This window comes from Schistocerca americana, chromosome X, assembly GCF_021461395.2.
Source record: "Schistocerca americana isolate TAMUIC-IGC-003095 chromosome X, iqSchAmer2.1, whole genome shotgun sequence".
NCBI lineage: Eukaryota > Metazoa > Arthropoda > Insecta > Orthoptera > Acrididae > Schistocerca > Schistocerca americana.
This window is the reverse complement of record NC_060130.1, coordinates 235,994,203-236,138,381: the sequence shown is the minus strand read 5'-3', so window position 1 is coordinate 236,138,381 and position 144,179 is coordinate 235,994,203. Positions and strand designations below refer to the sequence as shown.

General features: G+C 40.5%; 1 protein-coding gene across 1 annotated transcript; it reads right to left on the bottom strand.

The window, feature by feature from the left end:
• Positions 1-36,925: 36,925 nt before the first annotated feature.
• LOC124555553 (vesicle-fusing ATPase 1) lies at positions 36,926-129,502 on the bottom strand. Its single transcript, XM_047129508.1, has 14 exons — positions 129,393-129,502; positions 100,421-100,509; positions 97,052-97,276; positions 85,347-85,492; positions 84,438-84,576; positions 73,868-74,010; positions 66,184-66,383; positions 58,025-58,249; positions 54,928-55,038; positions 50,264-50,452; positions 48,704-48,994; positions 48,225-48,409; positions 47,975-48,133; positions 36,926-38,623 (listed from the first exon to the last, which is right to left on the bottom strand). The coding sequence occupies exons 1-14, from the start codon at positions 129,414-129,416 to the stop codon at positions 38,485-38,487; spliced, it is 2,265 nt and encodes a 754-aa protein (XP_046985464.1). The 5' UTR covers positions 129,417-129,502; the 3' UTR covers positions 36,926-38,484.
• Positions 129,503-144,179: the final 14,677 nt, after the last annotated feature.

The window sequence follows — 144,179 nt, the reverse complement described above, 5'->3', positions numbered from 1 at the left end:
CTCATAGTACTGAGTTAATGCAGTGATTACTTCGCCACAACTGAGACTGTTAGGAGACGCAGTTGGGAATAGTTTTTGTATTATCCTAAACACTGGGGATGCCGCAATCGAAAGGAAGTATTGTATCTTCACAGTACCTTGAACTCGATGAACTGCACAATGAACTTGGAACTGTGTCAGGTATTCATGCTATTCCTCTTCTGTGTCGTTAAATTGCCGGAATCATGGTATGCTGGTCGGCGGGACTTGCTGGCTGTGTCGGTCGGTTGGCTTCTGTTGTTGTGCGGCTGACGCTGCTTGTGCAGCCAGAAGTTGTTATACCTTCGTCAGCAAGGCAGCAATTTGTTGGTTCTACAACTGAAAAGCCTGTGTTAGATCCATTACATTGGTCATCTGCAGCTGAGGCGCAGGGGCAGTGGGTGGAGGGGGCGGGGTAGCCATGGTTTACAGAAATACGTTATAGCAAAAAAAGCAAGCAAAGCCTCTGGAAAGAGAAGTTTGATTAGTCCTGCAGCTCCCCTGCTGGAGCAAGAACACAACAAAATTTAGCAAGCACTGCAATCTGAAACACAATAGAAGCAACAAAATTAATCTTCAAGAAAGGATTCTCGTCGCCATCTTTTATGTCGTCTCGTTGTCTCTATAGAGCTGTACCGCCTCTTTCTGTAACACAAACTGCACGCATTAACTGGATTCTTTATTCATAAGAATAGAAAGTTACATATCTCAAGATTGTTTTGTGGTACAAGCTCTCTGTAATAGTCCACGTTAGCCTCACTGCTGGTAAAGTACAAAGTCCACTACGTACATTATTAGGGTTGTTACGTGCTGCCTGTCTCTCACATAGTAGTGGAGCTAACAGCTACTGTGATTCCCACTGGGCTGCGACTGATGACACAGGAACTCACTCAGTGCGACAGACTCTCCCTCTGGTCCGCAGCGCCGATCTAAATACTGGCAGCCGAGAGGGCGCTGGTGGCACGTTTCCTGTGAGTCTGTTTTTGGCCTCTGTCGATCTTCTCGCAAACTCTCTGTCGCATGGTGTGCTAGCGCTAGCTTACGCCAGCACAGCTGTGGCACCCAAATTGTTTAGCTCAGCACAGTGTGCTAAACCCAAGAAACGGCGACGTGGTTGATTCAATTGCTGGGTTGGTGAAAGGGTGTCGTATGAAGATATGTGTTGTCACTCTGGATGTATGATCATAGAGACAGTATTGTTTATGTCAAACGCTGTGATAATATTTCCTGGTTTCAAGAAATTTATAAATGTGTATCTATACCGAATGTGAAAGCAGAAGGATGTCCTGCCCTCAAGTAGCTGAAGTAGAAGAGATATGAACAACATGGGTTTATGAATGCTTCAGAAAATGTACAACTATTTTTCAGTTGGCTTACTAATGAATAAATTGTTTCTTAAAAAAGCTTGTATCTATTTATTAACTTCTTATTTTCCACTTCCTCATTTACAGGCTTTGGGTGAGTATTTAACTTACACATTCTGCTGCACTCCTCATGAAAAGTAGTGCCAGGAATTCCTTGCAAAGTAGATGTGTCATTAGGCAGGAGACATCATACCAGCAGGCACTGGCAGGAAGCAGCAAGAACAGACATGCAGCACGACTTTGATTAGATATGCTGGAATATTACTGCAGTACCGAGTGCACACCACACACAGGGGTATTGGATTACAAGCACCATGAATATGCATGTAGTAGTGTTGGATTTCACATATGTAAGTATATGAACTAACGTTAACTCCCACTCTCATGAAGAGTGCATACATAGTGGTACATGCAAACTTGCGCCTCTCGCTCTCACAAAAAGCATGGACGTCAGCACTGTATACGCAGACTTCTACTTCTCTTGGTACATGCGTAGCTGCACCCAAGAGCACGTGCCGCCTGTAATTAAATCAGCGCTGAATGGCTCCTGCTCATTGCAGTCTGAACAGCCATGACATGCTCCAGTTCTACTGTAGACAGCTAATGACAATTTGTATTACATGGTCCTACCAAAAATTCAGCGTATACCGCTTCAACGATCAGCTCGGCCACATTTCCACAAACAATCACAAAACACATCGCAAGGTTCCACCAAGACTCGAACTTGGATCACTGGATTCTAAGTCCAGAGTGCTAACTATTACACCGTAGAACCCCATGCTACTGCTGCCCTTAAATTCCGCACAAGATGATGACGAAGGCTCTGGTAACCGCGCTCATTTGTCAGTCAATGACAGCTTGATTTCAAGTATAACGTCATCACTTTTCGGTGATGAGATAATAGCATTTATCATTAATGACGTATACGAGGGTGAACATAATATTTTTTTTCTGTATATGTATGCAATTTTTTTATGTTTCATATGATACTTACTTGTTCCTTTGTTTTTTTCTGCTATAGGAGAACGGATCGATACTGATCTAGCACAGCAGGTGCCAATGACGCCATTTCCCTCTCACAGCTCATGGGGATGACACTAGTCATTGAGAGGCAGGTTCTTAAGTAGCAGTGTTATTACTTCTTCCATCAACATTAATAATTGCTTTTTTTATGATTGCATACAGTGTTTTTTTTTATGTGTTCATTTGATGCTGATATTGCAAGTGAAGTAGAAACAGAATTCATTCAAAAGCTGTTTCAACATATCTAATAGTATAATTAATAATGAGGATAATGAGTCACTGAAAATACTTATCATCAGTGAACCTTGACTAAGTATTGGAAGTCAATTATTATTGGTGGATGTGCTTGGCTATTACGTGTATCTGTGGGTGATACTGATCAATTTCGCTTCTTCTTCCATTACAGAAAGAGGTGGGCTCACAACACCTCCACTGGACCCTTAATTGATGGTGTCATCAACGTCTGAGTCACATCGGCCTAGCGGTAGCTGGGTGGCGCCGTCGACCACTGTGTCACCTCAGCTGGGGCAATTAGGCTGCCGCCCCTGACCTAGCAATAACAGTGTGGTGTCGTCAAAGTCATCACTGTCACACCATCTTCAGTACCTGAAAGCGTTTATCGTCAATGACTCTCACTGTAAGTATCAGAATTTAATTGTTATTGGTGGATATACATCTCTATTGCGTGTATCTTTGTGTGATACTAATTAACTTCGCTTCTTCTTCCATTGCAGGAGGAAGTGAGCCCACAGCAGTATCGCTGGCCCCTTCATTGATGTGGGCATCAACATCAGCATCACCTCAGTCTAACAGTAGCAGGGTGGTGCCTCTGATGTCATCGCCATTGCCTCAGCTGGGGTCAAATAAAAATGGTTCAAATGGCTCTGAGCACTATACGACTTAACTTCTGAGGTCATCAGTCACCTAGAACTTTGAACTAATTAAACCTAACTAGCCTAAGGACTGCACACACATCCATGCCCGAGGTAGGATTGTAACCCGCGACCGTAGCAGTCGCTCAGTTCCAGCCTGTAGTGCCTAGAACCGCACGGCCACTCCAGCTGGCTCAGCCGGGGTCGTCAGGCTACTGGCCCCAGCCTAGTGGTAGCAAGGCGGTCCATCACCCTGTCCAAGTTCTAGTGGTAGCAGCCCCACACCCCATCTTGTTAACCAACAGCAGGTAAATTATGTAGCCACATTAGACTACTCTGTGGTTGCTGTTGCTTTCAGGGATATGACCTTCATTGATTGATAACGTCAATGCTGGATTTCGAGATCTAGTTACCTTCCTTCGAGCATGCCAAGCAGTGTTGGGAAGGGAGCTCCCTGAAATTGTCAATGCCTAGCTGTCCAACTATCAGGTGCAAAGCAGTTCTCTACTGTGAGCTGTTACACCCTCCCTGAAGGAGATAGCAATGATGCTGCAGAGGCAAGTATCGTCAACCTATGGTGCAATATCACGGGACATGTCGATTGCAGAGTGGTATGGAACATTTACTGAGAGCATCATACTAAAGCTTCTTTCTGATATGAAGGTAAGAGGACCTAGTAAGGCATTCAGCCACAAACGCTAGCTTGATGTGTACTCAAACATTTTTGATCCAGTTAAGGGGGAGAGCTCCTGTTTCATCTCCCTCCAAGATGATATTGTTGCTAAACAGGCATGTATTAATGTCCAGAATCTAGATGAGAAGGATGAATACTGCTTTTCATGGTAGCTTCTGGCTTGCAATAGAAATTATCCAAATGATGCATGTCATACAGGTGAGTACCGGATATACAACATCTGCAGGCATTTGAAGGCATCTCACTCCCTGTCACAATCCCAGACCTCTCAAAATTCGAGAGGCAGAACCCTGATTACTCAGTTCGCATTTATGATCTGCCTGTACATGAGAAGAAAAGCAAGCCAGAAGATGTGAAGCATAAGGTAGTTGGGCCCCTCTACTTTTCCAAAGTAGCCAATCAGTGTGCTAATCACGTAAATTTATTGCTCTTCTCCAAATGCGAGAAGCAACACTACATTTGGATCAAAAACAAGTGCCCCCCTATTTGTGGCCCAAATGAGTAAATATGAGCATAACTGTCGCTTTTTCTGCAAATACCTCAGTTCTTTTACTAAACATGAATATTTAGAAAAATGTCTAATTGATTGCTCGAGTCAGAAACCAGTATGTGTAGAAGTGCCCACTGAGAATAAAAAGGTATTAAAGTTTAAGAACGCCCACCACCAGAAATGATGCCCCTTTCTACTATACACCGACTCTGAGTATTTACTAGTTCCTGTGGCACATTGTGAAGGTGATCCCAACGCCTCTCACATCACTTTCATAGAATTGTGTGTACCATGTGTGGCAGTGTATCAGATGGTATGCCCATATGATTACAGTTGCAACAAGTTTGACTCACTTGGCAGGGATAATCCTGCAAGATAGTTACTCTCTGAGGTTAAAAAACTTGCATGGGATGTTGATGGCCTTTATAGCAAAAATATTCCAGTGGTCACCTCACAGGAGAATGATTCCTTATATAAGCAAGCAGTTAAATGTCGTATTTGTGACCTGCCTTTGGCTGGAAAAGTGGAAACTCCATGTAGAGACAACTGTCATCTAATAAGAATGTTCTGCAGTGCAGCTCACAACACATGCAACCTGCAGTACAAACTGCCATGATATGTGCTTCTCTTCTTCCATAATTTGAGCTCGTATGATGTTCACTTTCTTGTTGAGGACTTGGGTGCCTTCGGGTTGGAGAATGGTAAGATCAATATCATACCTAAAAATGCAGAAAAATACATTTCATTCTACAAGTGAATGATGCCAAGAATATTGATCTGCTTCCTGGATTCACTACAATTTATGTAGGCATCTTTTGAGAAACTTGCCAAGACTATGCATCAAGAGGATATACTTATCACTCGATCTGTATTTCCTGAGGATACACAGTTTAAGCTTGTAATGAAGAAGGGGGTCTTTCCATTGAATACCTTGATTTGATGGAGAGACTCTGCGAAACCATATTTCCCAATATAAATGCATTCACCAGCAAACTCATAGGCACTGCCATAATGGATGTGGAGTATAGGCACGTGGTGAATACTTGGCAGGATTTCAACATCTCTGATTTAGGGACACATGGAGACAGATGTGCACCTGCTCACAGACATTGTTTAGAAATTCTGGAGTGTGTGCCTGGACACAAATGCACTGGATCTTGCCTTATGTTACACTGTACTGAGCCTTTCATGGGATGCTGTTTTAAAAAAGACACATATCAACCTTGAACTGTTGATTGATGTTGAAATTGTTGGCTAAGGCCTTGTACACAATGGTAAGGAGAGATGGGCTACAGAATGGTGTGGCAACTGTCATCATAGGAAAGCCAGACAGGAGCAGAAATGATTAGCAGACAAGTTAACACAATAAACAGATGATTTACTTAACTTGTATTTCTCAAGGCAAACAAAGACCCATTGCAAATAATCCAGCAAGAAATAGAACCCAGCCACACAGTGTCAATAAGGGTGAAACTCTCTGCACAAAGGCACGAATAATGGTATTGTAGCAATGAGCCTCCAAGTGCATGTGGGCTGAGTGGCTGCCACTGGCCATCCTACATTGCAGTGGCAGACTGCTCATAGTCCAGAGCCACTGAAGGTGTGGCTCTGCAGGCACACACCATTGGGCCTGCCAGATCCCACATAACCGCTATTGGCATTAGACGAGAACTTGTCATTCTGTTACCAACCTTGATATGTCATGGGATGGTATTAATATCTGATACACAGATATGTTGCTTTTATTCAAATGCAGGACTTGCAGAGGACTTTTCCTATGCATCCACAGGTATGCCAAGATGAATAACTTGTGACTGAGTGAGGGGGAGTACAGGCAATCTGACGATTTGTGTTACATACTTTACTCGGATGTGAACATTTTCTATGAAGAGACCATTCGATGATCTCGCTGTTCTGAAGGTTCCGATAGTTATCAAAAGATGAAATTGTAAAATTGAAGGATATGATCCTAAACATGGCTACATATGCTGGTAGGGGATATATCCTGGAGGCAGATATGGAATGTCCTGCTTATTTACATAATGCACACAATGACCTGCTATTGTGTCCTGAACACCTGGTCCAGTTAAATGGTTCCATTCCCAAGCTGATGATAATGTGAGGAAATATGCAGAGACACATTTTACACTCCATAAATCTCCAGCAATGCCTCTGGTTGGGGATGCAACTTCTTAGAATCACCCACAGCTTCTCCTTCAAGCAGCATCCCAGGTTGAAGAAGTATATTGATTGAAACACCAAACAGAGGGCTCTCATGATGTGTGATTTTGAAAAAGATTTTTATAAATAAATGAATAATTTGGTTTTTGGCAAAACTGTGTAAAATGTTAGAAACTGTCATGATATTCATTCAGTCTACTATTGGGATGGCCAGTGTGGTGCAAAAGATTATGGCACCAGGTCAGATTTTAAGCAGGCCATGATCTTCAATGGAGGACTAGTTGCACTGGAAGTTGCTGAGGTTTCAGTGGAGTTTACTAAGCCTGTCAATATCAGTATGTGTATCCTTGACTTCTTAAAGCTTCATATGTACCAATTCCATTACAAATTTGCAAAACTGAAGTTCACTGATGTCAAATTATTTTAGATGGATACAGACAGTTTCATACACTGGGTGAAAGGCTGTGATCCATATGAAGTAATTAGGTGCAATCCCAAGAAATTCGACATGTTTTGATTTATAACTGATAATCCTAATTGGCGTAACACCTCAGAACAAGAGGGTTATCAGCTTGATGAAGGATGAAGCAAATGGCTCACAGATTGTAGGATTTGTAGGGCTCAGATCAAAGATGTGTATATGTTGTGTAGATGCAGGTGCCATCCAGAGATGGGCCAAGGGTGTGCATCACACTGCCTCACAGACTCTCACAATTGAAGGCTATAAGGAGTGTCTGTTTTCTAATGGTGAGTCCTCTCATGTGGAGCAGCAAGTAGTCTTTTGGTCACAGGGCCATGTGGTACATACTGTACTACAACTGAACTGTGTGTGTGTGTGTGTGTGTGTGTGTGTGTGTGTGTGTGTATGGTGTGGGTAGGTGGGTGGGTGGGTGGGTGTGTTTTGTGAAGTGTTTGTTATAGTTTTGTAGATGTGTGTGTGCATGTGAATTTGTACATATGATTGCTTGTACCATGCACACGACTGCACACTGTGTGTGCTTGTAACGGTATTGTATATATTTCGTGTGTTTTTGTGAATGTGTGTGGTTCTTCAGCTGCTGCTGCTAGTCCCTATACACAGTAAATATTGTAAACAATTTTTTAAAAATAATCTTAGTATAATATATCTCTCCTAGCTGATCAACTGCTGTTGAGTAAATAAAATCATTCTGCAGACGTGCGATCTCTTTTTTGCAAAAAGAAAAAAGTATTGTTACTGATATAATGTATTTGTGCTGTTGTAACCTATTGTGTAGTTGATCGGTAGCTGTTATATAAAAAACAAAACCATCATGCATTTATGCAAGCTTTTTTTATTTTTCAAAAAAAGAAAAAAAAATTGTTTCTTATACTACATTATGAGATAATTTGCCATATCTGTGTTTTTATTATTATTATTATTTGATCCTTTCATAATTAAAGTTATTATAGGGTGGAAGTAAATAAGAACAACTTTATAGAACTTTTTTTATTTTACACACAATCATTCATCTTTTCAGAAAGATCCAAATAATTGTCTTTTATATGCTTTCAGTTCAGCTTGAATCATGTTCAAGCCTACAGGTGCAATTACATACATGGGCATTCCTCCAACAAATCCAGTCTCCACTGATTTTATAATTACACACTTTGGTACATGAAGAATAAAGGCACTGATACATTGCTCCACTTGATCAATATTTACACAGTTCTTGCACAAATACTCAATAAATCCATAGTGCACTCCTCTCACATATTGATGCCAGTGACACAATCTATAAGTGACAATTGATAATGCACAATACAGATCTTTCAGTTTAATATGTTCTGAACATAATAAGCTACAGCTGGGTGTTGTGGCATAATTCAATCATTTATTCTGAAAGTATCTGTTGTTTTTAATTTTTAAAAGGCTTACACTGGATCAGGGGCTATTAACAGGAACAAAGTGCCAGGTCTTCAGCGTTTACTTGATTATACTCAGCATATATACAGATATTTCTATGATGATTTGATGAAATGGCCTGTACATAACAATGCTGCTGCTACTGCTGCACATGGTGACCAATGAACCCATTTTGTAAGTACTTTAATAAGAGTTGCAATACTGTGAAAATGTATGAGTGAAAAAGCGACAACTTAAAACACAACTAAAAACATAACCTGACCATGCATATTAGTTACTTGCTCAAAAAAAGGACCTTATTGCAAGATTTTGTACTTATTTTTTTCAAATAGATTGCAAAACCTAACAACTACAGTAATAGCAAAATATCCGTTTTATTCTGTTCTTTAAATCCTGTTACATTCCATATATTCAGCCACAGAATGTCCGCCCCCGGTAGCTGAGTGGTCAGTGCGACAGAATGTCAATCCTATGAGCCTGGGTTCGATTCCTGGCTGGGTCAGAGATTTTCTCCGCTCAGGGACTGGGTGTTGGGTTGTCCTAATCATCATCATTTCATCCCCATTGATGCGCAAGTCACCAAAGTGGCGTCAGATCGAAAGACTTGCACCCAGTGAATGGTCTACCCGACGGGAGGCCCTAGTCACAGGTCATTTACATTTACCCACAAACTGTTTTCCTTCATTCTTGAAAACTTAAGATCTTAGACTAAGGTCCTTTCAAAAATGACTGAATCATATCCTCTATTCTTTACATTTTTTTTCTATTATTTACATATTTTTCAAAATTTTTTCTGTTTTTTCCACATTTTGGGTTTTTCTGATTTTTCCCATATTTTTCCATGTCCTATACATAAATGTACAAGTATATATGTGCTCTTGTTGCTTACATTACCACATGTATATCTTTACCATTCGATTGTGACAGAGTCCCGAATCAGCCAGAGTACCTACAGACTCTACTTCTTCCAAATGTCAACCCACATAACACAAACTGCCAAAGCCAACACTAAAACACATGCACCTACACGGATTGCTGTGGAGGTAGAGTGTTGACTTTATTTTGTTATTAACACACACATAGCTCAGTTATCCCATACTGTGCATCAGTTGTCCATGGGGCACTCCACGTTGTCTGGAGACTTAGCTGTGTTTGACAGGTGCTGATCTAATGTGAACTATTATTTGTTTGTCTATAGTTTTAATTGTTAACATGGAAACTGATTTCACAGACTTGAACTGTTGGTATACTCATATAAAATTATATATTCTGAGGGGTTTACTACAGAGGATACATAAGTGTATTGAGGGTCAAAGTCTAGATAGTCGGTATTATTTTGTCAGAATTGCAGAGATGCTCACTGTACCAAGATCTGGCCAGTACACACACTGGCCAGTGGCATCTAAGGCATGGGTAGTACTCACAGTTGGTGCACCGCAGTCCTCAAAACCTCAGAAAAATGTATTTCTCTTTCATCACCAGATACGTGACCATTCCACTACTGCTTTCGTGACAGACCAGCACGTACACGTACCTATTTAAGAACACCAGCAGAGACAAGGTAATACAGTATCCCCTACATACAGTTGTGTGCTAGTGTCATTGTACCAACAAACCACATCACTAGAGATACTTACATGGATTGTTATTGGCTGAAATAAGTAACGGAATGCGATTTTTTCCCTATAAACATGAGGTGTTTCAGAGCAAAAAAGTGATTCCAGTCTGAGACCGCCAGTAGCAACATTTACAGTGATGACAGCATCAGTAGAGATGAAATGGTGCTGTGGAAATGATTATGGTGACAGCTCATTGGGCTAATAAGCAGGCCCAATTTAACTCCAGTGATCCTATAGGTATCTATTTAAGATGATTTTTTTCCTATGTTTGTGTGTGTTCCTCATACCTGAATTCTGATGATTAATTTCTTCTTCTTCTTCTGCCTTTTTCTTCTTGCTCTGCTCCTGTTGCAGACGTGATGAATTTTTGCAGGTTCAGTCATGCATCTGCAACAACAACTTCATAACCTGACATGTTGATGATGCATTCATCATCCCAGCCCTGTCTGTCAGCAATGTACTTGCTGCACCTGCAAACACCACCACAACCCAGTCTATCCTCATGAACATGGTACAGGCTGATAACACCAGCTCGTTTCCTGATGCAGCCACACTCTTCACACCCTGCATCATCTGACATTGTCATGGCATCGGGCATCATTTCAGCATCACTCTAGGCCTTGCAGCAGCAGCAGCAGCAGCAACACCTTACTCATTCAGTTACACATCACCAAGTCCTGTAGCCACATTGGACTACTCTGAGCTTGATGGCACTTTTGCAGACTATAGTATCCTGCCCACTTGTCTAATATAGGGTGCCTAGGAAGCTATTTTCTCGAATCGCTAGGCAACCAGTCAAGCAAATCATTTTAATGGAGTTTATTACAATAAGTTAAATCAACAATACTTAACTTCACATTTTCACAAAGAGGTGTTGCAAGCAATTGATGACATGCAAATAATCAATTTCTTTTGATATATACAATTTCAATGCAAGTAAAAAACAGTTCATAATTCATGGCTAAAGTGTTTGGATGGTGGCTCGTCTTCAAGTGCCCCTGTGACTAGATGTAGCAGCGCTTATATTTTCTTCATATAGGGGCTGCTCCTGCTGTGATGTCATCCTGGTCAGCTTACTATTGGCTGACATTGCCTCACAGCCCTCTCTGCTGTAACATTCCAGGCCGACGTGTTAGATGTTACACCAGAACATTCCTCCCCCCCCCCCCCCCCTACCCACCCACCCAAAGTGACAGACCGCGATCGCGATACGCGATAATGGCAGGGGTGGCCGGAGGGTGGACGCTGTGCTGGACCGGAAGCTGTGGCTGCAGGGGATGTCAAGCTCCCAGCTGTACCCCTCCATCTGCCCTTTGCTCTGGCGGAAACAGCATTGCCTCACAGCCCTCTCTGCTCTTCCGTTCTTCATCGCCCTGCCGGCACTTGTCATCACACCAGAACACGTACACAATCTCACAAGCTCACATTGACAACACTAATGCAGGATACCAAAATGTTTAATTGTTCTGAAGCCATTTTGAAAAGGCACTTTCCAAATCTGTCAATGATCTACAGAATCCTGCCATTAAGTTCAAGGTAGTTCTATCTTGTGAAACCACACAATCCCCAAAAGCAGGGTAGTGACACTGTTCAGGAAAAGAGCGTTGTACAAATTTGGGGTACTAATGGAATGATATCATGGGGTGACTCACACAGTGATTCAGCACTTTTACTGAGAATGTCACAATGAGCCATTTTTCTGAAATGCAGGAAAGAGGATCCTTTTAAGGCACTCAGCTGTGTACTCCATCTCAATGTTCCACACCTGATCCCTCTTCTGAAAAATATAGCCACTCAACAGGCATGTATTAATGTCCAGAATACTGAAGAGGAGGATGAATTTTGATTTGCATGGTCCCTTCTGGCTTGTTATAGAAAATATAGTGTTCATCCTGAGTGTATACTAAAAATCAAATGTCTGTGAGCATTATAACTTCAAAGACATCTCATTTCCCATAAAATTACTGGGCATAATAAAATTCAAGAGGCAGTACCTGGATTATTCTATTCACATATACAGCCTGTATGTAATAAAAGGAAGCCTAAGGAAGATGCCAAGGAGCACACTGTGCAGAAGGAAGAAAAGCTTAAAATAATTTTCAAAATTAGCCAGTCAGTGACCTAAACATATAGATTTGTTGCTATTCTCTGAGGGTGAGAAGGCTCAAATGGTTCAAATGGCTCGGAGCACTATGCGACTTAACTTCTGTGGTCATCAGTCGCCTAGAACTTAGAACTAATTAAACCTAACTAACCTAAGGACATCACACACATCCATGCCCGAGGCAGGATTCAAACCTGCGACCGTAGCGGTCGCTCGGTTCCAGACTGTAGCGCCTAGAACCACACGGCCACTCCAGCCGGCAGGGTGAGAAGGAATAATATGTGTGGATCAATAACATGTCCTGCCTACTTTCCTCCCAATTCTCAAAAATGGAAGGAGCAAGATATTTCTCCTATAGATGCCTCGACTCCTTTACCAAGAGAGGGGAACTTCACTGTCTGCTCTAGCCAAAAACCAGTATGTGTGGAAATGTCTGCTGAGGATGAAAATGCACAAAGTGTAAGATTGCTCACAACCAGAAGCAATGACCCTTCATCAAATATGCTGCCTTTCAGTGCCTCATAGCTCCTGAGTGTATTGTGGAGTTTATCCCAATACCTCTCAAACTACCTTCACAGAATAGCATGTACTGTTTGTGGAAACATATCAAATTGCATGCTCATATGACAGGAGTCACAACAAATTTGAATTATATGCCAGTGATAATCCTGTGAGATTGTTGTGCTCTGAGCTTGAGAAACTTGCATGGGATGTTGATTGCATTTACCACAATAACACTCATATGACCAATTGCAGGAGAGTGGTTCCTTGGAGAAGAAGGTAGTTGATTGTCATATATGTAGGCTGCTGTTGGATAGAAATGAGGAAACTCAGGACAGAGACCATTGTCATCTAATGGGGAAATTCTGTGGTGCAGCCCACAATGCATTCAACTTAAAGTACCAACTGCCACAGCAAATACCTGTCTTCTCCCATAATTTGAGTGAGTATGATGCACTTGGATAATTTCAGTTTGAAGGATGATAGGATCAGTATTATTCCTCAGACCATTGAAAAGTATATTTCATTTTCCAAGTGAATCATGCCAAAAACAGCTGTACACTTCCTGGATGCACTATGCACCATGAATGTGTACCTTCAAAAACTTGCTGAGGCGATGCATCAGGAGGATATGCATATCACCAGAGCTCCAAAGCTGATGATGGAAAATTTCAGCTTGTGCCAAAGAAGGGGGTCTTTCCCTACAAATATTTGGGTTCTATGGAAAGATGGCACAAAACCAAAATGCCCAACAAAACCACATTCTGCTGTAAATTAACAGAGGTGGAGTGTGAACATGCAGTGATTGTTTGGCAGGAGTTCAGCATCTCTGATTTAGGGGTGTATGCTATGTTGTACATGAACACTGATGTATGGTTGCTCAAAGACATTTCTGAGGAATTCCAGAGTGTATGTCTGGGCACATACTCCATGGATCCTGCCTTCTATTACACCACACTAGGGCTTTCATGGGACACAATGTTGAGAAGAACCCATGTCAGCATCAAACTGTTGGCTGGTGTTGACTTGCTGCACTTCTTTGAATGTGGGATTCATTGGGAACTTTGCAGTGTTGCACAGGTATGCGAATATGAATAACCTCTGAGTGAGTGAGGAGAAATATAGGTCATCCTGTACTTGAATGTAAACAACTTCTTTGTGTAAGCCATGCAACAAATTCTGCCATTTAGAGGAGTTTGATGGATACCCACAGGGGAAATCTCCAGACTGAAGCAGAAAGTCCAAAATGTGGCTGCTGATTCTGGTGAAGGATAGGTTCTGGAAGCAGAACTGATATATCACACCCAGTTTCATGACATAGACAGTGAACTGAATCTGGAGTGCCTAGTCCATGAAATGGTTCTGTTCCAAAGCTGTTGACAATGCTGGGGAATAAGCAGCAATATATTCTGCACTACAGAAACCTCCATCAATGTCTGAGTTTGTGGATGAAGCTTGTTAGAATCACCTGTGGCATCTTCTTCAAGGAGCACTGCTTGTTGAAGGAGGACATTTATCTAAACACCTAACAGAGGGTTCTCCACCATGTGGCTTTCAAAATGATTTTTACAAATTAACAAATACCAAGTGATTGGTTCCCAGAAGTTCCTATCAGTGGACTGGACTGATTCAAAGCAGTATATCAGGTGAGCTGGGGGGAGGAGGGGGGGGGGCAGGGTTTCTTGAATATACCTAGCATAATTGCCTCAAGTGTAACTTGATATCCCCTCTCAAGATCAAGACTAACCAGACACCAAAAGTTCTTATAAGGTGCAAGGGCATGGGCACTAGCAACCCCAAATTGTAAGTAATTATACTGGTACAAGTATTAAAGACCAGCAAACATTTTGATTCATCATCTGATGTAAGTTGTAGATAAGCACCTTTAAAATCTATTTTTGAAAAATATTGGATACCAATGAATTTCATTAACAAAACCTATGTGTAAGCCATATGACAGAGATCAGTGCTGGACTGAGGAATGATAGGTGCTTTGAAATTGCCACAAAGGCATAAAGAGACATTATACATTTTAATGACAACCCTAGGCATCGCCTATTGACTGATTGAGACCAGTGAAAAGACATATAGTCCTTGAAGTCATATATATTCACCCTGAACAGTATCTCCCCAGCAAATTGTATATGGTGAGTTCTACAAAATTTTGGCACCATTGACAATTTTGTAGAGATGTGAGCAGTAAATGTTTTGCACAGCCTAGCAATGGTTTGAAAATCTCTTTGTATGTATCTAGATCACAAGATATGACTGCTTCACTGCTTCAGACACTAAATTTACATGGTCCACTATTTTGAAACCAAATACCATAAAAGCATGTAAATAGAAAATGTTAACAGTGTTGGGTGATTTCACTAATAAGATGGTTAGAACAAGCTCAGTGTGCTTGTACTTAACTGTAAGTTGCCTGGTCAGCTCTTGTGACTGTGTGGAGTGGAATGCTATCATTGGAACGCGCTGGTATTGGATGTCAACAAGCAGCTTGTTGACACACAGCTGCCAGGTGTCAAGGTATGCCACGTGCCAAACACTGTGCAGCACAGTGCAGGCAACAGTGTGCTGAATGATGGCTGCAGCAGTCCAGGCTTGACTGAACCAGCATTGGCTTGTGTGGAGAATGCTTCAGTGTCAAGGGGGAAAGGTATTTCTGATGCACCTATTTGGTATTAAAAAGTGGTTTATTCAATAATGAGTGGGGCTCATTAAGATTGTCATACTTAAGTCTCTCATGAGATGATAGCAATATGGACAACCGTGAACTCAGGCAAGACTTGGGGGTGTGAAAACAAGATAATGAACCAGGATCATCAGCTGGCTGTTGCTTGTGATGGAAACAAACTACCTTGACATTTGAATTTTGTTAGTGAAAGTATACTGAGCATTGGAAGCAGTCTCAAAAGATTTAGCAAACTTAAGAACTTCACTAATGTAGGACTAGGATCAGATATGGCTAATGCTTTATCTGTGACTTCCCTGTCAGGTATTAGGCATGCAACCACATCACAAATCAGTAGGAAACTTACAATTCTCACAAGTGAAACTGCCCTGGTGTGAGAGATCCTGAAAATCAGCAGCCCACACTGCATAACTCTGTCCATATTTTTTTATGACACTGATTAAATAGTAGCTACAAGGTGTTTCTGATTACCATGGTATTCTGTTAATGGGGCACATGATTCAATGAATGAAAAATGACTAGGGTTTGAGAGCGGTCATAACTTTTGTACCTCTTCATTCAAACAATTGCTAGAAGACAAAAATAAAGAACTTTATTGCCTATCGGAAATACTATAAATAAGAAAACACTGTTCAAAATGTCAGAGGTATACTTCTCAGCTCTCTGAAGCATCGTCAAAGGAGGTGAATGGCAGTGGGGGCATAGTTGTGACCATTGACTGATGTTGTTGCTGCTGTTGGGACAAGAGTTGCAGGAGAGTAGCTTGCTGTTCTTGTTACAGTTTTTGTTGTTCCTGGTGCTGTTGGTGTTGCTGCTGTTGCAGTGACAGCTGCAGTTGCCAAAGTTCCAGAAACTTCAGGTCTGTAATACCAACACTAGGTGTGAATGTGTTGCAGACTGCACAATAGGTTAAGTCATCAAGTACATGTACATCTACATACATCTCCACAAGCCACTGTACGGTACATGAGAGAAGGTAGCCTCTACCACTACAAGTCATTTTCTTTCCACCCCACTCACAAATAAAATGAGGGAAAAACCACTATCTATATGCCTCCATATGAACCCTAACTTGTCTTATATTCATGGCCCTTATGCAAAATGCTGCAACTTTTCTGGCCACATACATTGTGAAAGCATAAACTGCAAACACAGCAACAGTCATTGTAAGGTGTACACTGAATGCAAACCAATAGTGAAACTAAGAGAGTCCAGGAACTAAGCAGGATTTTTGTAGTCACATTGTTATGTCAGTAGACAAAGTACTTCATACAGAACAGCACAATATAAGACTAGCTGGCCTGCTGTATTAGCTCCGTGTAAGAGTCATGGCCCACATGGCACATCAGAGCTCCCCCTTCTGGTTACAGGTGTTGGTTGTCATAATGAGATAGAGGTTTCTCTGCAATTTCTATCAATACCCTCTGTAGATGGGGATACTAAAACTGAGATATCAGTTAAGAGGTATGATAGTTTATCTAACTGGAATACAGGGCTTTTTAGCTGGTGTCCCTTGGGCAGTATTTATTTGTCGATTATACAGCATAGTATTACATCCAGCTGTTGTGACCACTTTAGGTGAGTGGTTGTTCCATTTTTTGGAGACATCAGCTATTGCTAGAGCTCTGTACATTTCCCAGTGAAGGTATGAGCCCATCCTATTGTGCCTCTTGAGGCATTCATTCCTTGTCACAGTGGGGCAACCTGATATTATGTGGTCCATGGTATCAGAACATACTCTACAAATTTAATACGTACTGTATTGAGTAGTTTTTATGATTCCTTTCTGGTATTTCTTCATTCTTAAGGGTTGATCTTCATTCTTAAGGGCAGCTACTATTAAGAGCTTGTAATTCTGCTCTCATTCCTCCTCTTTTAAGTTACATATTTGTCTTATTTGGCAGGCACCCTGGATACTAAAAATGCAGTTATTTATGTATCTGTGATTATTTTACCTTATTCTGAATCTTAATTTTGATATCATATTTTATAAATTAATCAGTACTAGTACCTTCTGTGGTCTGTGATATGTTTTTTGCAACATTCTTAGAATGGGGAAAAATCATTTGTTTCAATTTAACACCTCAGACCATATTATTTGATGCACTGGCAGATAATTCATGTGCTGGGTCACACACCTTCCAAATCCAACTATGGCATTATCCACAGTCCAGTTACATTAATGTGACCACCTGTCAAAAGCCTGAATAACCACCTTTTGCAGTGCATGTGTGTAGGAAGAGAGTCAGGAAGGTTCTGGAAGGTACTGATGGTGATGTGGAGCCATGCTAACTCCAGTGCTGTGACTAGCTGTGCTAGGTTCCTCAGTTGAGGATCCATGGCATGAACAACCTGATTGACATGCACCCACAGATTCTTGATTTGGTTTAAATACAGGATGTCTGGTGGCTTGGTAAATATGGTTAACTCATCCTGGTGCTCTTTGAACCTTGTATGTACACTATGAGCTGTGTGACATGTTGCATTACCGCGCTGGTACATGCCATCATGCTGATGAAAAAACAAACTGCATGTAGGGGTAGACATGATCCCCAAGGATAGATGCACACTTGTGTTGAACCATTTTGCCTACCAGAATGATGAGATAACCCAGGGAATGGTAGAACATAAAGCTGCCTCCTCCAGCATGGATGCTTCTCACAATCACTGCTGGGCCATACACACCAACAGCCTTCTGAGTGACAGAGCATAAAATATGACTCAACTGCAAAGACCACCTGTTGCCACTCAGTGGATGTCTAGTTGCAGTATTGATGTGCAAATTCCATCCGTCATTGCCGATGAACAGTAGTCGTCGTGAACCAGGCGGCTGCTGCGGCGGCCCATATGGAGCAAAGTTCGCTGAACAGTCATTGAGGAGACACTATCAGTAGCCCCTCGGTTCACCTGGGTGATCAGTTGCTCAACAGTTGCACATCTGTTCACCTGTATGTATCTCTGTGGCCATTTCTTACCCCTGTGTGCACTACAATTGCTTCAGTCCCAATTTTGGATAGTGTCATTTTTCCATGTATGGTATACTTTAACCAAGGCAGCATGCAAACACTTTACAAACTTAGCAATTTGGGAATACTTCCACCCTTCTCACAACAGCCAATTATGATGCCATTTTAGATGTGAGATTAATTGCTCTGTTTCCGCATTAGAGCAACAACTATGCTGTTTTCCATGTTCTCCTGGTGTGCTTTAGATGGCCTCCATTGGTAGTGCTGTCACCTACCATCTGTGAGTCATTATGGCATGTTGATGTCTAACACAGGCAGTGGTTGTATTAATGTGACTGGACTATGTATAATGAAATACTGTCTAAAAAAATCTGACCAAATATTCAATCAGGTCTTGATAAGATTTCAAAGTGATTTAAAGATTGGAAACTGGAACATGTAATGTGGTGTCTCTATTTGTCTCAGATTTCATCCTCACCCAATATGTCATGAATAGTCTGTCAATGTCAGCTCTAAGGTGCACAGCAACATTCGTGGTAAGTGTACTATGTTCTTCACGTAAAATGAATTCTTAGATACAGTCTGCCAGATCAAAACTGTATTGAATTATAGGAATTGCCAGTGATCCCATGACCCTAAGTTTGTTCTTGGTGTTGGACTTGGTTTTTAGTACAATTTTTACCCTCCTGTAGTATTATTGAAGCATCTTTTCTTCACTGCCCCTTTGCAGTTTTGTTATTCTCTTCTGTGACAAGGTACTTGTAAATCTCCTCAGGTTCTAGATTCCTAATACTGGTGTCTTCATCCAAGTGAATGTGCTCTTCCATCACAAGTTCCCTCTAACCACTCTTAGTTTTGCACATTTGCCAGTACCAAGATGCATGCAGACGTCATCATTAAATGTTTTAAGAATAGTATCAGTTAAGGTCTTGTCATTTCTTCTAAATAATTAAAACATCATCCATAAATAAATGCAACTAATTATTTGCTGGTTGTTGTGGAGCTTATAACAAAAAGAGGGTCTATTCAGTTATCTGGAAAGAGGAATAAGGCAAACACAAAATAAAAGTGGAGGCAAAGAATCACCTTGAAATATTTCCTGTTTCATCTGTATGATAAATGACAGTAAGCATTGCTGTCCATTATTAATGTATAGCATGACACTCTGTCATTCGATGCTATATCTACAGAACTGAATCAATTTTGGAAGCTCTTTATATAGTTCAAAACATTTCAGCATCAAATCATGTGGTACACTATCTTATGCCTTTCTGTAACTCATCCATGCCACACTTAGGTTTCACCTGTGTACATAAAATGGTAATATTATTATTATCATTATTATTACTATATACCTCTTTAGGTCCTAAATCTTACCAGGTGAAATGTCCGCCCCGGTAGCTGAGTGGTCAGCGTGACAGACTGTCAATCCTAAGGGCCCGGGTTCGATTCCCAGCTGGGTCGGAGATTTTATCCGCTCATGGACTGGGTGTTGTGTTGTCCTAATCATCATCATTTCATCCCCATCGACGCGCAGGTCGCCGAAGTGGCGTCAAATCGAAAGACCTGCACCAGGCGAACGGTCTACCCGACGGGAGGCCCTAGCCACACGACATTTCCATTTTTTACCAGGTGAAATATGGCAAGGTCTTGTACAATCTGTGCAGGAGTAGTGGACATGTTCCATTTCCCAAGGTGCAATACCATAATGGCTAAAAGTCTTTGTATATCTTACAAACTGAACATGCTCTGTTTGGCGTGAGGTTTTTCATCTAAAGGTTTATAATCATACACATAATGCATCATCAAAAACGTTTTCTATCAGACAGAAGCAACATAAAGAATTGAGTGACTTTGATTGGGGAATAGTTGTAAAAGACCACTAGCTTTGGCATTTGAGCAGAGAGATTTCACAGCAGTATGTTCCCAGGACTGCTTTATCACTGTTATCCTGTAGTGAAAACACTGAGAAGCATGAAACCTAATCATCTTTCTAGTAGATCTAAAAAATTAACTGATCTAGACTGTTGAAATCTAAAGCATACCATATGAATTAAACATTCTAGTCAGCTATTGCAGGTGACTTATGTTGAAACTCAGATACTGAAATTTAGTGACAGAATGATTCCTAGACACAAGACAGAACTTAGCTTTCAAGATTATGCTGCTACACAGAAGTTAATGATCAGAAAAAAAAAATTTTGATGTTGCTTAGTATAGTGAATATTACGCTGACATTTATGGAAGAAGCTTTCTTAGAGTGATGTAGCATCAAAGAGAAATAAGAGTGGGGCTGGCTAATCCTGGCAACAATACTAACCTTAGTGTGTTGCATGGAAGTGGTATTCAGTGGAGGTTATGTGATGCTATGGAGCAATGAGTACCTAACATTGTGCAGTGGTTAACGCACTGAACTCCCCATTTGGCCACCCGGACTTATGTTTTCTGTGATTTCCCTAAACAGCTTAAGCCAAATACTGGGATGGTCACCTTGAAAAAGAAGTAGAAAATTTTGTCATCAGCTGTGTTGAATTGATATGTTATTCAAAGACATTACAGCTCCCTGCAGGTAGCATGTGATTTCAAGTGTTTACAGTTCTTTTCTGTAATAAGATTGGCAAAGATATATGTCAGGTGAATCTGAAGAGGCAAACCCTATTTTGTTTCCACAGTTGCTGCTTAGCAAAAACCAGCAAACAAGGAAGGACTTGTTGACCAATTGTGTGGTTCATTGTCTGCCAGGCTGTGAGCTCACAGGCACCATTATCTCACAGAATGTCCTAGCCAGATCACAACATGCTAACACCACTGAATAGATGGAGAGATTTCCTTCACCATTTCCCATTGAACTGAGAATCACTATAATTGCAAAACAAGAAATCATAAGATAACTCTGTGCAGTGGAAATCTTATTCCCATCACACTCATTATTCTTCCTCATATTGCTGAAAATAAATTAGCTCACTCTCATTGCTGAAAATAATGTCACTCACTCTGATTGCTGAAACTCATTTGTTTAATATCACTACTCAACCTAATTGTGCTCAGTCTCAGTGTAATAAATCACCAAACTGTTCACATCAATGGCTTCACATTATTGTCAGCCTGTTGCAGCCACTTGAACTGAAAGTTTTCTTTTTCAGTGCTTAAACCATGACTGGTTTTGGGCTATTGCATGCCCAACATCAGGTGTGATAATTTTGTGCTTTGATCCTGAGCACCATGATTGAGGGTATAGGATGTACTGTACCACTCCACCAGTGAGCGCAGACTCTGTGCTCTGCACTTGCTGGCGTACATTGCTTCCTATGCTCTCCATGAAGTTGCTCAGAGTCAGGGCACCAGATGGTGGGCATGCAATAGACAAAAATTGGTCATGGTTTAAGCACTGAAAAATAAAAAAAATCTTACACCTGAAGTGTCAATTTCAAAGTCTACTATAATGCTGAATTGCAGATTTTCCTCCAGCAGGATTGTTTATCAGCCCGTTGATGACTGCACTCACTTGCCAAGAAGTTACATGTTTTCTTATAAACCCTGGAATAGGTTGAATGAGTTATTATGTCCTGCCTGTCAGTCAAGATACCATCAACTGTCTACTGTTGCGCGTAATATCAGACTGTATATCAAGCTGCCTGTTATATCTAGCGCAGCAAGTCAATATACTTGCCTTCAGCCCTTATCCTGAGAAGAGCAAGCTCAATCAGGGGAAGGATGGTGAAGGAGGTTGGCCATGACCATTTCAAAGGAACTCCAACCCCCTCTCCCTGCATTTGCCTTAAGCTATTTAAGCAAACAACAGACAACTTTAATCCAGATGGCCAGAGGGGGAGTTCAACCATTGTCCTACCAAATGTGAGAGTAGTGTCTTATCACTGCATCACCTTGCTAGATCTGGCTGCCAGACCTAGGAAAATCAGCCTTACCTCTTGTTTTTAGTACAGGAGCAATGTAGATTCATGCAATGTAATCAGGCCACAGTTGGTATTGCTGAATAAATTTGTTTTAAATATCAGTCATTTTCTCTATCAATGACATAAAATCATTGTACAAATTCAGCCATGACCATTAGTCAATAAAATTGTCAGTCACGATCACTATTTACATTTTTATTTTTTTAAAATATGCACCTTAATGTGTTTCAGCCACAGCCTTTATCAGAATCTATCAAATAAACAGTAAAAATGAGATGTGATACTTGTACAAGAATTATAATAATACAATTATGGAATGAAGCAAAGACATACTAAATTTAAAATCTCAATATACTGTATCTCGTCAGTTCACATGTACACTTGCACCACAGATTAGTGCTGTTTAGTGAAGCAGCCTACCTTATATAACAATCTATGACCATTAGGTGGTGTTAAATTCAATTGGACTTGTCATGTTAAAATCCAAAATAATGTCTGCAAATTCAACATAAAGTCATTATATGTATAATCTATACAAATAATGAATTTAACTTGTCATGTTAAAACTCACATCAATGTCTACATATTAAGCACACAGTCATCTCATAAAAAATCTATAAAAATAATAAAACAGACAACAGAGTTGATAAAATCGCTTAAAATTACACGTGACAGAGATTAATGTAGCTTTTCTCTCTAGTGTATAGAATGTAAAGCTGTATTGCAACCCCTTCTTTTTTCTGCAAAAATTGTTAAATACATAGCAAGGGCATTAGCATAAAAGAACTATAGAGTTCAATATTATTCCCATCCTGTGTCTGTTGCACTTACTTCTAGTGTTGATGGTGCAAACATGGCACCTGTCACAGCCAGTGGCCAATGCACACATGATGGTTGACAGGCAAGCACCATCCTCAGCCCAGACCCCCCTCCGCCCCCCCTCCCCCAGCTAACTGCACTGCTACACTAGTGATCTCAGAAGATGTCAAAGCAGCAGTTTAAGCAGAAATCATTTTGTTTGTTAAGCAGGCACTGTGGTTCTTTTTGTACTGAATAAATATTGCCATTTCTTCTAGTCAATTTAGGATGTGGCTTTTGGGTGCCTTGTGTAAAATTTCTAAATTGTGTTACATGTGGCCTGTTTTATGCCTGTCAGTGTTCAGATGCTTACCAAGGCCACTCTTGTTCTGATCATATGTGTGCTCTCTAAATCAAACAGCAAAGTGCCAGTTCACTTGTCTCACAAAAAATTTATTACAATCTTGGCAGTTTAACTTACAAACACTGAAATCCTTAAATTTATTACTTTTCTCATGGATTCTATGCTGTAGTCTTGCTTCCAAAGTTCCTTTGGTGTGAATGCCTACATTCACTTTAGCTTTTTTTAAAAATCATTATGCATTTGATGAATTGGCCTTTACAAAAATCAGATCTGAACATCTTTGGGATGAAATAGGCACTCTAGAGAGAGAGAGAGAGAGAGAGAGAGAGAGAGAGAGAGAGAGAGAGAGAGAGCAGTCAAGATGGAGATAACACTTATCTCATCCCATAAATAACCTACACAAGCATATTTCTTCCAAACTATCCTCATGCCCAGCAAATGCAAAAGGTAAATATTTGAAGACAATCAGACAAATATAACAAGCCAACTGCAAAAGCAAGTCTTCATTTAATAATATTGTCTCCTTCATTTTAGTTACAGTACTACATTAAATTATTTTGCAGCATGGGGCATGATCTGGTGTAGCTCTCCATGCTAGTCTATCTTGTGCAAGCTTCTTCATCTCTGCATAACTACCACAACATATGCTTTTCTTAATCCACGTGGCACTACTCCAGTCCATAAAACAAAGAACTCTGAACCATGGCTCAAATAAAATCATATGCATTTGATGAATTGGCCTTTACAAAAATCAGATCTGAACATCTTTGGGATGAAATAGGCACTCTATTGTTTGCCAGATCAATTCATTAAAAAATCCAGGAACAATTCGTCATGCTCCAGGAAGAATGAAAACAAATTTCACCTTCAGGGTATCAGAACTTGCTGGAAAGTCTTCTTATAACATTAAATGCCATACTGGTAGTGAAATGAGCTGCTATGTGATACCAGTTATATAGTGGGCACATCAGAGATATTTCATAAATATCATCACGGACTACTATTCAAGGAATGAGCAAGAAAGTTAAAAGTAGAAACTTCATAAAAGGGTGATTTTGTGGTTGATTTAAGTGAATATATCTAGTGATAATATTACAATGTGAACTGATGTTTCAGATTTTTCAAAAGGTTTCGTTATTTTTTCCATGATGTTTTGTATGTTGAATGATGTTCCTAATATTGAGTAAATCTGGGTATTACCCAGGAATAAGGAAGAGGAAGGCAGGGAGGGGGAAGCTGTGACAATTTACAGGGCTTTCTTGTGACATCTGTGATTTTTCGATGTATTCATCAGTTAGTACAGTCTGTACAATGCACCTACTGAGTACTGCTGCATGTATGAACCTTTTAGTGTGTGTTTACCTTGACATCAAGTTCTAGGACAGATACTTTGGAAAAATTTTCATTAAATTTTTATTGAATGTGTGTGGACATCAATTCTAGTGACACCACTGACCAGAGAGTTTCCGCAGCAGAGTGGAGTAACTGCAAGTTGCGTGAGTAAAGCAGTTTCGTTTAAAATGTAATGTAATGTGGTTATATTGTATGGTGCGCTGTGCTAATAAAAAAGTGTTACTGTATATTGTGTCACTTACATTTATGGTATGTCTCCTTACACCAATTAGGGAAGTCTACCATAAATGCTTCCATGATAGATAAACTCTAAATTAAATATTTGTCAGTTTTGAAGCCTAAATATGTAACTGTGTTCATCAGAATGACAGCTATTTCATTTATGTGATTTGATGTATGGGATCATGTCTCATAGTCCTGAACATAAAGCTCTAACAGCTTTTTTGGATTAATTTTGACTTCCAAGGGCTACATCGCTGAGTAATTTTCTCATGGAGTGTTGGAAATCTCATGATGATGTAATTAAGATTTGATCCCAAACAAATTCTATATATTGGTGTTTGGACAGGTCACATGTACACAACAAGCATAGGATTGGATCCCACATTAAACACAGAAGAAGCCCAGCCTCTGTGGGTTGGATAATGCTGCTTGTCTTTTCCTTTCACTGTAGAGAAGCTCTGACAAGTATGGTTTATGATGAAAGCTGGAGTGACACACTGTTGACAATATGATGCTATTTATGGTTAAATCTGATTCCTTGTGTAAGCTTGTGTCCTATCTCATAAATATGTACTTGCTTCCCAGATCAGAAAGTGATGTTGTATAATATGTCTGCTGTCTTACTGTTTCACAACTGCAATGAATGCAGTTCCCATAAAGATTCAGTGGTAGGTCACAAACTTTGATTCAATCTAAAATTCAGCCCCTGTCCATTAAGTTTTCTGTCACCCTCATTTTAACAGACTCAGTAATTCTGCAGTCCCAGAAACTTGGAGTCTGAACCACAAAGTTGTCTGTAGTACTCATTTCCTGACAGGCATTTCTCTGCAAAATTTCATTTGCTTGGCTGCTTTAGTCAAGTGTCTCTCTGATGCTCAAGCTCTGCAGTAGTATCAGTGACATGGTTACAGTTTTGTTGTGGACTTCTCCTCAGCTGTAACTTCTGCAGAGTATGCAATATATACCTATATTTAAGACCTACAACAGTGCTAATGTCATAAATAACATTTCCAATTTTTTTACTGATGTGAGGTACCCAGTGTACCAATTTTCCATGAGTTTTCATAGATTTCTACTGATATTTCCAGATATTGTGCCTGTATAAGGAAGATATGTGATCCTTTTTCTTCCTTCAGTTTCAATCTCTGCAATAAACAATGTTGATTTCTGAGACAATGCCAATCAATTTGTCAGTCTGAGTTTCCATTCAACAGATAACATTTCATAGGTTTGTCATTCTTCAGTAAGGCTTTCCTTGTATGACAGAGTATAGCACCTCTTCATGAAAGATGATAATTGTTTCCATTGTGTAGACAGAAGTGGAAGAAGGAGATTTCTAATAGAGAAGGTGGACAAAACTATGGGAACCAAAACCACAACACCTTACCATGCCCAATACAGTGCAGGAGACCTGTTGTCATTGAAAACAGCTTCCAGCCATCTCAGAGTGGTTTTCAGAGTAATATTATACCATTCTTTCTGCAAAGTAGTGGTAAGTTCAGTAATGATGATAGAGGTGGACAGCCGTCACACATAAATAGTGATCACAAATCCTCTCCAAAGTAGACCACAAACGCTGAATAATATTAGTGCCTGTGATGGCCAGGGGAGATATGAAACTTCATCCTAATGCTCACAAAACCAGGCCTGGATGATTTGAGCTGTGTAAACATCAGCCCTGTTGCCTTCAAACACAGCATCACCATTGAAAAACAAACACTGTAGAATGTGATGGGCCTGATCAGCCAAAATGGGCACATAGTCCTCGACAGTAATGCAACCTTACAGAGTACCCATGGGGTCCATGAAATACTATGATATGGCTGCCAAAATCATTAACAGACCCCCCACCATGTTTCACTCTTGAAAGTGATCTCAGTCAGAAGTTGCAAACAATGTGAAAAAAGACTTTTTTGACCAAAGAACGTTCTTCCACTACTCCATGGTCCATGTCTTATGACTTCATCACCACATTTACCTGTAATGGACATTTGCATCACTGATGAGTGGTTTTGTAATTCCAGTTCATCCTGCAATTCCCTGCTTATGGAACTCCCTTCATGTCTTTTTGGTGCTGACAGAGTTCATGAGTGCAAAATTCTGTTCCAAATTGACTTTTATAGCTGTCATCCTCTTATTTTTCATCACAATCCTCTTAAGATTTTCCACTTTTCCTGTGTGTTGTTTTTGTCCTGCCTTCTGCTTTTTTTCTTTTCTTTTGAAGTACAATCTCAACTTTGTTAGTTACTCTTGAGTGCTCTCTGCCTCTTGTATCGTCCAGAATACAGTTTCTAAATCCTTAACTATAATCGAGTGCAGTTATTACCTTACTGTCTACAGATACCTCTTTTTCCATATGTGTGTATTCTTTCATTATCTATGAAAAAGAGATTGCTAATCTGTTATTACTACATCCCCTGGATCTACATCTACTTTGCAAACCACTGTAAAGTGCATGGTAGAAGATGCACCCCATTGTATACACGCATTAAGGTTTCTTCCGTTCCACTCACATACAGAGCGCAGGAAAAAAAGACTCTTTAAATGTCTCTGTACACTCTGTGACTAAACTAATCTTGTCTTCACAATTACTTCAGAAGCAGGATGTATGGGGTTGCAATACATTCCAAGATTCATTGATTAATACTGGTTTATGAAAATTTGTAAGCAGGGTTTTGCAGGTTAGTTGGCCTCTAATTTCAAGCATCTGCCAGGTTTCTCAGCAAAAGGTCAAACAATTTTATGACTATTCAAGCTGCCCTTCTCTAAATATGTTCACTATCCCCTGTAAGTCTTATTTGGTATGGATCCCACACACGCATACAATATTCTAGGATGGGTTATTGAACAAGTGCCTTGTGAGACATTCTCTTTACAGACATTTTCCCAGTGACCTATCAATAGACTGAAGTCTGCCATCTACTTTACCTACTACTGAATCTAAGTGATTATTTGATTCCATATTCCTACAGATAGAGAAACCCAGGTATTTGTATGAGTTCTCTGGTCTCAGTTATTACTCATTGATATTGTAGTCACAGGGTGCTATGTTTTTGCATTTTGTGAAGTGCACAATTTTATATTTATGAACATTAGAAGCAACTTACAAGTTTTTGCATCTATTTGAAATCTTATGAAGATCTAACTGAGTGATTGTGTGGCCTTTTTTGAACCAGTTTCTCACAGTGGAAAACTTCATCATCTGCAAAGAGGCTCAGGTTACTATTATTATTCTCTGCCACATCACATCATTAATATACAACATGATCAGCAAGGGTCATAAAATTTCCCTGAGCCACACAATAAGTTACTTTCACATCTATTGATGACTTTTTATCCAATATACGAGGGCAGTTCAATAAGTAATGCAACACATTTTTTTTCTCGGCCAATTTTGGTTGAAAAAACTGGAAATTTCTTGTGGAATATTTTCAAACATTCCCGCTTCATCTCGTATAGTTTCATTGACTTCCGGCAGGTGGCAGCACTGTACAGAGCTGTTAAAATGGCGTCTGTAATGGATGTGCGTTGCAAACAACGGGCAGTGATCGAGTTTCTTTTGGCGGAAAACCAGGGCATCTCAGATATTCATAGGCGCTTGCAGAATGTCTACGGTGATCTGGCAGTGGACAAAAGCACGGTGAGTCATTGGGCAAAGCGTGTGTCATCATCGCCGCAAGGTCAAGCAAGACTGTCTGATCTCCCGGGTGCGGGTCGGCCGTGCACAGCTGTGACTCCTGCAATGGCGGAGTGTGCGAACACACTCATTCGAGATGATCGACGGATCACCATCAAACAACTCAGTGCTCAACTTGACATCTCTGTTGGTAGTGCTGTCACAATTGTTCACCAGTTGGGATATTCAAAGGTTTGTTCCCGCTGGGTCCCATGTTGTCTAACCGAACACCATAAAGAGCAAAGGAGAACCATCTGTGCGGAATTGCTTGCTCGTCATGTGGCTGAGGGTGACAATTTCTTGTCAAAGATTGTTACAGGCGATGAAACATGGGTTCATCACTTCGAACCTGAAACAAAACGGCAATCAATGGAGTGGCACCACACCCACTCCCCTACCAAGAAAAAGTTTAAAGCCATACCCTCAGCCGGTAGAGTCATGGTTACAGTCTTCTGGGATGCTGAAGGGGTTATTCTGTTCGATGTCCTTCCCCATGGTCAAACGATCAACTCTGAAGTGTATTGTGCTACTCTTCAGAAATTGAAGAAACGACTTCAGCGTGTTCGTAGGCACAAAAATCTGAACGAACTTCTCCTTCTTCATGACAACGCAAGACCTCACACAAGTCTTTGCACCCGAGAGGAGCTCACAAAACTTCAGTGGACTGTTCTTCCTCATGCACCCTACAGCCCTGATCTCGCACCGTCGGATTTCCATATGTTTGGTGGCCCAATGAAGGACGCAATCCGTGGGAGGCACTACGCGGATGATGAAGAAGTTATTGATGCAGTACGACGTTGGCTCCGATACCGACCAGTGGAATGGTACCGTGCAGGCATACAGGCCCTCATTTCAAGGTGGCGTAAGGTCGTAGCATTGAATGGAGATTACGTTGAAAAATAGTGTTGTGTAGCTAAAAGATTGGGGAATAACCTGGTGTATTTCAATGCTGAATAAAACAACCCCTGTTTCAGAAAAAAAATGTGTTGCATTACTTATTGAACTGCCCTCGTAACTTCCTACATCCTCCATACCAGAAAACCCTCATTCTAATAACAAATCATACTTTCATTGGTAAGTCTTGGTGTGGTACCGAGCGAGGTGGCGAGGTAGCACACTGGACTCGCATTCGGGAGGACGACGGTTCAATCCCGCGTCCGGCCATCCTGATTTAGGTTTTCCGTGATTTCCCTAAATCGCTCCAGGCAAATGCTGGGATGGTTCCTTTGAAAGGGCACGGCCGACTTCCTTCCCCATCCTTACCTAGTCCGATGAGACCGATGACCTCGCAGTTTGGTCTCTTCCCCCAAACAATCCAATCCAGTCTTGGTGTGGTACTGAGATAAATACTTTTTGGACGTAAAGGTGTACTGGATCTACCTGACTGACTTGACCTGTGGCTTTCAGAATGACTTGTGAGAAAATGGCAAGTTTGGTTTCCCATGGAAGAGGTCATTCTCTTCCTAAAACCTCATTACATTTGAACTCAGAATATATTCTAAGCTTCCATGGATGTCAAACATGTCGGACAGTACTTCTGTGGATCACTTCTACGAGGGCAGTCAAATGAAAACCCAACACCTGCCACAACAGGACCATGGAATGGTCCTATATTTATCCCACTGGGAGATGAGACAATGAATTCCTGTCTTGTAGAAAACTGTCAGTCACTGACAGATCCACAACCATGCCCACTTTTGCACGTTGAGGAAAATGTTGCAGTGTTTCCCAACCAAATCACTTAAGTGTAGCCTTTGTCTGATTATCAGTGTGGGGGCGGGTGTTATAGTGCAACAGGGTGATTCAGTGTGACAGCATTCTTACAGCACGAGGGGCAGGGCCTTCTGTTCAAGTTCCTCTAGTGTCAATGCGCAGCACTATGCACAAATCTACATGCACCATAAAGTCAAAATGTCCAGGAATGCTGTTGGACAGAATCATCCTGTTGCACGATAATGCCCACCGCCACACTGCCAATCAGATGAAGGCTACCTGGATCCTCCACCATGTGGTTTTCACACCATTGGTGACATGAAGAAGGATGTGTGTAGACATCGGTTTCAGTCAGATGAGGAAATGCAAGAGTGGGTCCGACAGTAGCCGAGCGCATTCTATGAACCCAATTGATTGTCTCGTCTACCAGTGGGATAAAGGTCTTAGCGCATGTGGTGATTACTTTTGAATGGAACCATTTCATGGTCCTGTTGTGGTAGGTTTTCAGTTTTCATAACCTGACAGTTTGGTGGTAGGTTTTTGGAGGTACGTGGCATAGATGTTTAAGCACAGGTCATGTAATTCATGTGAATAGTGTGCTGCCGATTTGCAGACTCAGTGATGGTGCCCGATAGTGACCCAGATGGTTTACATAGGATTTACATCATGAGAATTTGGTCACCGAGACATCAACGCGAGTTCACTATAATGCTCCTCAAACCATGTAGCATGGCTGTGGTTCTGAGACACTGACACTAATTTCTGTATCACACATCTTGCAGTTGAATTAAACTGGGAGGGTACTTCTGGATTCTCATTTGTAAAGGAACATTTGAAAATTGAACTCAGCAGTTGTGTTTGTGTGTTGTTACCCTCTATATCCATCCCTGTGCCACCCTTGAGTGTCTGGACCTTGCTGTGGTTGACAGCCATTACATACAAGGGAGTGTTGAAAAGTAATGCCTACAAATTTATGCGAAAGCTCTAAAAGCTTTTCAAATCAAGCAACATTATTAACATTCTGCATCTTTACTCTTCATGTCTACATATCTGCAGACCTCTGTTTACATGGCGGTGTGTAGTGTAACAGTTAGTGCGTGAGAAATAGCATGCTGTAATTGAGTTTTGAATTTGAAGAGTTTTTCCACACATGAAGCACCCTCTCCTTCAGTATGGCAATGCCAGACCACATACAAGAGCTGTGACATCTGCAATAATCCAATACCTTGCTCTCATTGCGAGAAAAATGTTTGTCGCCAAGGTGACTATGTTGAGAAATAAATATGTAGACATGAAGATTAAAGATGTAGAATGTTAATAACATCTGTTTTACAAAAAAAAAAAAAAAAAAGAAAAGAAAAAAAAGCTTCAAGAATTTTCACATAAAATTTTGGAGGCATTACTCTTCAGCACACCCTCATATGACCAGAATTTCTTTGGGTTTTGTAGGATATCTTTCAATAAGATTCTGCTATGGTTGTAGTTAAAGGCCTTCATGCACCACCCTCTTGACAGCCAAATGTGTTACACTCAGTATCTATCTATTCATTTATCTATTATATATCTATCTATAGGCCTATGCTTTGTATTTCACCTATTACACAGTAGTAACTTTCTTTACTAAGTTTCTTTGCAGACACTGTGTACGATGGAGGGTCCCTTCCATCACATACTGTTCTACTAGGTGCATATGAATCCAGTGACTGGTTAACTGTTTTGAGCCTGAGACAGAGCTACTCTACGTGCTCCTCCCGAGAGTTAAATGCTTTAAGTTCCCCCTTGAGATGAGACTTAACTGTCTCTTTGTCTAGTTTACTGAACATATAAATCTTTGTACGTGCTTTAGTTGCCCTTTGTACTTAATTATTCATTGTTTCTACAACCTTCTACATACTTCATTATTGCTTTTACTCTCTCATGAATTTTCTGTTGTATCAACAACTTGAAATATAAGCATTACTAATAAAATTATTGATATTAATAGATAAGTTGTAGTTCCACAACGAATAATTTGGTACTTGATTGTAACTTCCTTTGTGGCCCACTTCTACATACACTGATAAGCCAAAACAATATGACCACCTGCCTAATAGCTCGTTTGTCCATCCTCGGAACAAAATACATCATGAATTCTGAATACCAGGGACCCAAAAGTTTGGTGGTAGGTTTTTGGAGGTACCTGGCATAGATGTTTACGCACAGGTCATTAATTCGCATGAATAATGTGCTGCCAATTTGCAGAAACAGTGATGCTGCTCAATAGCGACCCAGATGGTTTCCATAGAATTTACATCAGGAGAATTTGGTCGCTGAGACATCAACGTGAGCTCACTATAATGCTCCTCAAACCATGTAGCATGGCTGTGGTTCCAAGACACAGACAATTACACTGTTGATAGATGTCATCGCTGTTGGGGAAGACATCAGGCATGGAGGGATGCAGGTGATTTGCAGCTGTCAGCATGTTTTTGATTACTACGACAGGTCCCATGTGATCGCAGGAGATTGTTTCCCATAGCATAATACTGCCACCAACAGCCTGCATCCATGGCATGCTGCACATTTTGAGCCATTGTGCACCTTGATGACAGTGTTTGTGGTGGAGACAAGCATCGACCTAGGATAGCAAAAATGTGTTACACCTGATGAAGTGGCACATTTCCATTGATGAAAGGTCAAATCCTGATGGTAATATGCCCACCAGGTAGGTCTGCTGTGGTGCTCCATGTTCCAGAAAGTGTGATGAACAGTGTCCTCTAAAACACTTGTGCATGCACCAGCATTGTGCTCTTTTGCCAAAGATTCCACAGATCACCATCTATCCTACTTTACAGACCAGACAAGCTCTGGACACCAGGTTCTGTGAAGAGACATGGATGTCCAACCATTTAGTGCCTAGTGGTAGTTTCACTGTCCTACCTCTTTCCATAGATGCCCACGACAGTAGCACGTGAACATTTGACCCGCTTTGCCATTTTCGAGGTACTTGTTCACAGGCTTTGCATAACAATGACTTGTCTATTGTCAAAATCACTTATCTCAATCAATTTCCCTATTTGCAGTCCCATACCTATACTGGGGTGATCTCCATTCTGTGCCTGCAACACTTACAAGCTTTTGTTACCGTGTCATGTGCCCGCAATGCCACCAGGCAGCATGATGGGCGGTGATGATCATGTTTTGGTGTATCAGTGTACATAGCCACACCAATCCATATTGCATTTAATCTCCAAGTGTTCAATGTTATTTATTTCAATTAGAATGGCTGTGTCAGTGAGATACCAATCTGAAGGTAGCCAGTATAGATAAATTGGTTTCAAGTGCTGACAGCAGTAGGAACTTGTCCTTGCCTTCCACGTTTCTTGAAGTTTATTTCATGCCAAATGTCATGACATGTCTCCCTGATGAATAAAAATGATGGATATTTGGAGGTCATCTTCCACCTACATATTTTCCTTAGGTTGACATCTCTATCATCAACTGTCCTCTTTCTGAAGACAAACGCTTCTTTAGAGTGTCGTATTTGATAGAAATCCTCTCTTTTCATATTATATACAAGCCAACTTCTTGATGATCTCGCACCACTTATCTGGACTGTACACATCTTGTACTTGTCGGCGAACGTAATTTTTAATTGTACTTCAGGAACATAATGGTATGTACATTCACTTACCATTATGTTCGTGAAACGTACTAAAGACAGTATATTTACAAAATAACGTACCTCCGAGTCATCTGAATCGTTAGGAATGTATTCTGGATCCCTCTCGAAGATATTAGTATCATTGGAAGTATATTCCTCGTCTTCTGCCATGTTCACTGTTGCCATAATCTCAGAGATGTTTTTATTTGCCACCATTCTCTCTGTCACTTACCATTATGTTTCCGCAACAGACGGACAGTGGCGCTTACCATTAAGCTCCTCCCTGACATCTGTTGAATGAATTTGGAACTACTAGTAAGTTTACTGCATGTGCATCCTACAGGTGGTGTCATTAGCCATCTACCGCAAAATACACTGCGATGGCGCTTACCATTGTGTTCCCCCGAGCAGCTCAATTCTGGAAAGTAGGATGATTATTGTCTGTTTTGTATGTTTCTATTCAAAGTGCTAGAAATCTTGTCTTCTGAAGGTAAGGATTGGCCTGTCATTCTATTTCTCATTTTAATAAATTTTTGTATAGAGTGGGTATTACCAAATTAATTAAAATTATAATTTGCAACTATTGTTATTATTCATATTTGTATGAATTATTCTTAAAACATTTCACAAGTAGTGGAAAATCACATTAGACTCATTGAACGTAAATACTGATGTATTCAAATATCTTTGAAGTGCAAGGTATGGTATCTTTGTTGTTGATTTTTGTATATCAATTATTCAGTTAGTTAGGGAGTATCAGTACTGTTAGTAGTAGGGTAGCAGTGAGTCATGGAATAGTACAATGGTAGTTGGTGTGTTATGGTGTAAAACACTGAACTATCTACCATAAAATTGTGGTGCCATAGAATGGATATTGGATTTGTTACAGACGACTGGAATTTGAGCTGAAGGAAATAAAAAGGCATGTTGAAATATCATCACGCAGCAGTGTCCTTATCCGTTACATACCAGCTTGATCTGACATACGAAGATTTATAACCAGATAAGTATGTTTTTTAGTTTAAGTGTTACTTCAAACTTCCTTCTCACTTAAAATAGTTGCACCTAAAAGTGTGGCACGAGAACAACTGATGACTTGTTACCAACGGTGGAGGGATTTATTATAGTATGGACTGCTGTAGGGAGAACTTAAGAAAAAATGCTGAATTGTTATGCTGTAGAAATTACATAAATAAGGAACTTTCTTTTGCATACAACATGGGATGTAGAATTTCTGGGTGTTTAGGTGCAGAATGTCTGGGTATAAGTAAAAACAACAATTTAACATTGAAATTAAATAAATTTATTCTTCATTTCTTTAATAACAAATAAATTAATTGTATTATTTTTATTTACATAAGTACAGAATGTTCCTCTAGTGAACAATACTTATACCAGTCATACTGTAACTTTTATCGAACAGTCAAAATCAAAACTGCTAAGGCCATTTCCATTGAGGATATATATATATATATATATATATATTTTTAAAGGAAGAAACTACAATCTGTTATACAAAACATCTATAATTTATAGTTCTTTATCCAGTGCAAGTTCATTGCTACAGAATGTGAAGAATATCACTGTAACTTTAATGCAACCTTAATCTGTTGTGGAGGTTGAGGGTGAGATCCAACGATATGTACTGAAGGAATTTACATTTAGTCAAGTAGAATAAATTTTCTAAGAATTTGACACATTCTGCACAATAACACCTACCATTTAATGTGCTAGTACATCCACAAGAAGCATCTGACTAGAAGTTTAACTGGTATACCATTTCTGCTGATAAGCAGGCAGATCAACTACATAATCATCTGTTCAGCAGCATATATTGCATATATAACTGCAATTAACAAAATGGAAAGTACTCTGTTTTACTTAATTATAGCTTATGTTATCTATATCTAGTAGAATGAATAATACAACATGTCAATAAAACAGCAGTGATACATTTCAAGTACAAACTGAAAGGATTATATTATAAAGTATAATACAATTAAAAGCAATTACAAAATTTTTAGGTCTTTTAAAATATTTTAAAGGCTGTGTGCAATTCACTTGAATACTGGTGTATTTTTTTAAAAGAAATTATTAATTATACTATATATGTTACTGTTCTTTGTGAGTGTATCATGGAATGTGTAAAGGAATGATTTTTTCCAAGTTACTACAGCATAAAATGAGCTTTTCAGCATTACTGGACACTATTAACATTTAACTGTACATTAAGTGATATATTATTTTGAATAAATGGCACAGTCACTTTCTCTTCGGACACAGTGACAACATGAATATGAGAAACACAAAAATGAACACAGTAACCAACAAGACACATACAAAAATTATTTATACACCTGAAAAACAGTTTTAACAAAGATGTAACAATTATTTACATTTATTGGCATTTCATATATTATGTCAAGAGCCAACAGTGTTGTTAATGATTACAATAAACTTCAATAAACAATTTACTATTTAATGAAGATTTTTACTCTGAAAATGAAATCAGGGACTACGTGCCGGTTTACTGTATCTCCCAGTAAAACACAATAGCACACACAACTAACAGCATGCAATGACTTAAAAACATTTGTCTCAAATGAATATAGAGCAGAACGATCTTTCATAAGCATGGATTTGCAGAACATTTGCAGTGTTCATTTATTTTTTTAATTTTCTTCTATTCCTCCATTTTATTCACCATAGGAATTCAAGCAAAGTATCTAAATTACAGAGTGCAACATTGAAAAAAGACAAAACATGCTCAAAATAATTTCATGCGAGGTCTTTCTTGATAACTTAAACAACACTGGTAAGATAGCATAAATTCTTATTTCAAGTGCTTTATTTGGAAAGTAACACAAATTTCTACACAATTATTCAAATTCATGGAGAGAGTACAGATAAAAGTTTTGCATTATCTATGGCAAATAAATACACACAATGAAGACAAAGGAATTGGTATAGTGATTTTTATAAATACATAAACCCAGAACTTTATCACAGAGAACCTCTTATCCTTCACATCAAGCCACAAAATGTATGGAGGAAGATGAAATTTAAGTTCTGGTGCTGGAAGACTCACTAAGGAATACAAATGAATAATAAATATGCAAAAAACAATGAAGTACTGAGTGAAGAAATTTCACCTTGACAATGACGCAGTTAAAAGCTTCATAGTAAGAGAATTGAATCTATTAATAAAATATTGAGTACATGAGCACACAAGCTGAATGAAATTGTCAAATGATTCCTACCCTGATGCAGAATTTACCTCTCTCAATGACAAAGTGATTTCCAATTAACTAATAATAAGTAGAAGGGAGGAAGCTGACAAAATAGAAAATTGTTAACCTTAGTATCTTCCTGGAAATCAAATGTACTTGTCATTGTAAATTTTACTTAAACATTTTCAATTTTACTTAAACACTTGTGTGAGAATGTTTTACTACACTGACACAAATTTTATGAGAGCATTTCAAGTCAAACTTTTAAAAAGGCACATTTTGTAACAAACGCTGATTCTGTCTTACATGAGTGTACTCTGAACAACATTCATGCGAGATTTCTGCGACTAATGTCAAATAAAACAATCTTTTAGCACCTTATTTTTTGGTTAAACATCACCAACGACCATGTGTTTGATACACCTCTTGTGAATTTTAAATCAGAAGAAATGCAAATATTTTAACAAAATTTAAAATGTAATGTCATTTTGTATCAACACATTTTACCAACAGCTTTAGTAGCATACACAAATACAAACTAATTTAAATATGACACAGAGTAGTGGGTCACTGAGTAATTCTTCAGGAAAATGTTCTTTTCAGGTAATCTTTACACCATTTCCAGAAGTTATAATCTTTTGCATGCTAATAAACAATGACATTTTAAAAAATTCAATCTGTATGAATGCCAGACATTCACACAAGCGCACACACACAAAATTATCACAAACATAGTACGACTTTTACATCGTTTACTATGTATAGATTATTGGCATCTGTTGTGAGAACATACAATAGTTAACAAAGAGTATAATCTACAGAATGAAAATCTGTAGTATAATGCTTTATGGTTTACACTTGCTTCCAGTAAAAAGACAGTCTACCAGTCTCCAAAAATTAAGTTCCTTCTACAACATTAATGCATGTAGCTGTCTCAACAAAATAACAAATTTTGTATGCTACATGACAACTAGGATAAAAATACTGTTACACATGAATTTTACTTACAATACAGAAATTACATCTAGCTTATATATGTATGAGAAATGCACTAGTCTCCAGGTATTATATGAAAAAGGATTTCACACATTCATTATCATCATCTCATTTCTTAATGTAAATGTGATGACAGAACAATATCAACACCTTTTAATAGACACTACTGAAGACCACGAGAAGAAGATTCAAGGGCACCTTCTTCCTCCAATTTTGAAAGAAATTTTATAATTCTGTACTGTTCCTCAGTTTGTCGGGCCATATCAATTAAAGCCAACAATTTCTTAATTCCTATAAATAACCTGTGCAGAAGAGAGAGAGCAATTAATTCTTTTATTTCAAAAGGACACAGCAACAATCTAACTATTCTATGTCAGAATAAAATGAGATTTAATCACTGCTGTTTTATTTTTCTTGTAACCAAGAAATCAAGCAAAGCAGTTAAGTGTCAATGTCTAAATTGAAACAGCTTTGGTTTTGTACAGTAAATTGTGTTTAATATCAATATAATTTTTGGCAAGGTTGACAACACATACTCTAATAATGTATTCATACTATATAGTGAGTGAACTTTGGTGTACAGTAATTCCGAACAGAGGGCTGGAATGAGTTTTTGGTGTCTTATCATACACTATCTAAAGTAGAAAATGTGCACAGAAACAGATAAGTCAGAACATTATGACCACTGCCCACCATGAAGTTTGACACCACTTGGTGGTGGTGTGAGCACATGACAAGGTAAAAAAAGTATGTAAGCAGAGCAGACACAGAGTGAAGCTATGGGCTCACAATAGGGAAATCCTTCGAGATAAGTGACTTTGACAAAGGGCAGATTATCATCATACAGACCCTGTGAATGAGTATCTTGAAAACAGTGAAGCTGGTCGCTTGTTCCTGTGCTACTAGGTGCTAAATGGTTGGATGTCTGACTCCTCACAAAAAATGGGGTTTGGAGGCTTGTCTGCTCTGTAAAACAGGATAGATCATGATCTGTGGCGTATCTGCTGACAGAGCACAATGATAGTGCACACACAAGTGTTTTGGAGCACATTATTCGTCACACATTGTTGAACAAGGAGCTCCACAGCAGACCTACATGTTTAAATTTTGACCCAACATCATCATCAATTACGACTGCTTTGGGCATAGGACCGTCAGGATTCAATAGTTCATTAATGGAAACATGTTGGTTCTTCGGGTGAACCACATTTTTGCTGTCCTAGGTTGACGGTCATTTCCACAAATGCCGTCATTGAGGTAAACGATGGCTCGAAATATACAGTGGGGCACAGATGCAGGCTGTTGGTGGGAGAAGTAAAGACAGACAAACAAGCTATTAAGCAGGTGGTCATAATGTCTTGATTCATCTGTGTATGCAAGTACGGGGTGTTCAAAAAGTCCCTCCGAAGTGCCGTATGATTGTTAGCCGCGCGTGCTGTATGATTGTTTGCCTGTCTAGGTTACTTCCCTTCAAGCGGACTATCCCAACATTCCACTGTTTCATTTATCTCAACCAGCATCAGTAGTATCACTGGTGTGTGCCGTTACGTGTTGACATGAACGCTTAAGTTTAGTTCCTTTGTTTCATTTTTGTTACTGTTAAAATGCTAACCATTTGAAGAACGCGTGTTTTAATTCGAACAAGTGTTCAAAGCTGGAGGTAAATACATAGTTTCAGTTCGTCAAACATTTAATTCAGTTTTCCCGGAGACAACACTCCATCGCGATATTGTGAGAGATTTGATTAACAAATTTCGAAGTACGGGTTCAGTGACAGATGCACCTTGAAGTGGTCTGAGGATAAACTACTCAATATTTCTGATAAAATATCCACGAGTCTGAACAAGTCAGTGAGAAAACTCACCCAGGAAATTGATCTTAGTGTCGGAACGACCCACACAGCTGTAAGGAAAAATTTTGATCTTTTCCCATACAAAGTGACAGTCATGCAAGAACCGAAAAGTACTGATCATGGCAAGAGACTGTATTATTGTCAATGGTTCAAAAATTTCGTTTGACAAATTGGAAGGGATATTCTTAATGAAATGTTTTTCACTGATGAGGTGTGGTTTCATTTATCCGGGCACATGAACTAGCACAATTCTCAAATGTGGAGTACTGCAAATCCATTATGTATTCATGAGGAACCACTTCATTCTGTGAAAATAGGAGTTTGGATTGCAATTTCTAGACATCAGATTGTGGTTCCTATATTTTTCAATGAAACAATAAACGCACAACGATACTGCAGCGATATTCTGAACCCATTCATAGAAGAACTTATGTTAAGTGAAATACTGAATGGTTATTCTCAACAAGATGGTGCAACTGCACATACAGATCGCATTTCAATGTCACTGCTTGTTGATGTTTTTGGCGATCGTATAATTTTACAGGGACTTTGGCCTCCATGATCGCCTGACCGAACACCACCTGACTTTTTCTTCTGGGGTGCAGCAAAAGCAACTGTCTATAAAAACCGTCCAAAATCCATCAATGAATTGAAAACTGCAATATCCACTGAATTGTGTATTCTACAACAGGGGTAACACTTTCAACATTTAATGTGAAAATTTGTAAGTAAAAATGAATATTCAATAAATTAATAACTTTTATTTCACAAAGTTTCATTTCAGTATATTCACTGCGGCATATGGCACGCGCGGCTAACAATCATACGGCACTGTGGAGAGACTTTTTGAACACCCCGTAGAATCTTGTTATTAGCAATCCTTAAGCATCACTAGGCATAAGAGTATCGTATTTACTTGAATCTAAGCCACACTTGAATCTAAGCCGCACCTGAAAAATGAGACTCGAAATGAAGGAAAAAAAATTTTCCCGGATCTAAGCCACACCTGAAATTTGAGACTCTAAATTCAAGGGGAGAGAAAAGTTTTAGACCGCACCCCCAAATCGAAACAAAGTTGGTCCATTGTAACATGAGACACAATTTAGGTCTAATGGATGATGACAGAGCTACAGTAGTATAGTTCGAGTCGTAAACTTAACAGTTAAGCTTTACCAAGCAGCCATTACTATGTGTCAGGTGCTCCGTCCGTATTTATATGGGTACCCTTCCTTTTTGATGTGCTTCGTCTGGTTTGAATCGATTGCTTATTTTGCTTTGATATGATAAGTGCCGTTCTCTTTGTTATAGGTGTTTACGTGAGTAAGCTGAAAATGCATTATTGTACTGTGTCATGCATTGTTTGTCACATTCTGATCATAATTGTTTATGACCTGTCGCTGCTCGCGGCATGGCTTGCTTTTGTGCGTGCTACCACCACTTACAATAAAAAGAAGAGAGTAATTGTCTCATTAGGGAAACAATGGCAAAAGACTGCCATTTGTTGTTACTTACACTGCTGCTTTCTTTCATAATGACCAACAAGAACCAAATAACAGACTGTGTATGATAGAAGATGTTCTGAACAAGAGGTCAGTGAAAAATTTTCTCCGTTTGAAAATCTTTGCAGATGCCTCTTTAGTACATTACACTCTGCACAGAAATTAGAGTCATCTTAGATTTAAAAATCTAGTCAGTTGCCGTGCATCATTTCTGACTGTATCACTATTCAGCATAAGGATAATATGAATATAAACATGACATGATATGATATGTATATTCTAAAAACAAAGATGATGTGACTTACCAAACGAAAGCACTGGCAGGTCGATAGACACACAAACAAACACACAAAATTCAAGCTTTCGCAACAAACTGTTGCCTCATCAGGAAAGAGGGAAGGAGAGGGAAAGACGAAAGGATGTGGGTTTTAAGGGAGAGGGTAAGGAGTCATTCCAATCCCGGAAGCATATTCTTTCGCGTTTGCTGTTGTCTCAGTATAGTTTCGTAGTTTATTAGGCAGACAGGATTTAAATGAGATAGCAGCAAACACGAAAGAATACATGGCATAATTTTTATATTCTTCTACCTTTTCTTTTAATTTATTTAGGCCTACTGACGCACAGGTTTTGGCGCCAGTATTTATCTTTGTGCCTGCAAATCATGCCTGTGTAGCACTACATATATTCGATGGCAGAAGTTACTTGTGGTGGCACCTACCAACATTTTTCAGAACTTCCGCTTACTTTGCACTCCATTCTAAGCCGCAGGCATTTTTTTGGGTTACAAAAACCAGAAAAAAAGTGCGGCTTCGATTCGAGTAAATATGGTATACACAGTTTTGAAAAGATTGAACTGTGAATTATTTGTTGCTATTTCAACACATTATCCCACATAATATGACAAAGTACACATATTAGACACCTATCCTGATCAAATACAATACAGTGCGAAGTAGCCCACTTGATATGTTTGCCTTTAGTATGAGTTTGTGTTTGTCCCATAACAGGTGCCACATGATTCACTTAATGCATAGTCACAGGATGAGATGTTGGATCTCATGTCCAAGCTATCCCTCTCCACTGTTGCACAGTAGTGGCAGAACACTGGATCTTTGACAGAAGTAGCAGTAACAGAAAATTTTCATCCGTTGTCTAGGACATGTGCCCAGGTTTTCTTCCGAGGCAACCCTGCCTTACCCAAGCTGCTGCAGGTAGCAGAATGCTTACATCTACATCTACACTCTGCAAACCACCATGAGGTGCATCACAGATGGTACGTACATTCCATTGTACCACTTATCAGGGTTTCTTCCTGTTCCATTCATGTATGGAGCATGGGAAGAACGGTTGATTGAATGCCTCTATGCACGCACTAACTATTCTAATTTTATCTTCACGTCCCTCTGTGAGTGATATGTAGGGGGTTGTATGTTCCTAGAGTAATCATTTAAAGCCAGTTCTTGAAACTTTATTAAGAGACTTCCTTGGGATAGTTTACATCTATCTTCAAGAGTCTTCAAGTTCAGTTCCTTCATTATCCCTGTGAAACTCTCCCACGGATTAAACAAATCTGTCACCATTCGTGCTACCCTTCCCTGTATACGCTCAATATCTGTTAGTGCTATCTGGTATGGATTTCACACAGTTGAGCAATATTCTAGAACTGGTTGCACGAGTGATTTGTAAGCAATTTCCTCTGTAGACTGATTCTGTCAACAAACTGAAGTCTACCACCTGCTTTATCTATGTCTGAACCTATGTGATCATTCCATTTCATATCCCTACAAAGTGTAACACCAAGGTATTTGCACAAGTTGGCCAATTCCAACAGTGACTCATTGACATTATAGTAATAGGATACTATGTTTTTTCATTTTATGAAAGGCAAATTTTTTCCTTTCTGAATATTTAAAACAAGTTGCCAATTTCTGCACCACTTTTAAATCTTATCAACATCTGATTGAATATTTGTGCACCTTTTTTCAGATAGTACTTCATTATAGACAACTGCATTATCTGCAAAAATGCCTGATTTTACTATTAATATTGTTGCAAGATCATTAACACTTTGCCATCCGCACGCCTCGTACAAATTTATTTGCTTGGAGCCAGCAGCGCTAATTGAGATTTCGTGGCTTGTCGCCAGATGTTCTTGACATTATCGGGAGATCGTAAATTGTTACGTTTTACTAATCTCATCATTAGTTCTCGTAAGTTCTCAACCCTGTCCCCTACTTTCATGAAATTTCGAAGATATACATACATAAATAAATACAAAATTTGTTTCATATATTTGTTTATTTGCATTGTCTTTGGTACTCAGTATTTCTCTTACATATGACATGCAACAAAACAGTCACCAAGACAAAATGCAACTCAACAAGACTTGCACATTAAGTTTGTTGTGTTTTTAGTAGTAGTAGTAGTTGTTGTTGTTGTTGTTTTGGGAACATACATGGCAGTTTCTTCATTTTCATTTATTTGTTTCAAGAATATGTAGGCCTATTAGTTGGTGTTATTTTATGTGACCAGAAAGTCTGTCAGCCAGATCACGATGAGACATACGCGATGTAGTGGCAACCTCCAAGTTTTGCTCCACACAGTCATCATAAATAATCGTATTGTCTCTTTCATCTGCCAAGATGAAAGGGCACAAGTACTTATAAGAACAAAAAACTTGTTGATGTGTGTAACTTATTGTTCCCTAAACAAAACGCCACCAGACTTCAAAAGATACTAAAGTATTGTCACCGGCCACTGCACAATGCTATGCTCATGACACCATTGTGGTGCCCCTGGCCGTTGACCGCTATTTCGCGTGTTACACCGCTTTGGTGTCACCAGGACAGCAGAGTGTTAATATACAACATAAGCATCAAGAGTCCCAACACACTTCCCTGAGGCGCACCCGAATTTACTTCTACATCTGATGATGACTATCCACCCAAGATAACATGTTGTGTCCTTCCTATCAAAAAGTATTCAATCCAGTCACAAATTCCACTTGATATCCCATATGATCACATCTTTGACAATAAGTGTAGGTGTGGTACTGAGTCAAATGCTTTTTAGAAATCAAGAAATACAGCATCTACCAGATTGCCTTGATCCAAAGCATTCAGTACTTCAATTGAAAAAAGTGTGAGTTGGGTTTCACATGTTCAATGTTTACAAAATCCATGCTGGGTGGCACTGAGGATATTTAGTTTTGGGGATCACTTTTACTACCCTTCCCTTAGATGTGTGTGACCTGTGCCTTTTTCCAAGAACTGGGGATAGTTTTTTTGTTCAAGGGATCTACGATAGAATGTAGTTACAAGAGGGGCTAACTCAACTGCAAAATCAGTATAGAATCTGACAGGTATTCCATCGGGCCCTGGAGCTTTGTTCAGCTTCAACGATTTTAGCTGCTTCTCAACACCATTGACACTAATACTTATTTCCTTCATCTTTTCAGTGGTATGAGAATTAAATTAGAGCAATTTTCCTGTGTTTTCCTTTGTAAATGAACATTTTAAAATGGAGTTAATCATATAATCTTTTGCTCTGCTACCCTTAATTTCGGTTCCTGTCTCATTCACTAGTTATTGGACACTAATTCTGGTTCCACTAACAGCCCTTACATACGACCAAAATTTCTTTGGGTCCTGTGAAAGATCACTTGACAATATTCTGCTATGGCAGTCATTGAACGCATCACGCATTGCTCCCTTGACAGCCAAACATGTTTCATTCGGCATCTCTCTACCTATAGCCCTACACTTTGTTTTACACCTATTATGCAGTAATCTCTGTTTCTTTAGAAGTTTCTTTACAGTGACTGTATACCATGAAGGTTCCCTCCCATTATGAACTGTTCTCGGTCCATATCTATCTATCCAGGACACGGTTAACTATTCTTTTAAACCTGAGCCAGAGTTCCTCTACATTCTCCTGCCTTGTGCTGAAAGTTACACATTCCTCATCGAGATGTGACACTAATAATTTTTTCTGCAATCAGGTAGATGCTGTATTTCATGACTTCCAAAAAGCATGCTTGTTTTAGTTGTCCTTTGTACTTTGGTCATTGATACCAGTTTTAATGTGGACATCCTCAAAGAGGTCAGGTCTATTTGTTGCCATTAGATGCAATAAATTTCCATCATAAGTGGGACTCCTAGCTACCTGTTCTAAGCAGTTTTCAGAAAGGCATTTAGTATAGTTTCACAGGATGTCTTATCACACCCACCACTAACAAAACTGTTAATTGTTGGATGATAACAGTCTCCACCGTATGATTGGGGAACTTACCTAGAAGTGAACTGAGGTTTTCTCTAGTGTTTTTGGTTACAGAAATCATCATTTTATGCCCACACCTGATTCTGAGTCTTGCCCAAACAATCTCACATGCAGCTTCAATTTCTACCTCACTGGATTTGAGTTTCTTATCTACTGAAACAAATACACCACCTCAATTTCCCACTTGCCCATCCTTTCAATATACACTTGAATTTTCCACAAAAATCTCACTGCTATCAATTTCAGGTTTACTAGAAATCCTGACAGTTTTCCAAAGGTAGACAGTGGCATGGAGTGCCCACCACAACTCTTTTCTGTCAAGCTTTGGCCGCTGTGGCCTGAAAATCTGCGTTTTCCCCTAAAGTATTTATATTGGCACAGAACTGTACACCTAACCTGGGCTGCCAAACAGCACTTGTCACTCACCCAAACAACAGGCTGCCTTCTAAAGTGACATGAGACGATTGGGATCGATAAAACAATTGCATGGTAGGATCCAGAATGCTGTCTTGGAGTTAAAAAATCAGCCACTTGGTTGTATGCCTTTGCTCTGTTCATAATCTCTGTTGTTGCCTTTTGGGGCTTTCTCCATCTGATAGGTAGGTCCATACTTTAAAGTCATCACTAGTTTAATACTAATAAATCTGTAAATTCCTGCTGAGCAGAATCTGTAAAGGTTGAGCAGCAAAATGTGCAGACTGCAGTTTGAGGATGGCACAGTAGTAGTGCTGAATGCATGCTATTGTCAATGTTGAGGATGCATAGCTCTTGGAACATGAAGCTCTCTACTGTTCAGTGCCTGGGGAAGGCACAGAATTGGGCAGAGTGTGTGTGTGTGTGTGTGTGTGTGTGTGTGTGTGTGTGTGTGTGTTAAAAGTGTCTCAAGTAAGTAGAAAGGTAGGAGGAGTTGCATTACGAGGACTGGCAACCTTTTAGTCTAAAGCCTCTTGCGGTGATAAATGCAGGGAGCAGCTTTGCCTCAAGCCTTTTTAAAAGGAATTGCTTTAAATCTGTAGCTGGGGGGGGGGGGCAGGGGGGGGGACGCAAAATAAGTGTTAACAGTAATAACGACAAATTTGTCAAATGAAAAGTATGGCTATAACTTTTCCTTTGGCTTTTCCTTAAAAGGTAACCATTGTGGTGAGTAGTGGGCGGTACTTCATGTACAACTATCACTTCACCCTTTCCTGTTCCAGCTGCAAATGGCGCATGAGAAGAATGACCGTTTATCAATTCTGTGTGAACTCTGTGTGATTGTTCCAATTTAAATAACTTTGTACACATACTCCCAGGAATTTAATGGCCGAAAAACCTATTTTTAAGGTGTAAGGGGTTATTATCCTGCCCAGAGATTTACAATTCTATCATACTCGCCATTCACCATCAGGTGGGCAGAGACTAGACAGGAAGGGCAAATCTGAAGGTGCAGCATCACCATGGATTCCTTGCATTAGAAGTGCCAAAGACTTAGTCTCAGGTGCCTCAACAGCATCACAACCCAGCATAGAAGCCTGAAGCCTGTCTTGGCAGCCACCAAAACTTCCAACTGTTTCTGGACAGTGGCCAATTCTTCCCACATCTGTACACAACAGGCACAGTCTTTATCTATCTAACCTAGGTTTGTCTATACCACAGAGAATATAAAATTAACCCAAGCAGTTACTAGTTATGATGTAAGTACTTCTGCTATCATGTTTGTGATTATTAATACACTACAAAGCAGCTCAAGTGACACTGCTACTCTTCAAACATACTAACCACAGAATAAGTTTATGAATGGTAGTCAGCACAGTTAAATACGCAGATGATGTTCACCTTTTTTCCACACAAAGGATAGAAATACTAAACTAAATCCTGTGTACAAATGGAAAAAAGCAACAACAACAACAACCGCCGCACTCTCATATTTCTTTTGGCACCGATATAACTACCACCCCCGCCCCCCTCCCCATCACCACAGCCTTTGTGTGGTTTTTGTTATTCTGTTAACAAGTGAAAACATGTTTAACAATGGTATTACTTACCGCTGGCCCTGTATTTTCCGACTAATTGTAGCAACATCTTTCTTCGAAAAAACATCAGTTTCTTCTAGCACTGCTATAAGGTGCTCTGGTTTAGAAAGATTTGGTACATGGAGTACAGCTGTGAAGGCAGACATCATTTCCATGTCTTCAAGAACTTGCCTGCAATAATTTCACAATAAGTAATACTTCAACGAAAGTACCCAAAAGTTCTTCACAGATATTTTCAATCAAAACAAAGAGATACATTTACCTTCTACTACTGGTGCACAGTATGAGGAGTTTCCTGCCTTTTGGTGGTTCTTTCTTCAGAAGCACTAAAAGTGCCTGAAGTGTCAAATTGGAATACCTGGGTCCAATAGGACCATAATCAAGTAAACGTTCAATATTATCAACAAGTATACAGCTGAGTTGTGACCTATATGCATCATCAAAAACCTGAAAAACAACGTATTCACACATATTTACATTTTTGTATTTGCACAACAACATTAATATCTTTCACTACAAATTTATACTTCCAACTGCCATTCATATGCATTTCTGGCATAAATTAAACACACACTTCTGTAGACTATATGCCATAGCTTACATTCCTTGATTGTGGAGTATGATCCTACAGGATTTTTAAAAAAAGCTGAACTGTAAGGTTGCAACTGGATTTAATGTTAAACAATGAAACTTTTATCACACTTTAACACAATTTAAGGTAGTAAAAACAAATATGCACACCTTTCTGATTTGTAAACATTTTGCAGATTCTGTATAGCCAACCATTTCTTCAGGAGAACACACTTTGACAAATGGGAAATCTGAATCTTTTGCAAGCTGTGCAGCAATAGCAGTTTTTCCTGAATTAGGAGGTCCTTCAAGCAATACAGACACCAATCCTGATGTGTCTGTCATGCGAGCTTGTTGAATTAGAAGCATGCCATCTTCAAACACACCACTAACAGGTGTACCCCAATTGATAATACCACGTGACAAGAAGTGTTCCAGTACTTCTGCACTTGTACCAAAGGCCTGTAACCAAATAACATAATGATAATGAAGGTGTTTACTACTGATGACAAATATAAACTACAATGAACTGCCTTCTTCTAATTCCTGGTCAATTAATTTTTCTCACATAAATAAAACATTGTCAGAGACATTAACACAGTTCACGCCACAATTCGTATTTAGTGACTGGCTTCAGTTATATTACCATTCTCAGACCAATTTAATATCCACAGTGAGACAGTAGCATTAATAGCGAAATACTCTCTAGTAACTGTCTGTCAAATGTTTAAAGGAAACAACTTCTCAGAGATGCAAGCCATGTTATGGGTACGGAAAATAATAGGACCGTATGCATATTGAATTCCAAACCTTTATATTTGTGTCCTACACTTATCCCTGTGTTGCCCCTGGTTTGAGAGATCTCCAATGTAAAATTCAACTTCCTGTGAAGCAATATTTTTCATTTAATCAGAACTATGGTGTACCATATTTGCAATCATTTAGGAGAGAGTTTTCTTCAAAATTTATCCAAAGGAAAGTAGTCTGAAAGGCTAGTTGTGTAGTGTGTTTTGTGCCTATAGAAAAGTATGAAAGAATTTTGTATAAGATCTTTTTGGTAACACAAATGCTTAACATGTTTATATATAAAGGCGTAACAACTTCTCTAGGCTGTGACAGCTTAGCAAACTTCTCTGGTAAGAAAGTTTTGGGAAACTGTGCACTAATGGACCTTTTTATCCTTCATTTCTTGTTGTTTGACGATAATCTTAGTGCTCAAATTAATTTTAATTTTTGAAGTCACCCAATGCCTTTAAGATATGTTAGTGTCTCCAAGATAAATATCCAGAAGCACAACTATGAAACCAGTAACAGAAACATCGAGAATTACATAAGTTGTAGAAATGTGATCCATTAGTACTGTAAGTGCTGACATGTAATTTATTACTTTTTCTGTGTAAGAAATCCTACAGATGAAGTTCAAGATATCGAACATTACATCTGTTTCATCAAGGATTGAAGCAAGTATCAGCTGCACTCTCATTGCAGAAGCGTAATTGCATAGACTGAATTAGGGGACTACAGCAAATGTATATCAAGACGGAGGCACTGACATTCAAACCTCATGCAATACTGGTGTACCATCTCAAAATCTAATTACAAAAATGAAATCTATATTTTCTAGTTTATCTGCACTGGAATTTGTTATGTGGAACAGACTACTATGGCATTTTAGAAAAGTTTTTATTCCCAGTTCGTCTAAATAACCAAAAATAAATAATATTTTCTTACTGGCTTTATATCATGTTCCAGTGCATGCAGAAAGTCTGATCTGTCAACCAACAGCTTCTCCATTGCCTCAGGATCAACTTCAACTTTGCTTGATGCTTTGATGAGTCTGTTCATGGCAGTTGATTGAGCAGCACGCACCAGACCTTCCAGTTCAGCACCACTGAAATTTTTTGTCAGTGCTGCAAGCTCCTGTAACAGCAAGGCAATAATTAAATTACACACTACGACACACACATTTTGCTGGGATATTTATACTTCTGATTTAAGTAATTATTTCATTCCATGGCTGGACACTATCAAGCAAGCAGTATGAAAGGGTTTCATTGAAAAGTAATTGAAATGCACACTTGTGTTTTTTATTTTTTAATTAAGCAAAATATTGTACTATACAGGGTGTCCCAGCTATCTTGTCCACCCAAAATATCTCTGGAACAATAACAGCTATTGGAAAACGGCTTTCACCGGTATCAATGTAGGGCTGGGGCCCATGAATGTACATATTTGGAAACATTCTAAAATGAAAGCATATGTGTTTTTTAACACAAACTTTTTTTTTTTAATGGACCTCCTATATTTTTTCTTCAGCAATCCATAGCATGACAAAGCACATACACAATGGCGTTGATTGCATCGCAATATTCCCATTACATCCCGAGATATTGAGATGCGAAGTTGACGCTTGAACCACCCGACATGCACTGCTAGCGCACGTCCTGAGGCTCAGGCGTGAACCCCATGCTGCCCGTAATCACAGCAGGATGGCAGCAGACCGTATTATTCGATTCGGACCTCTTGATAAGTATGGAGGTGTGATTACACATGTAAATCACATCGCGATTACAGGCAGCATGGGGTACACGCCTGAGCCTCAGGACGTGCGCTAGCAGCGCATGTCGGGTGTTTCAAGCATCAACTTCGTGTCTCAATATCTCAGGATGTAATGGGAATATTGCGATGCAATCAACGCCATTGTGTATGTGCTTTGTCATGCTATGGATTGCCGAAGAAAAAATATAGGAGGTCCATTTAAAAAAACATAAGTTTGTGTTAAAAAACACATATGCTTTCGTTTTAGAATGTTTCCAAATATGTACATTCATGGGCCCCAGCCCTACACTGATACCGGTGAAAGTCTTTTTCTAATAGCTGTTATTGTTCCAGAGATATTTTGGGTGGACAAGATAGCTGGGACACCCTGTATACTTAAAACAAGCCGCAACAAAAAAACATTCAAACACACAGTTTTAATCTGCCAGGAAGTTTCACATCAGTGCACACTACACTGCAGAGTGAAAATCTCATTCTGGAAAAAAAAAAATATTCGTTTCAAAGTTCATCATCTGGCAAAATTCAGCCAACACCTCTTTTGCCAAGGTTGTTCATCAACCTCCTTTTGAGAGGTCACTAGTCAAACAGCATTACTGAACAATCCATCAAATACAAGGGCAGGTAAAATGAATACACACTGAATTAACTGTGGAGGCTGAGTATACAGAGTAAGACAAACTGTTTGATACATTCAAAATGGGTTCCCTCCCCATGAAACTAAGTAAAAAAAAAAGTGGGAGTGGGTGAAGGTCACACAGTGCTATGAGAAAATGACAAAATAGCTGCAAGAATATGTTTACACAACAGTGTTTATTGAGATGTGACAGTTCAATGTGCATCTTTCATCGTATACATTATTACATTCATAGTACACTTTTTTTTTAACATTAGGGACACCAATAGTGGCTTTTGAGTGTTCTGATGATTCACCTCAACATACCAGAAACTTAAATACAAAAATACAGAAAGGAGAAAAACTTCCTTGCAGCACTACGGGCTTCCAATTACCTGTCTTTTTCCATAACATTTCTACATTGACCCCCTTTCATAAGCCAGGTTTCCTGCAATATCTTCACATCATATTAGATCATTTGATTTCTGACTGTATCCCTAACCATCCTGGAGTGGAAACTAAGTTAGAAATTTTTTTATACACTAGTAAATACAGTAAAACCCCTTTTTAACAAATCTATGGGGACCCAAATATTTTTTCCTTAAACAACAGTTTGCCTCCTTCTTCTTCTTCTTCTTCTTCTTCTTCTTCTTCTTCTTCTTGTTACATAGAAGGAGTGACCCTGAATCAGAATTCAGTCATGTTTAGGTAATGTAAGTGCTATTTAATTACAAAATTACCACTATCATGTGCTGCACATGTATAATTATTACACTTATCACAGAGCACATCCTTCAGTTTCTTTAAAAACCAAGATGACTTGTTTGTTTCGTCCTTCCAGCAAACTGTGGTGAAAGAAGTTGTCATTTTAGTTAGTTGGTATAAGTTAAAATTGATTTAGTTACATTATAAGAGGAAAAATTTCTAGCAGCATAAATACGTTGCATCATCATAGTCATAGTCAGCCTCATCCATGGCATCATCACCAGCAGCTCCTAAGTCACTGTTGCTCCACAAATATTTCACACATTTCACTTGCATCCATTTTGGATGTGGAAATAAGGAGATCAACATCATAAAGTCATAGAATATCACATTTTCATAAATACCAGTGATTCTTCTCCATTCTCCTGGAAAAACATTGTTCTCAGCAGCAGCTGATATGCTGCAGACAATGTTTGCGAAAGAATTTAACGCGATCTGTTATGTTATACTAACTCCATGCAACAACCTCCTCAGTTACTTCCTCTCAAGGAATGTAATCTACTTCGGCACAACTGCTACTCTGTATTTGGCATTAACGAGTACGATTCCCACTTAGACTTCTGCAGTTTGGAGGAAAGAACATGACATTTATATGCCTCAGAAAATACAGGGCACCTGTCAATAAGTACAATTTTCCTTCCTACTGCACTAATCTTTTGATCTAAATGCCTGAAAAATCTCAGGTTTCTGATGTCATCCAGGCACTATTGTTGTACATGTAAGTACAAAGTAGTGTTTCTGCATTGAGGTGACAAACGTCACGAGATGGCAATATGCACATATACTGATGGCGACAGTATCGCATACACAAGGTATAAAAGGGCAGTGCATTGGCAGAGCTGTCATTCATTTGTACTCCGGTGATTCATATGAAAAGAGTTCTAATGTGGTTATGGCCACACAATTGGAATTATCAGACTGAGAAGGAAATGATAGTTGGAGCTAGATGCATGGGACATTCCATTTTGGAAATCTTTAGGAAATTTAATATTCCGAGATCCACAGTGTCAAGAATGTGCCGAGGATACTGAATTTCAGGCATTACCTCCCACCATCGACAATGCAGTGGCTGACGGCCTTCACTTAATGACCAAGAGCAGCAGCATTTGCGTAGAGCTGTCAGTGGTAAGAGACAAGATAGACTACTGGAAATAACTGCAGAAATCAACGTGGGATATAAATTGAATGTATCTGTTAGGACAGTGGGGTGAAATTTGGTGTTAATGGGCTATGGCAGCAGACAATTAAGTTCCCAAACAACGATGGAATTTTTATGGATGGCAATGTGCCATGTCACCGGGCCACAATTGTTCACAATTGGCTTGAAGGACATTCTGGACAAGTCGAGCGAATGAACTGACCATCCAGGTCACCCAACGTGAATCCTATTAACATTTATGGGACGTAATCAAGACTTCAGTTCGCGCACAAAATCCTGCATCAGTAACACTTTCACAATTATGGACAGGTATGAAGGCAGCCTGGCCCAATATTTCTGCAGTGGACTTCAATGACTTCTTGTATCCATGCCACACTGAGTTGCTGCACTACGCTGGGCGACACAATATTTGGAGGTATCTTATGGTTTTTGTCACTTCAGTGTACATTTTCGAAAAATCTGGGAATTTTAAATTTTTTTTATTATTAGTGGACATCAACACCTCACTAAACAAACAGATGCACTTTGCACACTTCATAGACACTTTCTGATGTCAGATCACATGACCCAAGTCGCATATTAGGCAGGATGGAAACTGATTTCTGATTGGTTCAATGTATATGCCAGTACTACTAAAAGGGAAGACAATAACTTTACTACAATCTAGGTATGTGTCGACTGAATCTATTACTGTTTACTTCATCACACAACACCAAGCACAGCATGTGTGACACTGAAGGAAATCAGAGATTCACTCTGACATGTTAGGAATTGCATGAAAACTGGATTTTAATGTGTAGAATGTTTCATATTTATTTCTTAAAAACTGACTTTTTCTTAAAGCAGTGTTGATTAAAAGCAGGGAGGAATAACACTGTTCTTATGGGAAATGCATCAGCACCAACGTAAATTTTCATTAAAGGCTGGTTTGTCAATTCAGGGTTTATTATAGGTCTATATCCTAAGCTCCAAGTGATGTAAAGTAAACAAAATTTAACTGACATACAGGCATAGGAATGAGAGTTTCCTTATTTCAGTCATGCTCCTCTTTTCCATTCGCAACAATACAAGACTATCATTGATACACTCATGAGCTCATATCCTTTTAGCAGCACAAATATCTAAAAAGAGCACATACATTAAAGCATTGGTACATCATACACTTTTCGGGATAACATATTATGAGACTAAGTCTCTAAAGAAAATGAGTTATGGATTACACATACTAATTAATGTATAAAGATGTAGATGGATGCATTATTAATTTTTTAATAAGAATTAACAACCCAATATGCAAACCTTTATGTCCACATCTGGTGCAAGCTTCTTGTGATCCTTCATTCTGATTGTATGTATACTGAGGATCTGGAAACGCCCATTCTCATTTGGAAGACCTATTTCCATCTGGACCTACAACAAAAATAGATAAGGAAAAAATTTAAAAATGCAGCAAATGAAGCAGGCAAAAGGGAATACAAATGTTTAAAAAACGAGACTGACAGGAAGTGTAAAATGGCTAAGTAGAAATGGCTAGAGGATAAATTTAAGGATTGACAAGTGTATTTCACCAAGGGAAAGCTAGATAACACAACAGGAAAATTACAGAGGCTTTTGGGGTAAAAGTGAAGCACCTGCATGAATATCAAGAACTCTGATGGAGAACCAGTCTCAAGCAAAGAGGTAAAAGCTGAAAAGTGGAAGGAGCATACAGAGAGTCTGTACATGGGAGAAAACTTTAAGACAATATTATAGAAAGGGAAGTGGACATAGAAGAAGATGAGATGGGAGATCTGATACTGCAAGAAGAATTGGACAGAGTTCTGTCTCCTTTTTTGTGTAATAGTTTAACAATAGCATATTTAAGTCTATCTGGAAAAGTACCACTGTGGAGGGATTCATTACGAAAGTAACTCAGTATGTCACAAAGTTCTGTGGAGCAACACTTAATTATGGTAGTGCTGATTTCATCATAAACAATGGAACATTTGTTTTTAAGAGAGCCAATAATATTAGAAGTCTTTTTCAAACAATATATGTTCCAGGATCCCGCTGCATATCGACATTAATGATATGGGCCTGCAATTTAGTCAATTCCTCCTGCTACCTTTCTTTAATATTGGTGTGACCTACGCAACTTTCCAGTCTTTGGGTACAGATCTTTAGTCGAGCGAGCTGTTGCGTATGATTGTTAAGTATGGAACTATTGCATCAGCATACTCTGAAAGGAATCCAATTGGTATACAGTTTGGACTGGAAGACTTGCTCTTGTTAAGTGATTTAAGTTGCTCACTACTCCAAGGATATCTACTTCTACATTACTCATGTTGGTAGCTGTTCTTGACTTTAATTCTGGAATATTTACTTTGTCTTTGTTGGTGAAGGAACTATGTTTCGTAACTCTGCTTTGGCAGTACTGTAGTCAGTATATCCATTGCTATCATGCAAAGAAGGCACTGATTGTGTCTTGCTGCTGGCATACTTCACATACAACCAGAATTTCTTTGGATTTTCTGCCAGGTTTTGAGACAGTTTTGCTGTGGAAACTGTATAAGCATCTTGCATTGAAGTCCAAACTGAATTTTGAGCTTTTGTAAAAGATTGCCAATCTTGGATATTTTCATCTGTTTCAATTTGTCATCTTTTTTTCATTGTTTCTGCAACAGTGTTCGACCTGTTTTGTGTACCAAGGAGGATTAGTTCTGTCCTGTTAATTTATTTGGTATAAGTCTCTCAATTGCTGCTGATACTATTTCTTTGAATTCAAGTCACATCTGGTCTACACTTACACTGTTAATTTGGAAGGAGTGAAAATAGTCTTTCAGGAAGCCATAAAGTGAATTTTTATCTGCTTTTTTGAATAGGTATATTTTTCATTTATTTTTGGAGGATTTGGGGTTTACAGTATTCAGTCTCACTATGACAACCCTGTGTTCACTAATCCCTGTATGTATTTTGATGCTTGTTATTAGCTCACGATTATTTGTTGCCAAGACGTCAAGGGCATTTGCACAACCATTCGCGTGGGCTCATGAACTAATTGTTCGAAATAATCTTCAGAGAATGCGTTCAGTATAATTTTGGATTATGTTTTATGCATACCTCCAGAATTAAACATGTACTTTCGCCAACATATCAAGGGTAAATTAAAGTCACCACCAACTATAATTGTATAAGTCAGGTTGTTTGAAATTAGATGGGTCGATCATGTAACTAGTGAGGAGGCACTGTATAGAATTGGGGAGACAAGAAAAGAAGGAATCAGTTGATAGGACATGTTCTGAGACATCAAGGGACCAGCAGTTTAGAACTGGAGGGAATTGTGTGCATTAAAAATCTTACAGGGAGACCAAGAGATGAATACAGTAAGCAGATTGAAAAGGATGTATGTTGCAGTTGTTATTCAGAGATGAAGAGGCTCACACAGGATAGACTAGTAGGGAGAGCTGCATCAAACCAGTCTTTGGTCTGAAGATGATGACAATAACGACTTCCATAATAAATTTTTATGCACAGGTGGCAGTTTTTACATAGTTTTGAATATTTTGAATGACTTACCTTGATTTAAATGTAAATCGGTTAATAATGTGTCTAATTTGAAGTTTTGTCAATAGCCTTTGTCAAACTTATTTTATACATCTTGCTGCAAAAATTTTATTTATTCCTTTTTACCTTTTAACGCAGACCAGCTGAATCAGACTGTAGCTTCTCCACACACATCACATGTTAAATCTTTTCCACAGGCCTGAGGTAGCCTGAGAGCCCCAAACAATGTAATCAACAGCAGAGGGAAAGAATTATCAAGGTGTTATCACCCATACTCAGTCTAACCAGTTAGGTTACACTACTTTCCTTACAGCAGTCTGATGCAAACTTGGGTTGTTCGTCGGGCACCAGTGTTTGCATGTGCAAGTTCAGTCTATTGTGAAATTGGGCGAAAGAAGACAATATCCAAACCAAACCTGCACATTCATGCCACAAGGAGTCAGCTTCTGCTGATTGTTAAATTAGTATTCTCTTTCAGTACATGATCGTCATGTTTCAATATGGGGGGAAACTGGGTGATAAGTGACAAAATGTGTGAAGAGTTAATAGTTTACACACACACACACACACACATTTAACAAAAAACAATATTCACACTCTCTTACTACTATTATTTTTATTTCTCTTCATTTCTTTCATTCAGAACTTTCAGATTCATGATTTGAAACAGAAAAATTTCATAAAATGGGAAGTAAATGGCTATAAGCACTTAAAACATTCAATCTCCTGTGGATACAATTGTTCAGAGATGAAATATTGCCGTGAAAAGAATGGAGTACACATGCAAAGTAAATGAAGGCCACCTTAAAGACACAACTTAATTTTCAGGTAATATCTGAAAATGAACTCTTACCTCTAAGCGTCCAGGTCGAAGCAGTGCTTCATCTATCATATCACGTCGATTTGTCATTCCAATGACTAATATGTTGTTCAACTGTTCGACACCATCAATTTTAGCCAGCAGTTGATTTACAACAGTGTCATGAACACCTGTGTTCCCCGCGACAGACCCACGGGACTTGCAGATAGCATCAATTTCATCAAAAATAATTATATGAAGACCACTGTTTGGACCCAACTGAAAAAAAAGCATAGTATATTTAACACCAATACTAACAAAATTCTTTGAGGAAAAAGAAACCTATAAATTCTGGGTATGTACAATTCAGATTACTGTTAACTTCACAACAGCTCAATACCATGTACACATCCTAGGGTTGCCACATACCACTCTGAGATGGGCCAAAAGCCAAAATGTGATAATGGTTTCGAACTGGGCATGTCACACACTGTTGACATGTACTGTAGTAGTAGTAGTAGTAGTAGTAGTAGTAGTAGTAGTATGCAGCATCATATCAGTTGTATTACTCTGCTGTCACCAAATGTCTGATACTGATGTCTATAAAACCACAGAGATCAACATACACTGCTGGCCACCGTAAATGCAACACCCTGAAGGAAGCATCCGAATCAAGTGAAATTTACACCATGGGTTTGCAGCGATGAGATATGCAACTGATTAGAATTTCAGCGCAGACGCACATCACGCGCGCCTGTGGCGCCACCTCATAGCGCCATTTAAAGCTTGGCGATTTCGACGAGTGTACGTTCGGCACGTGTGTTTACCTTGTGGTTGTTTCACAAGACGATCAGTTATGCCTCGTAGACAACAGCGAACATCGTTTGATCAAGTATCCAAGTTCGACAGAGGAAGGATAGTGGCTTACCGAGATTGTGGAAATCTGAGGTGGTACTAGGAATCAAATCTGGGTCTTTCCAAACTGAAGGTAGCAGGAAAAATCCATATCACTTCAGGCAGGGGGGTTACTGTCATAGTCTCAGATGTTATTGTATTTAACATATGTTAAAATTCAGGAGTAAATAAGAAATACATACATTTTTTTGTTTTCTCCAAAAAATTTCTGCCTCGAGACACAGGCCTCCAAAGATGACACTGTGAACACCATTTTCAAGATGCGAATTTCAGAAATTTTTTTAAAATGCTGTATCCCTGTAACATTTCTAGATATTTTGTTACAATTTTTTTTATTTGAAAGATAATTGCTTTATGATTACAATGGTATCCTCCATTTGGACATAACTGTTGATGTTCTTTTACTGTTGCCTTTTGAATTTTTTTTATAATTTACAGAATTTTTTTTTTCCAAAAATGTCAATCCACAAAAGTTACATTTTTCTGTTGATTAGTATCATCTAGGACTATGCTCACTGTAAAGGAGAGCTTCCACTTTTAAGTTGGACAGGTTTTATCTTAAAAAATCTTTCAACTTTCAAGGGTAACATATGTCTTCACTGAAGTTTCTTACTAATTTGTTTGTTACTATGTTTATTTGTATTGTCTTTGTTGCAGTTATTTCTTTTCACTTTCTTTGTTGCAGTTATTTCTTTTCACTTTCATTGTTGCAGATATTTCTTACACTTTGTTGTTGTTTCTTGTCAGTTTCTTTGTCATGGTAGTTAATTGCAGGTTTCTGTATTGTAGTTTTTCAGTGCCAATTTGTTGACTGAAGAGGGTTCTAAGAAATATGAGACCATCCAGTGTGTTCTGTGTTTTCATGAAGAATTTGCCAGTTGACAGTTGCAGTGTGTTTTGTGAAAAGGATTGTATAAAACATCTTCTGACTGGGGCCACAGGAGAGTGAAGTGTGCTGACTATTTGCATATCAAAAAAAGAGTGATATATAACAAACAAACAAAAATTGAATTTGCTCAGGTTGAGAATAAGTGTTCTCATTTGAAGACTATTTCAAAGTGAAGATGTTTCCAGTGACGACATTTTGTGTTCTAAATGTTTTGACAGACTAACACAATGATAATATCCGAACAAGTTGAAGCCTCCTATGATGCAGATGATGCAGATTTTGCATCAATAGAGGAAGAATTAAATACCTTTACTTAGTCAACTACAGAGGTGAGTGTCAGTCCTGTTAAGAAACCATGGTCAATGAAGTAGAGTCGTAAGCTCTATGTATCAAGAAAGCACAGAGAAATTACTAAAGCTATGGATGAATACACTACAGCAAAACTGACCACACTCTTCAAAGTAGAAATTCCATCTTCAGAAGAAAATGAACCAAAGCACTCTTGCACCTCTTTCCAGGAATTTTTCACAAATATTAATTCACCTGTTGAATATTGTGCATCCTACAGTGAAAAGGTGCAAGGAAATGTAAGGTCTGTAAAAGGAGTCTTTGGAAGACCAAATCCCTATTATGGCCATCCTGTAGAAGCACCTCAAGTTCAAATAGTGCAGTCATTTTGTCTGAAAGATAGACGAGTCTGTTCTTGCCAGAGTGCCAACAAAAAAAGACACTATGCCTGTAACAGTTGAAGGTCAAAAAGTTGTAGAAATGAAGAGGTACATGACTCTCAGTATTAAAGAAATTTTTGCAATTTATAAGAGCAACTATACAACTTCACATATTGGAAGATCAAATTTTTGTGCACTACGACCTAAGTGGGTAGATCCACACCCACCTAGAGATGTGTATGTGTGTACTGTGCGAATTTTGAACTTTTGTGTGGTAACTTTGAAGAACTTACATGAGCGTATGACATATGACACCTTGGTTGGGTGTGTGAAGTCATTAGTAGTCTGTGACGTAAAGCGAGAGACTTGTTTGTTTCAAGAATGTGGTGACTGCCCTGGAAAAGGAGGACTGTCATTACAGACACTTGGCCTGGAAGACATAGCAGACAACTCTATAGAAATTACCTATGTGACATGGGAGGAAAATAAACTAATTAAGAAAACTGTTGCCTTGGACAGTTTCATTGATGAACTTGGTAAATGGTCAGTGAATGCACACACCAACATCTGAAGAAATTGCAACAACAATACATTGCAGAAGTGAAAGGGTGTGTACAGACTGAAGAACTATGTTTAGTACTTCACTGTGATTTTGCTGAGAACTGGTCTGTAGTTCTCCCACAAGAAGTACAAGGGTATCATTGGAGTAATGACCAGGTTTTAATTTTTACAGGAGTGACATTTTCAAAACAAGACCACAAGTGTTGCAGTTATATGTGATGACACAGGACATGACTCAGCCCATGCTTTGCTAGCAATGTGCAAAATTCTTCAACTGCAAACAGAGGCAGAGAAGATGATCATTATTTCTGATGATGCTCCCAGTCATTTTAACAACTGTTGCCAGCTGTTTGAATTGAGTAAGTCGTTTGTGCCAACTGACTGGGTATACAGTGTTACTGGTCACAGGAAGGGGCCTTGTGATGGTGTAGGAGGCCTGCTGAAGTAGCATGCTACAAAACAAAGTTTCCAGACCAAATACAGCTGTGATTCAGAATGCTGAGGATTTTACAATAGTTGTGAAATCTTACACATCCACAGCCCTCATTCCTTTGTCCAAAGAGGAAATCAGAGAATTCTGTGAGCAGAAAAAAGAAGAGTGGTCTAAACAAACTACTCCTGTGAAAGGAATTAAGAAGACACATTTTTAGACTCAAAGTGATGGGCAAACTCATATTGCACACACTTTAAAGAGCAAGAAAAAGAAATTTCGTTTGTTCAGCCAACACCTCAGAAACAACAGGATAATATTCAGATTCTCAACCCGAGAAGGGAGATGTTTGTGGTGTGTGTGTGTGTGTGACTGTGGCTGATGGATTGCAGATATTATAGACACCAGTTATGAGTTAAATGAAATGGTAGTGAACTTTATGCTACCACATGGACCAGCTGCTGGGTATAGGTTTCCAGCTTAAGGGTGGCAAAAAAGCCATCAGTGCTCACTTTCTGTTCACAATGTTTTGAAGATTCCTATTGGTTCAACAGGAAGGCATCACACTATCAAAGGAAGATACCATGGAACACATTTTTAATTTATTGACTGGTTAATTTCAGTACGAAACATTAGTCCACACAAGTTGTATAAATTGAAACCTTTGCAAGTCTTTGGACCTTTCACATTCATTTTGGAACCATTTAAAATGCTTGATAACTGTGTCTCTTACTCATCTTTCAGAACTAAAATTATGTTAAATAAGGCTAGGTTTTGATTTTTACAAGCCTGTTATGTGATAATAAAACAGGTTTTATGTATGGCAAAAATTTCCAATTTTTATATAACCTCTTCCACCTAAAAGTGGAAGCTCTCCTTTTCAGGGAATGTAGAACTATATGGTACTAATCAACAGAAAAAAATCAAAATTTTATGGATTGGTGTTTTTGAAAAAAAAAAATTCCATAAATTATAAAAAGTTCAGAACTCTATAGCAAAAGAACTTTGACAGTTAAGTCCAAATGGAGGATTTCTTTGTAATTACAAAGCAATTATCTTTCAAATAAAAAAAACACTAACAAAATATATAGAACTTTTACAGAGATACAGCATTTTAAAATTATTTCCAAAATTTGCATCTTCAAAATGGTATGCACAGTGTCATCTTTGGACGGCTGTATCTCGGAGCAGAAAGCTTTTTGGAGAAAACAAAAAATGTGTGTTCATTACTTAGTCCTTCATTTTAACATCTACATCCACACTCCGCTAGGCACCAAGTGGTGTGTGGCGGAACGCACAATTCACACCAAAGTCATATTTCTCCCCCTCTGTTCCACTTGTGGAACACGTGAAGGAAAAATGACTGTCTGAACGCCTTCAGTATGAGCTCTAATTTCCCTTATCTTTGAATGGTGATCATTGCACAATTTCAAAGTTGGTGGTAAAAATATATGCCCTACATCCTCAGAAAAGATTGGATTTCGGAATTTAGTGGGCAGCCCCTTCGGTTTAGCGCGTCGTCTATCTGCAAGTGTGCCCCACTTCAAAATTTCTATGATATTTGTAATGCTCTCATGACACAGACCAGTCACGAATCTTGCCGCTCTTCTTTGGACCTTCTCAATCTCTTGAATCAGACCCAACTGGTAAGTGTCCCATACAGATGAACAATACTCTAAGACTGGGCAAACTAACGTATTGTAAGCAATTTCCTTTGTTTAAGGACTGCATCGTTTCAGGATTCTACCAATAAACCACAATCTAGAGTTCATCTTGCCCGTTACTTGTGTAGTCTGATCTTCCAATTTGAGATCATTTCAAATAGTCACACCCAGGTACTTATGCTACCGATTCCAAAGGCTGGGCATTTATTTTGTACTCTTACATTAATGGGGATTTTTGCCTTGTTATACGCAGTAGGTTACACTTACTAATATTGAGAGATAACTGCCAGTCATTATCTACATCTACATCTACATTGATACTCTGCAAGCCACCCAACGGTGTGTGGCGGAGGGCACTTTACGTGCCACTGTCATTACCTCCCTTTCCTGTTCCAGTCGCGTATGGTTCGCGGGAAGAACGACTGTCTGAAAGCCTCCGTGCGCGCTCTAATCTCTCTAATATTACATTCGTGATCTCCTCGGGAGGTATAAGTAGGGGGAAGCAATATATTCGATACGTCATCCAGAAACGCACCCTCTCGAAACCTACACCGCGATGCAGAGCACCTCTCTTGCAGAGTCTGCCACTTGAGTTTATTAAACATCTCCGTAACGCTATCACGGTTACCAAATAACCCTGTGACGAAACACGTCGCTCTTCTTTGGATCTTCTCTATCTCCTCCGTCAGACCGATCTGGTACGGATCCCACACTGATGAGCAATACTCAAGTATAGGTCGAACGAGTCTTTTGTAAGCCACCTCCTTTGTTGATGGACTACATTTTCTAAGCACTCTCCCAATGAATCTCAACCTGGTACCCGCCTTACCAACAATTAATTTTATATGATCAGTCCACTTCAAATCGTTCCGCACGCATACTCCCAGATATTTTACAGAAGTAACTGCTACCAGTGTTTGTTCCGCTATCATATAATCATACAACAAAGGATCCTTCTTTCTATGTATTCGCAATACATTACATTTGTCTATGTTAAGGGTCAGTTGCCACTCCCTGCACCAAGTGCCTATCCGCTGCAGATCTTCCTGCATTTCGCTACTATTTTCTAATGCTGCAACTTCTCTGTATACTACAGCATCATCCACGAAAAGCCGCATGGAACTTCCGGCACTATCTACTAAGTCATTTATATATATTGTGAAAAGCAATGGTCCCATAAAACACCCCTGTGGCATGCCAGAGGTTACTTTAACGTCTGTAGACGTCTCTCCATTGATAACAACATGCTGTGTTCTGTTTGCTAAAAACTCTTCAATCCAGCCACACAGCTGGTCTGATATTCCGTAGGCTCTTACTTTGTTTATCAGGCGACAGTGCGGAACTGTATCTAACGCCTTCCGGAAGTCAAGAAAAATAGCATCTACCTGGGAGCCTGTATCTAATATTTTCTGGGTCTCATGAACAAATAAGGCGAGTTGGGTCTCACACGATCGCTGTTTCCGGAATCCATGTTGATTCCTACATAGTAGATTCTGGGTTTCCAGAAATGACATGATACGCGAGCAAAAAACATGTTCTAAAATTCTACAAGAGGTGTGTGCACTTTGAGTGATATGGGACCCCTGACACATCTAGATACGACTGACAGGTGACACGTACGTAAGTATCCTGTCTGATCACTTGCCTCCATTCACCATTGTGCATTCTGACAGACTTGGGAAATTCCAGCAGGACAATGTGATACTCCACATGTCCAGAATTGCTACAGTGTGGCTCCAGGAACACTCTTCTGCATTTAAACACTTCCACTAGCCACCCGACTCCCCAGACATGAACATAATAGATCATCTCTGCGATGCCTTGCAACGTACTGTTCAGAAAAGATCTCCATCCCCCTGTACTACTACATATTTAGGGAAAGTCCTGCAGGATTCATGGTGTCAGTTCCCTCCACACTACTTCAGACATTAGTTGAGTCCATGCCATGTCGTGTTGCATCACTCCTGTGAGCTCGTGGGGGCCCTAAATCATATTTAGACAGGAGTACCAGTTTCTTTGGCTCTTCAGTGTAATACTAAAAGGAGGAATGATTTACACTGTTCATTATGCAGCCTTAATGTGGGACAGAAAGGAGTGGGGTATACAGCCATAAAAAAAGATCTTTGACCACGTAAGTGATGTGAAGGATTTAACTGATGATAAAATTAGCTTTGAACACGTACATAAATCTCTCTCTCTCTCTCTCTCTCTCTCTCTCTCTCTCTCTCTCTCTCTCTCTCGCACTTGTGGAAACTATGTAAATGGTCAGCATGCTACCATATTTTTCACCAAGAGAGTGCTATATAATTGTGAAACTGCCTAGTTCCACTTCATAGTGTTCACAATTATGATCCACAGAACATGAAAGTAATGAACTTCTTTTTTTAACAGTTTCACATTAGGTTTTAAATTTTGCAGAGTCAGATTTTTCTCCCATGTTACTAATAATCTGACTATATTTATTCTTAATACAGTAATAACAACATGTCAACTCGTGGCATCATTACATTTGTAAAGACCCACACTAGATAACATACTATATTTAATGGTTAAATTTGGCCAAAATTGGTAATTACAGTTAAATAAAAAATGTGATCTAGACTATTTTGTGTGTAAACTGTAATAAACTAATATCCTGCCACAGCTTTGTGTGGATAGCACTAAGTATTTAGTCAGATGACTTACCTGGTGCAGCAGTAATAAATCATGTACACAAACCTTTCTCTTGAGTCTGTTAATGAAAACATTATCAAAATCCCTACAGTATCTTTCAAGATTAGCATTACATACAGACAGAAAAATACAGCAGGGGACTTTAGTTCCTATTGTGTAGAGGTAAGTATCTCAGTTTCTTACCACATATAATATTTCACGAGTGTGCAATCAATGGGCTTTATATAAAGAGGAATCGCAAGAAGAAAGTACGCCTCAAATAGTGACATAATCTAACTGACATGATATTACAGAAGGACAATTGCTTATATTTAGCATATATTTTTTAAGCTTAGGAATTTTATGTTAGCAAAGTCCCAAGACATGAACCAATAAAAGTTATCTTCATGTTTTACACAATATATTCTACTCACTCTTTTTTCCTCCTCCTCAGCATCTGCAAATAAACGTCTAATGTTGGCCTCTGATTCACCAACATATTTATCCAAAATTTGAGGGCCATTGACTATTTTGGGCTCACGAGCATTAAGCATTGTGCCTATCTGTCTTGCCATCAGTGTCTTTCCTGTACCTGGAGGCCCATATAACAGTATGCCTTTCACATGTTTGCAGCCTGTAAACAGTGAACTAATGTAATTCTATCTTGAAACAAAAATTAGGTTTCTAAAAACACATTATACTAGGACTGATTATTTTATTGGTGGGGAATATCATCTACTATGCAGATTTTTAAGCACATAAAATGTATGGGTAATTACTGAAGCAGGCAAGAAACACATTCTAGAATAGTGGCTTTCTGTTTCTTCTACATTTCAAGATTTACCTATTGGATTACAGCTCCAACCATTGTATTATAATGAAATACACCCACAATAATGCCACAGAAACTAACTGTGACCAAATTCAGTACAAAACTCAAACATAAGTGTCTTCAGTTTAATACCAAGGGAAAAAATTGTGAATAATTTTGTAATAGTTTATCAGAATTGATTACTGTCATAAAATTATTTAAGGCTATTTCATATGACTGACTTTTTAATATATAATTTTATTTAAATGCATTTTAAATGGTGTCATAACTTCACATGTATTAGAAACAATTGTTACTTCCATTGCTAAAAATTATGTATCCACCTTCATGCACAATTTTTAGATTTCCTGTGTCCCAAAACACAGTAATAAATTTTATTTCAGATTACACTGCGATGACAGTGAAATTTAATTAAAAAAAAAAAAAAAAAAAAAAAAAAAAAAAAAAAAAAAAAAAAAAAAAAAAAAAATCGTTCAAAATCTACCAGCACAATGTGGCAGAGCTTCTTGTTTAAGCAAAGTATCTACACTCATACTAAGGAGATGGAAAAGGATGGCTGCTTTCCCTTCCCCGATGTGTTGGTCAAGAAGAAGGTTGGTGGTACATCAGGGCATGCCATTTACAGGAAGCCTATTCTCACTGACTTGTATCTACGTGCTGATAATTGTCACTACCTAGCTCAGCATGAAGGGGTACTTCATACCCTGGTTCACAGGGCCAAGGTCATCAAGCCCTGGGAATTTGTCAACTGAGCTAGCTCCTCCTGAGGTTACCTTTAGCCAGAATGGTTACAGCAAACTACAGATCAGATGTGTGTTGCACTATCTACCAAACGTGCACACCATGAGAGATGACAACACCAAGGTCGCACCAAAATCTATAGCCTTTTTGCCTTACGCAGGGAGCATTTCCAATAGGACTGATTGCATTTTGCAGAAATATGATGTGAAATGTGTTTTTTGACCATCATCAAAGATTAGAGTCCTCTTGGATTCCATAAAGGGTGATCTTTCTTTGCGTAGCAGGTGTCAACCATTTTTTCTTGCAGCTGTGGAATGTCATATTCTTGTCAGACTGTCAGGACTGTTGAGGACCAGTGTACTGAGCATAAGCATCAAACACACTTACAACACCTGAGTAAATCTGCTACTGCAGAACAATGTCTTAGCACTAGTCATCTTATGGAATATAACACAAAGATACTGGTCTTACTGGTCTGCACTTCCAGCTATTTGAATAGTGTTATTAAGAAAGTAGTTGAAATTAAACTAGCAAGTAATCTTATACACAGAGATGGGAGTTTTGTTTAGATTATATGTAGAATCCTGCTTTCTCCATTGTCAAAACACATAGGAACACAGCTAATGCTAACTCAACCATTGGTTATTAATTTTCAGTATCATTAACTTCTGAAATCCACCTTCTTTGGTTGTTTGACAGTGCTAGTATAATGTGTGTGTGTGTGTGGCGGGGGGGGGGGGGGGGGGGGGCTTTCCAAACCCCCCTTGAAAAATGAAAAGGTGTGCACCTGTCAAAATATTGACAGTTGCCAAAAATGTCACCCAGCTGCATTACCATAAGTTATTTGATTGAGAATATTTGGAAGAAAGCAAATTCTGCCCTCACAAAACCAAGCTTGGTAAATTTAGATCTCCATTATTTCAGAAACATTGTGCAACAATTCTCCTGCCTTCACTGTACATCTGACATAGGGATCATGAGAATAAGATGAGAAACTAAGACATGTACGTTGGTACGCAGACTATCATTTTTCCTTGTTCCACACACAAACAGAATACAGTCAAACATCACTTGTGTTTGTATGAAGCACACTCCATGATTCACTGTCGATACGTTGCAGAAGGATATATACATGTTATGCATGTGCAGATGCAGAGATTTGACCACACTGTGTCTCAAGAGTCCAGTCAGAATTTGGAGGGGGAGAGAGAGAGAGAGAGAGAGAGAGAGAGAGAGAGAGAGAGAGAGAGAGAGAGAGAGAGGCTAAAACCATTTCAACAAAATTATTTTTTGTAACTGAACACATACTCCTCTACACCCCATGTCTACAATTACTTTCTTGCAATATTTTGCAAGCACTTCAGGACACTACTGCACAAAATTTTAGTAATGGAATCTCGATACTTCATTTTGCTATGAGATCTCTGAACATTATTAAAAATTCTGAGGCAGCCACTCATGATGGATTATAGTAAAGAATGAAAAGTGTGTTGTAAATGAAAAGGGGAAAATGGTCAAGGAGATGACACACATTTGTAACTAGAGAAAGTGACAATGATCTAGTGTAAGTATAAGTGGTACGAGAACAAGAGCTGGCATGGATTCAGTAAGATTTTGGCAGCAAGCAGCTTTCTGCCTGACCAAATGGTAAGGCAATGAATCATTTCATCTTAATTTGAGGTGTGTGAAGGAAGCAAATTCTGTGAGGCATTCTTGCTTAAGGATGAACTTAGTAATAAGGAAAATAATAAAAATAATTCCAGATAAAATGCCTATTGGATTTTCAAAAGACTGGAGTCAGGTGCACAGCCACTTCGTAAATATATTCAAGCGGGAGATATTTTCATCCGATTCACTTTGTTTTTTTTTTAGTTCGTATATTCATTTTGTTGGGGGGGAGGGGGGGCAATATTTTTTGATTTATGATACATTTCACTGATCCAATTCCAAACTGGGCATCTTTTAGAGATAAATAGAGGGAGTACAAACGTATTTGAAGTGAACATTCCACATCCTACAAGGTTTATTACCAAAGTGAGGTCCATGACCCTAACCTGTAATATAATACATATGCACAGAAGCAAGCAGCAGACAGATAAATTAATGAGGTCTGTTTCTGGCATCTCAGGTGGGAACCGGTGTTAGTGACAATATAGGGGGAGAGGAGGGAATGAGGGGGGAGGGGGGAAAGAAGGACATTAAATTTTCTTGCCTAGGCATCAGATAAGAATACAAGGGAGAGCTGGTAAGTCTGGCAAATTTTGATTAGATAACAGAAAATTGCGCTGAGTGGCATAAATGTTCATAAGAATATTTTATTGCTGAAACTTCCCAATACTTTTCAGACAAACACTGCAAATCTGACATCTTCTGGATTCCTGAGAAAGTTTTCTTGTAAAGTAAATGTCAATAAAATTAATGGTATCATGAGATTCTTGAGAGATGGTAGGTCTCTCATATAAATGGGCACCCTATAAACTGAATGAAATTCTATGTATCAATTACTGACCAAAAAAGCTAAAAGAACGACACTTCAGAATTTGAAGTTTAATTCAAACAACTATTATTTTCATATGTTGTTTCGTATGACACACTTCACATATAACTTTTTATGCTGTCATCTTGTTAATATCAACAGTTGCACTATAACATTTATTTATTCATCCACAATGTGTCATGAATAGGGTCTCAGGTATACCACACAATACCCCTTAATAATTAGCCCCACAACAGCATGGGGCTCTGAGCTCAACCCACTAAATCCCCAATTTTCATGGGACCAAAATGCGGAACACAACACAAAACAAAAACTGAGGGACTTGATGAAACCTCACACACCCAAGCACCAGAGTTGGAACTGGTGACAGCTGTTCCCACAAGTGGATTAGATGATACACCAGTCCCAGCAGTGGAAATTGTCACAGGGAAGTTGGACAACGTCAAGACCAAATCCTGGTCTGAGGCTAAGAGGAGAAAACTTCTAAAAGAACAAAAAGAAAAGAAAGCCAAAGAAAGGCTTCAAGAAAAGAAAGACTCTCTTAAAGCGAAAAGTGAAGGTAGTAAACATTCAAGAACTGTTCATTGTATGTTAATGCTTCGTGTATGTGGAAGTTCCCTTAGAAAGGAGACTGGTTTCTGTCTTTGCTGATTTTCAAGATCGTGCCTTTTTCTATAGTGCTTAGCTTATGGTACTCCTGTTTAAGGTGGTCTGTAAACATTGAATTGTTTGTACTGTATTTCAATACCCTGATGTGCTCTTCGTATCTTGTGTCAAATGAACTGCTAGTCGTTGGATGCAGATTTTTTAACAGTCCCTGAACTGAACTGGTAGATAGATTATTGGTATCTATCTGGTTTTGATTTTAGTTTAGAGATGTGTTAATGTACTGAATTATTTGTTTTGTAGGTAATGTTTATGCCCTATCTTTTGAATATCTCATTTATTTTGTAAGTGAATTTGTTTTTGTACGTAGGCCACCTTCTTGTGATTGTGCTGCTTCTATGTGATGATGTGATTTGGTTCATTCCATCATTTTTGTTCTCATTTTTCTGTTAAATTTACCAAATATTTTCTTTGTATCCATTTTTTATTCTATCTGTTTCATCTGACTGCAGCTTTTGTAGTATTCTTGATTGAATTCAAAATAGTTTTGTTGTGTTGTTAACGATAATAATTCTACTGTTTCATCTGTGTGCGTGTTCATGAAGTAGCTGGTTTTGTGTTTCAGGTTTTCTTCAGTGATAATGGTTTCGTTAACAGTGGTGCAACTGAGCATGCTTTCTACATCAAAGTGTTATACTGGGACTTTTATAACTCTATAGTCTATTGGCTGAGTGGTATTTCTTATTGTCCTATCATTGTCAAGTTTATAATATTGGGTGAGCTCTGTTTCTCCCTGTCTGAAAATGCATGCTCCGAGTGTTTTTAATGTGTTTAAAAACTGTTTGGTGGCACAATGGTATTGTCTCTGTTACATATTGTTATAATAATGATTTCTGCTTGCAATTTTTTCTCTAGATTAAGTTTTGATTCATCACAATTATTTTGGATTTGTTTCCTTCTTTAATCTGTGGTGCTACGTTTTCAATTTCCGCTTTTATTAATTCTCTATTTATCCTTGTATTTACATTACTGTGGTCATTTTTTTCTTCTATTGTGAGAATATATTCAGATTCTATAATGAAATCTTCTATTTGTTCATTTGTGAGTGAGTCAACATAGTGTTTCAAACCTTTTTCTAACAGCTGCTGTTTGCTTTCGCTTTCTATTATGCTTGTAAGAGTGACAACCCTTGGATGGAAATTAATTTTGTGTGTGTGTGTGTGTGTGTGTGTGTGTGTGTGTGTGTGTGAGATGAGATTTTGTGCAATTTGAGAAATTTTCTTTTTATGCTTTAGTCACATTTTATCTATAGCTCTGCATGTATAGTATTAAACTTTTTCTGTGATGGAAGCCCACTGGACTTTTTTCTACATCATTTCAGGCAAATGCCAGGATGGCTTGTGCTCCGTCTCTAATGACCTCGTTGCCGACGGGACATTAAACACTAATCTCCTCCTCCTCCTCTTTGGGTAGAAGGACCAAATAAATACTGTTAACACTGTATAAAATAATTGAAGAATCACAGAATGAATAACAAAGTTTCCTTTCCCATCCTTCACTACTTCCACTCTCCCTCCCCCCCCCCCCCCCCCCCCCTTTCATCCTATCTCTCGCTCCTCACCATTTTCCTCTCTCTCACTCACTCTCGATCCCACTACTCTGTACTCACTTTTCACTTATCTCTGCCTTCCCCCTGCCAGTTGGACCCCACACAAAGAATATGTGTTGCATGGTGAAAGATGCTCTTATGTGCACTAGCCTATGATAGGTTGTGAGACTATTGTACCACAGAATAAAGCAGAACAGAAAGTGGCTGCTACGGAACATTTCAAGGTGCAGAGGTTGGACTGCTTAGCCATAAAAGGTAGAATTAGCAGCACACCCACTGCTGGGATGGACACCAGCTTCAATTACACAATGGAGGCAGCAGCAGCAGCAGCAGCAGCAGCAGCAGAGGCATATAGTTTAAGAATAGGAAATAACTTGAAACCTTTATGAAATTCCGAATCCCACACCAATATAGTGAATGAGGTAAATATAAGAATGGTCAGTGATATGCCGGCTGATTATACAACAACTTCCAGCTGGTTCAGTAAACCTTTCAAGGTAACAACTGGAAGAAAGGAATAATGGAAGAACAAACCTCAATACTGCTCAGGAGACAGTCTCGTTTATTGGTAGCCTCAAAACAGATGAGGGCATTGGGGCCAGGGTGTATGATGTACAAACTAGAATAGAGAGCAGTCTCTATATGGAAGTTTGCCACATTATTCCAGGTGGAGATAATCCCTGTCTGACTGTGCACAGAGCAGAATTTGCATAGTGCTGAAAGGATTGTGGCATCCAATTCCATTCAGACAGCCAAGTAATCCTGAAATCTCTATTAGTTCCTGCAACGAGCTCAAAGATGATTGCAGAATACCATGAAGCCCTTGTAGGATTACAGGAAAGCAACAGGGTAAACTCACTGTAGGTCCCCAGGTACTCAGTAATCAGTTACAATGAAGAGGCTGATATGCTGGCCAGGAAAAGTGTGATGACTCCATCTGTAGGACCAGAACCTGTCCCAACCTTCACTATGGTGATGGTAAAAATAAATCTACATAGACGGATTACGAGGCAGCACACAGAACATTGGAATAATACAGAAACATGCTATGCTAATGATACTGAAGTCATATTTTGAAAGAATATCTGTAAACATAACTTGTATAAAGAAAGAGAAAGAAGTTCCTAAATGCAGGCTGCACAGTGAGGGGGATCAAACTGGACCACGTCGAATCTTGAAATGTGAAGTGTTGAAAGCCAAAAAAACACAGCATATTTGGGTCATTAATTCCTGAAGAAGTTGTGTCTAATGAAGAATTAGAAAAAGATCTACTACTCTATAGGTACTGGCTGGCTTTACTAAAATCACAGGAAGAGAAACCACACAACAAGCATAGTTTCAGTGTGGATAACAGTGGGTTAATATCACTCTTTAGTCTCCCTGTGTAAATCCATCAACCAATCATCAATCTGATTAAAACCTGTATTCCTGATTTACAGTATAACCTTGTACCGCACGAGATATGATTAGGCTCTCAACTATTTTTAATTACACTAGAATGCAGCATCCTCTTCTGTTCTTAACTTAAAAATAAATAAATAAATAAATAAATTGGCTCTGAGCACTATGGGACTTTACTTCTGAGGTCATCAGTCCCCTAGAACTTAGAGCTACTTAAACCTAACTAACCTAAGGACATCACACACATCCATGCCCGAGGCAGGATTCGAATCTGCGACCGTAGCAGTCGCGTGGTTCCAGACTGAAGCGCCTAGAACTGCTTGGCCACTCCGGCCGGCGTTCTTAACTCAATGATGCTATCAGTGTAAATGCTGCAGAAAAATTTCACAATCAATTTATAGGTAATGAACATGGCAAGTATGTAGTATTTACCTAATTGTTCAACCACTTCTGGAGGAAAAACACGTGATGCGAAAGCTCGTCTGAATATAGCATTGAATTCTTTATCCAGACCACCAATTCCCATTTTCTGAAAATCCCAGTCTGGGTTGATAATAGACTGCCGTGGCTGTTTACTGTAAACAGAAAGATAATATATGAACACTACTAATAGTCAGTAAGAAATTATTTTATTCTAGTCACTTTCATTATTTACAATTTAAGAGCCTCCTGAAGTCTATTAAAGTACTTCACTCCATCTGAGAAATGACTGTGACTGTGACTCTTGCATGACACAAAGTAGTAGAAAATATTCCAGAGTGTGTGTGTGTGTGTGTGTGTGTGTGTGTGTGTGTGTGTGTGAGTGAGAGAGAGAGAGAGAGAGAGAGAGAGAGAGAGAGAGAGAGAGATATTTAATCATCACCACACGTACTACTATTTGATATTATCACTATTGCATACAATATAATTTACATTTATTTTAAAATTAATGTTAATTGTCCGAATTTTTCAGGTAATTAATGTCAAGCTAATTTGCTGTGAATGGTCTATTCAGTACCACATTATACTCTTAGACTTTCTATCCAACAAATTTACATTTAACTACCAAACAAACAGATAAGGAAACAGCAACCTATTCTTGCATACCAGTATTACACACACACACACACACACACACACACACACACACACACAAGCGTGAGTGACGCCAATTTTCAATTTCAGCACAGTGACTGGAACTGTAGATTAGCTGCTCACATGCTGATCTTCTCTAAATGTGCACAGATACTTTATAATGCAGGAATCTCAGCTTGAGCTGATGTAATAAAGTATCCTTATTTGTAATGTGTTTGCTTCTCTTTGAGGTCATTGAACCATGCTGGGTATGGTATTAAATATAACAATGGATTAAGCCACCAACAGACATTTCTTTGCTACACTGACCAGTCACATTAATGTGACCATCTTCCGAAAGCCTCTATAATCATCTTTTGCAGCACAGACCGCTGCGAGATATGCGGGAATGGTGTCCATGATCTTCTGGAAGGTACCAACAAGGACGTGGAGCCATGCTGACTCCATTGCCATGGCCAGCTGTACTAAGTTTCTCAATTGAGGATCCAGGGTGCGAACAGCCCTATTGGCATGGCCCCACAGATTCTCAATTGGGTTTAAATCTGGGAAACTTAGTGGCGAGGGGAGTACATTAAACTCACCTGGTGCTCTTCAAACAATGTACACTGCAGATTGTGTGACACATTGCTTCGTCCTGCTGGCAGATACCATTGTATCGATTGTGTGTGGGGGTGGTCATGGTCCCCAAGGATACATACATACCTGTGTTGATCCACTGTGCCTTCCAGAATGACAAGATTACCAAGGGAATGGCATGAAAAAATTCACCGGACCATAAAGTATTCAGGGTGTTCACTTTCAAATCTTTTATGTTGCACATGCAAACAGTGATAGAGGTACTCAGGGTACCCTCCGCCACACACCGTCAGGTGGCTTGCGGAGTATGGATGTAGATGTAGATGTAGAAGTGATCTGTCCAATGGAGCATAAAATGTTATTCATCTGAGGAGGCCACCTGTCGCCACTTAGTGGATGCCCAGTTGCGTTACTGCCATGCAAATTCCAGCCTTTGTCGCAAATGAAAAGCAGTCAACATGGTTGGTAGCTCCTTTGTTCATTTGAGCATTCATTCAGTTGTTCAACACTTATAAATCTATTCATCTGTACACATCTCACAGCTATCATTCACCACAATCATCTACATCCTGTGGTGCACCACAGTTGCCTCTGTGCCAGTCTAGGACAGTGCCGTTTCGCCACGCGCAGTATACTTTAACCATGGTGGCATCTGAACAGTTTACAGACTTAGCTGTTTGGGAAATACTTTGTCCAAAAGCCAATGATCATGTCCTTTTGAACATCAGATAAATCATTCCGTTTCCACAATATGATACTGTTGTCCGCTCCCTCTCCCCCAACTCACTTTATACACCCACAACTGCAAGTGCTGCCAACTGAGTAGGTACTGCATATTAACATCTAACATAGTCGCTGGCCACATTAATATGACTGGACAGTGTAGTAACAAATGTCTGCCACACTAGTATGTGGAAAATTTTGTCAAGACTTGTCATAATTTTGTACAAACAATTCCAAAAACATTTAACTATTCCTGGCCAAATACTGAACATTTTTTCAAATATATACACAATGTTAAGCAAGTAGCAGTTTCAATTTGTTATCTAAATGTTTCAGCAACAGTAATGTTATCAGTTTACTACAGAGAAGAACAATGGGAAAGAAAAAGTGAAGGAAAAATATAAATGTGCTGGAGAGAAAGGGAAATCACTCCAAAGTCTGGATCAAAACACTTATTCCTAGGTAACTTTTTTACCTCCAGTGCCCATACATCTTTATTTTTCTCTATGTCCCATCTGCATCTTTACACTCATAAATCAATTTTCTCCTGGTTACACAACTGAGGTGTACACTCAAATTCAATCTCATATCCAAATATAATACTTCTTTAATGACTTTACCCACAATATTTACATTAATTCATTCAATTTAGATAACTCTCACAATAACAATAGCTTAACAACACCACACACACACACACACACACACACACACACACACACACACACACACACACACACGCATGCACGCTAGAAGAAATGACTTTTCTTAACTACATTAAGATGCACTCTATACTATTTTGTGTATACACTGAACTAGAACTATGTAATACCCACACTATATTACTCGGAACCCTAACAGTGACTCAGTGCAGCTCATTTTATCTGTTCCTTTCACCATATCACATAAATGAGGACTCAGAACCATACGAACCATGCTATTTGATGCCACATTCCTGTGAGAGATTAAAAACACTCTGTCTAGTCATTTGTAGTTACATTAACAATGCTTTCCAAGTGCCTTGTGTTTCCAGGCAACATTCAATGCCTTCTATATGTAGAATAAATAGCGAATGCCACATAAAAAACTCTACAATTTTCATGGAAGTTCTGTCTTTAAATTCACTCATCTCACTTGTAACACAATTAAGTACAAAGGAGAAAGGAGCAACCATGATCTGAGTAACTGACCCATAACATTGAGTTACAGATTTTCTTTAGAAGAAGCTAAATTGAAGCATGTGTTTCAGGAAGTTACAAATTACTGACAAGAAGAGCTAAACTTTCAGTAACTGCATTGAAGTAAATGCTGACTCTAAAATGCAATATTACTTAACATCAAACAGAAGCAGCAAGAAGCAAACAGGCACAATCCCAGTAACACATACTACTCAGTGCCTCTTTTGCTTGGCACATTTTGATCTATTTTCAAATGAATATTATAATCAGTTTGGATTTTCTATCAGTGCATATATGTAATAATAATGTTACTCAAAGCTTTAAAATAGTTGTGTTACATTACTTTTTCCCTGGATTAATTTTAAAAAGATTATTCCATTCTGATTCTTTCATAAAACAAAGGAAGGCAATTTTAAATACGAACAAAACTAATACCAGCTATTGGAAGGAGAAGGGAGAAGAGCATCAGGTTCATGTGTAACAAAACATATCTCCCATTGCCTCAGCCACTCCCTGGAAGATCAGTTACACCACGTCATTCATGATGATCATTTAAAGGACATGACTGTCGCAATTGAGGCACCAGTTATGCACTCACTGATCTGCACCTCATGCCCGGTCACACAATATGGCCATTATGGGTTTTCAAGCACTCCCACAAATTTGACTGGCCACAATCACTCACGAGCAAGAGTCATTAGACACACATCTCCTACATGTGGACGTATATTTTCCATTATTAAACATTGACTGACAACAGTGGTATTGGATGTGACTTACAACTGCAGCAGGAGCACAACTGACCTCCTACCTACCACGAGCCAACCTAATGTCTTCTGGCCTCTGCTGGCCTTGACATCACTGCTGCCAGCAGGAGTGATGACCTGTGCACCACCCCAACCAACCCCCACCCATTCACCAATGATACCTGTCCAGAACCACTTCTGCTGGTACCACACGATTCGCTGACTATACCCACAACTGTCATTTGCCATACAACATCCCAAACTCTAGGCATAGTTTGCAGAAGGGGCACTGAACTGTACGGGATACCTCATCTGCCTAGACAAGATGGCAATGGTTCTCTGCCACCTCACTATCACAGCAACAGGCTCTTCATTCTCCACTGCATCAGGGACAGACACTTCCTCATTGAGCAGCTCAGCAGTCAGTACTTTGGAACCCTCTTCCATATCACCGACACCTGCCTACTCATCCCTCAAGCTTTGTGTAGCAAATGACTCCATAATCTGAGTCTGTGGATCTCAGACCCATATGCTGGATGTGGGTTTTGATTTTGTTCTCACCTCAACATTGAGAGTTATGGGTGTTAGTCAGCCAGTGATAGGTGGAGACTTCCTACAAAACTTACGTATGGGTCCTGACCCTTACAACAGTGTTTTGACTCACTACTAGTGGCTGCTCTGTCAGGTGTTGTCAGTCTCACCCCTCAGCAGACCAGCACAAAGAACGTCATTGAACATGACTTACAGCTGCAGCAGGACTGCAGCCACAGTGGGAGCTTATGCAACTGCTTCCGCCACTCACCAGAATGCCCAATGGCCACCAGTGCGTTCAGGACTTCACACCATTTATCGCATTCAGAAACTGCAGCTCTATTTTGCCTTACACGTGACAAACACCTATCTGCAACAGAAAAATTCTACTATCCAGTGCAGAATTCACCAAGTTGAGGAGGAACTCCTAGTGGCGCAGCACTGCCTTGGTCATCTTCATTGACCATCTCCGCCCGATTCCAACATATGTTTTGTTTCCCTGCACCGACCCAATTGCGAAGCTTTACTGTCATCTGCAGATACAACTACAGCATCAGCACCATCTGCACTACAAAGGCCATTACTGCACTTTTCACTTGTCTTCCCTTTGATGTGCCTGAGCTCTTCCCCACAAGACTTGTTTGTGCAGTGCCCTACTGCAAACTGAACTGTTCATATGATAATCACTAACTCCCCTCCCCAGTACATCACAGACCAAATAACCTACTGCCCATTGAGTCAGGGCCACTAAGGCAGCAGCAGATTAACTCCCACATTGGCTAGCATCATAGAGCCCTCTGACTGTTACCGGGCTTCACCCATCTAATTAGTTCGCAAAAGAGACTGATGTGTCAGGTTGAGTGGTGATTAAGAGTTCTCAGTGGTCATAGTGTACTGCAAAGCCACCCAATCCCCAAAATCCTGGACTTAACTCATTATCTGGCAAACGTCACTGTTCTGCACACCCCTATGTCCCTTGCCGATATCCAAAATACAGATATTATCACACCATTAGGCTTGTTTGAGTTTATGCTCATGCCATATGGAATTAAGATTGGTGTTCAAACATGGTAGTACTTTATTGATGGTGTACTTTTCAAGTTCTTGTTCATTTCCTCCACAAGGCTCTGCAAGTTTGTGGAGTTACACAGTGACACAATCTGACCAACCTTCGAACCCCATACTCGGACCCCCAAATGGAACTTCGAAGGGATGACTGTACCTTTGACATACTATTACATGGGAAACCTAAGACACTGACTGTCTGTCAGTTGCATTAAGCCAGCACGGACTCTGCAAGAAGCTTTAGCAGGTGGTGATCTCTAACCAACACCCTTCACTAAATTGGCTTATGACTCGTCCCCTCCTGGTGACATACGCCGAGCTTATGTTCAAGATTTTCTCTCTGAAGACCATAATCACAAGTTGACTGACAATGAACTACTTGTCGACGGGAGCATTCAGATCACCTGACAGCAGACAACTATCACCTGTCATTTCAAAACAACCATTAAGACACCGCCGATGTTGATAGGATCACTCTCACTTACCGCTTGTCTGCCAATAGTCTCCTCACTGTCACAACTGCTCAACCACCCCTTCAGCTCTCACACCTTCACTGGCTCCACATGGCCCAAGTGACCTCTCCACCACACCAACACCACCATGCAGTCACGCTTCGGCTGCCCCACCATGTGTCCACACATCTTCATGAATATTACCTGTACAACGTGTGACATACACTGGTTCTGCAGGAGATACCAACACACCCATCATTTCCCCACAGTGCCCTGAGGACCTCTCCACCTCCATGTCATCTCACCACCTCCGCACTGCACACACGTACCCTCTCCGTGCTCCGCACAAGGGAAAGAGAGCGAGGGGGGGCTCTGTGGGAACTCCGTGACAAACAATATCACACACGGTCAGCTGAGACCATGTGTGAGCAAGCTGACAGTTTTTGTATTTGTGTAATGACTTCAAGCAGTGCAGATGTCCCTTTGTTGTACTAACTATGCGAGGATAAATTGTGTGCTTATTCGGATATGGGTTGTGTTGTTACACATCCTCCATTCTGTCTATAGTAGAGCACCACATACTCAAACAAGTGATGGCTAATATAACTTTGGAATAAAGTTTGAAACAGTTGTATTTGGTCTACAGACTAGACAATGACCATCTAGATGATCAATCCTAAAAGAAGCAACGCAATTTGTTAATATTACTGAATATTGACAGACTTTACACATCAGTAAAATATGCAGAAATCAAGAAAATACTCTAATCACATGTAGATGAACAACTGACATATACACAAGCAAGTCGAAGAAAGAAAAAACTACTGACAAAATATTAACTTCTGTGTTTAAAAAAACTCATAGTAATTCCTGTACGTGTGCTTCACAGACACCAGTGGTGCATTTTATGATTTAAAATACTCCAAATTGTTTGAAGTATGTTGGCTTACACAGATACCAGAGCAACTGATATCTTCATAGAAGCCAATACATAAATGAAATATTTACAGTAAAAAAAACGAATATTTAGAAAAGAGAACATAATGAAACATCAGAAAAGGGTTTATGCTATCTCTGGGTTCCTGATTTACGTGGAGAATTAACAGTGAGAGATGTAGAATGGACTGGCATGGAACATGAAATTAAAATTTGAGCTCAATTAATCAATAACTTTAGATAAGCTGATGATAACACTAGTAACACAAAGAATACTACATCAAAAAGAATAATTTTACCATCAGGGACTGAAATTAGTATCAAGACACACATAGATGCCTCCAAGAAAATTGAAAAATATGGGTAAAGCTGTCATCAGCCCAAAGGATGGTTTGAACACCATGGTGCTATTGAAGGTGGTATGCTCTTTCCTTCTTACAATTATTAAACCATCTGAGCCAGGAAGTTTTAGAGCAATCCACAATCAAATGTGGACACAAATCACAATATAACTCAGCAATTTTTACTTACACAAATCACTGTTAGAAGTGAAAGAAGCAGATGTGCTGAACACTTAATATTAAGGTTAAAAGTGTCTCCTAGCTCAAGGTTACAAGTAAATAAGGTGTTTATGCTGCACAGACTCACTTATGGAACATTTTAAAAGTTGCATGCTAAGACATTGTGAGAAGGGTTCCTCTGCTGTGAGTGAGTTTCCAGTACAATTTGGCAACACTGCTTTACACCATCCAGTCATGTTACACCAACCAGTCATTAAAACCTTGTACAACATAGAAACAAGACACAATTTTAATTGTCGTTTGTCATGGCTGCCTGCTCTTGTGCTACATTAGTTCTCTTGTTACTGGAATGAGTGTCGTTATGGTTGGCAGTGAATATATGAGTGGTAAAGTGTTGAAACTGATGAATTGTGTTATTGTGCATGTGTATACTCCCACAAAAAAGCCCTGCACCTGCAATGACAAACCCGATAGCTTGTAACATCTGAGATGATGTTATTTGTGGTTCATGAAGGTGATCATTGACTAAAGCAGTGAAACAAGCATATGCCTTTGATTTCAGGTGTCAAGTTGGGAGACAAAGATAAATTGTGGCTCCACGCTTATGTTGCAACTTATGTTCGTCAGCACTGAATGCTTGGATGCATGGTAAAACATCTGCATAAAGGTTGGTGTACTTGCAATTTGGCACAAATCCACACATCGCGCTTCAGATTGTTATTTTCGTATTGAGTCAATACAAAGACGAAGAGGAATTCAATGTCCTGGCATCCCATCTATCATTTGGCCTGTGGCTCATAGCAAAGGATTGCCACATCCTGTTCCCTCATGTGTACCACCATCAAGCAGTACTGATGATGGTGAACTGACACATCAGCCAAAAAAGTGCAATCATCTGCCAGTGATACTGACCCAACATGTACAACAACATCGTCTTGAGAACCAAACAAAATCACACAGTGTAAACTTAGTGATCTGTTTACAGATTTAGATCTTCCAAACCATAAAGCTGGACTCTTGGCCTCATGATTGTTGCAGTGTAATCTCCCCACTGGCCAGTACATTTTGTCTGTGCTTCAGGAGCATCAGAAAAAGCTCGAGTGTAATTTCAGTAATGAAGATGACATTACATTCTGCAGTGGCACTGATGGTTTGTTGGAAGACCTGAACATTACAGACAAGCCAGATGAGTGGAGACTCACTATAGAAGGCTCAAAAACAAGCCTGAAGCCAGTACTGTTACACAATGGTAATGAAAGCCCATCCATCCCTACCGCATATGCTGCCACAGCTAAAGACATTTACACCATGTTAAGATCCATTGTAAAATGAATTACACTAAGCGTGAATCGCTGGTACGTGGAGATTTGAAAGTCAATGCAATTTTTTGAGAGTGCAAGGGGGATACACCAAGTATTGCTACTATTTGAGCAAGTGGAAAAGTCACACATGAGAAGAACACTACACACAGAGAGAATTACCTCCACCGACAGCTCTGGTGCATAGGTCAAAAAATATTGTCAAAGAACCTATAGTGAACTCTTAACAAAATTGTTCTTCCACCATTGCATTTCAAGTTGGGACTCATTATAGTAGTTGTTAAGGCTGACCACAGGAATGAAGCGGGATTTCAGTATTTGTGTAAGAAATTGCCATGACTCAGCACAGAGAAGATCACAAAGGAGACATGGGGGTATTCACTGGCCCACTGGTATGCCAGATGTTGGAGGACACACACTGAGTCCACTATAATCCCTGATCAAGCTGCAAGCTTGTAATGCGACAACATTGTTTGTTCTTGGGTAACAGGAGAGCTGAAAATTACAGGGACCTTGCAGATGAACTCATTTATACTTATACGGTAATTGGCTGCAACATGACCCTGAAGATGCACCTCCTTTACTCCTGCCTCAAAGTGTTTCCAGAGAACTGTAGTGCATTCAGTGATGAGAACAGCAAGTGGCTGCACCAGGACATTTCTCTCATGGAAAAGTGGTTCACGGCATAGTGGAGTACTGCTATGCTGGCTGATTTCTACTAGATTCCACAGATAAATACGCCATATGCTATCAACAAGAGGAAGGCAAAGAAACGGCATGAATGAACTACGTAAGTTCAATTAATGTGTATGTTCTGTTGATTATGGTAGAAATGTAAGTGAGACAAAGTCCCATCTCACTTGTAACCCTGAGCTAGGAGACATTTTTAATCATGATATTCATGTTTAGCACATCAGAACCTACTCTGGTTTCTGCAAAAAATCCACTGTGGACCAGCATAAGCAGAAAAAAATCCATGGACAAACCAAATAGTGAAACCAGATCTTTGGATATGGTAGTTAACACTAATCCACAAACCGAGTGAGGTGGCGCAGTGGTTAGACACTGGACTCGCATTCGGGAGGACGACGGTTCAATCCCGCGTCCGGCCATCCTGATTTAGGTTTTCCGTGATTTCCCTAAATCACTCCAGGCAAATGCTGGGATGGTTCCCCTGAAACGGCACGGCCGACTTCCTTCCCCATCCTTCCCTAACCTGATGAGACCAATGACCTCGCTGTCTGGTCTCCTTCCCCAAAACAACCCAACCCAACCCAACTAATCCACAACATTACTTTAGCCCTTGACAAGTAATTCCTGTGAGGAGGATAGTGCCTTGAAAGTCTGATTTAACCAAAACAAATTGAGAAAAAGAAAACTTTCATTTCGAGCAAGAATGGCAGAGACTTCTACTTACAACAGCCTTATATGGGTGTGGAGAAATTTAATGTTACAAGAAACAATTCTTTTGAAATTTTGGTTTGGAGACTGAAAAATATTCAAAACAGGTTTTGTTTAAAAAAAAGCTAAACTGCTTTTGGAAAGGTAAATACTGAGATGAAGTTGAAATCTTTGGGACATACGGTCAAAGAAACATTGGAGAAAGTGAAAGAGTAGGTCACATACACAGTAAAATTTATGGTATTTGCTAGATGAGTTGGACAAAAAACTAGAATATTGTAAAAAGAGCTGTAGAGCCACACATTCTTCAGAGTTATAAGGGAACACATTACTCTTAATACCACGAGTTGGAAACAATGGGTTACAACAATGTAAGTAACAGTTACAATAATGCAGCACACACACACACACACACACACACACACACACACACACACACACACACACACTGAATGGCGACAGAAGAAATTAAACACATACCCTTTGGCTTTTCCAACTAGATTAAGAGAAGAATTTTCTGCCTTCTCAAACTGGACAATTGTGTCACCTAAGCATCTTCCCAGCCTGGTTTTCTTCGGTTTAGCATCCTGGCCAGCTTTGATAGCATTCAAGTCAGCAGCTGAAAAATACATTTGACAGTCACATTATGAAGACAAAAAAATCAAAACTTAATCCTGTTATATTCTACACTACTATTTTCTCATAGTATCCTGGATGTTCAGCTTGGCAAATAATCTGACAAAAGTCTTTCTCCACACAGAACTTACTATAGTTATCAGCACAGGTCACTAGAAATACACAGAATAAATTAAACATGTAGTATAAAGATTCATTCCTGGTTCACAATAAAGGAAGTGGAATTGTTTTTAAAAATGAAAATTAAACACGTAATGTACTTTGCGATGACGTGTCAAAGGAGCGTGCAAAACATTGTTTAGGTTGAGTAAGAGAAGCAACGTCAGATTGGGCAATGAAAAGATATTGCAATAGGCCTGCCCTTGAAAGTAATACAGACAGGTTTGGCACAAATAATATTTAGTGTGAATGCCACCCCACCAATTATCTCTACATATGGCCACTGTTAGGTTTCCTTCGATATTTTCAATGTTCTTACACTAATACCACAAGATCAAAGATATTTCAGTTTCATGGCTCAGATTAAGGGACATCATACAGTCACTTAGTGCTAAGAAACAGTAGAGATTTCATTCAGTAAAATTTCCACTTCCTTTCCCATTACAACCTCAAAACTTTATGACAACACTTTGTAATTTTATTTTCGAATGAATCATCCACACTTCACACTTATGTTTTTGGAATTGCATAAATGGAAAATTGGAAATCCAGATGAAACTGCTATTATAGAAGACAGTGTAAAAATTAACATACCTTCAAGGCTTTTCACTACAAGTCCCAGTAGCTTTTTATCTTGAAAACTAAATGCCAACTGTTGACCAACTGTGAAAGCTTGGCCAGAGAACTGAAGCAAGAACTCACGGGCCATAAGGTCTGTGTCGTATGGCTCCAGTGATACACTGTAACATACACAATTCAAAATATTTTATTCTACTACTAGACATCTACTGTAAAATCTGATTGATATTCAGTGTGTTGTTTATTAAATTTTTCAAAAATTACAAAAGGGAATATGCTGTTAGGTCTTACACGCATAGCATTTGGTGAAATGCTATTTTTCTCCCTATTACATTTACATCTGTGCTCCATTAATTTCTCTAATTCTGCTGTCACAGTCAGGCCATAAGATGTATTTTTAGAAAGTATATATCTTTTGAAATGTACTGGAAAATGAGATTTTGGAATATGTAAGTATAGCTACATCATGAACTATGTCTTTCTTGTAGTGTATCCAACTGCAGTTTTTTTCAGTAAATTTGTAGCGCCATCATGCTGCCTAAATGAACCAGTGAAAAAGCTTGCTGGTCTTCTTTGATATTTTTCTTTCAATTCAACGTGGTAAAGGTGCCAGACCATTAAAAAATCCCCAGGAACTGGCCAACCAAGGATTTTTTAAGTGTTCTCTTTGTGTGTGAATTACACTTCCTTACAATTCCTACAATAAATCTCAGTCTGGAATCTGCTTTCCAGATAGCTGGATTCAAGTGGCCTCTCCACCCTTACTTGTTCTGGACAGGCACTACTAAATACTTAATGGTTGTGATCTAAGAGGCTTATCAATGATTTCATCCTCAAACAACATGGGACATTTTCATTTACTTAAATAAAATATAGATCTTTAGATATAAAATCTGTTCCCAAACTCTGCACAGGCACTGATCAACTTCAAATGTATCTGCATTTTTTTCAACAATTTCCTATCAATGACACTTTTCTATACGCAACACTATTGTCTGCAAACTGCTCCATAGATAAGTACATATTATCTGCCAGGTAAAACTCCTGCATTTACAAGAGTGAATGGCAAATAGCATAAGTGTTTAAATGCCTCTTCACTTAACCCTTAACAACTATCGACCGTCTCTTAGACCGCTACAGATTTGTGTGTCGAGATATTTCTCACACCCCCGCAAATCCAAATGGACTCTTCTGTGTACCTTCCTATTGCTTGACAAGCTACATGTCCTACTGTTTCTCCATGGCGGGGAAAGCTGGACCTTCTATGCAATGTGTGTTTTGTGAGACGGATGTGGATGTTCAAGATCACCCCATTGAATCTCCGGATGAAGACTTTGATGACAGCGACAATCACCCTAATTTTGAGATATTTAGTGATCACGACACTAATTCAGAGCAGGAAACTGAAAGTGATGAAGGTGTGACAGCTGATGACGATGGAGCTTACTTCTTCAGTAAGAACAGATGTTTTCAATGAACAAAAAACCAGCCACCAGCTAACATAAGAACAAGGCAACGCAACATTGTCTTGCAGCTTCCTGGGCTGCGACAGATGGCAAAAAGTCTTTGAGAAAACCCTGCTGTTTTGGAGGTATGGAAACTATTCTTTACACCAGACATTCTAGACAAAATCATTCGATGGACAAATTTGAAAATATCTAAGCTTAGAGCACAGTATGCTAATGATTGCTTATCCTATCTACAAGATGTTGATGTCATTGAATTGAAGGCTCTAATTGTTCTATTAGTGTATTCAGCCATTTTCAAGTCGGGGAACGAGTCTGTTTACAGGTTGTTTGCAACCGATGAAACAGACAGAGATGTTTTCAGATACACTGTTAGCTAAGAAGATTTCTGTTTTTATTGTCTGCATTACGATTTGACAATTCAGATGACCAGGATGAAAGAAAGAAAATAGACAAATCAACATCAATTTCACAAACCTTTTTCAGTATCATCAAAAACAGTCAACTTTGCTACTCTGTAGGTGCAACAGTGTGTGTCGATAAAATGCTTGTTCCTTTTCGTGGAAAGTGTGGGTTTAGAATGTACATGCCAAACAAACTGGCAAAGTATGGCCTGAAAGTTCAGTGTTTGACTGAAACTTGTACAAATTACTTGTACAACGCATACATTTATTCTGGAAAAGGCAGCAACGGTCACACCCTTTCCAGCCATGAGAAAGGTCACAGTCTTCCCACACAGGCTGTTCTTCGACTGGTGAAACCCATTGAAAACACAAGGAGAAATGTTATAGGTGACAACTGGTACTCATCAGTATAACTAGTCAATGAACTTTCAAAAAAAGGTCTCAAATACGTTGGTATGCTGAAAAAGAACAAAAAGGAGATTCCACAGAACTTCTTACCTAATAAGAAACATGGTGTGAAGACATCCCTTTACAGTTGTACAGAAGACATGACTGGTTTCCTTCGTGCCCAAGAAGTCCAAAGCTGCAATACTGATCTATTCTATGTGCCATTCAGTAAACAATGATCCTGAACCAGGAAAACCTGAGATCATCCTGTTTTATAACACAACAAAAGGTGCTGTGGACTGTCTTGACCAAAGGTGTGCTTCTTATTCGTCAAGTCGCCGGACAAGAAGATGGCCTTTGGCTATTTTCTTCACATTAGTGGATGTTGCATGCAGTGTAAATTGTTACGTGGTACATCAAGCTTATCCAAAGGCAGAAGTAACAATGAAATTGAGCTTCATGAAGACTCTAGCAAGAGACCTTGTTGAACCTCATATGAAGTGTACAACTTCTATTGGACACTTGTTATGAGAGTTGAGTGACACCATCAGAAGAATACTTCACTTACAAGATGAGCCTCAGACACTGAAAGAATTCAAAAATCGAAAAATGTGTGCCTTTTCCCTCCTCATCTGAAGAGGGAAACAAGATATCCGCGTCAACAGTGTGGTGTTCTGATTTGTTTGGAGTGTTCCAGGAAGGTCTGTGTGAAGTGTTTGCAGGAGGAAATTGACTGAAGTATGATTCAGAGGCACATGAGAACACATACTTAGTTTTTACTTGTCATTTTAGAAGTAAAATGTGGCAAAATTTCTCCATCCATAGACTTATGGACTGAAATATTCGCTCTACATTGCAAAGATGAGTCTTAAACTGAAAGATGACTTGGCACACAATTTATCGTAAGTCAGGTTGGATTTTTTCACCTAGTTATATTGCCTATTTGTAATACAATCTCTCTGATGATGATCTGTGTATGAGTAGATAGCTATTTGCTGTTATTTTCATAATTCATAAAATAAAAATATACTCCAAATTTCGCTTTGTTTTAATTGTTGAAGTGTTTAAAATACTGTGTTGTTTTCAAAAAAATCAAATTTCTACAAAGTCCACATCTAAGAAGTGTAATGAACGACAGGATTTCAAGAAACTATATATATTCAGCAAAATTCTGGTTTGATATAGAAAATATAAAAATGCGGTCTGTGAGATCACTTCAGAGTGACTGTGTTCCTGTGAATGACCATACTAGTTAAGGGCTAATGAAGTAGTTGTATGCTCATCATACTTGGTATGCATTTAATTTTCATATGGAATGCCTTACAACACTCCAAATGTATCTGTAAAAGACTGCCACCCACATATACTCAATCTGCTATTCTGTCATGCACACATTCCTTAGGGTAGTATCTAATCCGCAGTACTGTTTTTCTGACTGACCATACATTTGCAGAAGATAATTCAAATGACAGTAACTTCTGGATGCATGGGATATGTGAATCTCTTCCAAGGTGTATCCAGATAAATCCTAAAAACATTTAACTCTTGAAAGAGATAAGTGATTTAACATTACCAAAGCAGAAGAACAAGTACAAAATTTTCTTCACTCACTAATAGCACAATAGGTGTTTACAGGTTGAAGCAAAATATTAGTCAACAGAACATGCACTAGTTAAACTGGACGAGGTTGGACAATTGTTGAGCATCTTATCACAACAATTACCCAAAATATTTTAGTGTCATCAGAATATTTAAACCATGATTGCCAACCCAGGGTTTGAACACATTGTTTCCAAAGAGGAGTCTAATGTCAGTTTGACATATGCAGTTTCATCCAGTGTTATGACAGTTACTCTCCTATTAATGCTCTATAAGTAATGCAATAGGTTGTTCTCTCATTCGCTAGTATTCAATAAATCACTAAAACATATACATGACTAAATATGCCACTTGTAAAGTGCTCATACTCATTACCAAAGCTAGAAATGTGAAAGCAATGCACAATACTCTGTTCCGCTTACAGTGATTTGTGCATGCACTTTCAAAAGGCCATGCGTGAGCCAGTGTTAGGTCATCCACGAAGGGGTGTGTGTGTGTGTGTGTGTGTGTGTGTGTGTGTGTGTGTGTGTGTGTGTGTGTGTGTGTGTGTGTGTTTAAGGTTAACCAAGCTACGCTCAGCCGCAGTTCTCTCTGTGTAGTACTGTGGTTCCCATTGAATGTTACTTAAATACTCTGTTCAAGTTGTTAATGCTTCCAGGGAATTGTGTTCAGTCAAAAGGTCATGTTGTAATTACACCTAACAACAACACAATTAGCAACGAGTGTGGTCCTGTTCTCGATACAAATTTCTCCTCTGGTTGATCCCTTGTTTATTCTCACAATGGCTGTTGGTGTTACAGAGAACATTTTACATCGGTTGGTTGAACAATAACAATCATTCACCAAGGCATTGCACCAAGAACCACAGGTGCTGGACAATCAAACTCAGGTACTTCAATCATTGGCTTCTGTTTTGTCTAGTTAGCATGCTCATCACTCTGTCTCCAGCTGGTTTCCTCCCCACAGCCTCCACGATTTATACGCCTCCCTTTTCTACATACGATGAGTCCATTGAGGAATGAGATGCATACTAGAAACATCTCCTACAACACTTTCAAGCTTTTGGGATTACTGATGCCATTTTGTGTCACGGGCAGCTCAATTCCATGGGTTAAGTTGTCATCATTTTGTGTCCGATGTGCATAAAGAGCCGTATGCTGATCAGATTGTGCAAGATGCTATCATATTTCTAGCACAGGATAGTGAGGTGCTAGAGTGTGCCCTGCAGTGTGAAAATTCATCCCTCTCCGAGGTTTTAGCTATTGCACCGTCATTAAAGTGTTGCAAGATGCGGGTAACCAAATTGGGTCATGGTGTGAGGTATCAGCAGTCCAACCCTCTTCTCTGCACCAAGTTTCAGATAGTTTGCATGGGGAAGACATGGTAACAGCAGCCCACACACAATCACAGCATTATGGCAGCCAGTCTCGCTCCCAGCAGCAGCCACATGAAGAAAGTAAACAGGCCAGTAAACAGCAACACACGTGATCCATACTCCATTCCTGCCCTTATTGTTTCATTAACCATGAGCACCCACACTGTCGGAAATGCTAGGCTACCTATCATAATTGTAACAAAAAAGGTCACACTGCTTCTGTTTGTTATGCAAAAATGCAGCACAATGATTCTGATGCAGATACAGACATATATATTGTATCGGCTATTTTTGTTGTGCCACACAAGCTTTTGATTGATGTTATAGTTTTTTGTAAAGTTCAGCACATGCAAGTGGATACAGGAGCCGTGGTAACCTTGATAAACTTATAAACTTACATGGACTTGGGCTCCACTCCAATTCTCTTTGTGTCAGAAAAGTTAGTAAATTACAATAAACAGAGTTTTCCTATTCTCAGCCAATTCTCTGCCCCAGTGACCTACAAGTCAGTAGTCCAGTCACTTACATTTCTTGTTATACATAATGCACATATGGAGAAACTTTCTGGATTATATGCTTTTCAGTTGTTTGACTTTACCATTTCTGATAAAGTGAATTTAGTGTATGAACAAGTCCCTTGTACACAGTTAGATGCATCATGTTCTGAGTTTTCCTCTTTGTAGTCTCCTGGAATGGGGTGTGCCAACAATTTTCAAATGCACGTTACCATATCATCATCTGTTCATCCTCCCTCCCTCTCCCTCTCCCTCTCCCTTTTCAGGCCCATCTGGTGCCAGTGGCACTCAAGGAACATGTCAAAGATGAATTCGATCGCATCACAGAATGCAGTGTTTTTCAGCCTATTGCATCAAGCGAATGGTCTACCCCGTAAGTTATAGAAAAGAAACCGAAGGGCCATCTATGCCCCTGCAGCGCTTTTGAAGTTTCTGCAAATGCACAATCTACAGTGGATGCAAACCCAATACCACACACAGACAAACTCTTTGCAAAGTTATCAGGTGGTCAATATTTCTCAAAAATTGACTTGTCGGATGCCCATTCTCAAATCCCTTTAGATACAGAGTCACAATGAATGTTAGTTTTCAATATCCCATACTTGTGGATGCCTTTTGGAGTTGCCACTGCTCCCGCTATTTTTCAACACTTTTTTGGGACAACTTACAGCCTCAGTATCAGGTTGTGCAAACTATTTGGATGACGACTTTTCTGGTGCCACCGCTGAGGAACATTTACAAAATCTCTGTATTCTTTTCTGTCCTCCAAGCAGCCGAGTTGAAGTCTAATTTAGAAAAATGCCAATTTCTTCAGCCTTCTACCATTTATCTTGGGTTTGAAGTTTCCTGCGAGGGTCTCAAACTGCTGCATTGAGATGTTTCTGCTAGTGTGTTGGTTTCACACCCTATGTTGGTCAGAAAACTTCAGGTTTTTCTAGGCAAAGTCACCTACTTGCATAAATTTTTGCCTAGGGCAGCAACAATCACAGATGTTACATGCGTTGCTGTGCAAATGGACTCAGTTTTGCTGGTTGCTGGCTTGTGAAATGGCGGTTTCCACCCTTAAAACCAAGTTGCAGTCTGCGCTCTGCTTAGTGACATACCCACCAGGTCTCCACTTGGTTCTTGTAATGGATGCTTCACAGTATGGATTGGGGGCAGTACTGGCTCATAGACATGCCCATAGCTCCAAGTGGCCTATTGCTTATGCCTCAAAAATGCTGACTCCTGTTCAAACTGGGTACTCTCAGGTAAAAAAGAAGCTTTGGCCATTGTATACGCTGCGAAGAAATTCCAGGTTTTTCTCTATGGTACCAAATTCCACCTGGGAAACAATCACAAACCATTGGTTTCCTTATTCAGTCCTTCTGCGTCATTACCAGTTTAAGCAGCACATCACAATCAACGCTGCCCTCTTTTCCTTTCACGTTACAACTAGAAGATTCATTTATGCCCTACAAATCAACAGGCAAATGCTGATGCTTTGTCCCACCTGCTGGCTGGTCCGGATCTAGGATTTCATCAAGAGGAACTCCTTTGTTCCCAAACTGATGTTGCCGCACAGCAGAAAGTTGATGGTTTTCATGTATCTAGCACACTGATTGTGAAGCCTGTAGCTTTGGATCCCGTTTTGCAGAAAGTCATACCACTCACACAACATGGTTGGTCAGATTCACCATCTTGTCGTGCGTCTGACCCCCTCCATAATTATTAGATCTCTTGACATCAATTTTCTGTTGTGGACAGAGTTCTGTTTTTACAGACGGGTTGCACCGCCCCTTGGTTTGTGATCTCAGTGCTTCATTTGGAGGTTCTCCGTTTATTACAAGCATATCATTGGGGTGTATTGCGCACAAAAGTGGCGACCCATTAACGCATGTTTTGTCCTGGTTTGGACAGTGACATTACTTGCCTGGTTGCCTCATGTTCAAGCAGCTCCCAGAGTGTCATCGTCTCCTTGGCTGATGCCGTTGCATGCGTGGGATACTGTACACACGTGGATTTCACTAGCCCGTTTCTCAATGGTTATTGGCTGTTGGTGTTTGACTCATATACTCACTTTCTGTTCATAGTTTGTTGTGTTTCCACATCCAGAACTGTCACCATCACAGCCTTGTCCAAAATTTTTTCAATCGAAGGCTTGCCCACTATCTTAGTGTCCAACCGCAAGAGTTTGCAGCAATTTGTGATTCCCATGGTATCCGTCACATAATTGCCCCACAGTTACAGCCCCAATCTAATGGTGAGGTGGAACGCCTAATGTACGAGGGTTGCCCAGTAAATAATGCCCCATATTTTTTTTCTCCGAAATAAAAAATATTAGAAATGTGACACTTTAGGTGCGAGTTATTTGAAGTTTCCCGCGTGTGTACGCAAAGTTTCAATTTCCTCCGACAGAGAGCGGTGGTGTAGGAATGTTCTAAAATGGCGTCTGCAGGTGACATCCGTCATAAACAACGTGCAGTGATTGAATTTCTCGTAGCAGAGGAAGAAACCGTGGACAATATTCATAAACGCTTGTGCAAAGTCTACGGAACATCTGCAGTTGATAGGAGTACTGTTGGTCGCTGGGCACAGAGGGTGAAAGCATCAGAGGGCGGTGCTGCGGAGCTCCGAGATTTGCCGCGGTCGGGAAGGCCACCCACGGCTGTCACGCCTGACATGTTGCAGCGGGCTGATGTTCTCATTCGACGGGATCAACGCATTACGACTCGACAGAGGCTTATGTCAAAACATTAGACAAACTTAAGCAGCGCTTCCGGCGCCTTGGGCATCATGTTAACCCACAGGATGTTTTGATTCAGCATGATAACGCTCGTCCTCACACAAGTTTGAGGACTTGTGAACACATCGCGAAAGTGGGTTGGATAGTGTTACCCCATCCACCCTACAGCCCCGATTTGGCTCCTTCAGACTTTCACTTGTTTGGGCCAATGAAGAATTTCATTCGTGGAAGACGTTTTGCCGATGACGAAGAAGTGATTCACGAAGGGACAACCTGGCTCCGTAGGCAGAGTACAGATTTTTACCGGCAGGGAATACACGCTCTTGTGTCTCGCTGGAAAAAGGCCGTCGAACTTGAAGGAGATTATGTGGAAAAATAAAGCAAGTAGACAAAACATCAGTCTTTCACATACGTAAATTTGATTGTTGTGGAATAAATACTTCTGGAGAAAAAAAAATATGGGGCATTATTTACTGGGCAACCCTCATAAATGTTCAAAACTCAGATGAAAAGTATATTGCCAACTCTTTGTTTGACAATGCCTTAGATCTGTTTCTCTCCACATGCCATTTCACACTGTTCTACAAGAAGACTCTGGAGGAACTACTCATTGGGCACCAGCCGAGGACATTGCTACACTTCCTGTGTCCTCCACAGGGACATCAACCCGTGCCAGCATGGTGTGGTGGTCTGGGCATGCAGTTTTCATCATCATTCTAAATGGATTCTGGCTGTCATTGGCACATACCAGGGGCAGCTCTCTGTGACATCCGCACACAGGATGGCCTCTGCTCGAGGCACCGTGATCAGTTCCGCCTTCGTGTGGACTGCTGGGGGTCCCCTGATGTCACACCATCGCCTCTGAGCCAGTCCACATTGGGTGTCACATCACCTACTGCTGCCAGTTTTCAACTCTCACACAGGAGAGGGCACCTGTCCTCTGTGGCCGAACCAGCAGTTCCTCTATTGCTTCTGACACCACTGTTACGGATTCCGTCAACTGTTCCTGAATGTCACAAGCACTGTCTCCAGAGCCAATGCCCCAGGACAATGTAGAAACAAACCCAAGTCGCAGGTGTAGCCATATGGTTTGACACAGGAAGGTGGGTGCAGAATGTGTCAATGCCCAAAGCACTTCTGACTGTACACTCCCGCTGCAGCACACCACCTCAGTCAGAGCCCAGCAGGCAAGGACAGTGTGGACATCTCTAAGAAAATGTGATCTCCCTAAGAGAGGAGGATTGCAGTGACACATGTGCATACTTTCAAAAGGCCGTGTGTGCGATAGTGCTTTGTCGTCCACAGAGGGTGCCTCACTTTTGTGTGTGTGTGTGTGTGTGTGTGTGTGTGTGTGTGTGTGTGTGTGTGTGTGTGTGTTTTTCTACCCCCACCACCACCACCACCACCACCACCACCACCACCAGACTCCACACTAAGGCTAGCCAAGCTACGCTCATCCTCAGTTCTCTCTGTGTATTCTACAGCTATCTGTTCACATAATTGGTTCCTGCTGAACATTACTTAAATACTGTGTTCAAGTTGTTAATGCTTCTGTGAAATAAAGTTGTGTTCAGTCTATTGGTTGTGTTGTATTTAATTACAACACTGCTGTACAGAAAAAGGATCACCAAGTAATTTAACTAGACAGATTACAGATTTGACACACAGTACTAATGTGTAAACTGGTAACTACTACTGAATGAAAATACCTGGTAACACTTTTCACCATTCAGATTTCAAGAAATACCCCACAAGTCAAGTATCATCATCATCTCATTGTGATAAAATGATATTTGTAAAGAGCAAGAGTTCTATATAAAATACAGCATTACATTGTTTATGGCATGATGGAAATTCCATACTAAATTCTCACAGAAGTACAAACATGTGCCTGTCTTCAAGTACACAGCACTTCCACATACAGTACAACCTGGAGTCCAAAATTACCTCTCCTCATGGATGACAATTATATCCATGCATAAAATGTGACATCTTTAACAAATCACCATCAGTCCCGCTCGTACACAATTTTACCATTCCAAAATTACATTTTTCTTTTTGTTTCCTTTTTCTTGTCTTACATGTGAGCAAACTGTGTGCATTGCTCCTATCAGACAAAAAGAAAGGAGGGCAATTGCCATTACTCTCCTTAAGGATAGCCATTTTAGCAAACAGCAAGACATGTAAGCCAGAGTCAGAATGAGATTTAAGTGTAGTTCCTTCCAATTAATATTTCAGTATACATTATATTACCCAACTCATCTTTGAGCTTTAAGTCTATTTCTCAAATGACTAATGTTTATTTTTCTGCACATTTGGCAAACCAATTGACAGTATTTGTATATGGTTTCTACAGTGTAGTGCCTTTCAATTTATTTTTGTTGTTTTCGTTCTAACACACTGGGCCATTCCTGTACACCTAAGCGAAATAATGATTCAGTGAAGAAGTTAGCATCTATCAACTGTGCCTAATCACATAGTGTCACTGTTAGAGAACCAATGTCAGCTGGTCAGCTATAAAATAACCCCAGTGTATTGCTCACTGACAACACAAAGTCAAAACATTATAATTCATTTATTACTTGCATTTTGACCAAGGTAATTAACTTTTACTTAAACTTTATTTCTGCTTCATACACCTCAAAATTTCCAAGCAGGATGAAAATTAGTGTTTCAATGCCAACTTGAATTTTGCAGCCCAAATATTTAATGTAAGTACTAACACTTTAAACTTAAATGACATATTTATTTAATTAAAAAAAACAGCTGGAAATGTGAGACACAATGTCTTCGTTAGTTTTATAACACAAATAAAATTGAAGATACTGCATGCAAAATATTTTACAATTTTCAGGAAATATGAAAATGTTTCTAATATAGGACATCTTCAGCAACTCAATATCTACACAGTAAGGGCTAATCTCCCTGAGCACATTTAATAGTTTACAAAAGAGCTTTCATATTTATAGTACAGTGTCAATTTCCATGAATGAGAGGAAAAGGGCAAGAAAATTCTGAACAGTTTTAAATAATAACTAATTTACAGTGTTTCTAAATATGCCCAAATTGTCTTGGTCTCCTTTCTGACTCCAGTATTTTCACCACGATAAATAAAGAAGTGAGGTCTTTCTCCCAGAAGCAAGCTGTTTAACTTCCAAGCAGAAACAACACAGATTATGTACAGAATATTAAAATATGAAATTGTGTTTAATCATGATAATGCAGGATGAATGAATGTGTTACACTCACGATTTCTTTTGCAGAAAATCTGCTTCTAGAACAATGGTGCACAAGCACTCTGAACTGGAAGTAGGATCAAAATAATATGGTTTCACCAGTATCTCTTCATTTAGTGACAACATTGCCCATTTGCGTTGAGGTAAGCTGAAGCCAACATGGCCCCGAGGCACATCAGGATGGAACCGCACACTGAATATAAACTCTTTCCCATTCTTGGGTGTGACTTCTATATGTCTGCAATTTATAATTCCCAAAGGTTATAGGTAAATGTATTATAGTCATAAAAATAGATTTACAAATTTGCAAAAGGAAGACATTTGTAATTGAAATAAATATCATCAGTTCAACACAGTAGCAAAAGCATTTATATATAATTTTGTAGTGCACATTCTGAAATTTTATTTTCCAGATAAAATAGCAACGTAGAAATAATTAGATCTGAAAGTTTATACTTTATAATTTAAACAATGGAGTGTTCAGGTTGAAAAATCAACAATATTATGAAAAGAATAGATTGCTATTCACAATAAAGATGACATGTTGAATTGCAGGCGCAACAGAAAGACTGTTACACATTTAGCTTTTGGCCACAGCTGTCTTTACAAATGCGCATGAACACACCACTATCGGGCCACTCCACCCAGAAGGCAATTGATGCTATGTGAAGCAAGCTGGGATAATTTTAATTCCTCTCTTGTTTTGCCATCTGCCTCATGAAATTTGTTTTGTTACTTTTAACTATTTACCATTAGCATATGTGAATAGAATCTGCATTTTCATATAAGAGAAAGGTTGGCCCTCAGTTTTAAAGAATTTAACACCAGATCCAATTTTGTGCTTAGTTTTATGTATGTAACTGATTTTCTAATTTATTTCAACTACTATGCCTAGCTAGTATCATTCATTGTCGGGAGAAATCAGTAATTGTTTTGTAACTTAATTGCTATTGTTGACATATAAACAAATACAAATTCTATAATAATTGTAAACGTTTAGAAGACAAAATGTTAGTAATATTAAAGTATCTATTTCGCTCTATTCGAAAACGTGTTTGCAATGTCAGCACTTAATTCCAAAGTAATTAACAGTTTTGTCAAAAGTATTGTTTACATAACTACATTTGTTAATTTAATGATTTAAACAAATAATTTAGCCTAAACCTTGTAGCAGAAGAAACTATTAAAAGGAACAAATTTTTTGATATATTCAGTTAATTTAACGAGTAAAGTTTTAATTGTAATTTCTGTAAATTTAACTTCGAATAATGTGTAGTTTCAATACCTATTATTGTGAGGATATATAAGGGCCTGATTTTCGGTCACAAGGCAATCAGTCCATGGCCGAGTTTCAGACAAGACAACTGTGTTGCTTCAACTTAAGTGTGGAATAAGTGTTAAACAATTAGGCCATGTGTAAAAACAGTCACAGTGTCTGCTCCATACGTACCTTTCTATTCTTAAAGAACAGTGAACTTTGTGGTTACATTTTTACTGCTCAAAAATGTTCAGCAGTAAACTATTGTAGCAGTATGTGGATGGTTCATCTGCAAACTATTAATGAGGCTTATGGAAAGTTAAACAATAGTGCACTGGCCATATAAATGTGTATATGGGAGGTTGTGAGAAGTGAAAATAAAAGACAGTCAAACGCAACAGTGCATCTGTCGGCAACATTATTTACAGTAGTCAGTGTCCAAATTACAACACCATTTTTCAGCCAGTACATCGACACCAAACACAAACAACGAAGAGATAAAAGCAGGCAGAACCGCTACAATGCGTTGAATAAAAGCAGTAATCCAGAGTGAGGCAGGGAAGGGGAAAGAACAGCAGAGTGTGGGTAGAGGGAAGAGTATGCAGGGACTAGACTGCAGGAGGACAAGGCTGCCAGACGCAGCGTAGGGAGGCTGTAGGGGGTGGGAGGGAGGGAGGAATGGCAGGGAAGAGGGAGGAACGGGGAGCAGGACAGGAAAAGAGCACAGAAGAGGAAAATGCCACTGGTTGCATTGGCAGATTGTGGCAACAACGAGTATGAGGGAACATGAATTGGGAGTAGATGTGGAACAGAGGGGGTGGAGGACATGGGAGTAGGTCAAGGTAGGGATAATTCCAACAGCAGAGAATGTGTCTTAATGGTAACTCCCATCTGTGCAGTTCAGAAAAGCAGGTGGTGGAGGTAAGGATCCAAATAGCCCAGGTTGTGAAGCACCCACTGAAATGAAGCACATTTTGCCACAGGGTGGTCCACTTCCCTCTTGGCCACAGTTTCGCAGTGGCCATTCATTCTCATGGACAGCTGATTGGTAGTCATACCAACAAAAAAAGCTGTGCAATGACCACAGAACAGATGGTATATGACATGGCTGCTTTCACAGGCGATCTGGCCACTGAAAGAATAGGATAAGCCCGTGATGGAACTGGAATAGGAAGTGCTGCATGGGTAGATTGGGCTGGTCAGACTACCTGTGAAAGCAGCCATATCATATCAGCTCTGCTACAATCATTGTACAGCTTTTTATATTGGTATGACTACCAACATTTGTCCATTAGGATTTACCAAGCATCTGTCCATCAGGATGAATGGCCGCCTCAAAACTGTGGGCATGAGTGACATGGGCCACCCTGTGGCACAAAGTGCACCTGAACATACTGTGCTTGATTTCAACAGCTGCTTCACAGACTGGGCCATCTGGATCCTCTCCTCCACCAACAGCTTTCCTGAACTGTAGAGACAGGAGTTATCCTTACAACACATTCTCTGCTCCCAGAATCATTCTGACCCAACCTATGGTAACCTAAGGTTTCCACACACTCCTCCGAAGAGTTTCCATCCCGTCCCACACATCACCTGATTCGCGGCTTCTCACCCTGACTGCATGCTGATCTCTGCCAATGTACCCTCCAGTCTTTGCCCCTTCTCTGTACCTCTCCTTCTCCCCTCCCCACTTCTCCCCCCTCCTCCACCTCCATCCCAACACTGTACCTGACAGCACTGTCCTGCTGCCACCTAGTCACTGCATGCTTTGCCAGACAGCCTTCTTCTCTCCCTCACCAGTACCCAGTTATCCTTCCCCTTCTCTGCCCCACTCTGGATTTCTGCTTCTGTTCAACATGTCAGTTACATTCTGGCCTGAATGGCCAGAGACAGCAGCCATGCGTACATGAGGTGTGCTTGACTGTGTGTTCTCTTCTGAAGAAGGCTTTGGATGAAAGCTAATTGTTTAACAGTCTTTTCATGGTGCCTGTCTGTAACTCAGCTTATTTGTAATTTAACAATTTGACACTAGCTGTAAAGTAAATAATTAAAGAAAAATACAGAACTGTTTCTTATTCCAACTAGGCTAAGTTTATTAATACAGTATATATAATTTTTACTTACTTTACATCATTGGGAAAATCCCCTTCATTCAAAATTGCACAATTTGTCAGCGTCAGTTCATCAGTTGGACAGCGGAAGACTTTCATACGCTGAAAGAATTAGCATAATAGTTAAATGCAGTGAAACTAGAAAATCTTACCGAACAATATTTTCTAATGGACTTGTTCATGCAGCAATAAGTACAAGGAGAAAATTTCAAAGCCTTGTGCACTGTCTTTTAGTTCTCAGCCAACTGCTGAGATCTTTCCCCATAACCAAGAAAAATATTCTAAACCCACACTAAAATTTTTGATCCATTTTTCATAAATAGATAAGAGACAAAATTTTACTTTTTCTGTAGGAACCAATAAATGAGGAAGGTGTGATGGCACTGTAGAAGGGTGAAAGAGACAGGAGAATGATGCCAGTAACTAAAGCAACAACTATGGAAATGTAGATGAGAAAAGGTCATTAAATGTGTTCTACTCATTCTAATCTCAATCTGGTACTTGCTTCTTTCTGTTATAAAAAAATTCAGCATACTTCTTTGACAGGCTTATGAATGAAAGGAGTGGTTAATGACAAACTATGTACTTTCATCTAAGATGAATTTTCTGATAAACTATTACTTTTTGCATAAATACTTAAAATCTGTTTAACTTTTATTGTTTATTCACTATGAAAGATCAATACTGTGAACTTCCGATAGAGCCAAAGTGCCTGTTTAAACCCTGCCGCATATGCTCGCTCTCAGTTACGATGTTATTGCTTGGATATATTTGCCTTAACTTACTGATTTCAGTGTATGTCATGGTTATTGGCATACATGTCACAGTCTAATAAAGTTGTACAACATTTGTGGTTGTGTTGTGTATCCAAGTGACAACACAAGTGGTGACAGGGATGTGATTGTTCTCTACATGGTTTTCTGTCTCTGGTCAGTCCTTTGTTGCACCTACATTGTCTGATGGTGCTACTGATGAGTTTTTATGCTGGCTGGTTGATCAGCAAAGGGTTCTTACTGCTGCATTGCAGCATCTCAGTGAACAGCAGGAGGTGTTCGCCACAGCACAACACAATCAAACCCAGGTATTGCACATGCCTGCCTTTGTTTTGGCCAGTTCGGGTCCACCTTCAATCTACATTGCCTGCTGTGTCACCCCTTGAACCTCCTATTATGCCTGTAGCTATCCCGCTCATTTATCTCCCACCGTTTCTGGCTTACGATGAGTCTGTTGTAGAATGTGAAGCCTACAAAAAGTGGTTGTGGCAGAATTTCCATGCGTTTTGATTGACTATTACCATATGCTGTGCTTCCTTTTTGTCTTGGTTATTGCCTTGTATGTATCAGCTACCTTACCAACTGGCCCCCTGCAGAATTCGTCTTTACTCTCTTTTTCATAAGATGTGTGACCTTCTTCCAAAATACTACTGTAAATGGATGCACATAATTGCTGCTCGAGTTGAGTTCTATTAGTGTCGCAAGAAACTGGAACATTCCTACAAGACTTGGGTAATTGAGCTTCATAGTTTAAGTCGTCGTCATCAATTTGTCACTGATGTCTGGTTGAGACCCAATTGTGGGGTTTCTGAGTAGGCCCTTCCCTCTCTGATGTTCTGACTATTGCACAATCGTTTGAGGTTTCGAGAGCTGAGGCTACTCAAAGTGAATTGTGGTGTGCAGTTTCAGAAGTTTCACCCACTCCACCCCATGGTTTGTCAGATGGTTCACACAGGGAGAATATGGTGGCAGCAGTCCGCATGCAGGCAAAACAACATGGCAGCTGGTCCACCTCGCTGCGGCAGCCACGGCCAGAGCAGCAGCAGCAGCAGCAGCATAACAGTGCAATGAACAACAACGCAAGCATTCCATGCTTCCCTCTTGTCCAACGTGTTTTGTCACTCATGATAGGCCGGACTGTCCTAAGGGGTGAGTCGTTTGTCACCAGTGCAACAGAATAGGCCACATTGCTCTTGTTTGCAATGCAAAATTCCAACAGCGTTTTGCAGATGCTGACATGGATGTAAACTGCATATCAGCAATCTTTGTTGCACCCAATAAGCTTATTATTAATGTCAAGGTTTATCAGAAGGTTTTGCACACGCAAATCGACACTGGTGTTGCTGTGTCATTACTCAACTTGCAAATTCAGATGGACTTGATTTCTCCCCGTGCCTGTATATTAGTCACCAACAATAAACAAAACATTCCAATACTAGGTAGTTTCTCAACCCCAGTCACATACAAATGTGTGGTTAATCTACTGACCTTTCTGGTGGTGGACAATGCACACACTGAAAACTTGTTTGGTTTGAACACCTTTACCCTTTTCAGGTTTACCGTTACCAATCAAGTTAATCTCATCCCTGATCAAGCGCCTTACACACAATTCGACTCTTTACGGTCTGAGTTTTCTGCCCCATTTTCTGTAGGCTTGGGTTGTGTCAATAATTTCAAATGCCACATCACCATGAAACCTTCGGGCAGACCCCATTTCTTTCAGGCTCGCCTGGTACGGATGGCGCTTTGTGACCAAGTCAAGGCAGAGCTCAACTGCCTCATGTCCTCCAAAGTCGCCTTTACTGACTGCATCCAGTGAATGGGCTACCCCTTAGTCATTGTCAAGAAGCTACCAGGATGGTGACGCCTTTGTAGCAATTTCAAAGTTTCTGTCAATGCTCAATCATTGACACGTACCCTTGAAGTACCCTGATGAACTTTTTGCTAAGCTAACTGATGGTCAGTATTTTTCCAAGATCGACCTCTCTGATGCACATTTTCAGCTTCCCGTTAATGCTGACCCAATGGCACTTGGTCATTAACACGCCTTTTGCAGTTATCATTTGGTGTGGCCAGTGCCCTGGTGATTTTTCAATGGTTTCTTGAACAGTTCACAAGGTCTGTGCCAACTGTTTTGATGATATTGTTGTCTCTGGCTCTTCCACTACCGAAAATCTCAAGAACTTACATATGCTTTTTCTGTGTTACGGGCTGTCAGGTTAAAATGCAATTTGGGAAAGTGCCGATTTTTTCAGCTTTCTATTGTTTATCTTGAGTTTGAGGTCTCTAGCGATGGTATCAAACCAGCTTCATCAGAACATCTCTGCCATTGTGGCTCTTCTGTGTCTCCAGCTTTCAAGGAACTCCATGTTTCCCCCTCCCCTCCCCTCCCCTCCCTCTCCCTCTCCCCCCCCCCCCCCCCCCTGCCCTCCTCGCCCAGGTAAGATTGCTTATTATCATCAGTTTTTGCCAGAGGCGGCGTTGGTTGCACAACTGTTCCATGCCTTGCTGTATAAGGGGACATCTTTCCACTGGTCGCAGGCATGTGAAACAGTGTTTTCTAAACTTAAGTTTGCGTTAAAATCTGATGGCTCTGAGCAGCTTACTGCATATGCATCAAAGATGCTTAATTCGGCTCAGACTAGATATTCACAAATAGAGAAAGAAGACCTCAACATTGTTTATGTATCAAAGTAGTTCCATGCTTTCCTGTATGGTGTAAAATTCCATCTCGTCATGAATCCCAAGCCGTTAGTTTCATTGTTTAACCCATCAGCATCATTGCCACATAAAGCACCACATCGCCTTCAATGTTGGGCGCTGTTCCTCTCTTGCTATGAGACTCACTTCTGCCCCACAGCTACACATGCAAATGCTGATGTGCCTCCCATTTTTAGGCCAGTCCAGACCCAGCTTTTGATTGGGAGGAGTTACTCTGTTTCCACTTTGTTGAATGTGCTCAACAAACTGTCACTAGTTTTACAAATACAGGCAACCCACATCATGTAGGCTAGTACTACAATCTGACTTTACAGAGAGTGATACATTGCATACAACATGGGTGGCCTGAGGTGCCTATTGCGGGCATCTGACCCCTCAGTAACTACTGTGTGTTTCAGCATCTTCCTCTGTCATTGATGGTGTTCTCCTCCTTGATACGGTCTATTCAGCTCCTCCTGTAGTGGTTGCCTCGACTCTCCATTCAGAGATCCTTCAACTGCTGTGCACTGATCATTGGGAAGTGTCATGCACCAAGATGTTAGCCCACCATCATGGTTTTTGGTCTGGTTTGGATGGTGACATCACTCATTTGGTTACGGCATGTTCTCACTGGTGGACAAACCTGGTGCAGCTTCTTCAATACCGCTACCAGTACCGATGCAATTGGCATCTGTACCAGAGCTGTCTGTCTCCTCCACCTCATTGGTCAACCGGGGTGGGGGTGGGGGGGGGACACCACCAGGCCCTGGGCCTGATGTGGACATGGAGCTTGTGCCGGCATCACCCGTCCTACCATATGAGTTGACACAAGATGGCGGACTGCGATGCTGCCTGCATCCCAAGTACTTCTGACCATCGCCCCAGTATCAGCACGCCATCTCAGTCAGACCCTCACGGAGGAAGACGCTGTGGACATCTTGCAAATCTGAGCTGTTCCCCAAGGGAAGAGGAATTAAGTAATGTCCACACACTTGAAAGCGGTGTGCATTAGCAGTATGTTGTCATCTGTGAAGGTGCACCACGAAAGAGCAATACTGTGAACTTCCGACAGACCATCATGGGCAAGTGCCTATTTAAACCCTGCTGCATTCGGTTATGTCATTACAGCTTGCATACATTTTGGTTATCTTACTGTGTTTACAGTATGTTATGGTGATTGGGATACATGCACCAGTCTAATAGAGTTGGTTGTGTTGTGTGTCCGAGTTACCCCAAAATTGAATGGAATTAAGTGTAGGTTTACATTATAAGGATTCTGCCATGTGCCTGCCATTCACCTAAAGGGATCAGCAACCCCTCAGATGCTGAAGCATCACAGGTTTGCACATGTACAAAGCATTGCTTCCCTGGACTGTCTCAATCACAACAAAAATAACAGCCGGTAGAACAAGCACCACCAGAAGTCCTCCACGCCAGAGACCTATTTCCTCTGCCGCGTCATTTGCAGAACTGGATCACCACAAAATCCTCTACATCTACATCCATACTCCGCAAGCCACCTGACGGCGTGTGGCGGAGGGTACCTTGAGTACCTCTATCAGTTCTCCCTTCTATTCCAGTCTCGTATTGTTCGTGGAAAGAAGGATTGTCGGTATGCTTCTGTGTGGGCTCTAATCTCTCTGATTTTATCCTCATGGTCTCTTCACGAGATATACATAGGAGGGAGCAATATACTGCTTGACTCCTCGGTGAAGGCATGTTCTCAAAACTTCAACAAAAGCCCGTACCGAGCTATTGAGCGTCTCTCCTGCAGAGTCTTCCACTGGAGTTTATCTATCATCTCCATAACGCTTTCGCGATTACTAAATGATCCTGCAACGAAGCGCGCTTCTCTCCGTTGGATCTTCTCTACCTCTTCTATCAACCCTATCTGGTACGGATCCCACACTGCTGAGCAGTATTCAAGCAGTGGGCAAACAAGCGTACTGTAATCTACTTCCTTTGTTTTCGTATTGCACTCCCTTAGGATTCTTCCAGTGAATCTCAGTCTGGCATCTGCTTTACCAACGATCAACTTTATATGATCATACCATTTTAAATCACTCCTAATGCGTACTCCCAGATAATTTATGGAATTAACTGCTTCCAGTTGCTGACCTGCTATATTGTAGCTAAAGGATAAGAGATCTATCTTTCTATGTATTCGCAGCACATTACACTTCTCTACATTGAGATTCAATTGCCATTCTCTGCACCATGCGTCAATTTTCTGCAGATCCTCCTGCAATTCAGTACAATTTTCCAATGTTACAACCTCTCGATAAACCACAGCATCATCCGCAAAAAGCCTCAGTGAACTTCCGATGTTATCCACAAGGTCATTTATGTATATTGTGAATAGCAACGGTCCTACGACACTCCCCTGCGGCACACCTGAAATCACTCTTACTTCGGGAGACTTCTCTCCATTGAGAACGGCATGCTGCGTTCTGTTATCTAGGAACTCTTCAATCCAATCACACAATTGGTCTGATAGTCCATATGCTCTTCCTTTGTTCATTCAACGACTGTGGGGAACTGTATCGAACGCCTTGTGGAAGTCAAGTAACACAGCATCTACCTGTGAACCCGTGACTATGGCCCTCTGAGTCTCATGGACGAATAGTGCGAGCTGGGTTTCACACGACCGTCTTTTTCGAAACCCGTGCTGATTCCTACAGAGTAGATTTTTAGTCTCCAGAAAAGTCATTATACTCTAACATAATACATGTTCCTGACTATTACGGACAGCACAAACCAACACGTTGGCAGTTCGCTCCACCATACATCTGAGCGAATTCATGTGCCAGCTCTTAGCAGCCCATCAGTCAGAGCCTGGTCAAATTGCACCGCAGTGAGACCTACAGCTTTCTAGCAATAGCCTGAGATGTATGTGTCAGCCAACTATGTCAAATGATTAACTTCCGTCATTATAGATTATCAGTGGCATAGTCTTTACATCCCACTACATTTTTTTAGTTTGTGTTCCAGGCATATGCCTGTTAGTGCCTGAAAAGTTTTATTATTTTGTTATTGAGAAGAGTTTTCCTTTGTTATTAAATATCTCTACTCTGGTCATAGTGAACCCTTGTTCTTTTTTACCTGTATCTTATTATTTCTTATCAAGCATCTCCCCATGGGAGATATAGCAGACTCCTATTTGACATATGGCACAGCCATTCCTGATTGGAGATTTCCAAAATAATTCCATTTCAATGCCAGATTAAGTCAAAACAATACCCCATGTCGATCACCTTCCTATTATTGGACTGTATCTCATACTAAATTTAAACAAGACCTGCTTTGAGACTTATGTGCTCCATCTCTGTAAGTCCTTCAATAATATTTTTAATATTTAACAGCATGGTCTTTTCTGATTGAAAATGGTCCTACAACAAAATTGTCACCCCCCCCCCCCAAAAAAAAACACCACTGTTTCCTGTAGTGCCATGTTGGACAAAGCAAGTGTCTTGGAACAACACTATGTAATTCACAGCTAGCTGTTATAAAATTTAAAACATATTAAAAATGTTTCTGTGGCAGTATGCACGAATAATTGACTGACTACAGCAAAATGCTATCTTCTGCAAGAAACTATTGCACAGAATAAAAGGACTTCTGTAAAAGATCTTTCAAATTAAATTTGAAAATTTTTGTTTTAACACTCTGGTCTGCTGGAAGTTTATTGGAAATAGAACCTCTAGAATAGTGCACATCTATCTGTATGGTGGTTAAAAAGCGTTATTAATTGGTTATTGGAGTTAAAGAAGATTGTTCCAATAATTACATGGAGTCCACACATCTCCAGCTGAGGGATGTGGATCAGTGTCCCTGATGGGCAGGGAGCCATTGCTCCCTAAGTGGCTATGGAGAAAGCAGCAGGAGGAGAAGAGCCCCCAAACATATGAAAGGGTCGAGTCGAGCATCCCTGAGAGCTCGTAGTAGGATGCATAATGGAGGAGAGTACCACCAGCAGAGAGGGTAGGGACGTCATAGCTGTAGGCAGCAACATCATAGCTATAGCATACGACATTGTCATGTGTGTAAATCTCTCTGCAGATGCTCATACTACCTCTTGGCCTCTTAGTATGTCAATCTGTCTGGAGTCTTATATTCCTGTATTTTTCCCCCCTCCTCTCTCTGGAAGATAGTGCAGTCTTGAGCAGGGAGAATTGTGTTCTCCACAGCTGACACAGATGGGGGAGGAGCAATGGCCATTCACAGTCCCAACAGACCGGACTGGGATTGCAACATGAAGACCTGCCCAAATTTCATACATTTGAAGCACTGTATAAGCGAGGTCGGTGAGACATACACTTTCACATCACATCAGTATATCACCGCCTTTACCCTTTCATGCAACCAATCACCCTCAAAGGCCAAGATGAAGGCCCAGGTAGCAACCCTATCGTCCTCTGGCCCCCTATGTACATGACAAAGTGTACATCTTGTCTCTTTGGCATGTAGATCATCTGGTTGTAAGAGCAGGACTCTGTGGAAAATAATGGCCTGAACTAAATTTACACTGTTATTGGGAGTGACAGTCACTGGAATGTTACTCAACTTGTTACAAGCAAGCAACACCCATGGTTGGGCAGGGAATGCTGTTTTAATCAATACTGACCCACTCTTCATTATGGAGATGGCTGCAACTTCCCCAAACTTGTCCTCTATAGTCTCTACAAAGAAGAAAGGCTTTAGGGCGAAAAAAAGAATCCCCAGCTCTCCCTGTACAAACTGGGTACTGAGGAGAATATTTCTCTGCTTATTGTTAGCTCTACGTTCCTCCCATGGCATAGTCAGTGAAGGAAACATTTTGGGGTCATATCTCTCTGTGTTGAACAAAATTCTTTCATTCAGAAGAGATAGCTGGGGCCGCATGACTACCAGTGGGAGAAACCTTCATCTGTTTCATACGCGAGTCATCCACAATGGTGACACCTGCCCCGAATGAGGGTTCTCCCCATGGGCACCACCCAGCCTCAGAAGCAGCTAATTAGCTAGTAATTCATTGCTCAGATTCCCTGTGCCCCAGCCACAATTGACACATACTCCTTGGCACACATACGGAGGTATTACTTCAGGCACCAGCAATGTGATCCCTGTGTGGTCAGGGAGCTACCATTGTGCAGGTACTTGACGACCCCCACACAACGGGATGGCTACCTTGCTGGGTTTTGGGCGTAATGCCTTATTAGAAAGGAGGGGTGGCAAGGTGGAAAGGAACAAAAGTGAAACAGACACCACACTGGGCAACCTCCCCTGCATGATCCGTACTTCTGAAAATTTTGGAAAAGTGGTGGCAGGTCAAACCCAACAACTGGGACCACATATTTATTAACGGAAAGGTGCAGAGTGCACTGGAAGTGAAATGAAAAAACTAAGGTTCTAAATCATATACCAGATTCAAGCAGGAACTGCACCAGAAAGACCATCCAATGGAAAGGCATGAGAGGGGGAGTATAGGCTAATCATGGGTTTGCAGCACAGAAAGGGAAGTAGTGCTGCAAAGGCTGGGGCCCTATGGTAGCCAAGTACATACTCACAAAAGAGTTGTGAGCCCCCCTCCCCCCAAATGGGGAGTGTTACTAAACTGCAAATACTTTTTCCTGACAAATACTCACAGAACACTGTTCTACTTGAATAAGTTTGTACTGTCAACTACAAATGCCATGTATGTATGTATGAAAGCAGAGGAAGGACTCCTAAATGCTTTAACAATTGTCCATATGAAGTTCACAAATTGACACCACAGATCTTTCTGACAGTTTTCTGGTTATGTATGCACAGTTTCCCAAAAATATTGTAGATAATAAAATGGAAGCAAGCAAAGTAAAAAAAAAAAAAAGATTTGTCACTACAAAGTCAAGGTTATTACTAATTGTATTACTAAGGGAATATCCCAAAACCCGGTACCAGTTGCAGGTTACCTAACAGCCACCAGAGGCAACAAAAAATTTCATTTTCAAAGTTTTGCCTAATTACTGATTGAATTTAAAAACTTAAAATGCTGTCATAATCTGCTGATTAAGAGGCATAATCATACGTTAAATTTTTTAAATAATAAGACAAGTATTACAGTTAGAAATGTGTGTGCCTTGAGGCAGTGTAATTGACAGTATGCGAAAATTGCCTTTATTCAATCAGTATTTGAGAATGAGAGCACTTAGTGACTTCTAACAAACTTTAAACATAATGACAAACATTTTCTTATCTTTTTCTCTCTCAGATGCTTAATGTTAAATGCTTGACACAAACTCGTACATACAGTAATCCGATGTTTGAAGCTATTTTATACATGGGAGTTCAACTCTTTTAAAGAATTGGGGATTCACTGGTAGTAAAGAGAGCAGAAATAAGTTTTGGCAAATGGATCTTGAACCTGATACATCCAAGAAAGTTTTTCCTCTTCCTACACTCCTAAGAATTAAATCTTTGACTTTACTGAGCCGTCCACAGATATTAAAAGGTTGCTTTTACTGGGAGGGAGGGGGGGGGGGGCTGCTGATCTGGCTCTTTGTCAACATTCTTTCACAAAACACAAACGTATTCACAGTATCTCAGAAAGAGAGGGCAAGTGATATTGTTGATGGGGGCCTATCAGTTGGATGGGCAGTGCATTAAGCTCAGCAGCTATTTTAGTGCTAGTCAAAAGGAGTTGGCCTCACCTACATAATCACAGAATCTGTAAATGAGGCTTACTAGCCTTTAAATTCAAATATTATGGAGGGAAGAAAGATAATTTTTACAGGGTGTGTTGACAAGGCAATCATTAGCAATGGAGAACAAGCTCAGATGGGACAAAATTGGAGCAGTAAATAACCTGTGTTCTTTTCAAAGGAGCAATTCCAATCATTCACCTAAAGCAACTTAAGAAAACCACTGAAAATTGATATCTAGATGGAAGGAAACACATTTGAACATTGCTCTTCCCAAATCAAAGCCCAGCACATCAATTCCTGTACCACCTTGTTCGATACATAATGAAAATAATAAGCAGAATGAAAGCTTTCATGACCGGTGTGTGTGTGTGTGTGTGTGTGTGTGTGTGTGTGTGTGTGTGTGTGTGTGTGCGCGCGCGTGTGTGTGTGTGTGTGTGTGGTGGGGGGGGGGGGGGGGCTGTAACAAGCCTATGAGGAGAGCAGCACTGGACTATATAGCCTGAAAGCTGCTAAAGGAGTCACTATAGATTAGTATAGTCTTGCTAGTGCAAGAATGAACATGCCTAAGGGCTAGATTAATGACCATCAATTCAGCAGTGAAGACACTGCAGCCATCTAGCAGAGTGTGGAGTTCAGTACACCATGCAGGTGTGTATGCAAAGTTTGCTCATCCATCCATTGTAGACCGGTCAGTGAATACCACTTCTGAACCCAGACACATCTAAAGGACAGCCAAGAATAGGTGGCACAAAATGGTGGGGTCAAGGGAATCTTTCGGACCAAATGATACTTCGAGACAAATTTAAGGTCATGGCACAAGCCATGGGGGTTGGTTGGTTGTATAAAGGGACCAAACTACAGGGTCATCAGTCCCTTTTTCCTGATGCAAGCAAGGCTCAAGGTACAAAAACAGCCAACACCACACCTGAAAAGAAAACAAATGGATTTAACAAAAAATGGGGAAAACATACACCACAAGGAAACGTGGAAGAAAGTATTAAAACCATAGAGCATATGGTTTGGTCTGGCTGATCACAATAATAAAAAAGGATGAGCCAGCCACTCTGCAACACATTAAAATGTCCACCCCAAAAAGACAAGGTGAGATGAACACATGTAGGCAAGAGACGGCCACCAAGACAAATATATGCAAAGGAAGTGTGACATAGTTAAAATGGAGGGAGGGTGGCGACCTCAGAGAGAAGTCTAAATGCCCACCCTTAGATGGTATGATAAAAATCCCTCTCACGAATAAAACATAAAACTACATCTGCTGTAGAAGCATTGTCACCCAACACCGAAGATAAGAGTGCTGGGAATGTTATAAGTACGCCGCAGAGCAGTTAAAAGTTGGCAGTCCAGCAAGATGTGGATGACAGTCATATGCGAGCCACAGTGACACCGACTGAGGTGGGTCCTCACGTTGGAGGAGGTAGCCATGTGTTAGCCATGTACGGCAAATGCAGATCCTGCAGAGAACCACACAGCCCCTGTGAGAGGCCCAAATGGAGGTCTTCCACACATTTGTAGTCTCCTTAAGGACATGCAGTTTGTTGTGCGTACTGAGATTATGCCATTCCATCTCCCAAACCTGAAAAACCTTGCTGCATAACAACAATCGCAGGTCAGTTACAGGGATGCCGATCTCCAGAAGCAGTTTCCATGTAGCCTGTCAGCAAGTTCATTTCCTGGGATTCCGATGTGGCCTGGGGTCCACACAAACACCACCGAACGACTGGACCGTTACAGGGTATATATGGACTCCCGGATGGTCACTACCAAAGGATGGTGGGGGTAGCACTGGTTGATAGCTTGTAGGCTGCTCAAGGAGTCAGTACAGAGAAGAAACGACTCCCCAGGGCATGAGCGGATGCTCTCAAGAGCAAGAGAAATGGCTGTCATCTCTGCAGTGAAAACACTGCAGCCATCTAGCAAGGAATGCTGTTCAATATGGCCTCCATGAACATACGCGAAGCCAAAGTGACCATCAATCATCAAGCTGTCAGTATAAACCACTTCATGGTCCTGGTACATGTCAAGAATCGAGAGGAAGTGACAGCAGAGAGCTGCGGGGTTAACTGAGTCCTTAGTACCATGCGAAAGGTCCAAGCGGAGCTTCAGCCTAGGTGTACACCACGGAGGTGTACGTGAATGGACCTCGAGTATAGGTGGTAAAGGCAAGGACTCCCCTTCAGACAGAAGAGATTGGACGTGAACTGCAATCTTAAGCCCTGACCTGGGCCTCCAATGCGGGAGATGAACCGCAGTGGATGGGAAAAGGAGATGGTAATTCGGATGCTCAGGATAACTATGTATGTGTGCAACATAACTGGCAAGCAACTGTGCACGTTTAACCTTCAATGGATGGACTCTGGCTTCCACCAGGACACTGGTCACTGGACTCTTCCTAAAAGCTCCTGCTGCCAGTCTAATGCCACACTGGGTAAAGTAGATGCAATGCTGAGGGCTCCATCAAACCATAACCCAGATTCCTATAGTCAAGGCGGGATTGAAAAAGGGTTCTGTAGAGCTACAGCAGCGTACAGCAACCTGCACCCCAGTTTGTGCTGTTCAGGCAGCAGAGGGCATTGAGGTGCTGCCAGCACTTCCGTGTCAGCTGATGATGATGATGAGGAAGCCACGCCAACTGGGTGTCGAAAACCAGTCCTAAGAATCGATATGTCTCCACTACAGTGAGTGGATCGTCATTAAGGTAAAGTTCTGGTTCCACAGGAATGGTACAACGCTGACAGAAGCGCATGACACATGACTTCGCAGCTGACAACTGGAAGCCGTGGACTAGAGCCCATGACTGCACCTTGTGAATGGTTCCCTGTAAGTGCCGCTCAGCAACCCTAGTACTGGAGGAGCAGTACGAAATGCAAAAGCTGTCTGCATACAGAGAAGATGAGACCGACGGCCCGACAGCTGCTGCTACACCATTAATGGCCACTAAAATTAGAAATACACTCAATATAGAGCCTTGCGGTACCCATTCTCCTGGATATGGGGGGAACTATGGGAGGCACCAACTTGGACATGGAAAGTAATGAGCAATAGGAAATTTTGGATAAAAATCGGGAGCAGGCCCCAGAGACCCCACTCTCATAATGTGGCAGGGATATCATTCCGCCAGGTCGTGTCATAAGCTTTTCGTAAACCAAAAAAGATGGCGACCTGGTGTTGGCATCTGGAAAAGGCTGTTCGGATAGCACACTCAAGGGAAACTAGATTATCAATGGTAGAGTGACCCCGGCGGAAACCGCCCTGGCATAGAGCCAGTAGGCCACGTGACTCCTGGACCCAACACAACCACCAACTTACCATACATTGTAACAGCTTACAAAGAATGTTGATGAGGCTGATGGGCCGATAGCTATCCATATCAAGCGTGTTTTTACCAGGTTTGAGCAATGGAATGATGGTGCTCATCGCAATGGAAAGACGCCATCGCACCAGATCCAATTGGAGATGATGAGTTGATGTCGCTTGTAGTCAGACCAGAGATGTTTGATCATCTGATTGTGGATCCAATCAGACCCAGGAGCAGTGTCGGGGAATATTCAAGGACACTGAGGAGCTCCCACTCTGTAAATGGAGTACTGTAGGGCTCACTGTGATGTTCAGTGGACGAGGGCTTTCCTTTCTATCCACTGTTTGAGGGTGCGAAAAGCTGGGGGATAATTCTCTGATGCAGAGGCTCGAGCATAGTGTTCAGCAAAGTGCTCAGCAATTGCGTTTGCATCGGTAGATAACATGCTATTGATGTTGATGCCAGTAACACCTGTTGGGGTATGGTACCCACAAAAACATCTGATCTTCGTCCAGACTTGGGAAGGTGACGTATGGCACCAAATGGTCGAGACGTACCTCTCCAACAGGCCTGTTTCTGTCTTTTTATAAACTGGCGAACCCGGACATGGAGCAGTTTAAAAGCTATTACGTGCTCTACAGAAAGGTGCTGCTTATGTCACTGTAGAGCTCGCCAATGCTCCTTAATTGCCTCAGTGATTTACGGCAACCACCAAGGTACTGTCTTTCTCCGGGGGCACCCTAAAGGGCAAGGGATTGTGTTTCTGCCGCAGAAACGATCATTCTAGTGACCTGCTCAACTACCACATTGATGGTACCATGTGGTGGAGATTCAATGGTGATAGCAGAGGTGAAAGCTTCCCAGTCTGCCTTGTTTAAAGCCCATCTTGGTAGATGCCTAGGGGAATGGAGCTGGAAGAGTGACAGGAAGATGGGAAAGTGGTCACTACCACACAAGCCATCGTGGGCTCTCCAGTGGACAGATGGGAGAAGTCCTGGGCTGCAGAGGGTTAAATCAATTGCCGAGTAAGTGCCATAAGCCACACTGAACTGTAGGGGAGCCCCAGTATTTAAGAGGCAGAGGTAGAGTTGAGACAGGAAAGTTTTGACATCTCTAGCTCGGCCAGTAAGCAGTGCCACCCCACAAGGGGTTATGGGTATTAAAATATCCCAAAAGCAGGAAAGGTTTAGGGAGTTGATGAACCAGTGCAGCCAATGGGTTCAGGGGTTCTGCACCATCGGGAGGAAGATATATGTTGCAGATAATTATTTCCCGTGTCGCACTTATCCTGACAGCCACAGCTTCAAAAGGGGTTTGAAAGGGCACAGGTTCACTGCATACTGAGCTCAGGACACAAACTCCACCTGACACTCTGTTATAGCCACTACAGTTCTTGTAAGATCCCCCACAGCTGCGAAGGGCAGGGGTCCACATTGCTGGGAACCAGGTTTCCTGGAGAGCAATGTAGAAAACAGGGGTAAGGCTTAAACGTCGCCATAGCTCAGCCAGGTGGTGGAATAAAAACGTAGCTATTCTACTGGAGGATGACGTTATTGTGAGGCTGGGAAGGCATGAAGCAGGCAAGGAGGCAGGTTACACCTCAGTGTCACCTGCTGCCAGTGACTGAGTATTTGTATCCATTCATATTGTGAATGAGGCATCAGTGAGATCCATATCCTAAAGGGATGCTGAGATCTCCACCTCATCCACAGGTGCAGAACTAGTAGGGAATGGTGGTGTTGGGGCCACCGGAGGGTCCTTTTTCATAGCAGACTTCATTTGCTTGCCCTCTCACTTCTCTTTAAGGGCTTGCTGGGAGGACTTCCCTGAAGTAGCTTCAAGCATGGAAGAAGACCGTGAAGCTCTTCGTTCAGCAGCTTTTCGCTTAAAAACTGGCAATTGTCCGCCGTGGAATTAGTGGATTAGTGGAGACCTTGGGAGAGAGGGTCCCAAGGGATCCCTTCCACACAAGAGGAGCTGGAGGAGGCTGTTGCTTCTCCGGCTGGAGTGAGGGGACCAATGTCCCCTGTGTTTGGGGGGCCTTGCTCCCAAAGTAGGTACTTTGGGAGCAACGGAAGGAGATTTTTCCCCTACCACCAACGGGGCAGATGTATTCTGGAGGCCCAGAGAGCCCACTGTTCATGGCACAGTGTGTGGTATGACTGGTACTTGTGATGGTAATGTAGCTGCAGCTTAAGTGGACATCAACCGAACGAGGTGTAATCGTTCAAATTTACGTTTAGCCTCCTGGTGAGACAACCGGTCCAGGGTCTTGTACTCCATGATTTTCTGCTCTTTTTGGAGTACTGTGCAGTCTGGCGAGCAGGGGGAGTGCTGCTCTCCGCAGTTGATGCAAGTGGGAGGAGGCGTACAGGGAGTATCTGGATGGAGCGGACGTCCGCAGTTTCAACATGTGGTGTTGTAAGTGCAGCGGGAAGACATGTGCCCGAATTTCCAGCACTTAAAGCACCGCATAGGGGGAGGGACATCTGGTTTAATGTTACAGCGATAAACCATCACCTTCACCTTTTCAGGCAATGAATCACCCTCAAAGACTAAGATGAAGGCACTGGTAGCAATCCTGTTGTCTTTGGGTCTCCTGTAAACGCACTGGATGAGATGAACACCCCGCCATTCTAGATTGCTGCAGAACTTGTCGTCAGACTGCAAGAGGAGGTTGCAATGGAAAAGAATCCCCTGGGCCATGTTGAGGCTTCTATGGGGAGCGACAGAAACAGGAATATCACCAAGCCGGTCACAAGCAAGTAAAGCCCAGGACTGGGCTGGGGCTGTTGTCTGAATCTAGACCACACCGCTTCTCATCTCTGTCAGCACTGTCACTTCCCTAACTTATCCTCAAGGTGTTCAACAAAAAACTGAGGCTTCGTATGTAGAAAGGAGTCCCAGTCCATTCTGCTACAGACTAAATACCGAGGCAAATTTGGCTCTCTTCTTTCTGTAGCCCTACCTTCCTCCCACAGCGTAGCGAGGGAGGGAAACAATTTAGGGTCATATCTGTCAGCATTGTACTCTACCTTGCCGTTCTTAGTGACTGCAAGAGATGACTTAGTCCACTTCATTACAGGTCATCTACCCTGATGCCACCCACTACAATCAGGGGCTCTCCCCATGGGCGCCACCCAGCCACAGCAAAGGCCACCTGTTTTTTTCTTTGTTTTGTTTTGCTTTAGGGTGCAAGAACAATTGCAGTCAATACACGCCCAAGTCAAAACTATAGAACACAAACACAGACAAGAGTTAAACGACTATACGTCAGTCCCTTGGGACAGAATAGGAGACAGCTAAAAACAGGCACATGGAAAAGAGACTAAAAAAACATCATACAGAAATTGAGGTCCAAAAATAAAAATTAAATGGCCTTCGCCATATTGCTTCGGCAGATAAAAAGCAAAATTCGATCAACAGCCCGCGCACCATTTGCTAAAACGGCTGATAAATTAGATGGCAAACCCAAGCTGAAACGTAAACTGTTAAGAAAAGGGCATTCCAGTAGGAAGTGGTGGACAGTTAAAATTTGGGCACAGTGTGTACAAAGTGGTGGGGTAGCGCCACTTAGCAAATGACGATGGCTAAAAAGGCTGTGCCCAATACACAGTCGAGTTAAAATAATCTCCTCCCAGCGGGAGTTCCAAGAGGAGGTTGTCCAAGGTGCTGGAAGAGGCTTAATAAGCCGCAACCTTGGCACCAGCGTCAGCAGCCTCGTTACGTGGCAGACTGACATGACCAGGGACCCACAGAAATGTGAAATTGGCTCCACAAAAAGTGAGAGTGACAGTTTTCTTGGACCTGCTGCACTAAGGGATGAACAGTCTATAGCGCATATAGACTTTGGAGGGCACTGAGTGAGTCTGAGCAGAGAACACAATTGGAAAGGCTGTGTTGCCAGATGTACTCCATGGCCTGATACAAGGCGAAGAGCTCGGCTGTAAATACTGAGGCGTGTGCTGGAAGCCAGTATTGAAAGACACAGGTGCCAATGACGAAGGCACACCCGACCACATGGTCAGTCCGAGAGCCATCAGTGTAGACAAAGGTATTATCGCGAAGTTCCATGCGAAGGTCGTGAAACTGGAGGCAATAGACCGAGGCTGGAGTAGTGTCCTTAGGAAGTGAATAAAGGCCAAGGTGGCAAAGGGTTCACACCCACTGGGAAAGTTGCAGGTAGTGTGAAGTTAAGCCACTGTAGCAAGTGGCAAAGGGGGTTCAGAAAGTAACATAGCAGAGGAATGAGCCCAATACTGAAGGTCAAAGGAACCATCAAAGGAGGAGGCATAGGAGGGGTGGCCACGCATGGCACACAAACGGCATGCATACCTGTTGAGGAGGAAGTCAGGGCTGTAGGACAGTGATAGTTCAGCAGCTTCAGCATACAGACTCTCAACCGGGCTGGTGTAAAAGGCACCCATAGCCAAACGGATGCCATGACTGTGGATAGTGTTGATGGGTAGAGGATTGGCGTGCAGTCGCATAAACAAAGCACCCGTAGTCGAATTTCGAACGGACAAGGGACCGGTACAAATGGAGGAGGGTGGTTCGATCGGAACCCCAGGAAGTGCCACTGAGGACATGTAAGACATTGAGGGACCAAATACAGCGGGATGCCAGGTAAGACACATGGGAGGACCAAGAGTTTCCTACAGAGCATGAGCCCCAGGAATTTAGTAGTTTCAACGAAAAGAAGGGGAAAAGGTAGAGATGGTGGGAGGAACCATTTGCACTGCCAAATGGTTTCGTCAGGGGAAAAGCAAAAGCCACTGTCAATGCTCCAGGAGTAAAGATGATCAAGACAGCGCTGAAGATGCTGCTCAGTGAGACAGGTCCGTGGAGAGCTGCAATAAAAGACACAATCGTCAACAAAAAGGGAGCCAGAGGTGCCCAGTGGGAGACAGGCGATGTTAGGGTTAATGGCGATAGCAAAGAGGGCGACACTCAGGACAGAACTCTGAGGCACACCGTTTTCCTGGATAAAAGTGTCTGACAAGGCAGAACCCACACGCACCTTGAAAACTCAATCACGTAGAAATGCCTGAAGGAAACAGGGCAGGCAGCCACGGAAGCTCCACATGTAAAGAGTACGAAGGATACCAGTTCTCCAGCAGGTGCTGTAGGCCTTATCCAAATCGAAAAACACGGCCTCAGTATGGGCTTTCCGCAGAAAGCCATTCATGATATGGGTGGACAAAGTAACAAGATGGTCAACTGCTGAACTCCATGCTCGAAATCCACATTGTGCATTCATCAGTAAATTGCGAGACTCGAGCCACCATACCAGCCGGGCATGAATCATACATTCCATCACCTTGCAAATGCAACTGGTAAGAGATGGGGCAGTAGCTAGTAGGATGGTTATTGTCCTTGCCTGGTTTAGGTATGTGTATGACGGTGGCTTCACACCAGCGTCCAGGAAATGTGCCCTCTGCCGAGATGCGGTTGTACGTATTAAGCAGAAAGTGCTTGCCCGCAAGGAAAAGGTACTGCAAAATCTGAATGTGGATGGCGTCCAGCCCTGGGGCAGAAGATCGGGTTGAACTGAGAGCATGATCAAGTTCCCTCATAGTAAAGGCGGAATTGTAGCACTCACAATTCGGAGAAGAGATGAGTATCGGCCAAGCTGCCTCCTCTCGTTTCCGTTGGAGGAAGGCAGGGTGATAGTGCAAAGGGCTCGAAACTTCCACAAAATGGTGGACCACGGTGTTGGAGATAGCAATAGGGTCCACAATAACATTGTCTGCTACTGTCAGGCCAGAAATTGGGAAATGGATCTTGGTCCCAGGGAGCTGTCGGAGGTCGACCCACATGACAGAGGAAGGGGTGGAACTGTTAAAAGAACTAGTGAATGAAAGCCACCTAGCTCGTTGGCTATCCTGAAGGATGCAATGACACTTACCACGCATGTTTATAATGAATGCAGTATACCATCGCAGGTTGATGGTTAAAACCGTGGAGAGCACGTCTCCGTATGCGAATTTCATCGCGGCATGCCTCAGTCTACCAAGGGACTGGAACACAACGTGGTAAAGAGAAAGTACGAGGAATGGAATGTTCTGTAGCAGTGAAGATAACATTGGTGATATAGCCCACCTGGTCATCACAACTGGGGAAATATTGTTCTCCGAAGGTCGCCAGGGAGGAATAACGCTGCCAGTCAGCCTTAGTAAGCTGCCATTTGGGCATGCAAGCGGATGGGGTAGGAGTCAGCAAACGGAGAGCATATGGGAAATGGTCGCTCGAGTAGGCCACTCAAGATGATGGGCAAGCTGGGCAGTGCAAAAGGAGAGGTCCAAGTGGGAATAGGTGAGCAAGGAGTCGGCAAGGAAAGTGGGTGCTCCAGTGTTAAGGCAGAAGTAGTTAGGTTGGTTAAGAAGGTCTGCAAAGAGGGCACCTCTCTGACGGGTCCTGGGAGAGCCCCAGAGGGGATGATGCACATTAAACTCACCGAGTAGCAAAAGCGAGGGAGCTAGCTGTCCAATATGCTGAAGGAAGTCTGCCCTGGCGACATCAAAGGACAGAAGTACATATATGGTACAGAGGTAGAAAGGCAGGCTGGGAATGAAAAGGTGAACTGCAACAGCTTCAAGATGGGTAGTCAGGGAAATGGGCTGACTATGAAGGTCATCCCATATGAGCAGCACGACGTCCCCACGAGACGGAAAGCCGATCTCAGGGGGAAGATCAAAATGAAGCAGTAAGTAACGCGAAAGCTCAAAGCGGTTATGAGGGCACAATTTCGTTTCCTGAAGGCAGAGTACAAGGGGATGCTGTGATGCTAAAAACAGCCATAAATCCTCTTTGTGGAACCGAAGGCTGTGAACGTTCCATTTGAGGACAGTCATGAGGAGAAAGAGACAGAGGTGTGTCAACTCAGCAGCCGCCGAGTGACAGCCGGTGTAGAGTCGCTACTGCAGGGCACAGGAGCGGTAGGATCCTGCTCCATTGGGTCCACAGAAGCATCAACTTGCTTGTGCTGTCGGTCCGTGGAGTCCAATGCTGAAAAACGGTTGACAGTGCGGACCGGTGAGAGATAGGTCAGCCGGGCTAAGGTACCACGTGGTGACAATGTCGAACAGGATCGTCGAGTTAGGGAAGGAGAAGACCGTTGGCCTTTAGCGGACTTCTTCAAGCCCTTCTGGTTAGAGGAAGTCTCTGGTGTTGTTTGGCTGGTGGGACGGAGGAAGTCTTCATGGGAGTACTCCTTCGATCCTTTCCTGCCTACTGGTTGTGTAGTGTAGTCGGTGGCATCGGCCCTTGAGGCGAGAGTTTGACGGTATGTTGCACAGCGGGACAGGGGGATGGTGATGCTACCTTGACACTGGGCAATTTCACAACCTCCGAGCAGAATTTGAAGTCACATGTCTGCGTGGCCATGTCCTTCATGGAGCAGGGGGTAACAAGAACAGAACTGTAGGTGCCAGATGGGAGAACACAGAGTTTGCAACTAGCCAGTAATTTGCGATCTACTGGGTAAGGCACTTTTTCCTTTACTTGAAACTCTTGAACAGCCCACTCATCTGGATACATAGGACAATCCCAAAAGAAGGTAGCATGGCCACCATTGCAGTTTATACAGCGGGGAGGAGGCGGACAATTGCCCTTGTGTGCATCCCTGCCACAGGTTACACACTTGGCTCGGTGTCGACAAGATGTTGTAGTGTAGTTAAAATGATGACACTGGTAGCAGCGCATTGGGTTTGGAATGTACTGCCGGACTGTGATAATTTTATAGCCTGGTTTGAGCTTGGACGGCAGCACCAACCTATCAAAGGTGAGGAAAAGACTGTGGGTGGGCACTAAGGAGGAATCTACCTTTTTCATTACATGACGGACAGCAATGACACCCTGAACAGAGAGGTAAGATTGTATTTCAGCCTCGGTTAGGCCGTCAAGCAGTCTGGTGCCAATTACACCACGGGAAGAATTCAAAGTTCTGTGGGCCTTGACATGAACAGGGTAGCTGTGGAGAAACGAGGCAGCAAGCAGTTGTTGTGTTTGAGAATCAGAAGCAGTCTCCAAAAGCAAAGTGCCATTCTGTAAATGAGAGCAGGATTTCACAGGGCCAGCAATTGCATCAACACCTTTCTCAATAATAAATGGATTGACTGTGGTGAAGGACTGACTGTCTTCAGTATGCGAGACGACAAGGAACTGTGGTGCAGCGGGACGGGTCTTTGAATCAATAGCCTCATTACGCTTATGTTTGGTAGACGCTGAATGGGGAGACGATTGACTCATCACGAGAAAATCCCCCGCAATTGCCAGTGTCTCCGATGGCGCACTCCTTCCAATTGGGGGCTCCCTGCACAAGGGGGTACACCTGCCTTAGGTGATTATTTACACATCAGGTCACACCTCCCGAAGATCTGACAGAGGGACCAATTGGCAATTTGGGAAGGTTGCAGCTCAGGCAATCACCCCTCCCTGGGCCTGGCCTGTACCAGGGGGTACGTACGAACCCTACCTGTCAACCCGGGGCTGGGAATTATGCATTACCGAGTCACCTGTTACACATCAGATGTGTGGGCCAACCTTCAGGAGCACACAGGTAGGAAGAAGAAAAAAGATCCTCTAATGCTGAGACAGAGGAATGGGAGAAGAGAAAGAAAGAAAGGAAAAGGGAGTGAAAAAACAAAGGTGAGACTGTTCGCACATCAGAGACAGAATGCAGAACATTCCCAATAATACCCCAGACATGTTCCCCAAGGGAGGGGAAAAAGATTAGCAAGAGGATAGACATGCAGCATGGAAGGGATCAGACATCAGCAGTGCGATCCGATCCCTGTGATGTCGTGGGGGGGGGGGGGGGGGGGGGGGCACCAAATGGGTACATGATGGCCCCATCACAAAGGGATGGCTACCATGCTGGATACTGGGCGCAGAGAAATCCAATAATGTCATGGGGGCGAAAGAGGACAGGAGACAATGGAAGACGATGAAATACCCCGGAAAGTGTCCTCGCCCAAATAGTTGAATTGCAGGTGGAGATGCAAAGCCATGACAAGTGATTTAGGAGATCGAATCTAAGGGCACTATGGATACTCATGCACCACATAAGGTGTCCTTCCCCATATGGCCAGCACTTCTGTAGAATTTGGAAAGTGGCAGGTCAAACCATACCATGGGACCTGAACTTATAGAGCTGAAAAGTGTGAGACTCCTTTTAGTCACCTCTTACGACAGGCACGGATACCTCGGGCCTATTCTAACCCCCAGACCCACTGGGGGACAAGCCATGGAGGCAGATGCTATGTCTACCTGACCACAGGCGACAGTGGAGGAAGTTGCAGTTCTGAACATTCTAAACATAGTCACTGTAGGCATGCAGCAATTGTAAACCCAGTTGTGAGTCATCATTGTGGGAGGGGGGAGCTCCCTTCCAGAGAAAAGGACATGGTAGATGGGATGTTCGGGGAAGCTACCAACACACTTAGATGAATTCAGCAGCTGTTGTTGGTGCCACACAGGTAATGGACAGACTCCAGCCTTGACCAGTGGGCTGTTCAGGGATAATTCAAATGGTTCAAATGGCTCTGAGCACTATGGGACTCAACTTCTGAGGTCATCAGTCCCCTAGAACTTAGAACTACTTAAACCTAACTAACTCAAGGACAACACGCACATCCATGCCCAAGGCAGGATTCGAACCTGTGACCGTAGCGGTCTTGTGGTTCCAGACTGTAGCGCCTAGAACCGCATGGCCCAGGGCTAATTCTGAAGGCTCCTGTTGCAAGTCAGATCCCACCATGATCAATGGGGTGCATTATCCGCAATGCTGAAGGTGATGCTGAACCTTATGCAAGACTCCCATTACGGGGGACAAATGGGACAGGATCAGGGCTTTGTAGAGCAGCGAAAGGATAGAGTGATCTGCACCCCATCTACTGTTACTGAGGCAGCAGAGACTATCAAGGCATCGCCAGTAATTTCGCTTAAGTTGGTGAAGATGGGAAAGCTACATCAGCTGGGAATCAAAGACCAGTCTCAAAAAGTGGCTACCATACCAGGTTTTGGGCATACTATGATGACAGGAAGGAAGGGTGCCAGGGTGGAAGGGCTCAGAGGTACAGCATACACCACAGTGGGCGACCTTCCCTGCAGGACACGCACTTCTGTAAAATGTGGAAAAGATGGCACATCAAACCCAATTATGGTGACCATATAATCGTTACAGGAAGGTGAAGATAGAGCTGGGAGTGAAACTGGAAATGAAAATCAAAATCATGAACCAAGTCCATGCAGGGTCTGCACCGAAAGGATCATATGGCAGAAAGCCAGAAGAGCTAAAAGATAGTCTCAGTGTAGGTTTGCAGCACAGAAAGAGAAGTACACTGAAAATGCTGGGGTCCCATGGTAGCCAAGCACATACTCACAAAAGAGTGGCGAGCCCCCTGAGGGGGGGGGGGGGGGGGGGGGTAATGAGAAAGTTGCACATGATTTCTAGCCCCATAGTTGTATACCGTTTCCTGGCAGGATTCCTAGAAATCAATCACTGTAATTGTATAACATACTGCTCAAATCATCATTGTGGGTGCTATGGCTGTTGCAATGACATACTACACATCAGAGTAATTGCCAATGAAAATAATATCCTGTAATGATCCAAGAAAATGACTGCAAGCCTGGAATTTTATTCCTACAATAGTTACACAGAAGATTTGGTGCATTCTTGTTAGTGAGAAAATGCAATACTTTCTTTGCATAAGTTAAGAGAGTTTTGCATTAACGTCAGTTGCCATGAGAGAGTCAACACATCACGTCAGTTCTCAGCTGCCTGAACAGACTGATATACAGTTTGAATTAAAGACACTTTCCTCTTGCAAAATGCACCCGTGCTAAGAATATTCTTGTTTCTGAGAACTACTGACATAGAATATTTCGATGCACAAGAGCATAAAATAAAATCAGATTAAGTAAACAAACCCCCATAAATCTATGCCTGAAACTACATGCAATTCTCTGCTGGCAAGAGATGTTAATTTCAGCCCCCACCCCACTGTGTAAATATTTAATTTATATTTTATTTTTTGGATTATTTATTTTGTTTTAGTGTTACATCCAGGTAGTGAGTGTATCACAGGGATAATATGGAACTTTCAAAATTGTAGAGATCAAAAATAACTTAATGACAATAAAAGACTATTACAAATAAAATATTACAGAAAACATATGCCATGGAAAATTGTTGTACTTAAACTTGAGTCACCAGCTTCATAACATTTAGCAAGATAAAAACATCATTTCCAACAAACTTTAAATTAAGATATGCTAATGATAGCATTTTAATGTCACTAAGCTTCAGTCTTCACCTCTGCTCTGTTACCATGTTTAGCAGATGCACTGTCCTTAGTTCTACTTTGACGTACTACCATCAAATAGATAAGCTTCTACACAAGTTATTTTTAGTATGTGTTATAGTTGTATGTATATAACAGGAAGTAAAGTATGAAAAATGGTGTTCACTGAAGCAACTAGAGGAAATACTGTGATTCAAAAGAGAGTAATTCAGCTCCACATTCCATGTGCCATAAATAGGAATGAAATTTTCTCCAAGTTCACTTAGATCATATCTGGAAGCATAGTAGAGTCTATCCAGATAATTTTGTGAAGACAGAAACATATCAACCACACACATACTCAAATCAAAATTACTGTCTGATAAACGTTTCTGTGAGTCAAGTGGTAGGAGCCATCCACCAAAACAACCATAGTTCTTTATCAAATGCCATGAGTTCACTGTGTTGCCAGTTTTGTTAGCACATGCAGGGCCTTGCCCAATATCACTGGTTGCCCACTGACAACACTGCCCCCCTGCTACTGCAATCTGTCAACTATGAACTTATTTTAATCTGATTATAATTTTTAACAGATGCCTACACTCTCTTTTGAAAATGTGAAGTGTCCCACCAGTTAGGCATTTATTTTCCGAATGACAGTAAACATCTTAAATTACTGCTTTCTGAACATGTATTCTACAGGTATCTGTGTGCCAGTTTTTGCCACATAATTGTAAATTTAAAACACTGAATAATTAATCCCAACAGAGAACATGTTACATTAGTGAAAAGATAGACTGACTATCCCAATTTCATGGCTTCAAAGGAAACAAGCTACTTCAGTCTCAGTTATTTATTTTCTGAAGATTTGTCTCCAGTGGCCACAACAATGGAATCAATTCTGCAACATTTCAAAGTGGTACCTTACTCAGAATGGATTTTCAATACAAATCGCCCAAAAATAAAACAAATTGATGAATAAAATTTTCACACTATAATGATGGTAATTTTGTTTTAATACACCTTAAAGATAAAATAATCAAAATACTGTACACCATATGAAAAAATTCTCGTGGGAATAAGCTATGAAGCAGACACTCTCAAGGAATGAATTATATCTAACGACACTTTGGTACATATATTTAAATAAGGAATTTAGTAACTTGAGTAAGAGGTAGCTTTATATGAGAAATGTTTTAGCTGTCAAAGTTCATTGTAAGTTAATTTCATTTTCCATGGATCATTTGCATGATAGGGCCTACATTGTAATTACGTGGAATGAGTCATTTTATATTCATATTACAAATTATTTTGCAAATATGCCTAAATGCTAACAATTTACAAGATTTTTTTTTTTATGATGTAAACATGCTACTCAGTAATACCTACTACCCCTTTTACACATAATAGCCAGCCGGAGTGTCCGAGCGGTTCTAGGCGCTACAGTCTGGAACCGCGCGACCGCTATGGTCGCAGGTTTGAATCCTGCCTCAGGCATGGATGTGTGTGATGTCCTTAGGTTAGTTATGTTTAAGTAGTTCTAAGTTCTAGGGGACTGATGACCTCAGAAGTTACATCCCATAGTGCTCAGAGCCATTTGAACCATTTGAACACATAACAATAATAGATATTCTTCTATAGAATAGAAGGAGTCGTCATGAAGGAAGTTTTTCAGTTTGTTTCTGAATTTTACTTTTCTGTCTGTCAGATATTTTATGTCACTGGGCAAGTTATCGGAAATTTTAGTTGCCGCACTGTGCATCTATTTTTGTACTGAAGACCACCATAATGTGGAGTAATTGACGTCATTTTTCTTCTGGTATTGTAATGACTTACATCATTGTTTCTTTGAATGATTTACCATATATTTCATGAGGGAATAAATATACTGTGATGCACTAGTCAAAATGCTCAACTCATAACGATATCTGTAAGATGATTGTGGGTGAATACCACGTATTATTCTTCTTCAGGTTTTTAAGCAACAGAAGAAATGGTAAACAAAGTTCTTAACAGTATCATTGACTGGTTTTCTGCAAATGGAATGATATGGTAACACATGGCAAGGAAGTAATAAATAGGGTGGAAACTTCAAAATTCCTAAATGTCCATATTGATTAGAATTTAAACTGGAAAAGGTACATTTTGGAACTCCTATACCAAAACTTAGTTCAGCCACATTTGTGTTTGGAATCATTGCAAATCTTTGGGAGAGAAACCAGTAAGTTGATGTATTTTCATTCAGTAAAGTGATATGGAATGATGTTCTGGGGTAAACAAAAAAAAAGAAACAAACTTGGATATGTTCACAATGTAACCATACGTAAAAATTAATTTGCTATGTGATTGTAAAATGACTTGTTCCCATCATTCTGACCTATCGTGCAAAATGATCCATGAAACATGAATCCAACTACCAATGAAAACCTTTCTTAAAGATGAGTTACCCCAGAACATTATTCAATATGACATTGCTGAATGAAAATATGCAACATATGTAAGCTTACTGATTTGTCTCTCACCAATATTTGCAATGATTCTAAGGGCAAATGTGGCAGAATGAAGTTGTTTTATGAATGGGCTTCTTCTGGTTCAAATTCTCACTAATATGGACACCTACAAATTTTGAAGTTTTTACCCTAATTAATATTTCCTCACCTTGAGTCACTCTTATTGGTATAGTACCTCTGGATGTAGAGGAATGAATATGGTTTGTCTTTTTAAAATTGAGGGCAAGACCATTCACAGAAAACGAGTCAATGATACTTTTAAGAATAACTTCACAATTGCCCTATGTATGCTTGGACCAATTACAATACTAGCGTTACCTGCAAAAGATTTATTTCTGGTTGTTCTATGTTAGATGGAAGATGGTTTACATATATGAGGAACAATAGTGAATCTACTTTCTCCATTCTTTTGATTAGATATGACATCCACTGGTTTGTCATACCATGAATCCTATAAAACCAACTGTCTAAACAAAATATGGTGATTCAGGGTCATGACATTTTACCTAGCTGAGAAATCAAGTCCCAATTACATACAGCTCCTATAAACATATTTAAGGCACATTTAAAAACACAAATCTCACCATATATTATTTACCAACATGAAAGTATCAGTCACAAATAACACAATGTTTAATTATCTTCTAATACAGTTGATCATGAATCAATGGCCATTTTCATGCGGGCTAGCTTACAACTATTAAAATCTATACTACCAAACAAATGTTTGCTTGTTTATAAACATGACCTTCTAAACGATGTTGGTACATTGGAATTGTTGAATATAAATGACAAATGTTGCCCATTAACAAAAAAAAAATGAACGCATCTCGGGAATCGTTGAACTGATACAATATATTAACTTATGAGAATCAACTTTATATAGACCATGGCTTTAAGGGAACAGTGACGAAAAATTTCCAGGCAATTACATTTTTCTTGTTGCACACAGATGAAAGTACGTTAAAAACTTACGGTTCGTTACCAAATTATAGTGACGTTCCATAACGAGATGAATGAACAGAATATAGATACATTACAGCAATTCCCAATTGGTCGGGTGAGGTTTTAATAACCACAATGGTAGTTACTACTATTACTACTACAACTACTAACACCAGTAGTAAGTAAAAACAGTAAGAGAAGCAGTAGCAGCAATAGTAGTAGTAAACAACGTAATAGTTACGTGAAACAAATTCACCTGGATATCAAGTGTTTCATTTACTGTATGAACGATTTGTTTGGATACAAATTCATGTAAAAAACGACTATGCAAAACATAAAATTTTCCACAGATTAGTAGAGCTAACATTTTCTCACAGGAGAACGCAAGTGATAAGACATCGTTTAATATGTAATCTATATGGCATTCGTTTAATTCACTTTAATTTTATCTTGTATAAGGAATCTACCAAAACGCTACAGCACACTTTCTTCCTTCCATAAGAATCTGACAGTTTTAACTTCACGCTGTTCTAATATTCATTATTCGTCAACGTGGTTGCTAAATTGAACATGGGCGTCTTCATTAATAAAAATGTACAACTACAAGCGGCCTATAATCTCGTCTACTTCACAGTATATGGGCATTTAAATTCCATTTTCGTCCAACTATGCAAGGGTAAGCGGGCCATTGGGTACTTGTAACACAAATTAGTATTAATTATACTGCAGTTTGGAACAACGCTTATTATGACGACAAACAAAACAATGATCAGATTTTAGGAATGTATATTTACCGCGCCAGACGACATGTCTAACATGCCCAGGAATATCAATACACGGAAAACTGCAATGCAGAACACGTAGCTTACAGTGACACAACACTAGCAGACAGCTCACAAAACGCATCCAACCAAAGATGTACGTAAAGATAGCACTACACGTGCCACCCTACTACGAAAGATTAGTGAGATATCTTTGACTGCTAAAGGATCAGCGTGGCTCCAGCGAGAGACGCTAGATTCACCTAGGTAACATTTATCTAGAGCTCATATATATTAGGATGAATTGTCCACTATGTTTTCCCTAACTTTGAGGATTCGTCAATGTTTACCCTGTTGGTAGTTAACCTAGTAACGCAACTTTATACAATATTTCTTATAAAATAGTTGATGTTGCATGTATGCATTGTACTGGACAGTAATTAATGCGCATAGAGAATGCTCTTTTCATATAACAGAGAAACTGAAATATTATATTACACGGCTGTAGAAATGTAGGCTCAGAACTTGAGTGGATTAAGTCATGAATTAAGACCTCAGTACTAATGTTCTCAAATGTGAGTGGTACGCAGTAACAACCTAGCCTATTTATTAGTTTTTGCCTGTATACACTTGCAAAACTGGGGTTCCTTTTTTTAACCATAAGTAGGTTCTATAAAAAAAATGTAACGTTTTTATTGTAGAGAGGGAGAAAAAGTATAGTTTCACGATACAGTGAAAGACATTTTCATCAATAATTCCATCTGTTATTGATCCAGTATTCATTCTGTATACTTCCAGACACGTTAATTCAACTTAGCGAAGAAGTGTCAGAGAAGTATCAGAAAATAATTTGTTGCCCTAACTTCTATCTAGGCATAACGTAAGCAAGTAGTAGGGATTCTGGAACATATATTGTCGAAATTAACACACCTACGGTATCGTAAAAAGCACTGAAGCTTGCCTCATGCATACCTTCACAATATTTTATGTTAAAAAAATTCATATTACAACTTTGAGTTGCTAGTAACGTACTTAATTTATAGAAGCAATTTCAGTCCTCTGACCATCATCAGGTTGATAAAGGTGTTCAGAGCATCATGTTAGGCAAAATATAAAATCATTATTGTCAGGTGATAGAATCACGAATAATACATTGTCATCATATCATAAAAAAAATCACGTCGTGAATCCATAAAAACTGTGCTATTGAGTGCATTCATTTATGTTAAAACTGTAGTCGGTTTTAACGTTGTGACTTAACACCGGATGACAATGATTTTGTATTTCACCTACCATGGCATCGAGTGATGATGGTAACTCATGTGTAAAGTGCAAAAAACAAGATATAAGCACAGAAATAGTTTTGGTATGTGTACTATGGTGTGGAAAATTCTTCCACAATGATTGTGTAGGCCTCAGTAACAGTGAAGGTCACGCCATGATGTGCTCAAAAGGAAGAATTAAGTTTCATTGTGAAGCTTTTGGGAAGAGCTAGGCATCAAACTTTTTCGAGAAAAAGGAACACAGGAACTTAAAAAATTGAAACATTATGTCAACAAATGCGTCAGCTTAATGGAGTTAGTACAAAACCTTGTCGAGCTAAAAAGTGAATCATCAGATGATAACTCAGCAATAAACACAAAGCTACAAAGTTAAATATAGTTCTTATTCAAATGCAAGATTAGGAAGATACGAGGGAGGATCGGAAAATAATGCACAATAATTTTTTCCTCCCGTGGCACTGCAGCTGGAATCTTGAAATTTCATGACGATATGGTTTGAAGTTTGTGTTAAAGAAGGTATTTTGTTTTCATGCACAGCACTAGCGAGAGAAACATGGCCTACGAAACAAACACGGCGCGCAGGCTACTGTCATCAATTTGTGAAGAACAAGAAGTGTATTTCGATATTTGCGTACCGAAGGGCATAAACCGAGTGAAAGTCAAGGGACGTGTTTGGCGTGTATGGGGACGACTTTATGGACTGTAGCAATGTCTCCAGAGGGTGTGCATTCTTTCAAGAGGGCCATGTGAACGTAAGTGATTCACCATGCTCTGGGCGGTCAGTAACAGCTGCAATCCCACAGAATGTTGAAGCCATTTAGGTAGTAATTTTGAACGACCGGCGTGTGCAACTGCAAACGTTATCGCAGCACTTCAACATTTCTTATGGTACAGTGTATAATATTGTTCGTGATCTGTTGCAATTTCGTAAAGGTAGTGCTCGTTGGGTGCCTAAGAACCTGACAGACAATCACATGGGCCAATGAATGGTGATCAAGCTTGGTACACTTAACATGTTACACAGTAGAATGGTATGACTTTCTGAAAAGCATCGTAATTGGTGATGAGTCGTGGGTGTGCCACTACATGCTCAAAACCAAGCAGGCCTCTTTGGAGTGGAGACATAAAGGTTCCCCAGTACAAATAAAAAAAAAAGAAACTCAATCTGCTAGGAAACTGCTTGTGACAATGTTCTGGGATGTCCATGGTCTGTTATTGGTGTACTATGCTGAACATTGGAACACTGTGAATGCTGCAACTTTGGTTAAATTGTGTTTTGCTCTTTGTGACAAAAAGTACAACATTAATGCTGAGGGTTTCAGACTTCTTTATTACAATGCTCGCCCCCCTCCCCCCCCCCCCCCTGTCGCTCCTCCACTTCGTGAGAAATCGCAAAATTTGGATGGGAGGTGCTCCTGCATCCACCATATGTTCCGGACCTTGCGCCACTGGGCTTTCGTCTGTTTGGTCTCATGAATCAAGACCAACTGCGAGCAAGAGTAACTTAGAAGTAGATATCCTTGGTGTAGTGAAGCAGCTTAAAACACTTAGGAAAAGCAAAGCATCCAGTCCAGATAGTATACCAGTCAGGTTCCTTTCATAGTATGCTGTTACAATAGCTTCATACTTAACAATTTTATACAACTGCTCACTCATAGAAGCATCAATACCCAGATCCTGGAAAGTTGTACAAGTCACACCAATATAGTGAAGTAATCCACTGAATTGCAGACCCATATCACAAACGTCAATTTGCAGAAGGATTTTGGAACGCAAACTGTGCTTGAAAATTATGAATCAACCCAAAGAAAACGATTATTGACAAATAGACAACAAGGATTAAAAAATATTGTCCTTGTGAAACACAACTAGCTCTTTATTCTCATGAAGTAATGAGTACTATCGACAATTTCGATATTCCATATTTTTAGATTTCCAGAAGGCTTTTGACACTGTTCCTCACTTGTGACTTCTAATTAAATTGCATGCCTATGGACTGTCATTACAGTTATGTGACTGGATTCGGGATTTCCAGTCAGAAAGATCATAGTTCATAATAATTGATGGAAAGTCATCAAATAAAACGGAAATAATATTTGGCGTTGTACAAGGAAGTGTTATAGGCCCTCTGTTGCTCCTGATCTACATAAGCGGTTTATGAGACAATCTGAGCAATGCTCTTAGACTGTTTGCAGATGATGCTGTCGTTTACCATCATGTAATGTCAACAGATGATTAAAACGAATTGCAAAATGATTTAGAGAAGATATCTGCATGGAACAAAAAGCTGCAATTGACTGTAAATCATGAAAGACATGAAGTCATCCACACGAGCACTAATAAGAATCTGCCAAATTTCAGTTACATGATAAATCACAAATCAGAAATCTATAGGCTGTATATTTATCTATGTATTTAGGGATTGCAATTACGAATAACGTAAACTTGAACAATCACAAAGGTAATGTTGTGGGGAAAGCAAACCAAATACTACAAGTTATTGAAAAAACACATAGAAAATGTAGCTCTTCTGGAGAGTAACTTGTGTGATAAGGGATCCAAATAAGATAGGATTGGCAGAGAACATACAAAGGAGGGCAGCTCGTCTTGTATTATCACGAAGTAGGGGAGAGAGAGCCACATACATGATACACAAATTTGGGTGGCAGTCATTAAAACGAAGGTGGTTCTCGCTGCTGCAGGACCTTCTCATGAAATTTCAATCACCAACTTTCTCCTCACAGTGTGAAAATATTTTGCTGGTTCTTTCATATGTAGGGAGAAATGTTCATCTTAATAAAATAAGATACATCAGAGCTTGCTTGGAAAGGCTGAAGTGTTCGTTTTTCCCACACACTGTTTGAGAGTGGAACATTAGAGACGTAGTTTAAAGGTGATTTGATGAATGCTCTGCCAGGAACTTAATTGCGAATTGCACAGTAATCATTTAGATGTAGATGAAGAGATTTCTCGCTGGGCAATGTTTTTTGACAGATGGGGGAGTGAAATCAGTGGTCAGCATATGGCTATACTCCAACCAAATGGACATCCACAAACAGGGCATACTGAAACTGGTAAAACGATAGGATAAATGGGTTGAGAACGGCGGTGACTATGTAAAATGTAGGTAATAGATGGAAGTTCATTTGTGATATTTTTTGCTTTATTAGACATTAAACAATTTGGTAATAAAATTATTGCGCATTACATTCCGATCTTTGCTTGTATTTATTGCAATCGTCTAAGTGCTTTGAAAAAATGAAGTGAAGAAATCCCTAAAAACAGCATGGTGTGTGTTGAAAGTGATTCTACAAAACGAAAAACGGAAACTTGTGAGCAAGACAATGATACAAACTCACACAACCAAAGCATAAACAGTTAACAAATGAAATGTTGTACACTGGAGATCGCATTACATGAACAAGCTGACGATAACAGTTCGTTACATGTTGCAAATGTTTGCCCCAGACATTTCACTGATAGCCAACAACAAAATGCTATGGAAGGATGTGGTTCAACGTAATTGGTTGTAACACTGCAACATATCACCCGACAACAACGATTTTATATTTCGTGTAACATGATGCTGCGAAAACTTTTATGATCCTGATGATGGCCAGATGACTAAAATTGGTTGTATAAATAAAGTATTTTACCAGCAGCTCAGGATATATAAGAGTTGCGAAGCACCACCTCCTGAAAATGTTACAGTAGCTTAGATTCCGTTACCACAGAGTTAATGCCTATAATTTAGGTTAGTTAGACATAAAAAATGTGAAACTTCATGGCAGATTAAAATTGTGTGCCTGACCGAGACTCGAACTCGGGACCTTTGCCTTTCATGGGCAAGTGCTCTTGGAAGGTAGGAGACGAGGTACTCGGAGAATTGAAGCTGTGAGGACGGGTCGTGAGCCGTGCTTGGGTAGCTCAGATGGTAGAGCACTTGCCCGCAAAAGGCATAGGTCCCGAGTTCAAGTATAGGTCTGGCACACAGTTTTAATCTGCCAGGAAGTTTCATAACTGCACACACTCCGCTGCAGAGTGAAAATCTCATTCTGGAATCAAGATGTGATTCCATTCCTTCTGTTGAGAGGGAAGTCTACAGAGTTAGTGCAAATTTTGTGTATCTGGAATTCATGCTGTTATTAAACGTCTTTATTGTTAACATAAAAATAAGACAGAAGATTTGTTGCTTGTTCAGTTGTGGTTAAAACTTCATTGTTTGAAGGTTATGTTACTTGTGCAGGTTCCCTCACAGTGATCAATCTGCTATAAAAATACCTTAGTTATTACTCTTACTACCAAACCTATGTAAGAAATGGGGTTAAGTATTATTCAGTTTTTGTATGTATGTTTCTGATAATAAGTATTAAATCCATCACAATAAATATTTGTCACCACTTTGCCAATTGCGAAAATATCTCTGGACTCTAAAAATTTTCAAAGAACTGTTTCAGTAAAGTCTTCGAGTGGCAGAACAAAAGCACTTGTATACAGCTGGTTTCATGTTTATAGCTATCTTTATTAAGATATACTTTCAATCAGTGCTTGATTTGTAAAAAAAAAAAGAGAGATTTCAGTACTGTGACTTAAAGGAAGACTGTTTGAAATTTAGACCACTGCATACGTACAGATAAAGTCCAGTCTAGTATAAACCTGTCTTTGACAAGAACGGGATATAGGAGGGTGATCCTTTGAGGGGGTCAGACTTGACTGCAAGATTCTGGTGTGGAAAGACGCTAATAATGTAACGTGCCATTTATTTTACTAATATGTTTACACAGGCATACCCTGATCTTACAAAATTTCACCAGTAATATGAATTTCTTTAAATCTCAAAAACACATAAATCAACCTACTCTGATTTAATAAAGTAAATCTTTACAATCTAGCAAAACTGTGGTAAAATAACTAAAATTTTAAATACTCTTTCTTAGTTTGCCTGATAAGACTCATAAATTTTAATAATACGAGAGGGGACCCAAAAGTAACGGGAATTGGGCTGCGGTGGGGAGGGAGAGAGGAGGAACCCATTGTTCGACAGGTGTCCGTTATGGTCACGCCACCTGAGTCAGTGTGCGAAATTGTGTCGCTGTGAGTGCATCGGTTCGCCAGCGACAGCTTTTTTAGCAAAATAACTTCTTCCATTTCTGCGAAAACGTTATGGCGCGGCTGTGAAATTTTGTTTTCTGTTCGGGAAATTGGCTGTGGAAACTATTGTAATGCTTAAGACTGCTTATGGGGATGCTGCCCTAGGTAAAACAAGAGTCTACGAGTGGTACTCACTTTAAAAATGGAGAAATGTCAATTGAATACCAACCCCATTCAGGACGCCCCTCAACGTCCAGAAGTGAAGAAAACGTCGACAAAATCAATGCCGTCGTTCGTGAAGACCGTCGCCAAACCATTGATCCACTCTGAGAGATGTCTGGAATATCATGGAGTTCAATTTAGAGGATTTTATCAGAAGATTTGTACATGAGAAGGGGTGTAGCCAAATTTGTCCCTCCCCTTCTCACAGACGAGCAAAGGGAGCGTCGACTTTAGGCATGTTTTTAGCTTCAGAATCAACTACTGGTGACGAATCGTGGTGCTATGGATATGACCCTGAAACAAAGCAGCAGTCAAGCCAGTGGAAGACAAATGGCTCTCCTCATCCCAAAAAAGCTAACCAAGTGAAGTCAAAATCAAGACAATGCGCATTTATTTTTTTCGATTGCACAGGTGTTGTGGGAGCGGAGTTCGTTCTCCCTGGTCCAACTATCAACCAAGAGTTCTCCTTGGAGTTTTTTAAAAGATTGATGGAGAGTATCTGAAAGGAAAGGGCAGATCTTTGGCGCACAAGTGAGTTGTTCTTCCATCATGACAACGAGCTGGCCCACACTGCCCTATCTGTAAAGTAGTTTTTGACCAAAAACGGCATGACACCGATTGTCCATTCCCCTAGCAACCGGAATTTTGGAAGAGAACCCCCTGAGATTTCTTTTGTTCCCCAGATTCAAAAGGGACATGAAAGAAAAGCGTTTTGCCACTGTGGAGGAGATAACATAAAAATTGCTGGAAGGCATAAAGAACATCCCGATAGGCGAGTTTAAAAACATATTTGAACAATGGAAGGAAAGTTTGAAGAAGAGCATTGCAGTAAATGGAGGATACTTTGAAGGTGATCTGAATTTAGTGTAAAATATTAAGAAATAAAGACATTCAGACGAATTTCCCGTTTTTTTGCCCCCCCCCCCCCTTGTACATTAAAGAAACACAGTGTTGTAATTTCCGCCCCAAACAGATGCTACAAACGTCAATTTAACTAGAATGGCTAACAACTCAGACTCCATAACCAATACCAGCTTTCATCACCGAATTACAATGAAATTTAACAGGGAATTAAAATGAGCTCTCATGATAATCTAATTTGATTGCTTAACTGCAGTAGGATAATTTTAAACACTCATAACCAATTGTATAAAACTGTCCAATTAATATATATAAAGGTGAAGACATTAACACACTTCTTTAATTTAATTTACACTTGGCAGGTATCTCAATACAATGAAATCTCTCTTCCAAAATTTTCTTGAAAGTAGCATAGCAAGCCTACTCAGTTTAACAGATAAATTTATCTTTGAAGGATAGCACCAGTAACCTAGAGCATTGGGACTGTGGCTTCACCAACACCATTTGCAAGTAGATCCATACTATCGAAAAATATCTCTTCAGTTACTTCCTAGTTGAAAGCATGATACAATTTTAAAACCAAGAACTCAACTCACTCATACATCAAACTATTCTCTTAACTGAGTGTGCAAAACAATCACATCACATCAAAAAGCACTTAAACCAGAGCAACTTGATATTAACAAATAGAATTAATTTCGTTGCCCTTCTGGGCTGGAGATGCCCAGGAGCTGAATCAGCAAGACCACAGCTTCGTGGCTGGCACCTTGCACACCACCACAGTACCTGAACCCAGTCCCCTCCTCCACAGTCTCCCATTAATACCAGAGCTGCATCAACCTCAATGTATAAACTTCTACAACAGATAAACGTCCAGTTAATCACATGCCAATTAAGGAACCTCCAACTGCTGTGGGGCCAGCTAATAGGCATGCAAATTTTCTAAGGTGAGTGTAACCCTGCACAACTACAGTTAGGGATTAAATGTCGGCAACACCTTTCGTTAACAGGAAATCTCAAGCCGATGACAGGGTACCTATTAACCTAACTGTCTTAACCAAACCTGAAAACATTAAAGAGCAAGGTTCACCTCGTCATAAGAGGCACATCATCATCAGATATTTCTATGAAATGGTCTGACAGTTTAAACAGCACGTCTGCTTACCAGAAAGGAAGTTCAAACATCAACTCGGTCACAGCAGCTCATGTTGTACCTGCGTCAGGCAACAACATTTCCACTGGCTGCCTCATCAGTGAACTGTACTCTGCTCCCCTTGCACTGTACAGGTCTCTCCTTTACAACTTCCATGGTGTTGGCTGTCCAATCTGTTCTCGATTAGTGTCCTCTCTTCTTCATTCCAAGACTTCCAAGAGAGGCCACAACTCCACAATTTCAGCTGCTTAAAAGCCCACCACCCACATACTTCCTCTGGGCCGAGCACATACTCTTTGGACCTACAGTACGCTCACAGCAAAATCGGTATGGGTGTATCACTAGTATCACACTAAGCAGGAATAATTTTACATTGTTTGAACTGCAGCAAACATTCTATCGTACACATCTCAAAATTATGGTCCTAACTTCTTTCGAAAAAAGTACTGGTACATAGTACTGACACTCTGTCACAAATCAAGCACTACATACTATATACATTTGGGCATCAGGTCCTGGTTCCCTGTCGTCCCTGCAGCAATATATAGTTGATCTTCCCCGTTCAGGGTCACTTGGATACCTAAACCTGCATAAGCCATTTCTGCAATGGTTAGTAGAGTTCACAGCTGAGCAGCCACCCATCTTTATGACAAATTCTTCAATACATTTAGTTAGAAATCTCCGCTCGCATCGTGACTGTTATGCCAAGTTGGCGGTGAGTGGCAACAGTAATTCATGTGTAATGTGCAAAAAAAAAAAAAAAAAAAAATGTGAAATCATGGAAATAGTTTTGATGTGTGCACTGTGGTGCAGAAAATCCTCCCACAATGACTGTATAGACCTTAGTGACAGTGAAGCTTGTGCTGTGACGCGTTCAAAAGTTCAAAAAAGGAATACAGGAACCTAAAAAATTGGAAAATTGTGCCAACAACTACATTAGCTTACTGGAGTTAGTACAAAATCTTGTCAAGCTAGAAAGTGAACTGTATATATATATATATATATATATATATATAGCAAATATATATATATTTGAAACTATCATGTATCTCAAGTTAAATTTTACATGAATACTAAACAGAGAATTACACAATTACAGCCCAAGAGTGAAATATGTCCATCACACAACAGTACTCAACAGTACAACTGGCTGAAAAAGACACTGCTAAAGCTAGGTTCTTATTATACCACAGATCACCATACAATTTAAAAAACATAGATCTGCTGCCAGTTTTCAAAACAAAACCAAGAGAACTTAAAACAGCTTGTCTGTACAGAGTTAAGTGATATTGTGACACCAGTGAAAAAAATTGCAGTACAGAAGCAATACTTTGTGAACTGTACTATATACACTGTCTCAGTTTAAAGTACATTCGAAAATTACTTATGTCTCAGGTATTGCAGCAGAAATTGAAATTGGTTGCCTATACATAGTACATTATATCAACATTAAAAGGTTGGATTTTGCTATGTGCTCCTTAATTATTTTACATATGTGTATAAGGCTACTGTAAAATGATAATATATGTGCTCATCTTGTAATTTATCCTGTAACTATAATTGTAAATGTATACTGACATATTCAATATGACTGTAAACAGTAATCAAAGAATGACTAAGTGGAAAAAAGTAAATAAATAAACAAGCTGGAGCATCCTATATTTTGGGGAAAACAGGCTGGATAGTTCAATTCAGGTTATAGAACTCTTACACTTCTCCATGATGTCACAATGATGTGTATATGCCCAGTTATGAGTGTTGGTCGTATTGAATCTGAGCAGTGTGAATCTGCCTTGGAATGGTTATCCATCTTTTGCTTATGGAGAGGCATTACTGTACAGATTTGACTCAGGAGATCGCTCCATCATTGTGTTAATGCAAGTCACCACTGATGGAAAGTTTTTGTAACAGCAGTTTACCAGTCTGAAAGAATGTGACTGGTTGCTGTTTTCAATTCCTAATTATTTCCAAGCATGAAAGTAATGTGCGATGACAAGGTTATGTTCTTTTCAGAAATAGTTTGCAAATATTGTCACATAGTAAGTAGAAGAATGATGAACAGTAACTTCACTTAACGAAGGTTTATTCAGCACTTGCACATACAAGAGCGCGGAGCGAACTGCCTCTGGGCACAACACATACAGCTACAGAACATTCCAGTACAATGATTCTTGCCCTTTGTGGATACTTCTAGAATGTACTCGAACTGAATATAGAAATTAAAGTTGTACAGGCTCGGTGAAGTTTGAACTCACGACCTTCGATGCAACAGTTTAGTATCATATCCACTACACCAGGGTGGTACTCACCATCTTCTGTGAAATTGCTCCCTCCTTAAGCGAACAGCGACTCGGTGTTATGTCGTCCTAGTCCGGGAACAAGTCATAGGTCCTGCATACCCCGACTCCCGATGACTGATGTTTGCCCTGGCGGTGATCTTCTTAGAACTTCCCTTGCCACTACATTCTTCGTTACTTTTCCACTTGCCGCCTGTCGCTGGAGCTTCGAATTCACCCTGGGTTGCAGGATCCTTATAGGGCTTCATTCGAGGGACGTGGACTGTATCTCTGATCTTTTGTCGTCTTGTGTAGGGGGCAAAATCTTCAACTTCATAAGTAACATCAGACAACTGTCTTACAACCTTATAAGGTCGAAAGTAGCTCCTGGGGAGCTCCTCAGAGAGACCATCCGAACAGGAGTGAAGATTCAGACGAGGTCACCAGACCGGTAGACAACAGGGCGGTGGCCCGCGTCATACCTTCGGCGATCGTTTTCTTGAGCCTGCAGTGTGAGGAGTCGAGCTAACTACCGAGCTTCCTCAGCTCTGGTTAACACCTGGCCGATGTAGTCATCGTCCACGTCATCAGGATGTTATGGAAACACAGTATCCATCGTCGTCATCGCCTCACGACCATGCGCCAGGAAAAATGGCGTAAACCCTGCGGTGTCTTGTTTGGCTTTGTTGTAGGCAAACGTCACAAAATGTAGCACCTCATTCCAGGTGATCTGCTCAACTTTGACGAACATTGATAGCATGTCGGACAAGATCTTATTAAGGCATTCAGTAAGGGTTGAGTTGGGTTGTTTGGGGGAAGAGACCAAACTGCGAGGTCATCGGTCTCATTGGATTAGGGAAGGACGGGGAAGGAAGTCGGCCGTGCCCTTTCAAAGGAACCATCCTGGCATTTGCCTAGAGCGATTTAGGGAAATCACGGAAAACCTAAATCAGGATGGCCGGACGCGTGACTCAACCATCGTCCTCCCGAATGCGAGTCCAGTGTGCTAACCACTGCGCCACCTCGCTCGGTCATTCAGTAAGCCCGTTAGTTTGCAGATGGTACGCAGTCGTCATGTGATGAGTAATGTTATCCAACAGTTTATCTCTGTCACAAGATTAGATTGAAAAACCTTGGTGGACAGAGCCAACAAAATCTGCGAGCTGGCTTACTTATAAGATGAACTAAATCACTTTCGGTCAGCCTTAATGAAAAACGGATATACTAGCAATGAAATTGATTGAGCCCTCCATCAAAGAAGAAAAGAAACCAGAAGTCCAGAGCAACAACGGTCACCTACTGAAAAAGTTTATTAATGACTGGTAGGAAAGCGGACCGTATCGGGAAAGTTCTGGCCACTTATGGGAATTAAACAATCTTCAGACCCACCAAGAAGATTAAGGTATATTTAAGAACCGCAAAGGACGCCCGACACCCCCTAGCAACACCTGGGGTATACAAAATTCCATGCAGTTGTGGACAAGTATATATTGGAACAACGAAAAGAAGTGTAAACACCTACTTACCCACAAAAGAAACTGTCGCTTAGGACACATCGAAAAATCGGCCGTAGTTGAGCATGTTTTTCGAGATGGGAACCACGAAATTAAATTTAATGAGACAAACGTTCTAGCACGAACATTCCATTATCATGCGCGCATATATAGAGAAGCAATAGAGATTCACAAACACCATAACAATTTTAATAGAAAAGAGGAAGTTTTAAAGTTAGACAAAACATGGATGTCGACGTTGCGCCAGCAGAACGACAATCGATTACTCTTAATCGAGAATGATGACGCCTTCCAAAGATAGGCATACCGTCGGCATCACGTGACGAATGGTGGTGCCCTCTATGTGCTCTCTAAATGCGAGAGTACCTGAAGCCTCAGTGGCAGTAGCCAGACGACCGCAGAAGACGTCTCCCGCATATGGAGACGAAACGTTAGGTGGAAATTTTATACATCGACCACAGCCTCTCAGCCCGGAAGTTTCAACTGAACACAACACCGGCCGTGAAAGCGTACATTGTTTGATTCGTCGCGAATTATTCGATGTTCCGTTGCTGACACACGGTATGCTCTCTGGCTTATTGGTTGGTGGTCTCCAGTGCTAATCCGGTGCTTCACCATCGATTTGCCTAATTTGCTCTTCACCTGTGGACTGAAGCATTCAGAGAACTCTTGAAGAATGGCAAGTAGCTTCTTCTGTTGTTCCTTAGTGAGATCTGGTGACAGACTAGGCATGGGAGGTTTCTATGACGCTGAGCTGTTCTGCAATTAACGGCTCAGCGTTTGCTATGCACATGCATCTTGGAAGGATCTGCTGTTCTTGGAGACACTTAAATATCCACAGTTCACTGAATCCGTTCTTCAACGAGACGACACAGGCTGGGATGACCAAGTTATTCTTCAGTGGTATGCTTCTCTTACATTCCACTACAAAACCATGGGTTGACGCATGGCATGACACGACAGCTACCTTTCTAGCGCTGACTGCAGGAATGATCACTTCATCCAGGACAGATAGTCTCCACACACTCGGATGCACATCTTCCTGTCCACAGTATCTCATCTCGTCTAGCATAATCTTCGAGCGACCACAATCTATAATTGCTTGAGAAACTTCCAAAAAGTCCGATCCAAGAATGATGTCATGACTAAAATCTTGTAAGACGATGAATTCTAAGGGCTCTGTTTAGCCACTTGTATCCACACAAATGACACATCTTCCTGTAGGTTTTACATATTTCCCATTAGCCACCTTCAGCAGAGATGTTTCGTTGTCGACGTTACAGTTTTCTGCTATTGGCGACGGTACGTCTCCGAAATGACTGAATATGATGCTCCAGAGTCCACAAGAGCTTGGGCTGGTCGGCCATCCATGAGCATTCGACGTAGTTTCCTATCATTTTTGTAGTGATCGACGGCGGAGTATTTTTCTCTTCGGCGGCCTCACCTCTAAGGAAGGTCGCATCCTTTAGTTTTCCAGGTTGCGGCGGCTAGGTGATCGGCTGGAGCATCTAAACGGCGATGGAGACCTTTATCGGCGTGTTGGGGAGCGTCCTCTCCAGTGGCTAGCTTGCGGCGATGGTGACCTACGTCGTCCTGCACCTACATCTTCTTGTTCATCTTCGCCTTCCCGGAGTTGGCGTCGGGTAAGATCGGTCTGCTGTCTTCTGGCGCGGGCGTCATCAAACATCCGCCGCCTTTCTCGACAAAAGCGCACCACATGTCCCGGTCGTCCGCAGTGGAAACATACTGGTTGGTTGTCCTGAGTCCTCCAGATATCAGTCTTCCTTGGTGTCCAAACAGGTCCCTCATGCGGCATTGTAGGAACGTAACTCCGCCTGGGTCTCGACTTTTTTACCGTTTTAAAAGGAAATCAAGGACGAGAGATTGGGTTCAATGTCTGTTCCACTTCCTCCCTTATGACCCTTTGAAGCGTCTCGGTTTTTTGCTCGCCGTGCAATCCAAGTGCCTTCTGAACTTTCTCTCTCACTATCTGACGAAGAACATTTGTGAAATCCGTTTTTTCATCCATCACAGACATCGATACGACGTTTGGAAGCTGTTCAGACTTCTTGCGTGCAATTCTTTTTTGATGCATTGTCTCGATGTACTGCATCATTTTATGAAGTCGTCTGCTGTCGAAACCTCCTTCAGGAGTAGGCCTTGATACATGTCCTCAGCAACACCCTTCATGAGATGTGCAACCTTATCTTCCACCTTCATTCGAGGATCCACTATTTTACACAGCTCCAAGACGTCTTGAACGCAGAATGCTGTCGTTTCTTCTGGACGCTGTGCTCTACACTTTAATTTATCTTCAGCCTTGCACTTCTGTCGTTGTGTGTCGCCGAAATACTTGTGCAGTTCCGCCTGGAATTCTAGCCAGCTTGTGAACTCCTCCTCGTTGTTCTCATACTATTGCT

Excerpts from the sequence above, each read along its gene's own strand:
- LOC124555553 (XM_047129508.1), bottom strand. The coding sequence starts at position 129,416 with ATGTTAGACATGTCGTCTGGCGCG. Across the intron at positions 74,011-84,437 it reads CTAGTTGGAAAAGCCAAAGG|TAAACAGCCACGGCAGTCTA; the intron begins GTATGTGTTTAA and ends TTCTGTTTACAG. Across the intron at positions 48,410-48,703 it reads AATGTTTACAAATCAGAAAG|GTTTTTGATGATGCATATAG; the intron begins GTGTGCATATTT and ends GTTGTTTTTCAG.